The sequence below is a fragment of the Leopardus geoffroyi genome, chromosome D2 (assembly GCF_018350155.1).
Source record: "Leopardus geoffroyi isolate Oge1 chromosome D2, O.geoffroyi_Oge1_pat1.0, whole genome shotgun sequence".
NCBI lineage: Eukaryota > Metazoa > Chordata > Mammalia > Carnivora > Felidae > Leopardus > Leopardus geoffroyi.
Genome location: NC_059334.1, coordinates 79,134,254 through 79,245,068, shown reverse-complemented (window position 1 = coordinate 79,245,068; position 110,815 = coordinate 79,134,254). Strand labels below are relative to the sequence as shown.

Sequence of the window (110,815 nt, the reverse complement as noted above, 5' to 3'; positions counted from 1 at the left end):
GCAGTGCCCAGAACCCTGGAGGCCCTGTGCAAGCACGTTCTGTACAGGAATTCCTTGGGAATACATCTGAAGTTCAGGCATCTCAGGGTCCACGAAGGAGGCAGGATGGGGCAAGGGCTCGTGGGACACCCGTCTGGTAGGCAGTAGGGACAGAGCGTACCCTGTGGGCTTCAGAGCTAGATACACTTGGTTCAAATCCAACTCTGCCTTTCAATAGCCATGGGCCATTGGGGAAGTTTCTTAACCTCTCTGAGCCTCGGTTTCCGTGATGTAAATTGAGGGCTTGCAGAGGTGATAGTGAGGATTAAGCAAAATAAGGTATACCAACCCCACAGGCCCTGGAATCCTGGGATCTCATGGTGAATTGCCAGTGGCCTGAACTGCTTGTCTCCTGATTGCTGACCCAGGGCTCCTTCCCCTCTGTCAGCCCCCTCCCAGAAGAGTGACCATGGAGCTCTCACACCCAGTGGTGCTGGTTCAGGGAGCTAGGAGATCATGTCCATAGGAGACAGGGGGATGGTATTAGTAAGAAAGTAGGGGTAGGAGTGGGGATCTGTGTACAGCTGAGGGTAAGGGGTCCTTAGTGATCAGAAGGGTACCTACCCTATACTGATGCCCCCTGCTCTCACATCAGGATATCCAGTCCCTACCTGGTACGTGGCTGACCCCAGAATTCTCCGAGCTGACAGGAACTGAGTGGGGCTCTGCCAGGGACCTTGGTGAGTGTCCAAGCTCCTTACTGAGCACAACTTGGTAATGTCACAGGTGCTGGCCTTGCTGCTGTGGCACTGGTATGAAGCCAGATGCCTGGTCCAGGGGCCTAACTAGGAATGGAACCCCTGGGTCACAGTCTAGTACTGTGCCCTGCCCAGGAACCCCAGTGTCCTAGAGCCAAGCAAGGGTCTCTGGGCTGCAGGACAGTGAGAACAACATGGAAAGTTGAGGGCACCTGGCAAGGGTTTCAAGCTATAAGTTCAGTCTGTATCCACCATTACCTCCACAGAGCTGCTGGTCATCGTTTTCCTGCTCAAAAAAGTTTCATCTGAACTTAGAATAAAATCCAAATGCCTCATCTGACCTACACATCCTTCATTATTGGACCATTACCTGCCTCACCTTAACTTACATTCTACTCCCCTGCCCTTTACTCACCTCGGCCACACTGGCCTGCCTTCCCTTATTATGTAGACGTGCCCAACTGATTCCGGCCCCGGGGCCTTTGCACTTGCCCATTGTTTTGCCTAAAATGCATCCCTTAAGCACACATGACACATAAATGCCTCTGTCTTTCTGTGTTTGCTCACATTTCATCTTTCTCAATTGCACCCCAATATCGCATCCTCCCCACACTCTATCCCATCACCCTGTTTCATTACATTCATAGTACCTCTCACTATTTGTAATTTACTTTGTTGTCTGTCTCCTCCACTTAGAGAATAAGTTCCATGAGGGCAGGGACTGCGTTTCTCACGTTCAATTATGAATCCCCAGGCCCTAGAGCAGTAGCCAACAAATAATTGTTGAATAAATGAATGAATGAAAACAGGGAAGACCCATATACAAGCTCCTTGTGAGCACAACTTCCTGATGTCACAGGCACTGGCCTTGCCACTGCAGCACCCATCTCACCTTGGACAACAGGATTCCTTTCTGTCATTTGTAAAACAGTGCCAAGGGGACTTTAATTCACCTGCTTCAGCCTCTCTGGACATAACGGTTTGAGTTCCTGAAGCCAAACCTGCACCTGTACTTTGTTTTTGCTCCCCACCCTGTACCAGCTCTTCCTCTCCCTCTGTGTCAGCACCCCGGCAGGCGTCAGAGTGACCTAGCTGGACCCACACTTTGCCCAGGTGCCACCCACCTCCCCCAGCTGATCCTTTGACTTCAATTGGAGGAGAAGAGCGGTGAAGGCTTACGATATCAGCAGTGCTACCTGCTTCGTGATCTGAACAAATAACAGGGCGAAGGCTCAACTCTAACTCGGTGCCGTGATGAATTACTCAGTGCCTGCTGCGGGCCGGGGGCTCGAGATCCCCTGCGAGGAAGTTTTTAGCTGGGAACTTTCTGTAAGCTTTCCAGGAATGAGCCCGAGAGGGAACACTCAAGTTGGGGATTGCTGATAATTCACCAGTCACACAGCTGCTCCATTCCCACATAAATTTAGTCCTTGGCTGGTCACACTGACACATTTCCCTGAAGGTGGCCAGAGGGCTCATGAAGCCAGCCGGTTATGAAACACCGAGAAGTATAAAAGCCTGCTAGCCCTCTGGGCTGTTTTTCCCCCTGACAGAGATGGAGGCTGTGAGCAGGCTTGTCCCCTTGGCCCTTTTCATCGTGCCGTGTTTGGCAGAGTTCAACTGGACCCGGTCTGAAGGTAAGAAACTTGAACCAGTTCTTTTTTTCCCTAACAAAATAGGGAGACTTCCTTCCAAGAGGCCTCTGCCCAAAGTTTTGAAGTTTTAATTACCTACTAATGACCGTATTACAGAGAACACTTATTCATATGCTCTTGATGTGATTTCGAATTGGTACTGTTTTTTTTCAAGCCCACGTGACAATATACGTAAAAATATTTTTTAAAAAATCACAAAGAATTTTACCAGGTAATTTTACTACTGAGAAGTAAATACCTCGGAAATAATTATAAAAGTGCACACACACACACACAAAACACACGGTGCATTTACCCAATTGTAAAAAGCAATGTGAATGTCCCTCATTCATTCTGTAAGTTGTAGATCCACACAAAGTTACGTACTTCGGCAGTTTCTTACAAGTAAGACTGAGCTAGAAGAAAGGTGCCCAGGATCTACCTTAAGAGAGAGAGAGAGAGAGAGAGAGAGAGAGAGAGAGAGAGAGAGAGAAAGCTACCTGAAATTTGTGTAATATGATGTTCTGTTTAAAATACATACACTTGGGGAGCCTGGGTGGTCAGTCAGTTAAGCAGCCGACTTCTTCTCAGGTCATGATCTCACGGTCCGTGAGTTCAAGCCCCGCATCGGGCTCTGTGCTGACACCTCAGAGCCTGGAGCCTGTTTCGGATTCTGTGTCTCCCTCTCTCTGACCCTCCCCTGTTCATGCTCTGTCTCTCCCTGTCTCAAAAATAAAAAAAAAAAAAAAACGTTAAAAAAAAATTAAAAAAAAATACATACACTTGAGCATTTTTAAAGATCAGGAAGTAGGAAAGGAAAGGTTCTGAAGTATTTACAAGGAGTTTTTAATGGTCATTTTTTTCCTGGATGGGTGGGATTATACACTTTTTTTCTTGGCTTTCTGATGTTTTTTACTAATAAACATAATAGTAGTTATTGTTGGGGAAAAAGAAATAAGAGACTACTGTTACAAGGACATAGCTCATCAGTCATAGATAAAAAGAAAATGAGAAGCTTTTGGGAACCCTTAGTTGGGTTCCATTCTGAAGTATTTGATTTTTTTATTCACATTCTGTTAGAGTTGCTGCTGCAGCTCCTCCCCTCCTTCCTCCTCTTCCTTCTCTTTAGTAACAGCTTTATTAGGATATAAGCCACATACCATAAAATCCACTCTTCTAAAATGTAGAATTTACCGGTTTTCAGTATAGGCACAGAATTGTGCCACCATGACTACTTTCTAATTTGAGAACATTTTCATCACCTCAGAAAGAAACTCTGCACCCATTGGCTGTTTTTTCCAGTGCTCTCAGCCCAAGACAACCACCAGTCTACTTTCCGTCTCTATAATAGATTTCCCCAATCTGGACATTTCCTATCAATGAAACCCTACAATATATGTGGTCTTTCACTCAGCTTAATATATACGAGGTTCATCCACGCTGTACCATGGGCCAGCGCTTCATCCTTTTTATTGCTGAGTGATCCTGCGTAGTATGGATGGACCAGATTTTATTTGTTCATCATTTGATGGACATTTGAGTTGTTTCCCCTTGTCGGTTATTTTGGCTAGCGCGGCTGTAAGCATTAGTGTACGTATGTGTTTATTCCTTTTGGAGACATGCCTAGGAGTGGAATTGTTGTGTTATGGGAACTCCCTGTTTCATCTTTTGAGGACTTGTCGGACCGTTTTCCCAGCAGCCATCCCATTAGCTTTGCAGGAGGGTTCCAATTTTTCCATATCCTTGTCAAATTCTCGTTTTCTGTTTTCGACTCTAGTTTTGTTTCACATTCTAAACGGTGTGAAGTGGTATCTCACTGTGGTTTTCATTAGCATTTTCCCCGATGACTAATGATGTTGAGGATCTCTTCATGTGCTTATTGGCCTTTATGTCTTCTTTGGAGAAATATCTAATTTGGTCCTTTGTCTTTTATCGGGTTGTCTTTTAATGATTGAGTTGTAGGAGTTCTTTGTATATTGTAGATATAAAGTTTATTTTTAAAACCATCTTTCTGCAAGCCCTAATATATTCTTTATTTTTTATGCACCACTTATAGAGGAATCATAAATATTTTCTCCCCAAGGACTCTAAGAGGGGGAAATCAGTTGCTGGTGGCTTACTTTGGAATGAGTTAAATACCATTCACAATCACCGGCATGCTTGTATGGATAGTACATGTGGGAGGTAGATTCCCAACCCCTCGAGGAGAAGGGCAGGGGCTGCTGACTTTTCTCAGTGCCAACTGTGGTCTCTACCAGGCAAATCTAGCTGCCGGGCCACCGTGGGAGGCACCAGCCAATCGGATGCCCATAGAGCCCTAATCCTGCAACTCAATCCCAATGAGGACTGCACCTGGACACTAGAAAAACCAGAAAACAAAAGCATCAGAATCATTTTTTCCCACTTCCAGTAAGTAGAGGCTTTGCTTTCTAATGAGGGTGGTTGAACTCTGGCCATACCAAGGAGTCTGTGTCGAAAAAAAATCAGCTGCTCCTAGAGGTGGTGGTAACTCCCACGACCATGGTGATGGTCATAATGGCTGACAGTCACTGACTGATGACTGGGCCCCTGGCTGTGGTCACAGAGGTCCTGTGAGGTCAGTATGAGTATCCCAGGCACAGGGAGATTGAAAACTTGTCTCTGGTCACATAGTGAGTGGAATGACCATAGTTAGTATCCAGCTAGCCTAGTTCCAGGTTCCAGGTCCTGAAACACTAAACTCATGGTTTCAAAGTATGCATTATAATCAGCAGGGGAGCTTCCAGAAAGTCAGATTCCCAGGCTGCACCTCATACAAATCGGGGGGTGGGGGAGGGGCAGGCAACCAGGCAGCAGTGTTTTTTTTATTTTAAATTTTTTATTTTGAAATAAATGTACACCCACAAGCGTTTTCTAGAAGTGCCCAGGTTATGGCAGTGCGAGGCCAAGCTGAGGACGGGGCGCTGCCCTACCAGACTCTCTCAGGGCTTCGTGAGAACTTCCCCAGTTAATCAGTCCTCTCAACAGCCCTCTGGGGTGGATGCGATCTAATCCCCACTCGGCGGGTAAGAAATCCCAGAGAAGTCACTTCACGTGCCCAGAGTCACGGACCGATACAGGCAGCAGAGGGACCGGATCCCGGCACCCTTGCTCCAGCGCCCCTACGCTCCCCCTCTGCCCGTGGTTCTAAACTGGAGAGTCTCAGAAGCGCGGGAGGGTTTTGCAAAAGCGCGGCTGTGGGACCCTGGGCCCAGATTCTGACCCGGACGGGGGTGGCCGGGGCCCGAGAACGTGCACGGGTAACAACTTCCCAGGTGCTGCTGGTGCGGTCAAGGTACCACACTTTGAGACTCGTGGCCCTTCGCCAGGGAAGTTGGAATTCACTTCTGTCTGGCCCTGAAGGAAATAAAAAAGAAGGGGCGCTTCCGTATTTCCCAGAATTCAAGGGCTATTAATTAAGAATCACATACATTATCCCTGATGTGTCGAGAAAGAGAGGACGGCAGCAGGGCAAGAGCGAGGGAGGGGAGACGAACATTGCCCGTCTTAGACGCTTCTGTGTGCCGGGCCTGTGCCGGTGCTCCCTGTTCAGATGATTATAAACCTCCCACAGGATAAGACGAAGGCTGTGATATCCCCATTTGCAGAAGGGAGAGTGAGGTGAAATCCTGAATAGCTCAGCCCAAGTTACGCAGCAGGGAAGGGGCTACGGTGGAAGAATTCAGGTTTGTCTACCCTCGCGGTGTTCCCTCTAAGCCATCTTGCAACTGTGTCAGGATTCGGGGGCCATCCGGAGAGACCCTGTCAGCATGGGCAGAGGACAATGAATCATTCGGGTCTGCCCTGTCCATGCAGGGCACGGACCGTCCTTAGGGATGAAGACCGGGGGATGTGAGGGAAGGAAGGGGCGTCTGGGGAGATGCTACATGTCCCTTACCGTGAGCGAGGCGGCCGTGGAGGAAGAGTGACTTCCCGTTTCTACGGCCTTGGGTTCCAAATGTAAAGGGGATGAATTCTAAATAAGAAGATGCCACCCCACGGTTCGCACCGGGGCACGAGGAACAGGAGAGATGGAGACGGGAAGGAAAGGAGTCCTGGACCCGAGTCCCACCTCCCCCCTGACTACAGGATCGCTGGCAAAGCAGTTGTGCTTCCTGAGGCCTTTACAGACTGATGGTGTGCGGGTTGATGTTGGGGGGCGGGGGAGGGGGGCCGGTCCCGGTATGCAAACCGCCATGCCGAGGTGAATGACTGACTCCACCCCGAACCCCCTGGCCTGGTGGTTCGTCTCCAACCACACATGTGTTCTGTTCACAGGCTGGATCCCAGTGGAGGGTGTAAAAATGAAAACATTAAAGTTTTTGATGGAAACTCTACCAAGGGGTCTCTGCTCGGGAAAGTCTGCAGTAAACATGACTATGTTCCTGTTTTTGAGTCATCATCCGATACGTTAACGGTTCAAATAGTCACCGATTCTGTAAGAATGCAAAGAACTGTCTTCATCTTCTACTACTACTTCTCACCCGGCACCTGTAAGTAAGGACACGTGTACGTCCTCTGCACCTGCGAGCGCAGAAGGTCACACACTCTCCTGCGTGGGTTGTTGTAACCTTGAGTCTGAGTCTGTGCCCTGAGAGCTCGCTGTGTGCGAGAGCAGCGGTTCTCTAACCTGTGTGCGGAAGAATCACCTGGAGAGCTTGTGAAATCAGATTCTGATTCACTGGTTCTGGCATGGAGCCCATGACTTTGCCTTTCTAACCAGCTCCCACGTGAGGCAGATGGACGGGGCTGATCAGACGGCTACGTATTGAGGTGTACTGTGTGACAGACTGAAGCAGACTCTCCAAGTTCACCTGTTTAAAAAAAATTTTTTTTAATGTTTATTTATTTTTGAGAGAGAGAGACAGAGTGCGAGTGGGGGAGGGGCAGAGAGAAGGAGGCACAGAATCTGAAGCACGCTCCAGGCTCTGAGCTGTCAGCACAGAGCCCGACGCGGGGCTCGAACCCACAAATCGTGTGATCATGATCTGAGCCAAAGTCAGATGGTCAACTGACTGAGCCACCCAGGTGCTCCCAGCCTGTTTTATAATAACCTGAGATCCTTTGAAATGCCTGTTCAGGGACTGTTCCTCCCTCTGGTCTGAACACAACATCTTTGGAGCTATAGAATCTACATGTTTAACACGTCTTCCAGGTGATTCTTTTTGTAAATTTTTTAATAAAAAAAATATATTTATTTATTTATTTTTGAGAGAGTGCATGAGTGAGCAGGGGAGGAGCAGAGAGAAAGGGGGAGACAAAATCCCAAGCAGGCTCAATGTGGTCAGTGCAGAGCCCTATGTGGGGCCCGAGCTCACAAATCGTGAGATCATGACCTAAGCTGAAATCAAGAGTCCGATGCTTCACCAACTGAGCTACCTAGGTGCCCCTTCCAGGTAATTCTTGATAAAGAAGGTCATCCAGGGAGCACATGCTGAGAATCTCTTATCTCACATCTGAATCTAAGACTGTCAGGCAGTCTGAGGCTACAAATACATGGTTCTGCATTCACAGCACCCAGATTCCGCTGCAACCCAAAGCAGAATGCCAAGAAACTCTGCAAGTGGGTTCAGGAGCAAAGCTCCAGTCTGGTTTGCTTTCCGAGGCCCAGAGTTGAGTATGCCACCCTCCTCTTAAACTGCTGTATCCTTGGTGTGGGCGGATCTCCAGAGTGGAGCAGTTAGGGCTCTCTGAAGCCAGACCCGGGCCACCTTTTCGGGCCTTACCTCTACCCACTACCTGACCTGCATCCTAGGCTTCAGCCGGCCTACACCATTTTACACCTCCCTAAAAGGAGCCTTCATGTTGGCTGTCTGTGTTTCACTTGTCTGGCTGCTTGCTTACTTACTGGGGAGGGGAGGGGAGGGACCGAGGGTGTCTTCACGAAGGCTGCATCCGAGCTGAGCTGTGAACCACAGTGTAGGGTAGGGAGAGGTGGGAAGCAGGAGAGGAGGGCTCCCGTCTGCTGGCACCAACAGTCTGAGGAGCCACGGGAGGGAAGGACAGTGGGGAACAGTAGGTCAGGCAGAGGTGGCTGATGAGGCTGGAAAGCTAGGCTGGGGCCAAGTGAGGAAGAGCCTCAGATGTTAGTCCTAAGAGTGTGACATCATTTTCCGTGGCTAAGACCTTAGTGGAGGGTCTCTAAAGCTGGGACAGATCTTACAGTGTCACTCTGCCCTGCACCAGTGGCCAGAAAATCCAGTGATAAAGAAAGATGAGAATTTCAGTCTGCTGCCAATTCAAAAGAGGGCAATAGAATAAAATTCGGGGGGTCGGGGTGGGGATTGCTTATTGAGCTCAACGCACAGCACAGAAACTAAATGAAGTCTCTCAATGAAGTCTCTCTTGTGATTTATACTCTTGGTCACCCTCACATCCCTTTCAGCTATTCCAAACTGTGGCGGTTACTTGGATGCCTCCGAAGGATCCTTTACCAGCCCCAATTACCCAAATCCACATCCTGCACTGGCTTATTGCGTGTGGCACATACAAGTGGAGAAAGGTTACAAGATAAAATTACACTTCAAAGACATTTTGTAAGTACTGTGGTCCATTTCTCCTGTTGGAGAAAGGCAGCGAGCCCCCCCTGGCAAATGGGGAACCTGGGGAAGGGAAAAGACCATGTGGACCCCCTCCTAGATGAGCATTATTCAAAGAATGGGTGTATAAAGAAAATACCAGTAAGCGTCTGACTTCGGCCCAGGTCATGATCTCATGGTTTGTGGTTTCAAGCCCCACGTCGGGCTCTGTGCTGACAGCTCAGAGCCTGGAGCCTGCTTCAGATTCTGTGTCTCCCTCTCCCTCTGCCCCTCCCCACTCGTGCTCTGTCTCTTGGTCTCAAAAATAAATAAAACATTAAAGACAATTAAAAAAAGAAAGCACCAATATTATTGCATTGAAGTAAATGGACTCTTTTTCTGAAGATTCTGAGGTCACACCAGGGATGGGCAAAGCCCCAGGTTTGTCATCATAAGCCTGAGATCCCACCGTAAGGAAAACTCTTGAATCACTTAGGACTGAGACTGTTGAGAATTGAATTTTCACCAGAGGCCCTACTTCTCTAGCATAGAAGTGGACGAATACTGCAGATTTGACTTCATTGCCGTTTATGATGGCTCCTCCACCACCTCTGGCCTGCTTGGACAAGTGTGTGGCTACGTGAAGCCCACCTTTGAATCCTCGTCGGACTCGCTGACCGTTGTGCTATCTACAGATTACGCCAACTCCTACCGAGGCTTCACTGCTTCCTACACTTCAGTTTACGCGGGAAACGTCAACACTAGTAAGTCATACCCCTTAGCTGTTTTGAGCTCTCTGAGGACGGTGCCCGTAGAAACTGCCCTTTAATTCTTAGCCTACCCGTGGCTCCCCTGCTTGCAAGCCTGTCGTACATACTTTGGAACATCTTCGTGATCGGAAGCTGGAGGATCAGTTCTGTGCATTGCCTCGTACAAGAGGAAGGGAATGATTTTATTAACTTGAGAAAGATTTCTGTAGAAAATAGCGACTGTTTTCCTTATTGCCTTCTGTAAAGGCACAATTAAAAATAATAGAGTCACAGATTCAAGTTGCAAAAAAGGTCACGGTGAACGTCGTAAGAGGTGGGTCAACTACTCTGCTGTCTCAGCCTGCTGATTATGGTTTAGAGCAAAATGGCTTTGAGTTTTTATTTTTTAATTTAATTAATTAATTTATTTATTCATTCATTTATTCATTCATTCATTTTATTTATTTTATTATTCTATTTTTTATATGTAATTTATTGTCAAACTGGTTTCCATACAACACCCAGTGCTCATCCCAACAGGTGCCCTCCTCAATGCCCATCACCCACTTTCCCCTCTCCCCGGCTTTGAGTTTTTTTATATACTTCTGTGCGCATAGCTTTTCAAGATCCAAAGTTCAAGGTTGACCTAAACATAATCATCCCTGTTTTGTTTTTGTTTTTGTTTTTTCTGAACAGCATCCTTAACTTGCTCCTCAGACAAGATGAGAGTTATCATTAGTAAATCCTACCTGGGATTATTAAAATATAGCGAGAATAACTTACAACTAAATGACCCAACTTGCACACCAAAGATATCAAATGTGGTGGAATTTTCTATTCCTCTGGATGGATGCGGTACAGTCAAAAAGGTAAAGCGAGACACTGAGCTGGCTTTTGTCACACGCCAGAGATGTGTTAGATAACACCGCGGTACTTGCTGGTGACTTTAATGAACAACTCCCAAGCCTTAGCAGCTTCATGTGTGGTAAGCTTGTGGGGACATATAAGTGCACTCACTCATTTACACACCAATGCCAAATTGCCACATTCATTATCAGGGTAACTGGAGGGTGGTTATCTTTTCCAAAAGGTGAAGAACTCTGACGACTCACTGCAGAAAGTTCGAACATCTAGATACTGCAGGTGTAAGAGTCTACCAATAATACTTGTACAGAAAATGTCTACATCTCATATTCAGCAAACACCTAGCTGTATTTTTATGATCTTCTTCTTTCCTCTGTAAAGAGAGAAGATAAAAATATTATGCTTTGTTTTAAACATGAAGGACATAAGTTTCGTTCTACCTTTTCTAGAACTTGAAGATCTCAAACATTTGCAACCTGTAGGTCCCTTTAGGATGTATTCCCTAAACTTTTCACTCAGGTCATGAAACAACGATGTCATTGAAAAGAATGGGAGCTACTCCGGGGAATCAATAAGGATGGAAGTAAATCGTTATTTTTTGCTCCACATGAACAGCTGGACGATTATCTGCGTATCCCTAGGGAAAGCAGTCCGGGGAAACCCTACTGCAGGACTTCTGTCCGCATACACTTGGGAAACCGCCCAGGGAGCCGCACTAACTTAATGCTACTTACGAAAGGCAATACATTATAGGGTCTCGAGTCTTTCTAGGGCTGGAAATTTGTGTTCAAAATTGTTTTTAACGTAAAAAGTTCTGTCTAATTCCGTATTCCGTTCTTTCTAAGCCAAGCTCTGTCTCTTGTCTCACGTGTTTTCTTCCTACCCAGCATGTTTCTTAAAGAAAGCACATTTGAGCCTTATGGTATTCCAACATGCAAGCTGCTGACTTGCAATTTAAGATGATTGTGTGCCTACCCACACATGCCATGCATATCTATGTTCTAAAATATTATTGGACTTAAAATACAACATTTGAATTCCATCTTGGTCTGCAGGTAGAAGATCATTCAATTACTTACACCAACATAATCACTCTCATTCCGTCCTCTGCATCTGAAGTGATCACCCGCCAGAAACATCTCCAGATTGTTCTGAAGTGTGAAATGGAACGTAATTCTACTGTGGAGATGATGTACATAACAGAAGATGACATAATACAAAATCAAAATGTGCTGGGCAAATATAACACAAGCATGGCTCTTTTTGAATCCAATTCATTTGAAAAGCCTCTGCTGGAGTCACCATATTATGTGGATTTGAACCAAACTCTTTTTGTTCAAGTCAGTGTCCACACCTCGGATCCAGATTTGGTGGTTTTTCTTGATACCTGTATTGCCTCTCCCACGTCTGACTTTGCATCCCCAACCTATGACCTCATCAAGAGTGGGTATGTACTGATGGGTGATACGCTTTTCTGAGGATTAATAATGACTCGAATGAAGTAGTATTTTTTGTGTATGGTTGTACAATTCCTGTGTGCCTGCTGTATAATTGTTCTCTATACTGCTGCCATGGAGTTTAGTAAATTTAATTGTTTTACAAAATACAGATAGTGTATACTAGTGACAAATACTTTAAGTTAGAGCATTTCTACAGCCACAGCCCATATCCACTAGAATTTTAAGTATGTTTCCCAAATGTTTGCTGGTAGAAACAAATATATTTTTTGTCAAGAGGCTTTGTGGTTTTGTTTTTGCTTCCCCCCCAACACCCCATGTTGATTATTTTCAACAAAACGCCAAAGGATTATTTCATTTGTTCCAGATTTAGAACACAGACATAATGCAATTAGTAAAGTATATGCGGCATTCTCTTTAAAAAAAAAAAAAAGGAAAGTTTTCCTCTTTTTCTGTAAGCTGATGGACTTTATATCAACCCTATTGGCACGTTCAAAGCAAGTGTGTAGAGTAAGGCATTTGAGTTCTAATATATCTGAATTGGTGTTCTAATTAATTCACATAGACTAGGAATTTTATTGCTGGAGGGAACTTTATCTTACCCAGGAATCAGATCTATAGCCTTAGCTCACTATGGTCTGAGCTAAAGACATTGTCTTTCTAGAGCAATTTTTGGACCCACAAATTAGTTCAAACAAAACTCTGTATCATTTCTTTTCAATATCAAAAAGACTGAATTGTAAATTTTCTAAATGTGCCATAAATTCTGTTCCAGATGTAGTCGAGATGAGACTTGTGAGGTGTATCCATTTTCTGGACACTATGGAAGATTCCAATTTAATGCCTTTAAATTCTTGAGAAATCTGGGCTCCGTGTATCTACAGTGTAAGATTTTGATATGTGACAGTAGTGACCATCAGTCTCGCTGCAACCAAGGCTGTGTCTCTAGAAGGAAACGAGACATTTCTTCATACAAATGGAAGGCAGATTCTGTCATAGGACCTATTCGTCTGAAAAGGGATCAAAGTGCAAGTGGAAATTCAGGTAAAGAACAAGCTATTTCCTGATCTAAGAACACCTCATGGTTCATTAAATTCTGCTCAATTGTGTTCCTGCTTAAGCATGCACAGTGTAGAGATTTATGACATCAGCAGCTAAGTCCTAATAAGCACACAAGATTAATTTTTCTATTAGTTGAAAAAATGTAAACCAGGTACATTTTAAGCATATTATGCACTGATAATGTACCATGATCCCTGTGGCTTTTGAGTATAACTTCCCCACTTCTAAAACCAACACTTTCTCTTAGCTTCCTGACTCCTTGTTATAGACAGCATGGCAGATAACAGAATCCAAGCAATGTATTTTAACTCCTATATGAGAAAATCCGATGAACCTGCATCCCACACAACCACCTTTTTGGGAAAAAAAAGCAATTTTTTTCTAAGAGAAAATACTCTATTTTTAAGATGGACCTACTTCTTTTTTTTAAATGTTTATTTTATTTTTGAGAGAGAGAGAAAGAGAGAGAGAGCAGGTGCACATACGTGAGCACGGAGTTGGGGGTGGGCAGAGAGAGGGAGACAGAGGATCCGAAGCTCGATGCTTGAAGTCACGAACTGTGAGATCGTGACCTGAGCAGAAGTCTGATGCTTAAGTGCTTACCTGACTGAGCCACCCAGGTGCCCCCAGCCCTGCTTCTTTTTTTTTTTTTTTTTTCAACGTTTATTTATTTTTTTGGGACAGAGAGAGACAGAGCATGAACGGGGGAGGGGCAGAGAGAGAGGGAGACACAGAATCGGAAACAGGCTCCAGGCTCTGAGCCATCAGCCCAGAGCCCGACGCGGGGCTCGAACTCATAGACCGCGAGATCGTGACCTGGCTGAAGTCGGACGCTTAACCGACTGCGCCACCCAGGCGCCCCTGTTTGTTTTTGTTTTTTGTTTTGTTTTGTTTTGTTTTGTTTTGTTTTGTTTTGTTTTGTTTTGTTTTCAGCCCTGCTTCTTTTTAAAGGATTGAAACATGACCCCTGCCAGGTCACAGGAGAATGAGGTGGTGGTGGCCACTCATGGACAAGCCACGACTAAATGGCTTTGGATGGACCAGAGTTAAATAAAAACTGCTTATGAGTTTATCTCATGTGAAAATTATCCTGGCATAAAAGAATCTTGTGACCTCTATGTTAATTGTTATTTGAATGGACTATGAAGGAGTAGGATTCTAGTTTGTAGCAAAACATTTCTAAGATAAACGCAAAAGAACACAAAAATTAAATCCAGTAACTTTATAAACACATTCACTAAAGATGATGCATCTGTGGATATTAGTCTGAAATTAGTTGAAAATCTGTGAATGAAAGTTACAGAAATATCATCCATATTAGAAAGTACCCTTTTCTAGGGAGCCTGGGTGGCTCAGTCGGTAAAGTGTTCTACTCTCGGTTTCGGCTCAGGTCATGATCTCACGGTTTCATGAGTTTGAACCCCCAGTTGGGCTCTGTGCTGACAGTGTGGAGCCTGCTTGGGATTCTCTCTCTCCCTCCCTCTCTTTCTCTCTCTCCCTCTCTCTCTCTCTCTCTCTCTCCCCCTCCCTCTCCCTCTCTCTGTCCCTCCCCTGCTCAGGCTGTCTCTGTCTCTCTCAAAATAAATAAATAAAAACTTTTAAAAAAGTACCCTTTTCCTGTTTCAAGAGGAGAAACCAGTTGTTTCTCTATCAATCACATATATTTTGACAACTATGGGAAATAGTGAGAATCCATAAATGGACCCGCGCTTCTGTTTGACGGAGATGCTTGATTGTCACAAGTTTTTCACTTTATGTCAAGGAAACAAATTAACTATTTAAACAAACGAATGTAAGGGCATCTCGTCCTTTCTAAACAGAAACATAAACTGATTGAAATATTTGCTCACTGTCACTGTATGTTGTGTTGGCATTGTATACCATGCATTAATTGGTGCATAAGATTCATATTTGCGAGGAGGTACACAATTCATGAACATTTTGTAATGCCAAGTAATACCTTTCTTTAAATGATGTTTATCTTCTTTCCAATTACAGGATTTCAGTATCAAATACATGGAGAAGAAACTCAGAATCAACCTTTCAACAGTCTGCAACTATTTTTATTCATGGCCCTTGCTCTGAATGTAGTGATTGTGGCTACGATCACGGCAAGGCATTTTGTGAAGGAAAGAACAGACTACAAGTACCAGAAGCTGCAGAATATGAACTAACGGGTTCAGCCTTAAGTGAGACACGTTCCTCCTGAACACCAAAGGAAATGCTACCCATTATGAATAAATTAGGGAGAGCCTCATAAGAGTGATGCACAGGTCTTGCTGTCATTGTGGTCAGAGTGTGCTGCCTTGCAGGGTGGTTGAAATGAGCGAACATTATGTAAGTTAGGTCTCATGATAAAGACCTGAAGCCACCAAAATATTAAATGAATTAAAAGCATCCTTTTTCACAAAACATTTTCAGTAAATAATTAGGTGAAAGGAAAAAAAAAAGACGTAAGTCTTCAGCATTAGGTGTATTTATTTTCTAGATGCAAATGTGTTACCTTTTGAAACATATATGAACGTTACAATTTCTGAAACGAAGTGTGACAAAGAGAATGACCATCTTTTTTATTCATACACCTCACTATTTTAATGTGGAGTCTCAGCATCTTACAGCTTAAACACATCTCAGAAAAGGGCTTTGGAAAGAAGACCCTGATTATCATAGGCGAGACTTCTGTGTAGTTTCCAGGTTAACGAATTAAAACAACAGTTCTCCCATTTCCCATCAAACACCAAAGCCAAACATACCTGTAGCAAGGCGGAGTCAGTTCTGACTTAATACGTTCCTCTCTGCTGTGGCTGAACAAATATTAAAGACCTCAGTGTGAACTGACTTTACACATACCGAACATCATATTGAATTCTTTGTCTTAGATGCACATTACAGCTCTACCTCATCACTCAGTACCACCATGGTTTGGGTTCTGATCTACATCTAAAGAGGCAACCACATTTCTGAATGCCCAAAGACTTTCCTCCCGTACACATGTATCGGGTACACAGTAATGCCCGGGGAATATACCACGAGTAAGACGCCATCTCTATTCTCATCGAACAAGTTTTTAGGAGCCTGCTGGGTTTCCAGACCCAAATTGAAATGCATCTTCCCCATTTTCTCTTTAATATGTCCACGTGGATCTTCTAAGCACTTCTCCCAAATGGCCATGAGGTTGGGTGCCCTCCGCATTCCATCAGTATGACAACACAGAGCTACTGCAGAAGTTCTCTTCCAACCTAATGTGAAAACACTCAGAACGTAATCAGAACGGGCAAATCGAATTCAGAAAAACAGAACTTACAACCTGTCTGGGTGCTGGCCCGTCCACCATCTTTCTGTAAGGAACCGATTGATTTTATGCTGGTGGCCAGGCCTGGGGGCTGCTCAGGGGCACACGAGGCACATAGTGTAAGACTAAGACAATTGTCAAATGCCGTGACTCCGTAGACACTGTAAAATTGTATTACCATGCGTCAAAAAACCTTTTGCAGAGCTATTGAGCTATACCAAGGCATTATAGGTATAAAATACTATATATCAGCAAGTGTTTTTCTTCAGGGGAAACTGCAGTAAAGTAATTAAGGGTCCTCGATCTGGAGTTGGTGGCCTGGGTGTTAGCTCTTCCTCTTACCTGGTGGGTTACCTTCGCCGGGTTCACCTTCAGCCTTGATCTCCACAATTTAAAACAGAGAAGGTAAAACTGCCCCCTCCCCCACCCCCCACCCCGGAGTGTTGCAAGGATTAAACGAGAAAATGAGTTGCAGTCCGGGGCTGTCTGTGTTCCACGTGCCACCAGTGGTGATTACCCGTGGCCGGCCCCCCAAGTCCTGTCTTAGTACCTGCTTCCTCAGACCCCACCTGGTATTGACTGTCATGGCTCGGATCCCGGGAAACCACTTCTGATAGAGAGTATTGCGCACAGAAGGATTCCTGGGGAGTGTGCTTGCGATCAAGCCCTGAAAGGGGTGAGGGAAGGAGGACCCGGCAGGGGAGTTGCTGAGCGGAGGAGCAGTCGCAGCAGAAAGCCCCGTCAACCCCCCAGGAGTCCTGGGCTGGGCCGGCTCTTCAGAGATGCCCCATGCCGAGGCTTGGTGCTCCGGCCATTACATGCCTCTCTTGACCACTCGTGGTTGAAGCCAACGAATGGGGCTGAGGCAGCTGCCTTGAGCCGAGGGAATTCCTGCAGAGCAGTGGGGCCGAGAGCCATCAGCCACCAACACTCCCGGCAGCTTGAGGAGTGAGTGATCCCATCTGAGGGAGATGTGGGTGTCACACCAGAGCGGTCACTAGACTCACTTCCTAAAAGAGGATTTTCAGAATGTCTCACAGCGCTAAATTCTGACTCCATTACGCTGTATTCAAGACACGTGCCTAACAAGGTATGTCAGCAAGGCTAAGAGCAAATTGGGCAATGGAATATCAGCACGTGCAAACCAGATGGGGAGGGTCACCTCATTACCACTGAGCGGGGTGGAACCCAGGCTGTCCATGTGACCTTGCTGCTCCCCCCCCATCCCCCCGGAAGGTGGAGTTGCCTTGTTACCTCTGGATGAGGGTTGAGGTCCTGGCTCTACCCAGAGTGGTGTTAAAGGGTGGGGTTAGAAGTCTAGGCTCCCCATCTGGTCTCCGCCTGACCTGGGGGGTGTTGGGGAGGCTCTGGTTACTGCCCAGAGGTGACACCACCCTGCGCAGGGGAGGGGAGATGTAAGGATCCTGAGGGCAGGTGAAAGTCTAGGCTCCCCGCTTCACCTTCGTTGGCTGGGCTGAGGGTAGGGCCACAGTTTTACCCATGGTGTGTGGAGCCAGGTGGCTATCGTGTAAAAGTTCTCTGTCTTGCCTGGCTGCTCCTTTACCCGTCCTTTGGCTGGAGACAGCAGACTTCTCTTGGGGCCTTTTTGTCTGTACCCATTGGTGTTTCTGGGTTGCAGTTTTCTGTGAAGTGCATTTTGATCCAGAAAGCACAGGATGCTTAGCAGTGGCCGTGGCTTTTACACTTCAGCGTCCCTAAGAATCACCTGGAATAGTTGTGGAAAGGGCCGCTTCCTGGCTTCTGTTAGCTGAGCCACAGCCAGAGAGCCTGGCTGGGAAGTTCACTGGCCCCTTATTTATTTATTCTGAAAAGATCAGTCCTTTCAATGTCGATACTTTTCATGTTAGGCACCTGTTAGAAGTCCTAAGATGCTGAGTTTGGAAGCTGTTAGCCTCTCACTTCCTCAACACATTTGGATAGCTGCAGTTACTGGGCAGATAAGCTTTGGAAAGTAGAAACTCCAGCAGCTCACAGCTTACCTGGAAAACTCCTTAATTCATCTGAAGCCCTTGGGTGAAATCGATGCCCGATGCTAAAATCATGTGACTGAAGATGAAGCCACTGGGTGACAAATGATTAACTTCTGATTTAAAGATACGGTCTTCACCAGACTGGCCAGTAATTACGTTTCGTCAACTTCTACTAGGTATAAGCAGGGAACATCATCAAAGTAAACGTCAGTAACCTATTTTTAGCAAGATGGTTGTCGATGAAGGGCACGTTTGAAATGAAACTGAGATGTTCCCCTTTGGAGGCAATGTCCGCCCTTGGGTCACTCGTCAGATTTTCATCTCTTGGGACTTCAGGGTTAGCTCCCAGGCTCCCCCAAACCCTGCCCTCCTCCCTGGGGGACTTGGCCATATTCATCCCATCTCATACTGCTATTTAATGACAATGAAAGGAAAAATCTCTTGGCCTTAAGGACTCATATTTCAAACATTGCTGTTGAATATTTCTTGACAAGCAAAGAAAAAAACAATGGCCACGTCCAAAACTGTCTCTTTAAAGACTGAGCCTAGTGCAGACCTCTTTCTGTGATGATACAAAGAGAGCGTGGATAAAGTGGGTGCTGCCCTCCTTTCTCAGGAGGGTGTGGGATATACAAGCCTTTCTTTCTGTACTCTTCAGATTTCCTGTGTACTTTTTAGCTTTCCTATAAAGCTTTGAGGATCTGGGACATGGACTGAGTGCGTGGTAGCTCAGCAAGCAGTCACGGGTGGTTCGTGTGATTGTGTCTCAGACTCCCATTTGCTGTCAATGTCAAAGCTGTCGCCCAAACCCAACAAAGCTGAGGCACAATTTGTTCCCTTTGAAATGGGCAAAGTGAGCTTGTTTTGAGTAAGTGATAACAAGTAAATGAGCAAATGACCTGTTTGATTCAACTGACCAGTTATTAGGGTTAAAAAGAAAAAAAAAGCAGTGATTTCCTGACACTTAGTTTATTTTTCCTAAGACTCTTAGTGAGATCTGAAAAGAAATTCTCACATCATTCAAGGGACAGAAACAAAAAGATCCACCTACCAGCATCTGAATATTAAGGAGTCAATTAAAAAAAATACCTTAAATTGGCAATTTGATACAGAGAGAGAGAACTCTGTTCTTGATAACATTTTGTGCAGTTAAGACAATGATCACGTGCTTGGTAGTGAAGAATTAGAAAATGCAGCATCTCCGGCTGGCAAAGAGAGGGACTGCCTGGAAGTTTAGTAATCAGAGAAGGTTTATTTAGCAACAAACTTCAGAGAGAACTTCTTCGGCAGTTTCACCTGTCGCTGTGTGGACAACTTCTGATTTCTCAAACTTATTACATTGCGGAAGGGAAATAGACTTTGCTTTCTAATAACAGAATCATGTGAAAAGTGGGGAAATCAAACAAGGGTCTTGTTCCGACCCGTCCCTCTGTGGACTTCCAGTGGCCCCACCACTTGGAAATGCTCAGTCCGCTCTTCTGTGGTCTCTATGGGGCCCACATCCCTCTTACTCCGCTCTGCACAGCCCTGGGAGCAGCGGGAGGAATGGTCCCCCACTTTGCACACGGCGACCTCACACTGCAGATACACCACATCATAGCTGCTGAGAAAGTTGAAGGCGTTGAACTTGAACTGGGCCGTGTTCTTCTGGTGGGAGTGGAGGTTGACATAGCTTTTGTCTTTGATGCACCTGATAGAAGAAACCACCCCCAGCCACAAGGATTAACTTAAAGGATGGTGTGAATGCACCCCAACTCGAATAATCAGGCTTAGACTCAGACATATGAAGCCCAAACACACCTCTTCCCACTACCCACTCTTTCTTTTATGAAGAAACTTAAAATACTATTGTGAGTAGAAAAACCACTGTTCCTGACAGGTAACTGTGAAAGAAATACAATAAAAACCAAACAAGGTAATTAAATTCCAGCTAGAGCTGTTGCCTTCTGAAGCTCTGCTCTATTTTGCCCAAAGGGGAGGTTAAAGGTGGTGGTTGTCTTATTTGCAGGCGAATTTCGAGTATTTTAAAATGTGGGGTTTTTGTAGTTTCAAGTTTTTATTTAAATCCAAGTTAGTTACATACAGTGTAATATCAGTTTCAGTGCTCATCACAAGTGCCCTCCTTAATCACTACCACCCATCTAGCCCATCCCCCGCCCACCTCCCTCCATCAACTTTCAGTTTGTTCTCTATCCTTAAGAGTCTGTTTTATGGTTTACCTCTCTGTCCCCCGTCCATCCTATGTTCATTTGTTTCATTTCTTAGATTCCACATGTGAGTGAAATCATATGGCATTTGTCTTTGACTGACTTATTTCACTTAGCCTTATACCCTCTAGCTCTGTCCTTGTCATTGCAAATGGCAGGATTTCATTCCTTTTGATGAATCTTCTTTATCCATTTATCAGTCAATGGACATTTGGGCTCTTTCCAGAATTAGAATGTGTTTTGTAAACCCTAGTACAACCATGGAAAAAGTTAAGGAAAGAAGTATAAATGATACATCAAGAGAGGAGATAAAATGGAGTAATAGAAAATGCTCCACTGAAACCAGAGAAGACAGCAAAAGGAGAATAGGGGTAGAAACAGAGAATAAACGCACCAAATAGAAAATACTTACCAAGATGGTAGATTTTCATCCAGCTATATCAGTAATCACTTTAAATGTGAGTGTTCTAAGTATGACCATTTAAAGATGCAGACTGCCAGAGCAGATAAAACAAAAGCAACAATAACAAAAAACCCCAAGTTCCAACTAATAACTGTCTATGACACCCATCTTAAAGATAAAGCCATAGAAAAATTGAAAGCAAAGGAATGGAGAAAGATTTAGCATGCTAATACTAACCAAAAGAAAGCTGGAGTAGCTATATTAATTTGAAACAAAACAGAGTTCAGAGCCAGGACAATGATCAGAGATGAAGAGGAATACTGCATAATGATAAAGAGACCAGCCCTCCAAAAAGACACAACAACCCTTAATGAGTATACATGTAACAACGGAGCATCAAAATGCGTGAGACAAAAACTAATAGAACTGCAAAGAGAAATCTACAAATCCACAGTGATGGCTGGACACTCTAACAGCCCTCTGTCTGTAATTGACAGAACCAGCAGGCAGAAAATCAGAAAGGATTTAGATGACCTAAAAAGCACCATCAATCAGCTAGACTAACAGCCATCTCCAGACCACTCCATCCAACACCAGCAGAACACAACTCTTCTCAAGCCTGCATGGAGTATTCACCGAGATAGACCACATTCTGGACCATAACCCACACCTTAGCAAATTTAAAGAAAAGAAATCACACACAATGTATCTTCAGATCACAATGGAACAGAACTAGAAATCAAAAACAGGTTGCTGGAGAACTCCTATTTGGAAATCAAACAACACACTTCAAAGTAACCTGGAGGTAAAAGAAAAAGTCTCCAGAGAAATGTAAAGAATATTTCGAACTAAGTGAAAATGAATATACAATTCACCAAAATCAAATAAATCAAATGCACGTGTTGGAAATGAAGATGTAGAATTCACATTAGGAAATTAGAAACAGAAGAGCATCTTAAACCTAAACAAGCAGAATTGGAAGAATGTTGGCTGTTAAAATTCTGGCACCAAACTGTGTCTCTCTCCTTGACCTATTTGTAAGGAGAATGGAAAGGGAAGAGCTTTCTCACTCTGAGACCCAGTGCGGTTCAATGCCACACCTGTGCACCTCCCATGCTATAGGTCATGCCACCCATGCACAGCGCTACGTCTTGCCCCTCCCCCTGTCTTTTGGAAACAGGTACCACGATGATGCGTCCCATGTAGCTCTCACCACTTTGAAGCTGCCACCAGTAAGTGATAGGGTTTTGTTGTCTTGCACCGGTCACCAATGGCCCATCTCTAAGTGTTTGCTCCTGTTAGGGGGCAAGGGAGCTATGAAGGCAAACAACATACCCAAGTTCTAACTTGGCAATTTGTTGCTTAATCAAAACAGCCATAGTGAATCTCACCACTATAAGAGTTTAGGCTGAGAAGACGCGCCAGCCCATCAGGGTAGATCAGATGTCTGAGAGACTGAACCACAAATAGGGAGTGTAATAAAGTCATAAAACACAGAGGGAAGGGAGGCACAGGTATGAAAGGGTGAGATGGGACAGCAGAGTCCAGGACAGCACGGCCTTTGCCCAAGACTCTTTGGGGATTCAAGGGACGTTGTCCAGGCTTCCTATAACTATTTGTCTCCAGCTGAGATCAGAGGGACGGTAGGGGCCCGACTCTGCCTCTGGGGCATAACGAGCACTATTTTGCACCATGTTATGACTTAGATCTACCAGAGAAGCCACAGGAATGCCACCTGAATATAACAGTCAACCCTAGAAGGCCTTCTATGTTCCTTACCCGTGCCGGATCAAATCGTACTTGACAGTCGTAAAATCACGGGGATCTGGAGAAGCCACACAGGTATCCACAAAGAACCTCAGGCTGGGGTCGGGGCTCTGGAGTGTGACCTGGAGGAAGACCCCTTTCCTCTGGCTGGCATAGTGTGGCCCCAGGCTGATGGGCGATTCGAGGAAGGATATGGACACATCATAGCCGACGCTCTCCCTTGGGACATCAGCCCCGGGACTGATGTCAACTGCAGCTGGGCCATCCGCCCTGCAGGTGAACTTCAGCTGAGGCACCTTGTGCCGCACGATGACTCGGCCAGGGTGGCCCCGTGTTCGGCTTCTGATGGAGTTGGAGTAGCTGAGGGAGCCGAGACTTTCCTGGGAGGACGAGAGGGGAGGTTCTGGCCAGTGCTCCTGGCTCCCTGACAAGCACCTTCCTACACCGGCAGAGGCCTCTCCACACACCTGCTGGGTGCCAGTCAGCCGGCGAGCTGGAGGCAGGGGGCCTCGGGGCTGCCTCCCGTGGTACCTAGTGCCACGGCGGAGTGACGTAGCACTTCAGGGAGCACAAAAGGAGCCCCGGTGTGTGAGCCTGTCCTCCCTTCTTCCCTCCTGTGAGGGCCGAGCTGTGCTGGTATGAGGCGGGGCAGGGGGTCCACGCTGGCTGCCCGGCGCTCTCTCCACCCAATTCCTGCACACGTGCCCCGCCCTCAGCCTGGGTATTCTCAGCCAGGCACGGACCATGGCCCATTGTGCTTTTCTCCTCTCTTCCAGCCCCTCTCTTCTCTTGGCCGCAGAGGGGTTCTGGCTCCTTGTGAGCTGGGCGCCTGGCCCTGCTCGCCTTGAGTCTCAGCCTTGTCCTTCAAATCCAGCAGGACTCGAAGGGCTAAGGGGGTGCTGAAGACTACTGTGCGAGGTGCCGTCGCCTCCGGCAGCCTCCTCCCCACAGCCCTGTGTGCCGTCCAGAGACTCAGCCCGCCCAGCGACGTGGATTGCAGGAAGCCTCTGCGTGTGTGACTCAGATCCTTGACGTCCGCCTGGGAACCCTCCAAGGACCGCCCCATCAGCTCAGACCAGGTCTGCCTTTTTATTTATTTATTAAAAAAATTTTTTTTTAACGTTTATTTGTTTTTTAAGAGACAGAGCGTGAGTGAGGGAGGGGCAGAGACAGAGGGAGTCACACAATCCGAAGCAGGCTCCAGGCTCTGAGCTGTCAGCACAGCACCCGACGTGGGGCTCGAACTCACAAACCGTGAGATGGTGACCTGAGCCAAAGTCGGACGCTCAACCGACTGAGCCACCCAGGCGCCCTCTGCCTTTTTAGACCTTTCCTTTCCTACTCATCCCCCTGCCCCTTCTCAGCCTCCATTATGACATTTTAATACAACAAAGATACTCTTCACGTTCTGCACGCTTTATCCATAAAAACAGACATTTTTTTCTTTGTGCCCCAAAGAAAGAGCGTCTCCCTTGTCCCTTGACCTGATGCACATGCACAGCTTAGAGGAAAAGCTAAACTCCATTACTGCATGGTCCTGCCCCTTCCAACCTGACCTTGGGCTTCCCGGTGCTGACTCCTCGAGTCTCTTCCTCAAGCCCTCCAAGTTTGCTGCTGCCCGGGGGGCCTCATCACTAGCCCCCCTGCACAGAGCATGCCCCCTGTTCCTTTACCTGGCTCTGTCTCCTTATTCAGGTCTCAGCTCCTTGGCCACCCTATTCGAAGTGGCCTTCTTTCCACCCCACATCATCTCCTATTCTCTTCCTTGTTTTGCCATCTTAAGGTCTGTGAAATGATTCTCATATGTGCGTTTGTGCAGTGCCTCCTTCTCGAATGTGAGAGATGTGGAGCCCGGCCCCTGTCTCGTTGGCCGCTGTGTCCTCAGCACCTAGAAGGTTTGCTTATTCCCTGACTCTGCAGTCATACACAGGACCTTCCTGTGGCAGTGTTTTCGCCGTGGGTGGTCTGGGACTGGCCATCACCCCAAGTGGTTCCTGACCTGCAGTGTCCTCTGGCCCCAGTGCTGTAGGAGCTAGGCCAGCCGGGGCCACAGAGGACACTGCCAGGGTCCTCCCTGATGGCCTAGAAGCTTCCGGGGTGCCTGCCGCGCAGACACCGGGGGGCTTCTGGCACGGCCCCTGGGGCAGAAACCTCTGAGGTAAAAACTAGAAGGTTCAGAGCAAAAAGGATAAGGACGACCGTGGGTCTGCACAACCAAATAGACAAAATGTGAAGTATGGAGTGAAGCAGTGACTTGGCGTCATGCAGGCTATTGGATGAATCAAACCTCCAACAATGCCAAATGTTTGCTGTTCCGTGTTTCTAAATACTGATACAAAGGAAGAGAGGAATAGCATGGAGACCGTGCTGTGTAACGTGGTACATTGATGGTACATTGTTAGGTATGCTGAGAAAAGTGCGATTTTGTAGTTACGCACTCTTGGCTTGTTTCCTTAACTTCAGTGACATTGTCTCGTGAAATAAGCTGGTGGTTAAGGAAAATGAGACAGACATACACATTTCATTATACCCAAATGTCTATGCTTTCTAGATTAGGGAATACAGCTAGCTGTCTGGTTAGAACGCAGCAGTCAGATCGTGTGTCCTCTCCCATGCCCAGCGCCATAGCGTGCACATAGTAGGTGTGCACTAACGGTGAATAAAGAAGCAAGTTGTGGAAAATGCTCAGCTTTGGAGCTAAAAGAACAGCACCCATCATCCATCCATCCATCCATCCATCCATCCATTCATCCATCTGCCTATTTACCCACCCATCAGTCCATCAGCACTCGGCACTTAATACCGTGTATTCCAAATTCAGTACGTACTCTAAATTCCCAAAAGGAAGGAAAATTTCAGACAAATTAGTGAGTGCTCCAGGTCTCACTGAATTCAGAAACAAAATAATGGCCGTGCCTTTCTTCTGGCCCTGCCAGGTTTTTAACAGGTGGTTGAATTTTCCAAATCTCTCTCCTTGGCCTCCATCCACAGAAGGGTACCACCACCCCCTCAGTTTCTTACCTGTCTGACGGTGCCACAGTGACCATAGGGAATGTTGAAGATCAGATAGCGCCCCGTGACGTGGGGACGACACAGCTCATCATTTAAGTGGATGTCCCAGGAGGAGTAGCCCAGCCTCCGGAGATAACCTCGGTCAATGGTGACTTGGAAGAGGTGAGGCAAGCAGGAGAGCCAGGCTGCAGGAGGAGGAGCATGGGGAGAAGCTCACAAAGACGATTTGGTACACTGGATGCGTCGGTCCGGGACATGGGTGCGTGCTTACTTTATAAAGCATGGACAGTACCTTGCGCCCGGGGGCTGCTTCAGCTCCCATCACCCCCCACCCTTGACTTGACTTCTGCTGATTTTATTTATATCCTCTCTTTTCCAAAAAGTCACACCATATCATGGGAGTCTTATACACACAGCACATGTCCCACATGCCAAGAGTCAGAGCCTCGTCTATAGATTTAGAGAACGGCCCATTTCCCATGTTGAGGACACCCGAGGCTGAACGTACATCTATCTGAGGCAAGGGTGTGGGAGCAAAGAGGAGGGAGCATAGGTGTTAAGAGGCTTCTTCCCCAGCCTCCTGAAGCCCGGCGAGTAGATAGAGATGTGAGAGATCTCGGTGGAGACAGAAGCTGGTGCCCCCTCAAAACCCGTTCTCTCTCCCGGGGATAACTGCTGTCTTAGTTCCGCCTTCCCACAGCGTAGAGGGGAGGGCTTACCGTTGTCTTTGGGTACAGCAGAGGCAGCCAGGCCTGGTGAGAAGCAAACGTCAGCCGTGCAATATGGAGGAGGAGGGTGTAGGCAGCAGTAGAACATGCAGTGCCAGGAAATGGGCTCATTCTGTTGAGCTACGGAAGCTGGAGCACCATGGCTTGAGAGTACTCCAAGCAATGGGAAGGGAAAGAGGGCCCAGAACCTCCCGATGGAGCAGGAGGGAGGTATCCCGGTGTGCGTGAAGAAGCATTGAGAGTACGGGTGTCATCAACACCAAGAGAATAGTAAATACAGGGCTTTGCAGATTATAAACACCATCACATGAGTGAATTCGGGCTGGTGTCCCTTCCCATGCACAGGACATGCTCGGAATCTCAGGCCGGGAAGTAGGCAGTTCATAGCCATCGAAGGCCTCCCCAGCACAGAAGCAAGGCGGGACAGTCGCCTGTGGCTAGGGTCCTGGCCAGGAAGAATGGCTGGCCAGATTCACTCAACCCCTTCTGGTACTTTTGGCCCCAGACCTTTGATCCTTCGGTAGCTGTACCCAATCAACCCTGGTGTATAATCCAAGAATGGAAAGCAAATTACCCTTGCCAGTGGGTCCGCCGACAGCAGGAGGCATGGCTGGAACTGTGAGCAGACACAATGAAAGTGAGGGTCTGGAAGATACGATCCCAAGACCCCAGGGGACTCATACTCTATGGCTCTCTGTGGGACTGTTAGTCTCAGGGGGACTCTGATAGTTTTTCTATTTGTGATCCATTTCTGTGCAAAACAAGAGTAACTCCCACATAAAGATAAGAGCAATAGAGTGATTCTTTGGTTTGCCTGTTAAAAAACTAAGGATGGAACAGACAAAGGGGGCTTGGACTTGTTCACCAAATCTGAGAATTCTGTAACTCTCTGAGATTTCCCCAGGGAAATGTAGGACAAATACAAGAAACTACTACTCCACCCCAAACAGGGTCCAGCTATGGAGGCCAGAATGCCAAGAGCGGTATCCGGTGGTAATAAAAAGTACTACAGGAAAGGCAGAGGCCAAATCTTGGGTGAGAGGACATGCCAGCCGACATTCTGACTTCCGACGGCCAGGTCAGGGTGAAGAAGGGTGTCCACATAGGACTGTGCCCTCACATGCGCCCTTGCTATCCCAGCAGCCGGGCCTTGGCCTTAGGAACGCGGGCGGAGGAAGAGGGACAGAGCCCCGGGGACAGCCCCGATCGCCGACGCGCTGCGGCACCTGCGCAGACCACGCCCGCGTCCTCCCGGTGGCGACAGTTGTGGCGCGTCCAGCCCGAGTGGCCGCAGCGGCCCAGCGTGTCCTCGGTGCCCGCGCAGCGCACGTCGTCCAGCATGATGGGCCCTGAGCCCGGGCCGAAGCGGCCGCGCCCCGGGGCGGCGAGCGCGGGGCCGCAGCGCAGCAGGCGACACACGACGCGGGCGTCCCTGATGTCCCAGTGGTCGTCGCACACCGTGCCCCACACGCCCTGGTGGCGGACCTCGACCCGGCCCTCGCAGCGGCTGCGCCCGCCCACCAGGCGCAGGGGAGGGTCTGCGGGAGGAGAGAGAGAGCGAAACAGGGGGTCGCTGGGGTGACAGGTGCGACAGCTGCCCTCCGTTGCTCCGTGCATGTCATTTGCAGTGGAAGAGATGACACTGCGGGGAGCTTCACCACGCCAGGCGGTGCTGCCTTCTGTCTCTCGCTCCCTCCTTTCCCGTCCCCCCACCCCCTGCACTCTCTCATAGAAAAGTCAAACCTGAATTAACTGAAGGCCGCAGACAATGGTGGATATTGTCAGCCTAGTTGCCCAGACACGTGAGAATGTAATTGTCACACAAAAGTACCAAGACCCCAAAGAAAACAAAATGGCAAACCCCTCAAATCTTTGGAGCAAAATTATTGAGGCACTGCTGTGGCTTATCAAACAACATCTGTCCAGTGAAATTCCTTTTACTCTGGATGAATAAAAGCCAACCCTTGAACTGCACAAAGTGTATTGTGTGACCTGGCTGTTCCACTCGCAGGTGTTTGCTCAAGATAAAGGAAACAGATGTGCGTCGGAAGATTTGTGCGTAGCAGAATTCTCCACCATCCACACATGTCCACCAGCGGGAGAGGGGATGAATAAATTGCTGACTACCCACACAGTGGAATATTACTAAGCAATAAAAAGGAACGAAATGCCAATGTAAGGAACCATATAGACAAATCTCAAAAACAATTTGTTAAGCAAAAGAAAGCAGACGCAGAAGAGCCCGTATTATTTGATCCCATTGATATGCGATTCTAGAAAAACAAATCTGATCTACAGTGGCAGAAAGGAGACCAGTGGTTGGTCGCCTGGGGATTTGCTGCAAAGGGACATGAAGGAACTTTTGGGGGTAATGGGAATGTTCTAGATCTTGATTCCGGTGGTGGTGGTGGTTACATAGTTGTATACATTAGAAAAACCTATAGATGTTTGCAACTTACTGTGTATCATTATAGGTCAAAAAAAAGGTGACTTAAAGAAGTAAAAATAATTTTAAAAATCTAGAGTGTTAGTGGTTCCATACCCATAGATGTGTGTAAAATGATTTGTCTTCGTATAAGAGGGGTTGCTAGCAACTGTTTTCCAACTTCCTGCTCTGTTTGGCCCATAGAAGATGCTTAGTGAATGTTAATAAATACCACTGGCTATGGTTTCTCTGTGACTGCAGTGTCCTAGTTTAGGATAGTTGCTCTCTCCTTATGCAATTGGTTGCTGTGATACTGGAGCAAGATAACTATGCTTGGCTGAACTATGAATAAAGGCAAGTATCTTTTGGGTCAGGCCTCAGGAGGTGAATTTGGGGCTCCTGCCCCACAAAGGTATGTGTAGACATAGACATAGACATAGACATTTTCATATATACTTACATATGCATATATATTTACATACACATTTACATACACATATATGTCTATTACTCATAAAAGGTTTCTGTAAGGAGCAGGAACTTTGAAAAAAAAAAAAAAAAAAGAATGACGATCCTAACAGTACTGATAATGATTTGATAATTTAAGTGCTTAGGAACAAACAAAAATTACCAGGCAAAGGGATCATGTCTTCACCAGTTGAAATTGTAACTGTTAAAAAAGAAAACCTGAGCTTAAAAAACACATACCCTCAAAGTCACATATTTATATTCAAAGCTGAAAAAGACCCACACATTTTCTGGAGGTTCAGAGACTAATAGTTTTGTTTGAGTTTCTGCTTAGGTTTAGGTGCAGAAATACCATCCACCAAGTTTTATTTTTTTTTATCAAAATGTAACAAGTGGTGCTTATTCTCCAAAAGGAAAAGAATTTGCTGAATGGTCACAAAAGATGCCTTATAAATATACTAAATTTTTATAGGAAAAATATAAAAGTATTAGATTTTGTAGGAAAAATGTTTATGGGGGCTGAAAATGAAATGGAGAAAACCCATCAGATTTCTCAGAAATGTTTTTTGATAAGAGAAAGATCAGGGCTCCTGGGTGGCTCAGTCAGTTAAGTGGCTCAGGTCATGATCTCATGGTTCATGAGTTTGAACCCCACGGTTCATTCACATCGGGCTCTCCGATGTCAATGTGGGGCCCGCTTCAGATGCTCTGTCCCCCTCTCTCTCTGCCCCTGTTCCTCTCACTCTCTCTCTCTCTCACAAAAATAAATAAACTTAAAAAAATATTTAAAAAAACCAGAAAGATAATATTTGAGAGGTGTAATTCCATATAAAAATATACAGAGGGAAGCAAGGTAGGAAAAGTAACAATGGATTTTATGATAAAATATGGTTGTATAAATAACTATGAGATGAAGAGTTAATCTAGCAACAGGCGTATGATCTTTACCAGGTGATGATGTCGCTTTTGTTGAAATCAGATGTATGGCTGCCAAAACAAAAAAGAGAGATTTTTTTCCGGTGAAAAGAAAGCATTAAGATTGGATGTCGTTGAAACTTTATGCAGTGGACTGCAAGCTTATGAAAATAAGCCTGATCCATAAGCTGTATATAATACAATCCACCTGATTATTTATCTTGTGGACTCACACATCCAGGAGTGAAATGATATATGAGCGGTTGGCATTTTGTAGGACAGATGAATAAATCCCATTTAGAGCGTCCAGGATGTGTCGTATAATTCACACCTCAAATCCCTACAGCAGCTGCTCCAGGGAAGTATCATCAGTGTGTCAGAGATGAGGAAGTTGAGACCCAGAGGGCTTGTATGACATGCCCGGGGCATCCTCAGTTCTGACCTGGGAGGCCCCGAAGCATAACCCTTTCCGCAGCACTCTGCCTTCCGGGAGCATGAAATGTGGGAGTCGCATTCACTCTGCCTGCTCTGGGGTGAAGGGGGATGAGGGGGAAGGAAGGGAATGGTCTGATGGTTACCACATCTGCCCTCACACTCCCAGGGGCAGGAAGTGATTGTGCTGTCACGCTTTTGTAAAGATGTGTGATGCCAATTAATCTGCATGAAAAGCAGCCCAGTTCCCGTGAAACCGGGTCTGCAAAGAAAAACGCATCTCATGTGAGGTCAAGAGTCAGTGAGAAGTATGAGTGAAGGACTCTTCTGCCAAAAGTGAGGTCATGATGAGGGCAGGGAAAGGAGGAAATGAGGAAGGGAGGGGTGGAGGGAGGCAGGGAGAACTCTCCCTAAGTGGAAGCGAGAGGAAAGTCCTAAGCTTGGCTTCACTGCCTTTTGCACCATTATGCCTTCAAAGTAACCAGGACTTGAAAAGAAAGGAAACAGAACAAAAGAAAGCGATAGGCCTTGCTACTCAGGAGGTCAGCGTCAGACGGATCGAATGGAATCACACAGGCAGATTCATCGGCAAAGACTGGGAGCAGAAAGGACCTTGGCTGGGAGCTGGGATCCCCAGCTTGCTCAGTGACTGCGGTGGACTCAGTTATGTCCCCTCAAAATTCACATGTCAAAGCCCTAACCCCCAGTGTAGCTGTATTTGGAGATGGGGCCACTGAGGAAGTAGTCAAGGTTAAGTGAGGTCATAAGGGGAGGCCCTGATCTGACAGGATTAGCGTCCTTATAAGAAGACACATCAGAGCTCCCATTCTCTCCCTCTCTCTCTGTCTCTCTCCCCCTCAGGGAGCACACACTGGGGAAGGGAAGGCCCTGTGAGCGCACAGCGAGAAGGTGGCCATCTTCAACCCAAGGGAAGACCCTCACCAGACACCGACCCTGCCGGCACCTTGATCGCAGACTTCTAGAACTGTGGGAAGTAAGTCTTTGCTGTTTAAGCCTCACACTCTGTGGTATTCAGTTATGGCTGCCTGAGCTAGGACAGTGGCAAGTGTCCTCCTTCTCAGGGCCTCCTTTTCCTCCAAAGCGAGAGTAGTGGTTTAGCATTTTACTCCTCGAGGGCGGTCGCTGACCAACCGGCAGCATCGTCTGGGAGCCGGTGAGAAATGCAGAATCCAGACTCCGCCCTGGAGCCACTGAATCCAAATCTGCATTTTAACAAGTCCTTCAGGCCACTCACGTGCACGTCAACATTTGAGGTTTGCTGCCGCGGGTCATCTCTAAGGTATCCTCCAGGGTTGACCCTTGACGCCCTTTTATCCTAGTCATCTCGTCCTCACATCTGCCTTCACCGTGTTCGGAATCAGAGCCACTTTTGGGGTAGCGGGCTGGAGCTTCCCTACCACCCCCAGCCCCCCATCTCCCCTGACCTCTCCTGGGAAAAACAGGAAGTGTTTCCTCTGGGTGTGTAAGTCCTGCTGGGCTGGGGTTTCTCAGGAAGTCATTCACGAGGGCTGCCGCAAAGAGCAGAGAGCATACCTGGTGAAGAGGTCTCCTCTTCCCGAGTGGGACTTGTGTCTGCAACCAAAGAAGAGTGAAAAGAAAATAGAATGTTTTGGTTGGAACAACAGTGTGGTAGAAAGTGTAATTGCGTACGGGGAGAGCCAACACGATCACAGTCCAGTTGTCTCGCGTTTGCGTGTGCCGGGTGGGTCAAGGCCTCACCTGTAACACAACACACACCACCGAGCAAGTGGAGTGTGGAGCCCCCGCCCTCGCCTCCCATGGGCCAGGGCGACAATGAGAGGGTGTTCCCCAGTGTAGGGACCACTCTGTGTCTACGGATGTATGAACCGAACACGAAGCTGGGACTTGGGGGCTTATACCACGGGCAAAATATTCGGTACACAGGTTCATTTGTCCAACAGAAAGAAGGAGAGTTGGTCACATTTAACTTAAGAAATGTGACAGGCAGAAAACATTACCAGAGGGCGGGTCCACTTCTGTGGAGGCTGAAGATATATCTGTATATGGACAGAGAGAATAGGACACTTCAAACCGGGAGAAAAAGGACACTTCAGTGTGTCTTTTCATTCAGTTTACTTTTGGTCAAAGTGGTCATGACGTGAGCTTGTTTTCTAAACAGAACAAGGCAAGTCAGAAGCTGGTCTCGTTAATTTAAACAGCACAACGAGAGAGACTTTACCAGGTGGAGAGGTCACTTCCACTGAGGTTGAAGAGGTATCTGTAGAAAAAGAGAAGAAACCTGAAACCAGTGTCCTAAATTTCCATGGAACAACCTAGTCCGATGAATGGAACCCCAAGAAGAGGCACTTAGTGGGGCAGGAGACAGTGTTTTTACCTGGTGTGGAGGTCACGGTGGTTGCGACTGAAGCTGTAAGTCAACAAAAATAACAAACAATATGACAGCCGTATCAGGCATATGTGTTCCTAAGACACAGCACACATAAAGGAGGCTGTTGTAATCAGTATGACTGGCCTGAGTTGTCTTCCTGCTTTTTGGACAGAGGCAATGGCAGGGCATTTCTAGATCCGCCATTGCCTCTAGGCCCCCTTCTACTCATTGGCTCTCCATTCCTTTGGCCCACCCTTTACTCCTCCCCTTGGAGAAGGTGGACGTTACCTGCTCAGAGGACACCAACCATCGGTCCAAATTTCTCCCGATATGGGCTAATCTAACAAAGGTTCTTCAAATGGAGGGCTTTCTTTGCCCAGTCCTCCGTCCTCTCCTCAAATGGTTGGAAGGTAGTGACACAGGAAAGGGGGACCTCTGTAGACCGGAACTTTCTCCAGGGGGGCTGTCCCAAGACCTAGACTTCAGTCTAAGTCCATTTGCCTCTTGTATTAAGAGTTGCCCTCAGTAAAAAAGGCCATTTTTGGTGTTAACTCTGGTGTTTTATTTAATTGCTTTAGCACCTAGAGTAGGGGAGAGCACCCTCTTTATTGTGCCCCCACAAATAAACCTTTAACACTCTATATGTAAAATTGTTAAACCCAGAGTCACACCAGGAGCTCCTCAGATAATTGCAACCAGCATCACTCAAGATCTATTGTATAAGAGGGGTGTTACTTGTTACCTTGGTCAACTCTCTATCCCTTAGGACCTTGGCACAGAACCTGACACAAGTTTACCCTCCCTGAATGTTGGATAAATGTCTAAGGGGGATCCGTCAAAGCCATGGCTGAACTCCCCACCATTCTTGCAATACCCACTTTGCGGTTGGTCTCCAGGAGAAACTCTCGCCATGGACAGTTGACATTAGACCGCCAGTCAGTCCAGTGCATGACTTATTTTGGAGTTTGGCTGAATTGGCTGAACTAATCTATCCGTTGGTCCATGCAGTTAGCTGGGCTGCCCAGAATTCATTCACCATCAGGGAATATAGAGGTGGCCTATGTGAGTCAGGTCAATATAAACGTACTTAAAAACTAAAGAATGAGGGATGCCTGGGCGGCTCAGTCAGTTAAGCGTCTGACTTCAGCTTAGGTCATGATCTCGTGGTCTGTGAGTTCAAGCCCCGCATCAGGCTCTGTACTGACAGCTCAGAGCCTGGAGCCTGCTTCGGGTTCTGTGTCTCCCTCTCTCTTTGTTCCTCCCCATGCTCGTGCTCTGTTTCTCTCTCTCAAAAATAAATAAACATTAAAATTAAAAAAAAAACTCCAAAGAATAAGATAATTTGATCAGGACATACACAATTGTGTAATGAGCTCCCTGGAAAATCACGTAAGATTATTTATAGCTAGTAAGGTGGATAGGACCCAAAATAACATCAGCATTACCTGTTAAGGTGGTTACAGTAATACTAAAAGATCCTGGAAAGAAGAAAAGGCAGTTGGTCAAAACCTGCCAAATGGCAAAAATAATTGTTTTACAGTTAACCTGTTTCCTTCTCTCTGTCCCTGGAGCATAGCGATCATGGACTTCGTTTATTTAATCAACAAATTTTGATTCATCCACCTATGCTGTGGCAGGCACTGTGCTAGGTGCTGGAGAGAAACAATAAAGAAAACTAGATGGGACTCCTGCTCGGTAAAATTGCTGCTGTGACAAGCGCTATGAAGGAGAAATATGTGATGCTCTGAGAATCTGTGACAGGTGATCTCACCTGGCCAGAGAGGTCCCCTCTCTGTCTCCCCGAGAGGCACCACCACCTCATGCCTGGCACAGGGTCTGGCCCACACTGAGCACTCTGCTCAAAGACAGTGACCACCCTCACTCCCCCACCAGGGTGTCCTGGCATTGGCCCTGGTGACGTGGCCCAGGCAGTCTTGCTGCCCCATCTGCCTACGTTTGCAGGGGGCAGAGGGCATTACCAGGTGAAGACGTCGCTTCTGCTGAAGTAGGAATTGCGCCTAAATATGGAACACAAACAGGAAAGTCAACCAACGGAAAGATTTTATGCGTTTTCCGATTGTGCACAGTTCCGCCTTTCCTATGATCTCATTGCCCTGGTTTTGTTGTTGGTACAACTCAAGTGTGGGGACTAGTCATTTCCCAACCTCCTGAATAAAAGTTGATGCACCCAAAGTAAAACACGGGAGCTGTTATAAAGGAAAACTTTACTGAAATGAAGCACAGTTCCCTGTCCTGTCCTTCTAAACAGAAGACATTTGTCATATTCTAACCTGCACGATTCAGGCTCATGAGGAAGAAACCACTGTTGTTCAGGCTTGTCATACAGAGGTGTGTCAAAGGATGCTGAGGTTAGTGGGCATTTTCACTCCGTATTGGGACATTGAGCAAGTCTAGTGACATTTAATGGGTTTCTGAACACTTCTCTGGCCGTCAGACTGTCTGTTGGCATTTCCTGCAATTGCCGCTGTGGCTGTTCTATAATCATCTCTTCTCCCTCCCCATCCCCGGTCCCCTCCCCAGTTTGTTGTTTCTTATAATACACAGTCAGTGGGGAGACCAGATAGTCAGGTGTGTGTGTGTGTGTGTGTGTGTGTGTGTGTGTGTGTGTATGTAGTAAGAACAACAGGTTTAGTGGACACCCCCATGTGTACTCAAACACTTTACTTGAGCTTGAATGTTGGGACCTAAACTTGGCTGTGTGGAGGCCCTTTTTGTCTATTTCTGGATTCTAGTCGATTTTCCAAGGGGTTAATTTAGCCAAGTGACCCCTGCAAAACACTAAAAGTGTCCTATCTAAGTAGAATGTCGACACAGCGATATTCCCTAAAGGCAGTGAGAGGACAAATCAGCAGAAAACTTGTTACCAGTTACAAGGGCCGAATCGGTGGCTGAAACGGAGGTAGGAACTGTCAAAACAAGCACAATTTAAGGACGTTTTAATTAGATATCATCCTTGTCAATCAAGTTCATTGCTAAATAATTTTAAAAAGTCACCCTGTTTACAAATTATGCCCCAGCCGTGCTCATATTTGATTATGCTCTGTCCTATTTGATTTTCCTATTACTTGTGTACTAAGTTAAGGGAAATAAATAACGAGGAAGGTGGTACTTAGGTCTGGGACTCAAGACACCTGGCTTCTAGTTGCTGCTCTTTGTATAACGAAGCACGTGACTTTGAAGGGCTAATACACACACCAGTAGCATCTGCATCATCTTGTTTGAAACACAGACCCTCAGGACCCACCCCAGAACTGCCGAATCAGAGTCTGCATTTTAAAAGCTCTCTAGGTGATTTATACACATATTGAAGTTCTAGAGGCACCAAGCAACTAAACTGGAGATGACCTCTAGGCCCAGAAATAATTGGCACAGGCCAAGAAGAAACCAGACAGCACTGCCCCCGTAAAGGGGTCCCTTTCCTGCTCAACCCTGGACAATTGATGCCTTGCCAAAATTCATGCTAGCACTTCCTCTCCTCTGGGTTTTTCATAAAAGCTTGAACTTGGACTTTTATATGAAATTGCCCATTTTAAAAAGGTGGTATTAAAAGAAAACTAAACATTGCATAAGCAAAACTCTGTTGTCTGAATCAAAACCCCTCCCTGGGTCAGAACTGGCCCACAGCCTGCTCGTTTGTGATTTCAGCTCTGAACAGTCTCTAAGGTTTCTTCCAAACCTTGAAAAAAAAAAAAAATGCTATACTGAGATGGTGCCATATCGAACTTGACCCTTCCCAAGAGACCTCACAGCTGATTCTCACAGATCCAACAAAGAGAGAAGTTGATTCCATTGTCTGCTTTTCTTCGAGGTCAGTTTCTACCAAGCCTGGCAGAGGACTCTGAGATTTAGGAGATACAGACCATGAGCTACTTTCGTGACTGTTTATCATCAAAGAAAACTTGAGTGAAGTGGTTTGTTTTGAGACGGTATTTCTTGAGCTTCCTTAGCCTATCTTGACCAGCTCAAGCCGTAGAATGATCCCCAAAGTCCCCGACAGGGAAGTTTACAAAAAGACACACGTGACTCAGCAGATGGTAACACACCTTCCTCAGGAGCGTGACTACCAAGCCCCTGTCACTATGTGCCTCCACCAGTGTCTGCCACCCAATCCCCGGGACAAGCTTCCTCCTCCTGTTCTACAGAACAAGAAACGGAAGCCCTGGGAGATAAGGGGGCTGGCCCACTGTCACCCAATTGGTTAAGGCTAGAGCCAGAACACAAGGCCAGATTCCTGGGCTCCAAATTCTGTGATGCTGCATTTCTACTCATAAGGTTTCAGTGGTCAAAGAAAGTTGAGAAACACTGGGTCAAGCCAACCGTTAAAAAAGATCTTTAACTACAGGACTTGTCAGAGACTTTAGTGGGCTAACAGACTAGGAATCTTCAAGAGAAGGATATGGCATTTCCTCAACTTATTTAGCCATGCAAATTATTTTTTTAATTTGCATATGACTGGATTGGTGTACGACATTCTGAAACATATGAGAGTTGTGGCCCTCTGTTATTTTCTGAAAATGCAGATCGCAGGGATAGCTGTACCCACGATGCCTGAAGTCCCGTGCTGTTAAAAAATGTGGGGCGCCTAGGTGGCTCAGTCGGTTGAGCATCCGACTTCGGCTCAGGTCATGATCTCATGGTTCGTGGGTTCGAGCCCCGTGTCGGGCTCTGTGCTGACAGCTCGGAGCCTGGAGCCTGCTTCAGATTCTGTGTCCCCCTCTCTCTCCACCCCACCCCTGCTTGTGCTCTGTCTCTCGCTGTCTTTCAAAAATGAATAAACATAAAAAAATTAAAAAAAAATGAACTCACTGAATTCCCAGTGTGTGAATCTAAAGAGGCTCAATTCACTATAACTTGACCTCAGAGACCTGCCGTTACACCAAGAGCCAAGGGAACAAACCACGCATACGGCGTCCTACATACCTATGAAAGGTACGTAAGCACCGTCTGCCCAGTTTACTAAGCATTCAGTGAATATGTGAGCACCTTATGGCAGTGTGATATGAGCTTGATATTTCATTTCTGGTGATGCATAAACTTTAACCCTAACGGTATGTGAGGCCATCTAGCCATCTATGAGGTACGTACGGCAAGCAAGAAAAGAAAATTACCAGGTGAAGTGGTCATTACTGTGGCTGATGCTGAAACTGTAAAACAAAAACAAAACACAATAAGGTAAAATCCGAACAAAGATCCCACCCACAAACAGAACATTTAGAAGACATCTTTTTCCCAAAAACATTTATGCCTCGGATAGACTGAAATTAGATACAAAAACGGCTTCTGAAATGTGAAACTGAAGACGAGAAAAGCCTCTTGGTGAGACTGAAGTGGAGGTGGGCTGCAGGAAGGTCGAAGTGAGAACCATCCGTTGGCTGCGAGGACAGTAGAACCTCCCCGCGTGGGTCAGAAAGGCTGTTTCTCCGATGTCGTGAAGAGCGAATATTTCCTAGGGCTGCAAAGTAGTAAGAGCCTTCCTAATTCTGACCTCAGGTTCTTAACACGGATTTGCTCATTTTCACTAAACTCACTCGTTGAAAACACAGGGCCAAGATCTGAATATGAAAAGACAGTGGCCCCTTAACATAATGAAACATGTTAGGACCCCTGAGTCAATGTTCATTTACTGTCGTTAATGACCTATCGGGGTTGAAACATGGAAGTGATCCTGAACCCTTGCGCTGGAACAGACGCCCAACAAGGGCAGGTTGTTGTCTGCTGCCCTCACTACCACGTGTTCATGTAGAGTTTTGCCTGGCTCCGGCAACGTGCCCAACAAATATTTGTAAAACAAATAGATGCGTCCACTGAATCCTATTATTCTTGTCTTTGCTCTGAAGCAGTGGGTATTTTCATTTCATCCAATTGGCTTTTGGAATTCTACTTGCTCGGCAGCCTAAGGTAATATATGTGTGGGCTGAATTAAAAAAAAAAAAAATAGAAAAGGAGACCATCTCAAGCCCCTGAGACCAAAAGCAAATAGTGTTGATGCTTTCACAAGGGGTACAGGTGAGAGGGACTGGGTTTTGCTCACAGAACTCCCCAAAGCGGTACTACAAAGTCAGCTTTAAGGCTCAAAACATAAGACATAGACTAGAAAAAGCAATGACCCCAGAGGGTGAATAACAGCGAATCTGGCAAGTCCTGGAAGAGGGCAGAGACCAGGGGCTCTAAAGTGAACTGGTGAATGTAGCTTCAAGCACTGGGTAGGTCAGCAGGTTAAGAGAGGCCAAGAACGGCCCAGAGGCCTCCCCAAACCAATGTTGAGAACGGACCCTAAGCGTGTGTTTGGAGGACGCCGAGGGGACCCGAGCTTCTTCACATTCGCTTCCAGGTCCCTCTCTCCCACCCCAACAGCTGTGGCTCCAGCAGCGTCAGGAGAGAGTCGGGAGTGAGTACCTGAGCAGATGACCCCGGCGTCCTCATGGTGGCCACAGTTGTGGATGGACAAACCCAGGTGCCGGCACTGGCCTAGTGTGGTCTCATTGCCCCGGCACTGCACGTCGTCCAGGAGGATGCTCCCCACACCTTCTCCAAAGTGGCCGTTCCCCAGGGCTCCGACGCCCTCCCCGCAGTCCAGCTGCCGGCACACAACGCGGGCTGCGCCGATGCTCCAGAGGTCATCACACACGGTCCCCCACGTGCCGTTGTGGTACACCTCGATGCGACCTTCACAGCGGTTGCTCCCATCCGCCAGCCTGATGATGGGCAGGTCTGGGGAAGACTCGGGGTTGTTACTGGAACGGGATTAACTCTGCCGGCAAGTAATTTCTCATAGGACTTTCCTGTAGTTTTTACTGTAGCAAACCCCGAAGTCCTATACTCTGTAATCTCTTATTCCTGTCTCCAAGCCCCATAGGAAAAAGTCAAACTAGTACTTATCAATGCAGTGATTAGCGTTTCCAGGCGAGCTCTGATTTCAGATATTTTGTTCCCTCATTTCCATCTTTGCATTTGAAATATAATTGCAAAGATAAGGACAGATATCTATTTCAGAATGGAGTCATTAAATTGCTAAGCAACAGCATGGAAATAGGTCAGACTCAACTTCTCATTATTTTTGTCGAGCCAAACTTGCACACTGGCCCAGATTCGCAGATTTTATTTAAAAAAATTTTTTTTAAATGCTTATTTCTATTTGAGAGAGAGAGAGAGCACACGCAAGAGGTGGGGGGCACTGAGAGAGAGAGAGGGAGACACAGAATCCAAAGCAGGCTCTGGGCTCTGAGCTGTCAGCACGGAGCCCGACGTGGGGCTCGAACCAACGAACTGTGAGATCATGAACTGAGCCGAAGTTGGACGCTTAACCAGCTGAGCCACCCAGGCGCCCCAACAGCTAGACAGATTGTAGAAGCAGAGACTAGACAAGTGGCGGGCCCCGCATGCCACATCTCCCTCCATGGCAGGGCCGAATCCACCCTGGCCCTGACATTCCCAGCTGTAACCTCAGGGAGTCTGCTAGAAAGACTCAGTAGCTGGGAAGGGGTGAAGGAAGCAGTCAAAGCATTACCAACTGCAGGAGTTGTCTCCGCTGATTCTGGGGCAGCTTCGGCAGCTGAAAGAGAAAGTGCAAGGCATTCGTGTCAGCAGGTGCGCACTTGCAGAAATGCTCGTGGACACACCAGTCGATGGGCACGTGAACCCACATCTGTCCCCGTGTGCCGGTTCGGGAAATCCTGGCAAAGGCAACTGCGTTTCTGAGACCTCTTTTCCCTCAGCCGGTGAGACCGAGGCTTATGGAGGCTAATTGGAAGCGTCTATCTGAGCTTCTCCAGGGGGAGCCATCCAGAGCCACTCGGAGCTGAGACTACAAAATAGGACAGATGAGCCTCTCATGACATTTTAATTCAGAGTTCTCATCGAGGGATGCCAAGACTTCTTTGTAGCACCAAATGCTCACTCTACAGATGAAACGGAACAAAACAGAACAAAACTACCCAACAGGGGCGCCTGGGTGGCTCAGTCTGTTAAGCATCTGACTTCAGCTCAGGTCATGATTGCACAGTTGGTGAGTTGGAGCCCTGCATCAGGCTCTGCGCTGACAGCTGGATCTTCTGTCCCCCTCGCTCTCTGCCCCTCCCCCACTTGCAGTCTCTCACTCAAAAATTTAAAAAAAACATTGAAAAAATTTAAAAACAAAAAACCCCAAACTACCCAACAACAAGGTGGGGTAGAAATATTCCCACCTTGTCTGTATCTTCCCCCATTTGGGAACCTTGTTTCCCCTCTGTGAGACGGGAGTAGCTCTGGGCGGTGACGATGGTGGGGAGGGGGGAGCGTGGGGGGTGGAGGGGTTGGGGAGGTGGGTCACAGATGTTTGTTGCACGCATTATTTAGTAACAAAAGGTAACAAAGCAGGGTTTTTCAACATTCAATCAGCTTTTTTGAATGGTTGCATAAAATTGTCCCTAATAGCAAGAAAATCGCGAGCTGGGCAATCAGCAGCTCAGGAGAGCTTTCCCATCTAGCTCTTTCCGAGAAATACCTTCATGAGAAATTTATGATGTTGATGCACATAGAAAAATCATTCCTGACAATGAAAAACCATCCTGAGCAGGGGTATAACTTCCTGCTTTACAGGCATGTTTTTTGTTTGTTTGCTTGTTTGTTTTTTGCTCATAGGATCTCCCTTCTTCTTAGGGCCAGGGGAGTGGGCTGTGATATCAGGTACACTTCAGACAAGTGTGACCACCATCCTGGGTTAGCGGAATCTGAGGGGGTTCCTGAGACATGGGTCTCTCTGTGCTCCAAATGGGAAAATTCCAGGCAAACCGGGACAAGCCGTTTTCATGACCTGGAACCCCAAGCCTTTAGGGTCGGCCTGCCTGGCAGAGGAGGGAACCCAGTCTAGGGGGAGTTCAGGTACCTGAGCAGACGGCTCCGGCATCCTCGTGGTGACCACAGTTATGGACCGACAGGCCACGATGGATGCACTGCCCCAGGCTGGTCTCATCGCCCGTGCAGCGCACATCGTCCAGGAAGATGGGGCCCGAGCCATCGCCAAACAGACTGCTCCTCGGGGCCGCCAGTGCCATTCCGCAGCCCAGCTGCCGGCACACCACCCGTGCGGCCGGCAGGTCCCAGAGGTCGTCGCACACGGTCCCCCAGGTGCCGTTGTAGAGGATCTCCACGCGGCCCTCGCACCTGCTGCCCCCCGCCGCCAGCCTCACCACCGGCAGATCTGCAGGAACCAAAGGTCAGAGAGGCTTGAAAAGGTTCCCCGGACTCTCAAACGAGACAGCATTTCCAGTTGGAGAATTCTAGCCCCGTCTGCAGTCTGTGTCCCCCGGGAAAGCAAGTCATATATGCAGAGGAGACCATGTGATGGCTTCTTGTTTCTGAGATTCAGCGCAAACTCCACAGTGTTTTGCTGTCAGTGGGCCATTTCTTATGGAAATATGGGCCACATGGTGGCTTTGCAGACGACCACTTAAAAACAACTGTCTTGGGGCGCCTGGGTGGCTCAGTCAGTTAAACCTCTGACTTCAGCTCCAGTCATGATCTCGTGGTCCACGATTTCGAGCCCCGTGTCGGGCTCTGTGCTGACAACTCGGAGCCTGGAGCCTGCTTCGGATTCTGTCTCCCTGTCTCTCTGTCCCTCCCCTGCTCGTGCTCTGTCTCTTTCTCTCTCTCTCAAAAATAAATAAAAATATTTTTAAAAATTAAAAAAAAAACACCCCAACTGTCTGCTTTCATTCTCCTTTGGGTGTCATTTGTCATGTGGTTTCTCTAAAAATTCAAAACAGTTCGGCTGAATGCTTGGGGTTCAGACTTCACATTTTTTACCCAGGTCTCTTAAAGAATGTTTGGAATGTTCAGAACAAAATTAATTTCACTTTACTTGAATTTTAAAAAGGATGAAGTGTTTATCGGAGGATGATGGAGAAGGTTGGAGCTGGAAAATTGCACAGCAGAAGAGGGGCGTCGCTCCTACAAGAAGGTCAGATACTCACTGAGTGAAACTTACCCCCGAACCAAAAGCAGATGAGCCTGGTTCTCAGATTCTGAGCCCCAGAGATGGGGCTGGTTCATGGGGTCCCCCTAGAGAAGGGCCCACAAGAGCACTGCGTGGCTCAGGACCTTCCTATGGGCCTTTCAGTGATGCCACTGAGGGTGGGTGGGTGACTGGCTCGGCTTGAAAAGGTCCCCACGTGGGGAGAACCCACCATCCCACCAGCTTGTCTCTGATGAGCACAGTTTTATTCCGTATGGCACCGGGGCCATGAAAATTATGTTGGCTACATTTCTGTGGGCCACAAACACCAGCCTAAGAAAAGAAGTCGCAAAATGTAAGGACAGAAAAAATACCTATTGGTTGGAAAACATGTGGCTGTTCCCCAGGAGTTGCAGCAACTGTACATGTGAAAAAGAAAATAGTCATCGTAAGTATCTTCTAAGCCAACAATGCAATTTCATTATCTTCTCAGTACCGTCTGTATCACATGCGTGAGTTTGCCTTTAAACAACCCCATCCAATCTCTGATCAGATAGTTAGCATTTATTTTTTTAAAAAATGTTTATGTATTTTTGAGAGAGAGAGAGAGAGAGAGAGAGAGTACGCGCACATGCACTCGAGCGCAAGCGGGGGAGGGGCAGAGAGAGGGAGCCACAGAGTCTGAAGCAGGCTTCAGCAGAGCCCGACGTAGGGCTCGAACTCATGAATTGTGTGATCATGACCTGAGCCAAAGTTGGAGGCTTAACCAACTGAGCCAACCAGGTGCCCCTAGGTAGTTGGCATTTAAAATGTGATGGTAGCTCATACAGGTGATACAGGTGTATGTATTATTCTGGCTAAGGGTAAGAAAATAAGAGAAATAACGTGGATGTCGGGACTGTGAAGGCGTGGCCCCACAGGCCCAGCACCTTCTCAGAACCACAGAGCTTTGGGTCAAGAACCGGTGTCTCCGTCCTGCTGAAATGCAGACCTCATGTACAGGAAGGAGGACATCAAGCCTGTTAACACCCAGAATGGCTTCTCCTCTGGGTGCAGAGTAGGGCCCCAGGGGAATGGCAAACTGGGACTTTGCCTTCTGGGGAGGGTCTGGAGCTCAGAGCCACTGTCAAGGCAAGCTAAGGTTGGTGAGAGAGACCCAGCATGGGGACCCTGCACTAGATGACTTGTCACCAAATAGCAAATAAGATGGATGTGAACGCACAGATGCCTGTATGTCCAGCAGCTGTAGAATCTACAAAGACAAAGGAGACGCAGGGGTGGTTTCATAACAGAAACCAGGGCAGTGGAGTGGTTCGAAGGTCACTGTCTCAGTTTACACGTCACTCAACAAGCCTGTGTAAACAGTTGTTCTTATGCGTCTAGGGCTGTCCCCTCTGGGTTTTTACAGCCAGGTGTGGATTGTGTCACCAGGCCAAAAACTCTGGGGTAGTGATTCTGAAAGAATTTGCCTTCGTAACGAAAATGCCACCACCAGCAATAGAGTTAACATTCTGCGCATCTATAGAGTGCCATATGCCTGAGTAGGTGTTGAATGCCTCGTGTAATCCTCCCGACAATTTTCATGAGACAAGCGCCTTGCTTTCTGTGTTGTCCAATGGATTAACCTTGATGGTCACTCCAGTGGAAGGGGGCCCTCCTGTACATTAAAGAGCTCGCAACTTTTTCAGAGTTCGAACAGAAATCTGTCCCGGACGTGGGGAAGGTTTAAAGCGTGGGAACATTTCTAGACTCTATCTGCTAACTTAAGGCTTGGCCTGGCAGCTCCATGACTGGCCCAGAAGGGACCTGAACTCATCTGAGCAGAGGACACCAGTGTCCTGGTGGTGTCCACAGTTGTGTGTGAGCCAGCCACTGTGAGGGCACTGCCCCAGTGAGGACTCACTTCCTGTGCACTTGACGTCATCCAGGAGGATGCTGCCTGACCTGGGGCTGAAACTGGCCCCAGAGAGGGCGGACACAGCCTGGCCATAGCCAAGCTGTCTGCAGACCATGTGGGCATCCCCTATGGACCAGCTGTCATCACACACCGTGGCCCAGGTGTCCGCGTGGTGGACTTCCACTCGGCCTTCGCACCTGCTTGACCCATTCACCAGCCGCAGACCCAGACCTTGGGGGACAATTTCAAGCAATGACTTCCATCAAGGCTCATCCGAAAGGCCACAGAAGAGCCAGCAGCTCTTGGAAATTGTGCACGGGTGATGGATGGCAATAGATTTACTCCCCCTTTCACTCTGCTTCACTCATTTAATTTTTGCCTTGAGTATTACCTCCTGTGTTTCCTGAGGTGACGGTTGGGAAATGGTTTTGCTCCTTAGCCCGCTGGCCCAGAGACCTGCCTCATCATGGAGCCATTTCTTCTCTTCACTTCAGTGCCTAAAGTCTTGGCTTCTGGCACTCACAGGGTTTGCTGGGTTTTTTCATGAGATGCTAACATGCACACACCAATTGGTGTGTGTGCGTGTGCGCGTGTGTGTGCATGCACATGCACAATGTTCTCTGCCTGCCCTTGCACACACATCGATCAAGTGATGATCACAAGGCTCCATCTATGTTGGTTCGGGATCAGGTGCTGTCACATGTGCATAGATGCTCCTGGGAGCTCATAGGGCAGTTATTCCAGACTGCCCTTCGTGTTCAGAGGACAGCGTCGCAGAAGGGAGCAGAGATGGGATGTGCTCAGGACACAGCCAAGAATAGCTCATGGGGACACAGCCAAAGACAGCTCAAGGTGGGGTTGGGGGGAGATTTGAGGTCAGTGGGCCACTCTCAGCCCTCGGGCACCCACCTGAGGCTGAGGAGCAGTGTTTCCAGTGGGGACACTTTCTCCCACGGTAGTAACACTGGGGTAATTCTGAGCTAAAACTCGAATGAGGGAAGGCCATGGAGGACAGAGGAACAGCTTACCTGCTGACGTGGGCACTTCTGCCAGCTTTGGGAAAGATGCTAAGGACAGAGAGAAACACAACAGGATACAACATCTTAGGTGACAAGCACGTTTAACTCTCAGTTAACTGTCGGTGGGCCCTCAGCCTTGTGGACTATCTACAGTTTCTATTCTAGATGGATTCCCTTCTCAGGTCCTTGCTCTTTGGGGGAGTCTTCCATCACCCCGATGCCACGTGCACCAGGAAGACAAGCAGCTAAAGCACAGTCAAGAAAATCAGAGCGTGGCAGGTATGTTTTAAAGAAAGCATTCTTTGGGCATCACTGCTGTCCAGTATAACCTACCCTGGTGCTTTCTTTGAGGTTTGGGGTCACTTCTTTTTCCTAACCCCTCTGCATATTGCATTTTACTCTTAAAGATTGTGCCGCAGACAAACAGCTGACCTAATTTAAAATGTGAGCCGGTCAACTGTTGAGCCGGTCAGAGTCAGGGAAAGACCAAGTGATGCTTTCAGCCCCTTCATTCTTTTTATTTTTAAAAATTTTTAATGTTTTTATTCACTTTTGAGAGAGAGAGAAAGAGAGTGGAGGAGGGGAAGAGAGAGAGAGAGAGAGAGAGAGAGAGAGAGAGAGAGAGAAGGAGGCACAGAATCTGAAGCAGGCTCCAGGCTCTGAGCTATGAGTACAGAGCCTGATGCAGGGCTCGAACCCATGAACTGTGAGATCATGACTCGAGCTGAAGTTGGACGCTCAACAAATGAGCCGCCTGGGTGCCCCTTAGCTCCTTCATTCTTTACAACTCTGTCAGGGAGAAATGTGGAAAGCAGTACAGACAGAGCTAAACCCCTGCAGTGCTTGGAAGGAGCTGGCTGGCATCTGAATAGTGTGCCCCATGCGGCAAGCCCTGCTCCACCTGCTCTACACAGAGAGAGCACTGAGTTCCAGAATGGCTTTAGGAGGCAAATATTATTATCCTCCTCCTTATCCTTATCTAGAGGAAGACACTGAGGCATGGGGCGGGGTTGGGAGGTGGGTGCAGAGATTTGTTCAAGATCCCACAGCTCACGAATGATGAAGCCAGGGTGATGGATCCAGGACATTTGGATCTATCCACAGCCCTACTGCTCAGGGTGACTTTGCCAAGACAAGTTACAGTTAATCAATAATAATTGAAGGGGTGCCTAGGTGGCTCAGTCATGATCTCGGGGTTGTGGGATTGAGCCTCGCATCTGGCTCCAGGCTGAGTGTGGAGCCTGCTTGTGAATCTCTCTCTCTCTCTCTCTCTCTCTCTCTGTCCTCCCCCACTCTCTCTCTCTCTCTACCTCTGTCCCTCCCCTGTTCATGCTCTCTCTTTCTCTCAAATTAAAAAAAAAAAGAACAATTGAAATTACCTGAAGTTGGGTAACTCCCAGCAGCTGATGGTGTTGAGTAAGGCAGAGAGGCTGTGAGAGACATAAATCAAACTCATTCTTCTCAAACCCAAGAGGTTGATCTGCTTATTTGGAACAGAAAGGTCCATGTCTGGCTCTAGGGAGAAACGGCACCCAATCTGGGCATGTGAGCCCCGAGTTGCCATGGTAACAACCAGCAGATGTCTTGGGTCACTGGGCTCATTTCTGTCCAGCTGCGGGACATCACAATGTCTTTAATTTGTTTTCAAACTCTGCTCACAGTGATGGTTGCCTTATGTGGAATGCCTAGCTTGCCATTTCCTGTGGTTTTGTGATTCTTCCTGGGTGTGTGGGTCTTGCCTCCCAGAGCAAATGTCAGTTTGCAAAGCGTGGGACTACGTTTGTCTCAAGGATGTGCACTGGCCACTTGAGCACCTGGAGGGAGCCGAGGGCCAGGGTGGAGACCTATGAGCAGCCGCTTTGTGATGTTTCCCCTTCACCTCTGACCCACCTTGAGTAGCTCTTCCAGGGGTCCTTGTTCCACACCTCCCTGCTCTTGAAGCCCCCAGCCCTGTCCTCGGATGTCACAGTCAGCATGTGGCTTCCGGTCATGTTTTGCTTCAACACTGATTCTGCCCCTTGACCTCTCCCTTCACCTCTCAAAACCTTCTAGTATTGCCACCCTTGCTTTTTCCTTCATCCTCCCGTCATTTCGGCCAGGTCTAGCTGGTAAGCCACTTTGCCTCTTCCCAGCCAAATCCAGAAGGATGCAGAGATAGACTGGGGCTTCTGACTCCAAGTACTGAATTTATTTGCAGAAACTCAATTGGGATAAAACTGAGGAATAAGAGCCCTGGGCTGGGACCTGAGCTCCCAGCTTCCCAGCTCTGTGACTTTAGGAGTCATCTCTGTGTCACCTGGGCAACAAGGGAGATGAACCAAAGAGATGCTTCCCAGAGGTATGATTCATCACTGGTGGGATGCAAGATAATTTGAGGTGATGCATCTTCTATTTTAAGAGTCGCATATTTATATAACATTATAATCTAAAACTCTACATTGAATTCCATTCTGATTAAGGACATTTTCAGATATGCATGGGCATGAATTGATCAGAATAGATAGTTCATCGTGTATTTTATTTTTTCTAAGTTTCTTTGTTTATTTTTTTGAGGTGGGGGGAGGGGCAGAGAGAGAGAGAGAGAGAAAGAGAGAGAGAGGGCTCTGTCAGCGCAAAGCCCAACGCAGGGCTCAATCTCACGAACCTTGAGATCATGACCTGAGCTGAAACCAAGAGTCGGACGCTTAACCGACTGAGCCACCCAGGCGCCCTGATAGTTCATTGTTTATTTTAATTTGTAAACATTTTCGTATTGCTATGTTGCCGCTGTGTCTGTTTGTATGTATTGTCTATTTATGGCGGCTGATCCTGGCTGTCCGTGTATGGTGGGGATATAGGAATTCCTCGTAAAATGAATTCGTCTAAGTAAAAGAAGAGGAGTCCTCATGAAGGAAAAGTATTAAGGAAGGTGTGGTGCATGTGGGAGGTGGGCAGAAGCCACGCAGGGGCATCTGAGTGGCGGAAGCTCGGGAAACAGTGACATCAGGACCCCCTTCTGCTCTGAGTACAGTTGGGAATGTCATTTCGCCCACCCGCTTGTGTCAGCATCAAGCCCACCTGAGCAGATGACGCCGGCATCCTCGTGGTGGCCGCAGTTGTGGGAGAACCAGCCGCTGTGCAGGCACTGCCACAGCCTGGCTTCCGTCCCCACGCACTCCACGTCGTCCAGAGCAATGGGGCCCACACCTTGGTGGAAATGCGCCCTGCCGGGGGCCGACACCGCCCTGCCGCAGGCCAGCTGCCTGCACACCACCTGCGCGTCACGCGGGTCCCAGCTGTCGTCACACACGGTCCCCCAGGTGCCGTTGTAGTGCAGCTCCACGCGGCCCTCGCACCGGTGGCTGCCTCCGGCCAGCCTGAGGGCCACATCTGGGGACCGTGGACACGCCTGGGTCATGCTCTGGGTGCTCCCCCTTTGCCCCTGCCCTCAAGGAAGGTCCCGGGAATTTCCTGTGAGTCGACCCACTTTTGAGGGCTCTCCTCTCAGACGTGGGGAGGGAGCCACCAAGGGCTCAAGGGGGCCGTAAAGAGTACTCTCACGTCAATGTGAGTTTTTGAGGGGTGTGTTTCAAAGCTTTTTCCCCAGACAGGACTATTTGACAGAGGCCAAAGGAGGCCCCCAGAAGCCCCGTGTGAGGTGGGCAGCGCCAGGCATGCTGACACTAGCTGTGGCTGCTCTTGGGGAACAACATCTTGATGCAGCTTTAAGGGACTACACCTGTTTTGAACGAAACGGGCTTGGAGACAGCGTCAGACAAGACCCCTCCTCAGCACGTGCTATGTGCTCTAATATCGGAAGGTGTGTGTGTGGACGTGTGGTTCCATGCGGTGTTGGGTGTTCAACCACACCTCCCACCCCTGTCAGATCTTGGGGGTAAACAAAGGAGCATGGGGACCTTTTCCAGTCCCTGGTGCCCAGTCAGATTCGGTCACCCACCCTCGTCTTCATTACCAGGCAGCACAGGGGCCAAAATGACCAAAGGACCTACCGGTATTGTTCTCGTCTTGCACAAGAGACTCATAGGATGCAAAAAAGCCCATGTTGGTGACAATAGCGTCGCTGTGGAAAACCACCGTCAAGCGATTTGAGGAGGAGGTGAATACTGGGGTTGTACCCGAACAGAATCTTCCCAGAGAAAAAGATTCGCTCTGTGGGCCATCAAAGATTTCAATGAAGTCGTACGGACATCCAAAGAAGTTTTCCATCCTATGAAGATACGATATCACTCAGACTCCATCCGTTGAGGCTTTTCCTCCACCAAGCACTGCACAGATTGGTTCAGGAAGGGAAGGTTCTGGAAGAGGTATCTGAAACCTATGTCTTTTTGCACAGATTGGAGGGAAATAGGACCCTGTTGCTAGAGGCAGTATGTATCTTCCTGTTTATAAAATACTTTTTATTTGTAAAGTTTCCACTGAATTGCATTTCCTGAATATGGATTACAAGCACAAAGAATAGAACTTAACTGCTATTGACAGGTATGTGGTGAAAAGTACATTTTTCTCTAATCCCTGACTAGTCCCTCTGATGTCATTCTGCTTCTTAGAAGAAGCTACAATGAACAGTTTCTTTTTGTTTCCTTCCAGATAGAGTCTAAACACAGAAGGCAGCCACTGGAGTGTTGTTCGAGGTTTTCTTGTAGACCGTTCCCTAGCAATACCCCCTATGTGTGTGATGGACCCAAACCTGTTTAACTGATCCGCTACTGATGCCCAATTAGATGGTTTCCAATCTAGTGTTCCTATAAGAACACTGCCATGATTATCCTCCATGCACAAGACTTTATCAGTAGACTGATTTTCTGGAACTAGAATTGCTGCCTTAAAATATTTGTACCTTAAAAGGGGGTGCTTGGGTGGCTTTGTCGGTTCAGTGTCCAAATCTTGGTTTTGGCTCAAGTCACGATCTCACAGTTCATGAGATTCAGCCCTGCATCAGGCTCTGTGCTGACAGCGCAGAGCCTGCTTGGGATTCTCTCTCTCTCTCCTCTCTCTCTCTCTCTCTCTCTCTCTCTCTCTCTCTCTCCTCTCTCTCTCTCCCCTCCCCCACTCACTCTCTTTGTCTCTCTCTCTCACTCTCTCTCAAAATAAATAAATAAATTTATTTAAAAAATTAAAGTTTTGGGGTGCCTGGGTGGCTCAGTCGGTTAAGCATCCAACTTCGGCTCAGGTCATGATCTCACGGCCCATGAGTTTGGGCCCTGTATCAGGCTCTGCACTGACAGCTCAGAGCCTGAAGCCTGCTTCAGACTCTGTGTCTCCGTCTCTCTCTTCCCTTCCCCAATTCACACTCTGTCTCTCCATCAAAAATAAATAAGCTTAAAAAATTTAAAGTTTTGATCAAAGTTTTGATATTACAGAGCAGGCCTCCCAGGCCTTCCTCACTTTTTGAGAGTTAACTATGGAAGGTGGGTTTTATTTATGTTTGTTTGTTTGCTTATTGGTGGGGTTAGGGGTAGTGGGCAGCACAACAGTGTCTATGACAGGGCAAAGAGGAGAGTAAAAGTGGGAGATATTTACTCACTTCACCACATCAAACATGAGCTTGACATGAGCCCTGGCATCCACTTGTATGTCCCAGGCACACACCACATTTGTGGGGTATTTTTTAGGATACCAAGGGCTGGAGAAGGAGCCCGAATTATTTGTGAGCAAACCGCCACAGTGGAAGGTTTCATCTGCAAGATGCGGTAAAGACACCCCATCAGAAGGAGGCACTGAGCTGTGCTGGTGTTTTCAGAGGGGTCAGAGGGCACAGGCAGCAGGAGCGAGGGGCACCTGTTCCAGGGCTGCTTTGGCCAATAACTGCAAAAGCTGGCTTTGGGAACTCCTCTGAGTTTCCAATGCTGTTGTTTGTCAGATGAGACCATTATACATGTCCCGCAAGATTACAGGGCTTCGTGAGGACAAATGACAGTGACGTATGGTTGACAGGGCTTTCTGGACCCATATGCACAGATGGGTCTGAGCATGTGTTTCAATGAAAAGATGCAAGGACAATGTAAGCCCCAGTACGTATCACCATCCAGTCATAAAACTGCTCATATTAGAAGATCCCTCATGTGATACACAAATCCTAGATGGAATCAGCACCAACAACACACAGAACACCCACTTCATGGCTGAAATACTAGATTTGGTGTGGAATTTAAATTAAAGACCCCCTGTGCTGGGGCTTCTCATATGTAAAAGGAAGAGAGCATTTATCCACTGTTGGAAGTGCTAACATTGAAAATAAGGCACAAGGTGCCTGGGTGGCTCAGTTGGTTGAGCATTCGATTCTTGATTTCAGTTCATGTCATTATCTCACGTTTCATGCGTTCAAGCCCTGCATTGGACTCTGCACTGATGATAGCACAGAGCCTGCTTGGGATTCTCTCTTTCTCCATCTCTCTCTGCTCCTCCCCTGCTCATGTGCACTCTCTTTCTCAAAAAAACCAAAAACCAAAAACCAAAAACAAAACAAAGAAAATAAGGCAAACGGCATCTGGTGGCTCAGTCAGTTGAGTGTCCGACTCTTAATTTAATTTTGGTTCAGGTCATGATTCCAGGGTTGTGGGATCAAGCCACCCTTAGTGTGGAGCCTGCTTAGGATTCTCTCTCTCTGTCCTTCTGCCCCTCTCCACCACTCATGATCTCTCTGTCTCTCTGTCTAAAATAAAAAACAAAAAAGAAAAGAAGGCAAGTATAAAACCATGTGAAGGACAATAGCCAAATTATGGAAAAAGCCTAAATGTCCATCAACTGATGAATGGATAAATAAAATTGTGGTTTATACACACAATGGAGTACTACGTGGCAATGAGAAAGAATGAAATATGGCCCTTTGTAGCAACGTGGATGGAACTAGAGAGTGTGATGCTAAGTGAAATAAGCCATACATAGAAAGACAGATACCATATGGTTTCACTCTTATGTGGATCCTGAGAAACTTAACAGAAACCCATGGGGGAGGGGAAGGAAAAAAAAAAGAGGTTAGAGTGGAAGAGAGCCAAAACATAAGAGACTCTTAAAAACTGAGAACAAACTGAGGGTTGATGGGGGGTGGGAGGGAGGGGAGGGTGGGTGATGGGTATTGAGGAGGGCACCTTTTGGGATGAGCACTGGGTGTTGTATGGAAACCAATTTGACAATAAACTTCATATATTGAGAAAAAAAAGCCACGTGAAGGGTTTACGTAAAGCTGACATACCTGTAGCAGGACTGTCACCAGTCGAGTCTGTGAAGATATACAGAGAAAAAATGATGCTGTGAGCAAGGACTTTTATCCAAAATATGCCTCTAAAATAGTAAAAAATATTGACATTCCAAGCTGTGACTTCTCTGTGCCCCACTGGACAGAGATGACTGTTCAACCCAAGAGTTGGGACATCTGCACACTAAGTGTGTGGATAGGTGTCGTTTGATACAACTCGCTGGGTGCTCACCTGGGCTTCCCATTTCCTTGGTTCCCACAGCATCTATGGCATGATCATCCCTGCAAGCAGCTAGCTCTCTCTCACTGCAGGTGCCAACTCAGGGCATCCTTGGGGCCCAGATACTACACTTCTGGTGAACCTGAACTCTACCCCCAGCCCTCTCCCCACCCTCTGCAGGCCCCAGCCCTGCCATTTTGTCAACACTAACGGGATGCATCGCTCTTGTTCATTAGCAACAGAAGGCCTATGCTGTCGACTGTGCCCCGATTACAGGATTAAAGAGTGGCCAGGACCACATGTTTCAGGGGCCTGGTGAGCAGTTGAAATGTATGGAAGAACGATACCTGTTGGTCCCACTTTTGGACTGCCATCAACACCTACTCAAAGACCAAAGAGAGAATAAGTAGGATAGTCATGTAATTGATAAAAGAAAATCAGGTACTATTTTTGTTTGTTTGTTTGTTTAAGGATCAAACACATTCTTTCTGGGCAGTTGAGAGTGTGTATAAAAACCCATCGACGTTGTTTAAAGATTGGCAGCCTACGTCAGGGCCCACTGGATGAGGGAGAAGACTCTGCTTTTCAATTTCATGATGGTTCATCTAATTGCTGTAAGTATGAAAATTGAAAGCAATTAAAATAGATGGTATGTATTTCCTTTTGGTCAGTTATAGGGCTGGAGGAGCATTAGTAACAGAGTCAGCTCAGTCTTTCGTACAGTACCTTGGGGGAAATACTTAACAGAGTATGGGCCTGCATGTCATCGAGACAATGCCGTTGTTACCTTATCAATAAAATGAGAATGCAATCATCTCTCTTATTAGAGATTGTGAACATGAAGTGAGCATATGAATGAGCTGGATTCAGCACTGAGCCTGGCACATGTTCAGCACTCTGGACAGCAGCTGCTAGTCCTAGTCAGGGGGCAGTGGACTCACCAACACCGTGGCATGCTTAGCCAGGACTGGGATGTCTGATGACACAAATCCTCTATCTAATTATCACAACTTTTAAGGGGGAAACTTGAACAGTTTACAGACACAATAATTTAAGAGAAAGGACACTAAATCTTAAACAAATTGACTTTAAAAAGATGGCTTGAAGCCATGGCTTCCTTTCTGAGTAATTGCTGGCATTGATTTCTCCCTTCCCAGAAGCTGCAGGTGGGCAAGACTGTCTCTGAGGGTGGCTGTGTCCTGGGGGCTCACCTGAGCAGATGGCGCTGGCATCCTCATGGTGCCCGCAGTTGTGGGAGAACCATCCATTGTGTGTGCATTGCCACAGCCTGGCTTCATTCCCCATGCACTGCATATCATCCAGCATGATGTGGCCAGTGCCTCCATCAAAGTAGCTCTGAGCTGGGGCTGACAAGGCCTCACCACAGCCAAGCTGTTGGCACACCACCCTGGCGTCTGTTATGTCCCAGCTGTCATCACACACTGTGCCCCAGGTGCCATTGTAGAAGACCTCCACCCGGCCCTCACACCTGTGACTGCCATTCACCAGTCTCAGGGATGCACCTGGGGGACAGGAAGACAGAGGCTTCTGAGCTGTGGTGCTGTCTCCAAAACTCTAGGACCTTCTTCAGTTAGAGAAGGAATGCCCAGCACCTGGGCTCATTTTTCTGTATTAGGCTATGAGACTCTAGGTAGGGTGGCCTTATGTCCTGCTTTGCCTGGAATAGTCCTGGTTTATAACTGTCATAGAGCAAGTAATGCCTGTTAATTAGTTTAGAGTCCCTTTTAAACTCTCAAAAGTATCCTGACTGGAGGATAAGTTACGTGGTCACCCTGAGCATAATCCGCTGAGAGCTCGGGAATGTTCCCCACATCCTAAGAGGTCTGTATAAGTGCTCTGGGTGGTTTTGTATTGAATTCACCTGGAATCAGGTGGACTGGTAGTTGTAGTTTGAGGTAGCTTTGTTCCAGAAGGATCAGCCCTACTGCATCCTCCCCTCCTTTGGAAAAGAAAGATCTTCATTTGCGTCCTTCATCTACACACACAGTCAATGCAAGATATGAGATTCAGCCACCTGTTTCTGTAGCCAGGATGTTTTGGTGGTGGAAAAGGACAGTGAGTGGCAGAGCAGGGTGAGGGATTGGCTGGGGACTGTTAGAGTGGACGTCACTCAGGATGGCATTAATGATGGTGGACTCTGCAGGTCAGATTTAGAAAGCATCTCCTCTCTTAAAGGGAAAGGACACAAATTAGATCTAGCTTCCATCCAGGGTGAATATTAGGATACCTACCACTCTCCCTTTCATCTTGTTGAATGGCATTGTACAGAGCATAAAACCCTGTGTTGGTGATCATGGCATCACTTCTGAACACCACAGTCATGATGTTTGAAGAGGAGAGGAAGGTGAGCTCTGCCCCAGCACAAAATCTGCCCATGGAGAGTGAGGCAACTTGCCGTCCATCGAACACTTCAATAAAGTCATAAGGGCACCCGTAGATGTCTTCTAATCTGAGGAGGTAAAGGCACAGCAAATCTCCTCAAGGAAATCTGCAGAAAAGTCTTAAATGAAAGCGTCATTTGTACTGTATCCAGCCAGAAACTGCAATCATCACTGCTGCCTCCTTTCAACCACACATCCCGCTGGTGGACTTGACCCCTTCAATATGGCTTGAATTTGCCCTTCTGTCCTTCCCTGTGGGCACCAGCCCAGATCAGTCATCCTTGCGCTGTGTCTCACATGCTCTGTTTCAGCGGCCCCCATCTGGTATCTTGGCTTTTGATCTTTCCCATCAGCTTCCTCTCTACCTCCAGTGCCTCCTGAATGTCCCCTGACTCTATTCAAACTCTGACATTCCCTGGGGGTGTGGGCAAGTGTCCACTAGTGTCTCATTGAGTAGAACACTCAGTGGGATCTGGAGCAGGGACAGGTGTTGACCTGCTGTCAATAAGCCCCCAGGGCCTGCTGAGTAGGACTCTCTCCTTCCATGCCCCAAACTGCCTGGTTCCAACCTGGATGATCAGAGAAGTTGTCCCTGACCATCCCACCAAACCCCATCTGCCCAGCCACCCCTTCTCTATCCTATTACCATCTAGGTATATATATTTTTCTTCATAGCATTTATCAATTTATCACTGATGGGAATTGTCCTTGAGCTACTGGTTTATTTGAGTACTATTTGCCTCCCCATCTAGAATATGAACTTCATGAGGACAGAGATCTTGTCTCTCTTGTTTGCCACTAGAAGTCTGTGCCTAGACCAGAGCCTGCATGAAAGCAGGCTCAACAAATATTCCTTAAAGAATATCAACATTAATCTAACATGATAAACACGGGAGGTATGCACGTTGGCATTCCAACAGCTGTAAGTGGCCCCTAAGGCATGTGTTGTAAGTGCCTGTTGCACAATACACGCACAATGGATACCTCCCAGTGTACGCAGACTCCCAAATTTGAAAGCCTGTTTATTTCGAGCACACCTGTTCCAGAGGAGTAAGAGCCAAGTGCCTCTTATCTTTAAGATAAGAAAAAAATGATAACATTTGTGTGTAAGGTGACAATAGGGTGACAGTAACAGATGAAACCATAATCTGAGAAACCATTTCAGTGGAAAACAAGACACACTTCACTTAGCAAGAATGAAATGGCACATTTTAAATATGGATATAATTTTTGTAAATCGAGTGTGAAGCGGGTTTCCATAGGAGCTGAAATAGAAAAAAAAAAAAAAACTAAAGCAAGCTGCAATCAGGGGCTCTCAGTCTTAGTACCATCGACATTTGGGGCTGGAGAAGTTCTTGCTGTGGGGGGCTGTCTTGTGAATAGTAGGACACTCAGCCTCATCCCTGGCCTCCAAGCACTATGTGACAGTGGTACCCCACGCCCGCAACTGAGACAATAGAAGATACCTCCAGGCCGAGACGAATGTCCTGTGGGGTCTACCATTTCTAGTGGAGCCTCATTGGAGCAAACTAACTAACTTCATGTCCTTAGACACAAAAAACAGATATCGAGAAATCTAGTCTTAAAAACATCAAACCCTGAAAGTCAGTGCCTACGCTTTGGCTCTAGGTAACACTTTAAGCAACAACTTGATTTGTATCCTCTGAAGTTAGAGCAGGAAATTTATGTTGGGACAGCAGCTTTGAGACTGCAGGGTGAGTGGGCCACTGCAGCTGTTTGGAATAACCATTTTCCAGAAGTGGTAAAATGATACTCTGTGCCCCCAAAGAATAGAACTATGGATTCCATAGATTTGAATATAGCATACCAAATCTTCTCACACTGCTTTAAGTGAGTAAATGTGTGTGCAGTGAATGAATGAACGAATGAATGAATGATAAGTATATTTTGTTCACCATATACAATGCTCCCTGATATTGGTTTATGTTCTCCCCCATTTGAAAGGAATTTTGGCCATCAGGTAAAGCTAATCGAATGCATCCCTCACTCCACTGCTGACCCATTTCCCATTTGAAGGCAGCATTTAGCCATTCAGCTCCTTGACTGCTGAGGCCAACGAACACAGATGGAAAGCAGTGGCAGAGGTCTGGCAGAGACTGTGACAAAGTCAGGAAGAGAGAAGGACCCAGTTGGGACCCAGTGTAGAAAGCTGAAACCAGGTTAAACAATATCAGGAAAAGCAATATTTGCATTAAAAAGTCACTCATGTATATGTGAATATGTATGTATATATACATGCATATAAATATGCATTAAAATTAGAGAAATTCCTTTAAAAATGGATGATGGTCAGAGAAAGAAGCAGGAAGTACAATGGGCCTAAGAAGAATGCATGAATGGAGTCTATTTAATCTGCAAAAGAAAACTCTTAGCAGGGTCACGACAGACATTCCTGAAGAAGAGGAAGCAGACATGTTTTGTGTAGCCTTAGAGGCAAGAATGAAGTTCAGAAAATGGGAATGAAGAAGAACAAACTTGGGCTCAGCCCAAGGAAGAAGCAGTGTCCCCAGTGGAGCTGGCTCAGAGTGGAGGGTTCATGAGGTCTTCGTGTGTGGGCCACCCCAGATGACGCTGCCTTGGTGGTCTGGTGTCAGGAATGCTCGTGGGTGTTTGGGGCGTTCTCCAGTGCATAGGGAGCTGAGCTCAATGATTATAAGACTCCTAAGCTCAGATGACCAGACCTATTTTCACCTAAAATGTGAAAGGATGTGTCACACGGTGCTTCAGGCTGAATGTTTGTGTCCCCTCAAAATTCATATGTTGAAACCTAGCCCCCAGCAGGATGGTATTAGGAGGTGGGGCCTTTGGGAAGTGATTAGGTCATGAAGGCAGAGCCTTCGCAATGTAAGATCAGTGCCCTTACAAAGAGTCCTGAGAAAGCTCCCTTGTCTCTTTTACCAGGTGAAGCGACTGTGAAACTATAACCAGCTGTGAACCAGGAAGCGGGGCCCCGCCAGGCACTGAATGCTGATCTTGGACTTTCCAATCTCCAGACTGTAACAAACACATTTCTGTTGTTTATTATCTGATTTTTGACATTTTTGTTATATCAAAACTGAGCTGAGTTGACTAGATATGCATAAAGTCCACCTACTTAAGGAAAGCATGGATTCAAAGCTAATCTGGCCTTTGGTGTAGAAAAAGGCAAAGCTGCTTACTTCAGGCTTGGGATCACCAGTTCTATGTGGAACTTCTCAGCCACGTGTATCACCCAGATACACTCCACGTCGGTGGGGTAGTTTGTTGGATACCAAGGACTGGAGAAGGAGCCCGAGAGACCAGAAATGACTCCTCCACAAGAGTTACTTCCTCCTGTGGGCAGACAAGAGACAACTGGTTGGCTTCTTCCAGCATGCACCTGGCATTTCCCAGGAGTAGAATCCAGGATTCCATCAAACTCAACAGTGAGTCACAAAATGGGAAGGGATCATGGTGGTAGCATAGTTGTGGCTTGGCTGCAGTGTGTGCACCCCTGAGAGGGAATGAGGGGAAAGGAAAGACTTGTGACTAGAAAGACTAGTGACTTGTACCAGAGCAGGACCCTAAGACTGTAGGTGAGACTGGAAATGGCGTGGGACATGTATGTGGCAGGCGTGGGGTGTCCAGCCAATAATTTCATTAATGCTCTGCCCAGCTTCCTGCCATGCAAACCAGCTCAACTCAGATGTAGACAATCCATGCACTTGTGAGGGCTCCATCCCACCAATTCCTTCCCCTCAGGTAGCCAGAACAGACAGACATCCATTCTGCTTTTACAGGTTATCAACGTGATTCTATCCTTTACAGGTTATACTTTCAATGAAAAGAGAGTTACCTCGTGGTGTAGGCACTTGAGGGATGGGAGCTGCAAAAACCAAAACCAAAGAAAATCAGGAAAGAGGCATCACAAAAACATCATATATTTACGTACGAATGAGTGAACCTGTAACTCTGCTTGAGTCTTGAAGCATGGTGTGGGCACGCATGCTCATTTCTCTTTTCTCTCCTAACGCGGGATGTGGTCTCTCCCCTTCTTTCGGTGAATTGCCAGGAAATCACAGATAGCACACAGCTACATGACTTATTTTCTCTTCTGTGTTAGGGCCCACCAACCCCAGGGCTGTCCTGAGATTGATCAGTCATGCATCACCCACAGAAACATCACTGGGCTTCTGAGCATGTCACTGCACAGTGTGCAGAAAGGCACAGGGACAAAAACCAGATGGCTGAGAGCCCCGGGCAGGGGAGGGCAGGTCGGACAAGAATTACGTTGAAATAGATGACCCTCAATGGGAGAGCTTCCTCCTTTCCTGTGTCCTTTTGGCTTTGATTTCCAGGGGGCCTATATTTCTACATTCTGATGTGTCCTTTTAAAAAATGTTTATTTTTGAGAGAGAGAAAGCATGAATAGGGGAGGAGCAGAGAGAGAAAGAGAGAGAGAGAGAGAGAGAGAGAGAGAGAGAGAGAATCCCAAGCAGGCTTCGTGCTGTCAGCACAGAGCCCGGCACGGGGCTCAAACTCACAAAATGTGAGATCATGACCTCAGTCGAAATCAAGAGTCAGATGCTTAACCGACTGAGCCACCCAGGCGCCCCTCTAGATGCATCCTTAATCGCCAGTGCCTGGTGGGCCAAAGGCAGATTTTGAAAGCCTGTCCATTGGGAAGCTGGTACTTGCTGGAGTCCTACACTAGGGGTTGGCGGGCACAGAGTTTGAAGCAAATGGGTCAGATGCATTTAAGAATTCCTTTATGCCCATTGTCCTCCTTGGGCAGCTCTGCCTCCAGGTGTAGAGCAGTGAGGACAGCGGCACTACCCACTGCCTGCCTTCTCAGTCCTTCTCCAGGAAGGGTGCTGGACATCAGCAGAATGCATTTTTTTGATGACCTAAAGTTGTCTCAGAAGCAATTCCCTTTTGTTAAAATGTTTGACATGCAGCGTTTCCCTTAGAGAGTTAAACGGCAAAAGCCTTATTCTGTGTGTGTGTGTGTGTGTCCAGAAGAATATATAATGCTTTATCGAGAAGTGGTTAGCTTACAAGGTGTATACCATTTAGACATAAAGGATTTCATTTCCCCCTATAATTTCTTTTATTCCATGACCCATTCTCTTATTCAGTCAGCTATGCCTCTCTGACTCAGAAAAGGAATACTATAGCAGAGAGAAAAAAGAGAAAAGGCTTCTGAGGTTTGATACCCTAGACCGCAAGTGGACGTGGCGCAGAGCTGTCTGATGAACCAAAAACCGTGTTCTCCTCCCTGGCCTGGGGCTAGAGGAGATTCCTTGCTGGGATAGAAAAGGAAAAACCAGAGGGCGCCAAGCAGAGGTAGCTGCTTGTCAGTCCCTGAGGAATGGCTCTGTAGGCTCTGCCTCCCCTCCCGGGCTGCGGCACGATTAGTGGGTCCCAGTGCAAAATGAAAATGTGGGGCCTCAGCTGGAGGTGGGGAAGTCAATCGCCCCTTCCCACAGGTTCATTTCTACAGGGGATGGTGACGCCCACCTGGGATGCCCTGGGGGCCTGGACTGGAGTGGGTAAGAGGCCCCCACCAAGTGTCCCTCCAAATGTCCCATGGTGATGCCAGCCCAGAGTAGGGACAGGCTGCCAGCCACCTTGCCCACCCCCCGAACACTACAGGGTGCACCCTGACCTTGACCTGCCCCATATCCAAACCCGTAGTGGGGGCAGAGTGTGGAAGTTGTCACAGAGCAGGGCTGGGGAGGAGGCTGGGTGGGGACCACGGTGCCAGCAGGAAGGGAAGTGGGCAGCTAGAGCCTGTCCTGGAGAGGTAGGCCGCTGTAGGAGGCAGGACCACGTGTGCTTAGATCCCGCTGGAGTCTTGAGTTTGGACATCACTGCCACACATCGACTCTGGGTAGGTTACCAGAACAAGGTATACCCTTTCTCTGTTCCTGCCATGTCTGTGAAGCCAGAAGGCCCTCAGAATAGCCCCAAATGGCTTCACTTCTCACACTCAGCTTGTTCTTGACCCACTGGGAGAGCGAGCCATTGATGCATCGGTGTTTTCTTGCAGGCTTTCGTTTTTTAACACATGTCCCTGGGAGGCAAAACTTTCTACCTTCTTTCCTCTCCATCTTGACCCTCTTCCCAGCCATGGTGATAGAACCTCTCCCCTTCCCCCCACCCTTCCTTGCTCTGCTGTCCAGAGAGGAGTTGGGGATGCCATTTCATTTGGGGAATGAGGCTCTTAGCTTATTGTCTAAGCCGCTGGTTCTCAACTTGCTGCATGTTGGGATCACATGGGAAACTTTAAATATTACTGATGACTTGGTGTGACCCCAGAGATTCTGATATGACTGGTCTTGGTGCAGCCTGGGCATCAGGAATTTAAAAGCTCCCTCGGTAGTTAGTCAGTGTCTAGGTCACAGTCCAGCAGTGTCTAGGTTAGGACAGAGATTAGATTTCTTACTCACTTTGCAGAGATATTGGAAGTTCACGGTGTTGGACCTACCTGGGGATGCAGGGATCACATCTGGAGCCCAGTCCCCAGCATCTGCATGAATTAAAAAAAGTAGGTAGCTGTAGGAAATCTGAGTTACATTTTATGAAGGCAGGTGGTGGTTCAGATCTCAAGAAGGTAAGCTTCGTGTTACCCAAGCAACACGGGCATGTTGGATCCTGGAAAAGCAGTTCAGGCTTGGGAGAGGTTGCAGAGAACAGGACTTGACAGGTATGTGGGCCTGGCACACGTGTCTTTAGAATGGAGTCAGGCTGTCAGCAATCTTTGTCAACCTGGCTAAAGGGACACTCATCTGCGGGGCCACCGCCCTCCGCTTCCCTAGCCCTGCTTTGTGCACAACCGCCATCCATCACTAAGATGTTGCTGGCTGAAAGTTCAGAAAGAAACTGCCACGGGGGGACAGCCTACCTGAGCAGACGACACCGGCGTCTTCATGGTGGCCACAATTGTGGTCTGACCACCCGGAGCTGAGGCACTGGCCGAGGTGGTTCTCGCTTCCCGAACACTGAATGTTATCCAGGAGGATGTTTCCAGAGCCCGGGCCGAAGTGAGCCTTTCCAGGGGCTGCAATGGCCCGTCCACACCCCAGCTGTCGGCACACGACCTTGGCTTCATTGAGGTCCCAGAGGTCATCACATACGGTGCCCCAGGCCCCCTGGTGGAGGACCTCCAACCGTCCTGAGCACCGTCCTGAGCCGCCCACCAGCCGCAGCTCTGGTCCATCTTCTAAACAGAGCAGGGTTTTATTTTTGAGTTTGGGAAGTTTTAAGTAGGAAGGATTTCTAGCTCCCATGTTCATGGCTAAGGCACATGAATTCAAGAGCAAAGCGTAAGGCTGTCTTAATTCTGTAATAGGCGGGGCTTGCGGGCTTCAGGGTGAGACAGAGAAGGGTTTGAATCCAGCTCTACTGCTCTCTAGTTGTGTAACCTTTGACAAGTTCCTTCGTCTGCCTGGGCCTCAGTTTTCTCATCTGTGAAATGGGAGCTCCAGCAGCATGTATCTCAGAGGGCTCAGTGATGAGTGGGTGGGAATGGGAGTATAAAGCACAGTCAGTGCTCAACACCCAGCCCATGGCTTCTGCAGCTCTCACTGTGTGGTTCTCTGACACAGTACTGGGATCCTGGGGAAATGGGTCCCCCGTTGCATTTTTGGACATGACTTGGAGGAGGGTAGATTTATCCCCTGAAGGCACCTGGGCCACCAGGGTGTCTATGACTTCCTAAAGCCCAATAGGAACGGCTATTTCTGGGCCAACAGGCAGTGGCCAGCTCGAATTGCCTGCTGTCTCCTGGAGACATCCCAGGGAGAGCCTTCCCTTTCTGAGCGCACAAGCTGTGCCACACTGACCTTTTCCCCTGTCTCTCCAGCATGTCCCCAAGAGCCTCTATATTTGCTATTCTCTCTGCCTGGAATGCCCCCTTATTGTCATCCATCACATGTGACTTTCTCAGCAAGGCTGTCCATTCCCATTCTCTCCACAGGGGCAACCCCCTCACCCTAGCTGTCTCTTCTGCCCTCCCCACCCAGACTCTGTCTTCCCAGGCATTACCACCACCCCCAAATCATCTTGTCATTTCAACTGCACCTCACTGCCTTAGTTCAATTGTCCATGTGACCCTCTTAGTGGGAAAAATCTATCAGGCACACAGTAGGGCTTATGGGACCAATTGTGGGGTATTTTAAAAACTTAATTTCCAGCCCTTTTCTAATAGCAGGAGCCCTCAAAGTTAGAAAACTGTTCTGTCTTTTAAAGACCAAAAGCCTACTTGAAGCTTGCTACCTGACTCTCTTTCGCCTTGTGGAATCACGTTGAACATAGCATAAAAGCCAGTGTTGGTGATCATAGAATCACTTCGGAAGACCACTGTCATGATGTCTGAGGAGGAGAAAAATATCAGAGCTACTGAGGCACAGAACTTCCCCATGGACAGTGAGGCGATCCGGGGGCCATCGAAGACTTCAATGGAGTCGTAAGGGCATCCAAGGATATCCTCTAGGCTGGGGGGATCGAAGTGGAGGGTTAGTGGCAGATTAAAACTTCCTAGATCTAAAAGCTTAAAAAGTATGGCAATCATGGGATTAAATATTTGGATTTACTTTAACCTGCATATTGATATATAAAATATCAGTTAACTTCTACAGATGCCTTACTACAGAAGTCTTATTTTGTCTGAAGATTGTGGGAGGCTTATGGCTACAACTTAGTAATCACCAGTCACCGTCTACATGAAACATTAGAAAGACTAGTGTGCACTACAAATAAATTCTTACCAGGCCAATCACCCTGATGATCAGCATGTAAACATTACAGCCAGATTTTCCTACCTCCATATATCATGACATTTTTCATACCCCAAATCTTGGGGAGAAAAAAGTTAATTTTATTTAATTTTATTTTTTTAATGTTTATTTATTTTTGAGAGGTGGGGAGGGGAGAGAGAGAGGAAGATACAGAATCTGAAGCAGGCTCCAGGCTCCGAGCTGTCAGCACAGAGCTCGACCCAGGGCTTGAACTCACAAAAAGTGAGATCATGACCTGAGCCGAAGTCGGATGCTTAACCAACTCAGCTACCCAGGGGCTCCGAGAAAAGTTAATTTGAAAATAGGTCAGCATATAGAGAGTATCTGCACTTTGGCAATGTCTCACAAGGGATGTGTGTGAGGCTGGGGATTTTGAAGGAACTGTGTGATTTTGAAGGCACAGATGACCTATAACAGGATAGACTTTGGAGGTGTGGGTTCAAGGTTCTCACTTCGTTGACTGCTCTCTGTGTCCTTAGAGTTTCAGTCAACAAAGAAAACATGTTTCTAGAACATTCTTTGGCATAGGGCATGCCTGACTCCATGGGCTGAGCAGTGTGTGCTACAGGTGGATTTTCATAGCATCTCCTAGTGTTGCTGGGTTCTCAGCATGATGTCTGTCACATACTACAAGAAGGTCTTTGGGGCGCCTGGGTGGTTCAGTTGGTTAAACGTCCGACTTCAGCTCAGGTCACGATCTCGCGGTCCGTGAGTTCGAGCCCCGCGTCGGGCTCTGGGCTGATGGCTCAGAGCCTGGAGCCTGCTTCCGATTCTGTGTCTCCTTCTCTCTCTGCCCCTCCCCCGTTCATGCTCTGTCTCTCTCTGTCTCAAAAATAAATAAACGTTAAAAAAAAAAAAAAAGAAGGTCTTTGCACAGACTCTGCCCATAGAACCACGTGTCGGAGAAAAGCTGGAGCCTTGACATCAGACAGACCTTGCCAGTTAGCCTCAGGCAAGTTAGTTAACCTCTCTGAGCCTCAGGTTCCTCATCTCTAATGGAGAGGAGAAGGGTATATATCTTAGGGCTGCAGTGATGCTGGAATATGACAAAGCATACCAAGTACATTGTATAGAGCCTGGACACACAGCCAATGCTAAAAAAATGTCGGCTATTATTTCATGCCATGGAGATAAAAAATGGAGATAAAAAAGTGAATCAGAGAAATATATTCCCTACGTGTCAGAGATGAGGCCATGCCTTCACTGCCTCCTTTCACTTGGTGGCAACATTGAGAAGATGCCGGGTCTGGGGCTAGAGCAGGTGGGTCAAGTGTGTGTATGGAAAGCCTCTTACTGTTTGCTGAAAATTTAGATAAAGGAAAAAGGAAGTCTAAGAAGATAGGTATTGGTACCCATGGTAGAACAAAGGCAAAGCTGATAAGGAGGAATTGGGTGGCACCTTTAGAAAACAAAATCAAAAGAAGAACTATCATAATAAGGTTGAGTTAAATATGTAAATAAATCACTTATTGAATTTTTTAAACTAGAAGTGACTCTAGTTTTTATCACAAAATTAACTTGACCCTTAAATTGGGAAGAATTTTGCATTCTTCTGCCCCCCCCCCACCCCCACCAAACGTTTCAGCCTAAATGAAATATCTTTATTCTGATGTCACAAACCAATATTCGTATTTAGAGAGAATCTTCTCTTAAAAGTTTGCTTTCTTACTTCAGAGTTGGAATCATGAGTTCTATGCGGAATTTTTTATCCACGTGAATCTCCCAAACACACTGGATGTCTGTTGGGTAGCTTTCTGGATACAGCGGACTGGAAAATGAGCCAGAGACACTAGACATGACCCCTCCACAAGAGCTAGTTCCTCCTGAAGCAACAGGAAAGAGGATGTCAGCGTGTGCCCATTTGTGTGACCCCAGTAATGACCCACCCACACCCAGTGGTCTGGTTGAGTCAGGCAGCAGTCCACCTGGGTGGACACGCCCAGGCTGTCTGAACAGATCTTTAGCCTAAATGTCACCGGGGAAGGAGAGTCCATTCAATCTCATTCTAAAGGGGAAAAGTATTAATATATGGGAGTTCCCTGCCTTTTCCCCTCCCCTTACCATCTGATGAAGAAAATATTGTATTTTTCAGGTCTGTTCACTATCTCCTTCCTCTTCTATGGCAGAAGGATTCTTGCTTGCGGGGAGAGAGGCAGAGTGGATGTACATGGGGGGGTTGGGAATGAGGGACACAGGGACAGAGGCTGTCAGGTCTGGGTAAGGTGTTAGTTGGGGAAGGTTTGGGAAACTGGAGGCTCCAGAACAACTTTGGGGTCTGATGAGTTGGAGAAAAAGGGACATTGTGGACTGTTGAAGGACGCTATGATGGGCACCCCCTGCCAACCACTTCACTACTTTTTCTGGGTAGATTGTGTTTCCTTTAACTTAGTAGCTCCTGAGACTGAAACGTACAGGTTTTTAGATTTATAAGAGTTACACAAATGAACTCTAATTCTTCCATATTAGTTGTCATATTAATATAAATCAGTACACATGCATACATACACGTGCGCACGTGCACACTCATGCACACACACGCACACACACGCACACACACACTTAAAGCGGCTGGCCACACAAGAAAGCAGAAATCTTAGAGTCATCAAGTTATTTTAGAGGAAATTTGAAAATACAACATGCGTTGTTAACCTTGTCCTTAAATTACTACGTTGCTTAATTTTCTTCTTTCTGTTTGTGCCCAACTCCCTTGTAATGCTCCCAGAATCCCAAGACTCCTGGTCTTTCCTGCAACGGATGGCAGGAGGTGGGATGTGCCCAAGCATCTCATCACTCTGCTGTTGGTTGGTTGTAGTTAGAACAACCGGGCTGGGTCAGACAGACATGAAACCCCCTGGGACTGGATTTCCTGAAACCTCTACAGGTAAGTGGGTGCCTGTCATGGGTCCCCCCTGCAGGACTGTACCCAGAAAGCAGGCTGGGTACCCCTGGATGGGCGGACCACATTTCCTTCTAGTTTCTCATCACCCTCCCACCTACCTACTCTGACCTGGGCAGATCCACTCCCTTTACAGCCTGCCCCTTTGGTTAAAAAGTCAGTATTTCAGACCTTAGCAGTATTAATGAATGCCCTTTGGCAAGGCTGTGGTGAGGACTGAGAGGCTCCATTGACTGAGGTCCTGACTCCCCTGGTGTTCTCATGGCTGGGGCCATGACAAGACTGGCGTGGGTAGTGAACAAGCAGCCCCTCGCCCATGCTGTTCCAGCCTGTCTGTGCCACATCCTAGGCACACTGCCTAGCATCTGCTGTGATGGCTGTCTTGGCATGGGGTTACCATTTCAATTTAAAACAAGTGACTACCTGTTATATGATCCTGAGAAGCTGTGGAAAGACCTAGAAGGAAAAAAAAAAAGGGAGAGGATGATGACTTTCAGGGGAAAAATACTGAGTTTCATCTATAAGCTAGTGAAATGTAAAGGGTTTTCTCTGAAATGTCAATGTACTTAGTGCAGACTGAGAAAGGGCTGACGGTGCTGAGTGAATATTTCTACCATCTTGTGGCAGATTAAAGAAGGCCATGCATTCTTGGACGTGCCTCCTGTCACAAAGTGGGATCTACCTCACCTGACCCTAGTGGCCTCTGTTTTGCCCAACAGAATATGGCAGAGGTGACACTGTGCATTAAGAGACTGGAAGCTTCCATTTATCTCTGGGAACAGTGGCTTGCTCATGGCACCCTGAGCCACCTTATAAGAAGTCTGACTACGCTGCTGCAGAAACTGTGTGAAGAGGCCCCAAGACTGCCTGGGGAGGAAGGGGGCCCTGGCTGAGCCCACGCTTCCAGCTGTCTCCACCAAGCACCAAGCATGTGAGTGCAGCTGCTCTTGACTCTCCAGACCAGTCTCTAGGTGAACAGCACCAAATGACCCTGCTCAGTGCTATGTGGAGCAGAAGAGTCTCCCATCTGCCCAGTGCCTGAATTCCTGACCCACAACAACATGACGTGTCACTGAATAGTCATTGTGTTAAACCACTATGTCTGTGGAGTAGCAACAGATAGCCAGAATGGTTCCTGTCACTCAACATGGTCTTCCTCGTTTCCCCATCATCTATGTAATCTTCAGTTTACCTGAGTTACGGAAAAAGAGACAACTACAGGTAGGCCTTCATTTAAACATCCACTGCCCTTGACCCCATCCATAATGGCCTTTTAACTTTGGATGGCCCTTCCCCCTCACTTGTGACCCCAACACATAAAGCTGGTCTGCCCCCCACCCCGAGACACTCAGAACACATTAAGGTGTCCTCCAAGGAAGTGTCCAAGAAGGATGCTTCTGACCTCGTGACTTGTGTAAGGTCTCTGAGGCTGTGCGGGGGCAGGCAGTTTCATTCAAAGGGCAAGATATGGGGTCTGTAAAGTCCAGTTCAGCTACTTTCTTTCTTTCTTTTTATTTAAGTTTATTTATTTTGATAGAGAGAAAGAGAGAGAATCCCAAGCAAGCTCTGCACTGTCAGTGTGGAGCCTGATGTAGGGCTCAGTCCCATGAACTATGAGATCATGACCTGAGCTGAAACCAAGAGTCTGATGCTTAACGGACTGAGCCACCCAGATGCCCCTCTGCTTCTTTCAAATCAAGTTATCTTGGGCAGGCTTTGGTTCTCCTTAATCCTTAGCTGCAAGGATTAAATAAATTAATTCATACAGAAACCCTAGCATCATGCCCTGCTGCTGTGCAAGTGCTCAGAAATGTCTATTGCAATGAAACAAAATGCCTTTTCATTTATCTCCAGTGTCATTTCATAATTTACATTGCATGTGTTGGTCTGTTTTTGCTAATCTTTTTATTACAGATGAATATCACTCAATCATTACATTACAAAATCTTTGAAAACAGGCAAAAGTAGTAAGATTTCGAAGAGCGTGTACTTTGTGGTCAGACTGACCAGTGTCAGTACTCAGTTCCACCATTAACTTGCTGAATGATCTCAGGAACGTTACTCAACCTTTCTGTGCCTCAAATGTCTCTTCTATAAAATATAATATAAAATGCCTTTTTGCAGGATTAGCCATAATCTGAGCAAAATGTCTCCCCATCTTTGTGCTCATTTTAACCTGTCTTTGTGTAGCCAGGGCCAGTGAAATGATGTGGTAAACGAGACTGGTGGCCAAGAACACTGACGATGTGGGTAGCCTTGGGTACGTTGCTAACTTTCTATGTTTCAGTTTACCTACCTGGAAAAGTACTTGCCTCAAGGGGTTACCGGGAGGATGAAACAAGTTATACATATGACGGACTCAGAACAGTGCCTGGTTCTTAGCATTTATAAGTAAATTGGATATTATTAATATTATTAGAAAGTTGTATAGACTAGAAAAAGATACGGACATACCTGGAGGGGTGGGAGGAGGCAGTTCTTCCGCACCTGAATGTATAAAGAAAGGTAATAGGTTGCTTACTTCAGTGAATCCAAAGCATGGAGGAGGTGGGTGGGAGATAGAGGGGAGAGGGTACAGATGGGGACTGAAGGGGAGACACAGGACTATCTGGGCACAGGACTCAGCCCTCCTCTGGCAAGATCCCTGACCGAGGGAGGTGGGACACAGCAACTGAGTCACCTCTGCCCCATGGCAGGCAGGGCTGGATTACTCATGGCCCCTCTTATGCTGAATCACGTGGATGACTTGAGAAAATGCAGATTCCAGCCCCCTTTCCCAAACTAGTTCATTGTGATCTCTGGGGGCGGGGCCCTGGACTCTGCATTGTAATGCCCTGGGTGGTGCTGGGGTACATGAACATTCTAGACTTCCAGGTGCTGCTGAAGTGTGTGTGTGAGCCCAGGGCTTGGTGCAGAGCAGACGCTCAAGGATTATTTCATGCAAGAATGAGTGAATGGGTGGATGGATGAAAATTCCATCTGGGATGCGTAGTTTCAAAATGTCTTCGAGAACAACATTAGAAATTATTGCCCTAGACGGCAGAGGCTACCTGAGCAGATGACACCGGCATCCTCGTGGTGGCCACAGTTGTGCTCCGACCAGCCCAAGTGGGCGCACTGACCCAGGGAGCGCTCCATCCCAGAGCACTGTACATTGTCCAGGAAGATGTCTCCAGAGCCGGGGCCAAAGTGGGCCTTCCCAAGGGCGGACACAGCCCATCCACACCCCAGCTGTCGGCACACAACCTCAGCTTCGTTGAGATCCCAAAGGTCGTCACACACGGTGCCCCAGGCCTCCTGGTGGAGGACCTCCACGCGTCCTGAACACCGACCTGAGCCACCCACCAGCCTCAGGTCTGGCCAGTCCCCTGCAGAGAGAGATCTGGTGAGTGTGGTCTCCACATGACCCACCTGAGGTTCACCGGCACCGGGCCTCTGAGGCCAGCAGGACTATGGGGTTGCAGAGGGACATGCCCGGTCTTGAGCCCTGGGACCTGTCCTCACGTTTCTCATGTGTTCCTGAGCTGCAGGGGGTGTGGTCTTCAGCCAGTTTAATTTCATTTGAAAGGTATTTATTGATTGCCTTTCCTGTTAGGCACTGATGCTGCTGCTATAAAATCAAGAGATATGGTTCCTGCCCTCAGGGAGCCTAAAGTCCTTCAATCACATGCAGACACTAGGACCATGCCTTATTCCACCCTGCAATAAAAGCGGTGAAGGGAACAGGTGCTATGTTATGAACAGACCAAATGGGGCACCTGGAAGGAATCCTCTTAAAATGCTGAGAAGGATAAATACCTAGTAATGCAATTGCTGGGTTGTAGAGTAGTTCTATTTTTAATTTTTTGAGGAAACCCCGTACTGTTTTCCAGAGTGGCTGCACCAGTTTGCGTTTCCACCAACAGTGCCAAAGGGTTACCCTTTCTCCACATCCTCCCCAACACCTGTTGTTTCCTGAGTTGTTAATTTTAGCCTACCCTAATGCTGATTTGAAGGGGCACATGCACCCCGATGTTTATAGCAGCATTATCAATAGTAGCCAAATTATGGAGGGAGCTCAAATGTTCATTGACGAATGGACAAAGAAGATGTGGTGTATATATATACAATGGAACACTACTTGGCAACGAAAAAGAATGAAATTTGCCATTTGCAAGATGGGACTAGAGTATATTATGCTAAGTAAAATAAGTCAGAGAAAGACAGATATCATATGATTTCACTCAGATGTGGAATTTGAGAAACACAACAGATGAACATATGGGAAGGAAGGAAAAATAAGATAAAAACAGAGAGGAAGGTAAACCATAAGAGACTTTTGAATACAGAGAACAAACTGAGGGTTGCTGGTGGGGTGGTGGGTGCGGGAGGGGCTAGATGGGTGATGGGTATTAAGGAGGGCACCTGCTGGGATGAGCACTGGGTGTCACAGGTAAGTGATGAATCACTAGGTTCTACTTCTGAAACCAAGACTACACTGTATGTTAACTAAATTGAATTTAAATTAAAAAAATTAAAAAACAAAAAACAAAAACAGTGGGAAGGAGTGGGCCAGGGAAGAGGTGAGGAAAAGCCTTTGAGCCAGAGGGAAAAGCATATAGTTATGCCAACAGACCCTGAAATGCCATTTCCCTCAGGCATGTGTCTAAAAAGTATGGACTCACACACATACACACATGTGCGCACACACATATAGCCATTACCATGTGTAAAAAAGTCATAAATAATAATTCCAAAGGTGTGAAAACCTCTGCAGTTTAGACAGAGAATGAACTTAGAGCTGGGAGACAATAAATAGCCCAAGAAAAAAAATCAGGAACAGCAGATATTTGAGTCCTGTCAAGAAAAAGTGTCACCTACCTGGACTATTAATAAGTGATTCTTCAGCATCTGTTTATATAAAGAATACATATGTCAGTATTTTTCAAAAATCCTGCCTTCCACTATTGAAAACAAAGGTTTTAATTATATCCTTGCAAATGTTTATTGATCTGATAGGGGAAGGATTCATCCGAGGCCATAACAGAGAGCTTCTCTCTCTCTCTCTCTCTCTCTCTCGGCTTGCTCCTGCATGGCAAGGAAACCACCAGGGGGGTATCACTTGAACTGCCAATTTTGTGGCAGATGAATGTGACTTTGGGGAGTCACGGGGGGAAACTCAGATAGGCAATAATCTTCCAGAACATGGAAACAGGAAAAACATACGGCCCATGGGGTTGCAACTAGGTCAGGCATGCCAGGCATCACAGGATGCCAAGAAGCAAACAGATGGACAGATGAATGCACCAACAAACAGACAAAGCTTTTAAGTATCACCTCATATGAAAGTCACAGGGAGCAGGTACTGACATCCGACAGAGCCTCTCCTCACATGGGCAACTCCGAGTAACAAGTTCCTGATCTTTCAAATCATATCAGGTATTACAGCTCTTAGTTTCGCAAAAGACATCTCATTGTCAGAAAGGGTTATCAATAGACGTTCCAGAGGTGACGTCCTCACTCCCTACTAGTGTTTTGCACACGAGTAAAGCCAAAGTATTAAAAAAAAATTGTAATGTCATAAGGCGATTAAAATGAGCCACTTTAATTCACCGATTCCCTTGGTGTGTTGAGTGGGGAAGATGGTAGGACAAATGAGCCAACGCGCAGTCCCTTTGGCAGGTATCTGCACGTGCTTTACAAAGACGGCTCGAATCCTTTCAGCCGTCCTGCAAGACAGCAATCGGTCTCCAATTTTACAGAGGGAGAAACTGAGGCTCTGAGAGCTTAAGTGTTGCCCAAATGCCAGTCTGAATGTCAGCACCGGCTCTGGGATCCAGACTCAAATCTGTCCAGCTTGACATCTCCTCACTGCCTCTGAATGAAAGACCTTTAGATAAACTCCTTAAAAATTCCCACTCCTGTATTTAAAGGGGCACCTGGGTGGTTCAGTCGGTTAAGCATCCGACTCTTGATTTCTGCTTAGGTTGTGATCTCATAGTTCATGAGTTCGAGCCCTGCATCAGGTCTGTCTCTCTCTCTCCCTGTCTCTCTGACCCTCCCTTGCTCATTCTCTCTCTCTCTCAAAATAAATAAATAAACTTTAAAAAAAATCCCATAATTGAATATGTTCTTTGCACTTGTCAGTACTCAGCAAAGCACACCTACCTTTGGTGATTCTTACTACCAAATTAGAAAATCAGAAGGTTTTATTCTGGGAGGTCAGCAGTTAAAATCTTATATTTTTGACCGAGTTAGAAGAGATAAAACAAAAACCGAATGCCACCTGGTTGAGACCCCTGTCCCTGTCTCTGGCCTGCTCTGAATTCCAGCAGGGTGGTCTTAAAGCGTGGTGGGGCTGGCAATGGCATCTGAAAGAGGAGGGGCTACCTGAGCAGATGACACTGGCGTCTTCGTGGTGGCCACAGTTGTGCTCCGACCAGCCCGAGTGGGCGCACTGACCCAGGGAGCGCTCCACCCCGGAGCACTGAAGGTTGTCCAGGAAGATGTCTCCAGAGCCCGGACCAAAGTGGGCTTTCCCAAGGGCGGACACGGCCCGTCCACACCCCAGCTGTCGGCACACGACCTCGGCTTCGTTGAGGTCCCAGAGGTCATCACACACGGTGCCCCAGGCCTCCTGGTGGAGGACCTCCACGCGTCCTGAGCACCGACCTGAGCCACCCACCAGCCTCAGGTCTGGCCAGTCCCCTGCAGACAGAGATCTGGTGAGCATTGCCCTCTGGGACACAGCACATTGCCGATGAGCTGGCTGAGCTCTCCACCCTGACACCACTATTAGGGATGGACAAATTGATGAAACAGTCAGTCAACTAGTTAACCTCCTTGTTGGAGGTTAATACATAATCAAGATTGTCAAAGGTAACATTTAGCCTAAAACATTTATTAGTCGAGCATCTCTTGGGCCAGAGGTATGTGCCAATCTGTTTTAGCTAAATGCAGAAAAACAATGTAAATAATATTCAGTGATTTGTGGTTTTGTGAAGTGCGTTTGTATGCGTGTGTGTGTTTGTTCATCTTCGCCTGTACAATAACTCAGGAGGTAAGCAGAAGAGTCCCCGTATAGCAGTTTTATCCATAAGGAAACTGAAAGTTGGAGAAGTCAACTCTCCTGATGCCAAAGTTCACTCTTTTTCTCTGCTATTCCATCTCACTGCCTCTAGAATGGCTCTGATGCCCACTCATTTTGAAAAAGGTGATTAGTGATGCAGAGATAGGGCAACTATGAGCAGGACTGGCCAAATAAAGACAAGATAGGACCCCGCTAGAAGGCACTTGTAAGGTGCTCAGGCTTTGATGACTCAAAAAAAAGATGACACTTTGATGACACTGAAGAAAAAAAAAAGCACTTTCCTCACCCTGGGATGCTAAAGCCAAAGAATCCCAAGAGTTTTGGATGCCCCCCCCCCCCCGCAAATCTGCATAGGGTCAACTGGCCCCTTTGCAAATAGAGGAACTACTTGCAGTGGTTTTAGTTCCTGTCCATGAGGTAGGTACAAATGCAGGTGCCAAGAGCAAAGAATTCTTGGTAAACGAATGAATGCATTCCAGGGCTTACCTGGTCTTGCTGTCACTGTCTTGGGTGTTGTCATTGGGATTGCTGTGAATACAAGATGACACCCTTCAGGTAAAAAGGGAGGATGTGGGTAAGTCAAGATGGCCACCTCCCTTAAACACCAAGATTCTGGTTGACTCTTTCTCCCTGGCATCTTTATAATGAGTGACCTCCCCCACCCAATCAAACTCTGTTTACACGTGATCTTGCTATTCCTCAGATGTGTGGGATCCAGCTGAAATGATATCGTCCTTCTCTTCTCAGCTGCTGGAAATATAACAACACTTAAGTTGTGCCATTCTGTGCCAAAATGTGAACATGCAGGGTGTCCTTCCAGGGAAAAAAGCATTTCTTTCATGTGCTGCTGTTTTGTTAACTTTCCCTAAATGGGGAATGCTTGATTAGGTGCGTCTCAATGTCTTTGATAAAAGCAAGGAATTGAGAAATCAAATTGATGGTTACCAATTTACAGAGACCCAACTGTTGGTATGTGTCACTTGGTTCCACAGTGAATGAGCATCAAACTTGTGCAAGATGTGTGCAGACAGAATGTCTCGGCTAGCTGGACGGATACGGGAAATTCAGAAACGTAAGAGAGAGATCAAACTATGCAAATAAAAGCACCAGCAGTGGGGACAGAGGCAGACACACGAAGGAAGAATGAAGGTAAAGTGACAATAGTAAACGTGACTCACTGATTAGATGTGGGGTCCGGGAAACCGCCTCTGCAATGATAGAGAAACCTCATCAGTAACTGTTCAATCACAGTGACAGTGACTTTCTCTGATCCACTTTGTGACACAGAGCGTGTCCTCTGTGTTTCACGGCACATTTCCCAAGCTTGCTACTGAGCCTCCCCGGCGCCTGCTGACAAAGTGGGAGACTGGTTTGAACTGTGGTTCAGACTGACTGGTGGACCAGGGCGGATGCTAGAACTGCACATGAGGTCCGTGAGGGAGCCTTTTTTCTCTTAGTGGTAAATAGTGCAGGACCCATCTGTGGGTGACCTCAGGACAATTACTGAACCTCTTATGCCTCAGTTTCCTCATCCATAAAAGGGGAAGAACCATGGGTTCGTGTGAGGATAAGGAGGGAACGCATATAAAGTGCTTATAGTGTTGCCTGGCATGAAATAGGCGTTCGGTAAATGTTCGTTGCTATTTTGATCACCTTTGTTGTGCTTACCAAACCTTGAGAACCTGGGTTTCATCAGAAACCAACCTTGGCTTAGCTTCTGTCTGCCTTCTGGCTGCACGTCCTATACACCCCATCTCTGTGCTCATACGGCTCCTTCACCTGCTGTGCCCCCTCCCTATTTCTCGACTCACAGCTTGGCCAGGCTTAAAGACAAACGTAAGGCTGTTTCCTCCTGTGTTTCCCTCATGTGTACAGCCTGCGTCTCTCTCTCTCTCTCTCTTTTCTAATGTTTTTTTTTTTGCTGAGATGCGTGTGTGGGTGTCAGTTTAGTCTATTCTAGTCTATTCTATTTGTTTGCCTTCATTTAGTAAATTCTACTTGTCCTCTCATTGCATCATGTGCTCGTCTTGAACTTCTAGGTTGTACCCAAGCCCCTCCTAGGCTGAGACCACACCTTCTTTTAAAGCTGTAAGTTTGAAACCACCCACCTCGTACTAGATTCAGAGTAACTCCAGAAATGGCTTCCTAATGGGCTGACTGCAATGAGGCGTTTATGGGAAACCAGATCCATGGTGAAGTTGCCAAGTATTCAGCACTTATGATGCGCCATCACTGTGCTAAGGGCTTTTACTTGTGTCATTTCAGGTAAGCCCCACAACAAGCCTAGGAGGTAAGCTTCTCTTATTCCCATTATAGGGGGAATGGATTGAGGCACAGAGAGGTCAGGTCTCTTGTCCAGCATTAGAGAGTAAGCGGCTGGCTCTAACTAGCCCTGAGGCGGGCCGTCCAGCTCTCGCTCCAAAGTTCCTGCTCCTAACTACCATTCATACCTTTGGCTGCAGAGTAATAATAAGCGATGAAGTTTTTCCCTATGTTGTTGAAGCTTCGGAAGTACACGAGGGTCAATGAGCTGGAGGAGGACGCGTAGGTGAGGTAGGAACCAGAGCAGGTCTTCCCCAGGGACTTTGCCGAGGATGGAGGGCCGTCCAGGATTTCAAAATATTCATTGGTGCAGTCGAGGCTAGGGAAGCAAAGACAAATGGCTACCTCTTGGCCTCCCCATTAGCGGATCTTGGAGGTAGCCATGAGGCAGACCCTTTCTTTCAAGACAACGAAGCTGGGGCAGATTAAAAGCCTGTCAGTCATTTAAACATAGTTTGGATTCTTTTTATCCCACCTTTTCTTAAGGGGATGGGATTTTCCCTGGAAGAGGGAAGAGGAGGCTGAGACAACAGATGGACACCTGCTGATGCCTGGGACTGTGGGTGCCTGGAAGCCCAGGGCCAAGGCCGGGCCAAGCAACGGCCTGCCTGTGGGACATGGCTTCAGGTTGCAAATAACTTATTTACAAACTTTACGGGAGACCTGCCCAGAGGTCTGCCCAGCTTGCTTTGTGCAAGTCATACGATCTGTCAGCTCTTGTTCTATGTTGTGGGGTTTTGTCCAGATGCCCTGGTGTTAGAGTCAGAAGACCATTTCCATGCCTTGGCCTGATGAGTGGTGCCCTCTAAGTCATATTAAAAAAAAAAAAAAAAGGTTTTTTTTTAATGTTTTCCTTATTTTTGAGACAGGGAGAGACAGAGCGTGAGCAGGGGAGGGGCAGAGAGAGAGGGAGACACAGAATCTGAAGCAGGCTCCAAGCCCTGAGCTGTCAACACAGAGCCTGACGCAGGGCTCGAATGCACAAACCGCGAGATCATGACCTCAGCCGAAGTCAGACGCTTAACCGACTGAGCCACCCAGGCGCCCCAGTCATCTTTTTTTTTTTTAAGTTTACTTATTTATTGAGAGAGAGAGAGAGAGAGCACAAGCAGGGGAGAGGCAGAGAGAGAGAATCCCAAGTAGGCTCTGTGCTGTCAGTGCAGAGCCCGACGAGGGCTTAAACTCATGGACTATGACATCATGACCTGAGCTGAAATCAAAAGTCAGACACTTCACCGACTGAGTCACCCAGGTGCCCCTAAGTCATCTTTTGATTAAGCAAAATTCAAAAGTAATAAATAATTCAAGTTGTTCCTGGGAATTAATTTCCATAAGACACTCATTTGCGAATGACATCAAACTTGACTACTTACAATATTAAAACCTGAAATTTCTTAATTTATTAGGTCTGTTGTGGGGGGTGTTTCCCGGGAATCTGCATCTTTAACCAGACACTGAAACATACATTCCCTCTCTCTCTCTCCCTCTCACCCTCTCACTCTCTTTCTCCTTCTCTCACACACGTGTGCACGCGCACACACACACCCACCCACACGTAGATGTAGGAAATGCTGAGAGCAGAATAAGATATGTGGCCCAGCCAACAGTATTGTATTACTTCCCGATTTGACATTGTCCTACAGTTATATAAAAGCCACCATTGGGGGAAGCTGAGTGATGTGTATGCGGGACTCTATGTATTGTTTTTGTGACTTCCTATATGTCTACAATTATTTCAAAATTCAAAATTCAAAAGGGTGTGAAGGACTCTTTTGCTTATGAGAATCAAGCATGGGAAAATGCTTGGAACTTTAAACTGCACATGTACTTAAATAATGTACTTGTGACTTACTTAAGATATGGAAATGCCAGCAGTATATGATCAGATGCCTTTGCCTTGATTTCCCACACACAGGTTATGTTGTCATGCATTTCATTCCGTGGGGGATTCCTAATCGCTCCAGATGAATTAGTGATAATGCTGCCACACTGAGATTTTTCTAAAAGCAGAAAGGTATTTTAGAATTTCAGTCTTTTTCATTGTTCAGTTCACTCATTTTGTGATTTATGCTTTATTTTCCTTTCTTTTTTTTTTCCACAAAAAAGGTCTCATGGGTCATTACCTTGTGGGTATTGTCTTAGGACATATCAGACACATAAACCAGTCTAAAAACTCTTGGAAACTTAGGAAATTAAGGCATGAAAGTGTCAGAGTTTTGAAACATCTCTCTCTTTTTTTGAGAGTTCTACCACTGACATGGTCTTACGGGGCAGAGCAGTTACCCAATATCAGTCAGAATCTTTCCCTCTGGTTACTCCCTAGTGGTGGGTTCTGCGGCTTTGATTTTTGTCAGGCCACCAGTAGTAATGAGTAAGCAGCTTCATTTTCCCAATTAAAGCTGAGCCTACATGGAGCCTGTATGTGTATGAAGATGTCAGTGTTCCATCTGTCATCTGTTATAATTTATTAAAATTACGCTATTAGAAATCCACTCGGTAGTGAGAACTTTCCCTGAGTCATCCACCCCTCCAACATTGACATCATTCTGTGTCTGCCTGTTCACAACCTGTCCATTTGTTTTCCCATCTGCTTGTCTGTCTGTCTATCCATCTGTCCAATACTTGGCACAAAATTAAAGATAACACCTATGACAGTGGCATTCTCCATCAGATTATCTGGCTGTGTGAGAACTGGACCTACACTTGATTGGCTCTGGTCATCTACCCGTGTCTCTTCCATAGAAAGACCAGCCAGGCCCTCCAGGCATCAGTATTATTTTAGTCCTTTATCTCCGAGTGGTGCTAAGAAAAGTTTAGTGAAGCTTCTGGAATCCCAAGATACAGGCAACAAGAAAGGGGGGGGGGGGAATGGAAATGGAAGATGAAAGAGAAAGGACAAACAAGGAAGACAGAGATTGTCAGAGAAAGGAAAAGGTGGGAAAGAAGAACAAGGTCATTATGGAGGCAGCTCTCTGAAATGATGCTCTTGGGTAGCGCCCTGGCAACGTTGCTGTGTTAAGAGCTGCAATGTCCTTCACATGCAGTGCCCATGGTGGAGACCACACAGGCTGGCATTACTTGATTATTTGGACTGCCTTCTTTGACTACACAGAAATGGAACTGGAACTGTAAATTTATCAGCCTTCATTATTGGACACTTTATTCAGAACATGAGTTCCGAGGGATGAGCCAGATAGGGCAGTAGTATTTTTGCTCCATTTCCTTGGAGAACCACTTCAGGGCTTGAGCTGGAAGATGGTGGTCAGAGCAGCCAAGGACACCAAAGTCTCACCTGCCATCATTGTTCCTGCTGTGAGGGCCAATGGGTGATCTGTCAAACACACAAAGGACATGTGGCTCATCAGCTGGTGCTGAGGTCCCCATCCCACCTGCACATGATACTCTGAAGCAGCTCATAACAAATACAGCGTGGGGTCCCTCCTAGAACTTCTAAGTCATCTCTGGGGGCAAAGGCCAGAGCATGTTGGGGATGTTAATATGTAGGAGATGGAAGAAGCACTGATCTAGATCCTTCCCAGACTTTGATAAATTATCCTCTTGTCAGACAGACATATGAGGTATCTTAAAATTCAGGGATTAAGAAAACTAAGGACATGAAATTCTGGCACCCGTAGACAACTCCAGTGACCCAAGGACACTTCGAGGTAAGAATAGGAAGAGGCACTGATTCATCCCTTCTTTTGACCTGGTGAGTCAGCACCTAAGGATGCTGCAGATCCTCCTTCGTGTCCCCCGGAGACCCTTTCCTGGGACCAATGCATTCCCACCTGCTAGACAACCCAGGAGGCAATGTGCCTGAAGCTTTATCAGAGCTTTTCCACTCAGCCTTACTTATGACCCATTGTCCGACCCAACGCTGAGGGCAGGGCATCAGGGAATGTGGGAGATTGAGAAGGAGAGATGGCACTAGCATGGAAAACTCTGGGTGCTGGCGCTCAGAGCATGCAGGAAAACCAATGGCAAAGGCGGCTCTGGGGGCACCAGGAACAAGGCAGAGGCAGGGAGAGGGTGGGGATAGAATTGGGTCACCTTGACTGTGGCCAGGTCCAGCCCACCAGCCATCTGCCCCTGGGCAGGAAGTGTCCTTCCCCACCTCTTATGTTTTTACCACCCCCTACCCTAGCCACCCATATCTCATTGCCATTACCTTGCAACCCCCAGAGCTGACAACCTGAAAGTGCTATGCAGAGGTCTGGGAAATTTAAAATCTGCTGCCTCTGTGTAAAATGGGGAGGAAGTAGAAAGTGAGGCTGGATCAGATGATTTCTAAGGTACTATCCATTTCTCCCACCAGACAGTCAGGTGACTCCGTGTGTCCCAGTCACTCCACTGGCCTGGAGAATGACATATCCAACTTCCAGCAGAACCTCTTCCCCAAAGTTTGGGTAAACTGCACATGTAAATATCGCCTTCCTTACCTGGTGGTGTGGCCATAGAATATTCAGCATCTGTAAGTGTGAAGGGTTAAGATATCTGTTGTAAGCAAATAACGTATTGGTTCTTTCTCAATACCTACATTTACGTTGTCTTTTGAAAAGTACTGTCTTGGAAAGAGCCAAGGCTGGGCTCTGCCAGGGAGGGGAGCAGGGGTTTACCTGAACAGATCACACCGGCATCTTCTCCGTGCCCACAGTTGTGGGAAAGCCAGCCGATGTGGGAGCACTCCTCCAGGTGCTGTTCATCCCCCCTGCAGCGCACATTGTCAAGGAGGATTTTCCCAGATCCTTCCCCAAAGTGGGCCTCACCTGGGGCTGAAATGGCCCAGCCACACCCCAGCTGCCTGCAGATGATGTTTGCTTCTGACAGATCCCAGAGGTCATCACACACGGTCCCCCAGACTCCCCGGTAGAAGAGTTCCACGCGGCCTGTACACCTCCCGTGGCCACCTACCAGCCGCACGGGGGCCCAGCCTCCTGGGGAAGAACCAGGGGTCAAGGGGTGATGGCCACTCGCTCTGCCTTTTGATGACTAGACTATCTGATACCCAACCTAACTTTTCTTACTTTCTAGGACTTTGTTATTCACACTCTTCACGCTGTCGTGTGAGATCCCTTGCCATTCTCCACGTGTGTCTGCTTTGAGAAGCCTATAATGTCTCCCTAATCCACACTCTATTTAAGGCTGCTTGCCTGTGGTAGAGTATTTACCAAAATGACCACAGTTCTTCTCTTCCCGATCTCCCCACTCTTTACAATGTGACATTGCAGCTCTGCCCAAGAGGTTCTAAGCTGGTGGCCTGGGACTTGCGTTGGCCAGTAGAATATGGCAGAAGTAATGGTGCACTCATGTGAAACTGAGGCCTCAAGAGGCATGACAGGCTTCAGTGTACTCCCTGGGAACACTGAGGTAATCATGCGAATAAGCTTGAGCTAGGCTGTGGGTGACGAAAGACACATGACCTCATTGCCTCCGTTACCTCCGATAACAGCTATGGAACTATAAGACATGTGAGGGAGGCCATCCTAAGCCAGGAAGTCTTCACCTGACTTGCTGGATAGTCACAGATGCATGAGCAAGCCCAGCCGAGTCAGTCAAGACCAGCCAAGCCTATCTTAGATTGGCAGAGCTGCCCAGGTGACCCTTAGACTCATGAGCAATGATAAATGATCGTCATTTTAAACCATTGTGCTTTGGGATGGTTTTACATGGCAATAGATAATTTACACACTTGCTTATCTGTTAAGATAAGTTACTTTTTGTGGTGACCATTTTGCAACATATACAAATATGGAATCATTATGTTGTAGACCTGAAACTAATACAATGTGATATGTTAATTATACCTCAATAAAAAAAATGGATGTAAAGAAGAAAGCTTGGGCAGATATATAAAAAATGTAAATTTATAAAAAACACAAAAAAGAAAGATGTGGAGTGTGAATTCATGTGATTGAACTCACAGAGCCAACAATGGCGCCTTTGGTAATCACCACGCCCTCAAAGCCATGGCCAACAGCCAGGAACTATGGCACCTGCTGGGCACTATTCTACCAGGGATGCTCAAACCCTGAAGAGTGATAATGGCTCCTCTCTCTCCTTCCTGAATCTTTTTTCTTTTTCTTCTTTTTTTAAATGTTTATTTATTTTTGAGAGACAGAGACAGAGTACGAACAGGCAAGGAGCAGAGAGAGAAGAAGACACAGAATCTGAAGCAGTCTCCAGTCTCTGAGCTGTCAGCACAGCTTGAACTCATGAACCGCGAGATCATGACACGAGCAGAAGTCAGATGCTTAACCAACTGAGCCACCCAGGTGCCCCCCTTTTTTAATCTTTTGACTGTACAGCTAGATTAAGAGACTCAGGAGTCCAATGTTTTACTCCTACCTTATCTGACCTCAGACTAGACCTAATTTGTAAAAGAAGAAAAAAGCTAACTCAGGGCTGAATATCCTAAAATATCGCTCATCCCTGATCACAGCAGAAAACCATCTCAAAGAGCCAACTCACTGTTCACTAATTCTGTATGGTTATCGGCCAGCCCTAAGTTCTAATTTGGAACACATGTTAATGTCTCCAACCCTGCAGCTCATAGGGAGTCTATATGGTTTCTTCCCTGCTTGACATAATCCCATTGCCCCCTCATCCTTCAAGTCCTGCCAAGAACCCTTGGATCTGGATGGAGACCCTCTTCTGGGAGCCCATGGCATTCTGTGCTTCCCCATTAGAGTATTCACCACACTTTTTGGTAACAGTTTCTTCCCCCCTCCTCCCACGGACTTAACTTACTTGAGGATCAGCTCTGTTTATTGCTATCTATAACGCCAGTGACATTATGAATCCTTAGTGACATATATTCATTCACTCATTCATTGTTGAATGAACAAAGTTGTTCAGAAGACATATTATAAACAGAAACAGTCTTACCTGGAGGTGCAGAAGAAGGTGGGTGTTGAGTCACTGATGTGGGAAGTAGGTTCTCATAGGCTGTTGGTGGGTAAAAAAGAAGGATGGTCATCTGGGAGCAGTCAAAACATTGGGAGAAGATACAGTTGCTTCAAGGCATCATCTGTCTTCTCCCAGGATTCACCAGGAATAACCATGACACTGTATTCTAAGTCCAGTGACCTCACAGCCACAAGATCTTCATTTAGGACAGAGCATGGTATTATTGCCTGTTGACGAATGAACATGCACTACATGGCCATCAGAAAAGCAAAACTCGTGGACAATTTGCCCCGTGTGACCTGCCGTAGGAGAGACCATCAGTTGGCCATCATCTCTTTCTTTGCTGCCTTCTCTCCAGGTGTGTCATGACTTCACCTGAACAAAGCAAGGAGATTCACAAAGCAGTTCCTGGAAGTGGAGTGCAGGAGAGGGAGGAGGGCATCGACTCTGAAATGCACCAGAAATCTTTGAGGGCAAAGAAACTATTTTACATCTTGACTGTAGTGGTGATTATACAGCTGCACACAATCACCCAAATCCATCTAACTGGACCTGAAAATGGGTGAGTTTTATGGTACACAAATCAAATATTAATTAAAAATATGATGGGTTGATGGATGAATAAAGGGATGATAGACAGATTGATAAATTTATTGTGTGATCTAGGTAGGTAGGAGCTCATTTTCAAATCCTTCAAATTCTGCTGCATATTTGAAAATCATCACAATAAAATGTCAGATGGGAAAGGGTCCCCCAATTTCTAGTACAAGACCTACATCTCCGTCCTTTGATGACTACCTCTCACTTGCCACAGTGCCACACACTTCATTCAGCCAATCCACGTGGCTGCTGATCCTCTCCTTGTTAGTCACAGAATGTCAAAGGCATAGAATTTTATGGAGCCTGGACTCCAATGTGCCTGTTCTAATGACATGGAAAGTGAGGGCCAACGTCATTCACCTGGAGAGAGACCAGCCAGGATCAGATTCCTTCAGCTCAGGCCCTTTGGTCCCCACCCCCCACACACAGCCTCCCTTAGTTGGCATTTGACCAAAAGAAAAGATTGTGTGAGTGCCTGGCACCAGTGCTTGTCTGGTGCCAGGCGTTTTGGGCATTGTCACGTGCAATTCTCAATTATTCAATTCTCTATGTTATTCTGACTCCTACAAAGAGAAATGAAGATGAAACGGGATCAAGACATGACATCACTTGGCTGAGGTCGTATAACTGAGGGTGAGCATATGCCATGTCTGCCCTCCCATTAGGGTGCAGACCCCGTGAAGGAAGAGCACTGGGGGGAGGGGTTTGACCTCTGCTGTGGCTCCAGTGTTTACTGGCACACAGTTCAGCATGTGGTGGACACTCAGTCAATATCCATGAACGGACAGATGGGTGAATAATGAAGCTGGGAACCAAACCAGGATCTGACTCTAAACCTCACACCAGGTCTAGTAGATGAGGCCAAATGTAAGACAGGTCCTACCTGGGGGCAAAGCAGCTGCAGACTGAACACCTGTCAACATGGAAAGAGACTGAGCATGTTATCGTGTCTTATTTAGTGATTATTTACTGGTAACATTCTAGTTTTAGGGAGCTTGGAGGCAGACAGCAGAGACCATGCCCTTGAGGATCTTAGCATGTCCTGGGGATTTGAGCCATGAGACCAGTCAGCAAATGCTGAGCATCCCAGGGGGCTTCAGAAGGCAGTGCTCCCCCAGGGACCTTAGATGTTGAGGGGTACGGCTCAGGACAAGCCAGGTGCATCCTGGCAGAGCTTGTCATTCGTAGGAACGTTTTCCCAGCTGCCAGAGGGACAGAATCAGGAAAGATTCTGTGAGGCAGAGTGCCAACTGGAAAGACACATAGGTTTGGGAAGGTCACCAGACCTAGACGTGGAGGGCTTGGAAAACCAGCTGACAAATTTGGCCCATCACCAGAGGTCACAAACTCAAACTCGAAAGTTTCCAAGAGCCGTGGGAATAAAACAAGTAAGGGGTTTGAGTGATGGGGACTGTGTGAACTGGAAAGCTGTTTCGTGACCAAAGAGTCAGCTCTTTCTCAGACCCAGTTGGTGAACGTAATAAAAGAATTTATTGTTTTGAGCCTTAACTTCTGTTTATACTTTTTTTTTTCCACAAATGGAAGAATTTGGATTTTTATGCCAGATAATGTGTTTTGGCTGAGTTCGAGTTCAGCCTGAATTTTCAAACCAAACAGGTCACATCTGAGCCTGGATCCGTGATCATGAGCCGTACTCAGCAATCTGCAGCCAAGGGGATGGTCAGGTCAATGCATAACTTTGAAAGGGTATAGACAACACCAGTGGGCTGCCTTGATCCACTGACATTTCTGGACCGTGCTGGCTGTGTGTGTGGAAGAATGAGTAGTGAGGGGATAACAGTAGCCTTCCAAGTGAGGACTGACAGTCAGCCCCTCACCTGTGCAGACGACACCAGCATCCTCCAGGTGCCCACAGTTGTGCCCGGCCTCAACCCTGTGCGTGCACTGCCCCAGGTGACTCTCGCTGCCCGCACACTGCACGTCGTCCAGCAAAATCTTCCCAGAGCCTGCCCCGAAGTGGGCCCCCGTGGGTGCTGCCACAGCCTGGCCACACTGCAGCTGGCGGCACACGACTGTGGCCTCAGCCAGGTCCCAGAAGTCATCACACACGGTCCCCCATGTGCCCTGGACGAGAACCTCCACTCGGCCCGAGCACCTCCCTGTGCCATTCACCAGCCTCACGGTCATGGAAGCTCCTGGGGAGACAGAGCAGCGGGATATTGTGAGATTGACCTTTATTTATGTCAGCATGTTGCCTTGATCCTGTTACAGTGGGCCGATATACTGCTGTTGTCATAATTCCTCTGGGTTGGGCAGATAGAGAGATCAATGGTCTTGGAACATCAGAGCTGGACTTTCTCCTTCCCAGAAGTGCCAGAAGACCCCAGTGAACAGCAACATCTGGCTTCTGGAGAGGGAAAGGCAGAGGTCCTTGGGTCTCAGCCTTGCACACGTATCCCTGTCCCACTGACGGCAGAAGAACTTCAGGGAACCCTTGACTTGAGGGCCATCTGGATGTGATGGCCATGGCTTTGTGGACAGCTGACCAGAGTATTTCCATGGGAGTTGCCCAGTACGGTGTAATCTGGAGATTACAGAGTGCTCTTTCTTGCACTAAAGACATTTCTTTGCCGCCAGTACAGTGGTATTTTTAACCATAGAACATTCCCTTAATGCCTAATAGGGGAAAAAGTTGATAGAGTTCATCCCTCAGGATTTACAATCAGTGACAGGATGGAGAAACCACACACTTTGCACTATCAGGGCAAGTAAGAGGGATACCTCTAGGAGTCTAACAACACTATTGGTGACAGACATTTCATCTGCTTTGAGAGATCAATTTATGTAGGACTGGCTTTGAAACAGGAAGATGATTTCTGCAGGTCGATCATAAAGGAAGGAGTTTCGCCCCAGACAGAGTGAAAGGAGGGGCAAGTTCACATGGAAGGGAAACCTGTGGGGCTTCAAGTGCAACATGATTTGATTAAATGAACTCATTTCCTCTCCTTCCACAAGCATGTGAAAGGCCTTAAAATGTAATCTGCAAGGACAGAGAAAACGGGAAGAATAGGAAGAGCTGATGGGAAAATCCCAGCACGTTCTTTTTAGAAACTAGAGACCAGAGAAACCTCGTAGATGATGTGTTTGGAGGAAGAGGATGCCAATCAATGTAGGATTGAGGTGCTGGCAAAGAAGGGCATAGTGGTCAATTGTATTTTCTAAAGGTGTCTACAAAATCTCTCCCGTTCCTCGAGCCCTCTGGAACCTTGACTGTCCCATGTCGGAAGGAGGAGTCTCTGTATCATCCCTTCAAAACCAGGTGGGCCTTTGTGACTTTCTTGACCAATGGAGTGTGGCACGAGCCAGGGTGAGGGAAGTGCCATGCACTTGGGCTCTATTTCCTCAGGGGACTGTCTCCCGGAACCTAGCCACGACCCTGGGAGAAAGGCCAGGCCTAATGCAGATGCTGATGTTTGAAAGTCAAACATTTAAACACACTTCTCAGTGTGTTTAAGTTTCTCTAGGTCAGTTCTCTCACCTCAGCAAAAGGCAAATATTTGATGACAACAATGATGGCGATAGTTATTATAGAACTAACGTTTATATAGACTTCCTGGTGTCCAGCACTAAGTAAATGATGCTTTCAGCATCTTTAACCTCCACGGTGGTCCTCCAGCCACATCTGTGTATCTATGTGTGTATGTGTAGATGTGTATATATAAATAATAGTGTGTATACATGTATATAGACACTCATGGATGTATTACAGGCAAATATATTCTATTATAGTACCCATATTGTAGGTGAGGAAATTAAGGCACATAGCAGTTGAGTAATGTGCCCAAGATCACACAATTCTGGGGAACCAGTGTTTGAAATTAGGAAATCTGGTTCCCTAGCCCATGCAAGAAATCTTAGTGAGATTTATTTAGTAGGAAACAAAACAAAAACTAGAGAGAACTCCCAGAAGAATCAGATTACTAGTTTGTGGGTATAGAACCAAGGTAGTGGGTGAAGTTGGAGAAGGAAGGCTGCATGACAGTAAGTCTGTTAGCACCGTGTAGTTGTTAATGCACATGCATAGAGCACCTTGGTGGAAGGAAGGAAGGAAGAAAGGAAGGAAGGGAGAAAGGAAGGAAGGAAGGAAGGGGAAGGAAAGAAGGAAGGAGGGAAGGAAGGAAGGAGTCTGCTTCAGATCCTGTGTCTCCCTCTCTCTCTGCCCCTCCCCTGTACTCTCTCTCTCTCTCTCTCAAAAATAAACATAAAAAATTTTTAAAAATAAGATGCATTTTATTTTGAAACATTTAAGCATGAAAATGTATGCAGGATATACTAAAAGTACCAATTTATATTAAAAAAATTATATTACTATACGTGAGTATAGGCTAATCTAGAGCTAATAATTCAATAGTTAAAGTAAAAACAGAAATACCAAAACACCAAACAAAAAGCAACCGAGTAAAAAGAAAAGAAAATAATGTCTTATACTTAGAAGAAAGATATTCTATTTTCTTCTGCTGATTTAATGTAGGAATTTATTAAGGAGTAATGGATTTCCACCCTAAAGGATTTTTATGATAAATTCCAATTTACTAGAGATGAAGATCTGTTTATTTTTTTGAAGATCTGTTTCTATAGATGCAAAATATATATGCTCGCATTCCTTTTATCAAAATTCTTTCTTTGTTTTGTGATCCTTATTATAAGTGTGGAGTTACTCAGACTTGCTTTTTTCCCTCAATGCTAACCACAGAGATTCTAACAGCTCCTCACTGCTGCCGAGGAGAAAGATCTCAGCAAGGTAAAACAGTAAGAAAAAGTCCTTCTTTTCAGTTAGATAGAGAAAAACAGATACTATTTTGCTGCATAAAGTTGTCTTTGCAGATAAAATTTTTAAAATTTAATAATCACAGATTATTTCTGTCTAGTGAAAGGGTCTGCAATCTAATGGTTGTTTTATTTGTTGCCCTGGCCATGATATTTATATTGACATTCTGCATTCTAGAAGGTTCTAAAAAAACCTGGCGTGCTTCTCTGTTAAGCCAACAGTGATCTTTGGCACCTCCCAGTTCCCTACACGAAAGAGATAAAAAGCAGAATCCCCAGTCCCACTAGATTTCTTATTTAAACGAGGAGTTTATAAGGGTCTATGTCTCATTGTATGCATAGCTCTCTAGCTTACAAAATAGGAGTAGGAATACAACACACTACAATACAGTACAATAATATAAGTAGTAATATTTCTCTAACATACCAGTTCTTTTGAGATCAGTTAGAATATACACGTGAGTAAAACTGCAATGCAAATGTGCACTGTCAGCCTAATCACAAGGAGATTATGCTCAGAAGAGAAGGTGAGGAAGCCTGCCGAAAGGTTAGAGGTCAAGCTCCCCTTTACAAGTCCCAATTCTCCTGGGCCCTCAGAATTTGCTCTGTGGACACCCTCCTCCCCACATCGCTCTGGAAAAGCATGGAAACACCGCAGTGAGACTATCGCCTACTGTTTTCAACTCAGTCCTACCAGGAAATGTGTGCACTGTTCCCCGAAAGTTAAACCTCTTTTCAACAAGGCTCCTGTGAGCACCCTTGGGCCAAAACAGGCCGGCTTGCTGTGAGCCATTGCTGCTAACAGGCGGCCTGGCTTACTGAGCCCAGCTCCAAGGATGTTGGCTTGGGGTGGCCCTCCCCACGGCCAATCGATTCTGTCCCCCAGGAAGCTGTAAAGTAAGTCAGAATCCACCCCTGCTTCCTATTTGAAACAACTTTGTGGTAGGCAAAAGTGTCATGTCCTTCCTCCTTCCCAAATGGGCTTGGGGTGGTGGTGGTGAGTTCAGACCTGCTAGTTATTCAGAACAACCCTGAGGAGCAGACAGATTCATCGATCAGATGTGGTGGGCACACTGCCTGGGGCCCTGGTGACTGCTAAAGACCCCTAAAAATGTCTTAATTTCTTTAAAATTAGAAGAAAAAGATGACCTCAGTCTAATCTACATTCCATTTGTCTTTATACCAACGCGATCAATAAAATATAATTAAGTATAAGGGTCTCTGAAAGCAAAAGTGCTCAGGGACCCAGGGATGTCAAGAAGTGGCTCAAGCTGGGGCTCGAAACAGAGGAGGTGATGTGTGACTGCTTTGTGATATGCTTTTAGGAAGCAACAGAATATCTACACACAGCCATAAATTCCCACCGTAGCATTTATTTGGAAATATAAACACTTGAGGGGAGCCTGAGTGGCTCAGTTGGTTAAGCATCTGACTTGATTTCAGGGCAGGTCATGATCTCACGATTTGTGAGTTTGAGCCCTACATCGGGTTCCATGCTAACAGTGCAGAGCCTGCTTGAGATTCTCTTTCTGCTCCTCTCTCTGCACACGCCCCCTGCCCCAACGCCTCTCTCAAAATAAATAAACTTGAAAAATAAACATTTGATGACACCTGACCTGGAAAAATTCAGTTATCATGTGAGTTATTGTGGAACCAACCTTCAGATACCCAAATGGCACAATGAGTTTTTCCTCTTTGTAAAGCAGATGTGCAGGCAGGTACCCCAGGGTGAAGAAGGAAGAGACGGGCTGGGGCTCATTCCTAATACAGAGTTCTAGGCATATTAAAAGGGTACATTTTGCCTGTCTGTCACCCTGGAAGCTATAAATTTATAAGTTTTTCCCATTAGGAATTTTATACTAAAACCTACAGAGTAAGTGATTACCACAGCTGACACCCTCGTTTCCTGGCTGTGGTCCTAATGCACCTGCACTGTACAATTAGGCTTGCAAGAATGTTCTCTTCCCAGTAGTCCAGAGGTAGCTTTGGACATACTGTCTCCACCCCCCTGCCCCCCAAAAGTCACATGGGTTTGGAGTCAGATTGCTACATGCCCAGATTTTGGCTTCACCATGTTCTAGGTGGGTAATGCTAGAAAATGATGCTTTCTGTGTCTCATTTTATGAGCCAATGGTGAGGGTTGTGGGGACAATAATGCTGGGAGGTTCTTGTGAGCACTCAATGAACTGTCAGTTATATGAAAGCATCTGATTCTCTGCTTTATTACATTTTGGTTGCTCCACAAACATTAGCTCCCCCGCCCCCCGCATTTTCCCAAGGACTTACTTGCCATTGGCGTGGGTGTGGATGGCAGGGCCACAGGCTTCGTTGTGTCTGTGGTTGCAAATAATCCGTCACCTGTCAGCAGGGATGAACAGAAGCATTCCCAGTAATTGGGACATCCCCTAATTTCAACTTCAGAAAGACTAAGTTTCAGGGGTGCCTAGGTGGCTCAGTCAGTTGAGCACCCGACTCCTGATTTCGGCTCAGGTCACCATCTCACGGTTTCATGCGTTCGAGCCCCACATCGGGCTCTGTGCACTGACCCTGTACAGCCTGCTTGGGATTCTCCTTCTTTCCCTCTCTCTCTCTGCCCCTCCCCCAGTTGCACTCTCTATGTATCCCTCTCAAAATAAATAAATACGCTTTAAAAAAAAATGAGAAAGAAAGAAAGACAAAGATTTGAACACCAAGCCAGCTTGAAGGTCACGGTCAGGTAGAAATGTCGGCTCCTGACTCTGCTCTTACGCAGGCCAGGCGTCCTCTCCTGGCTGTGGTCAGCGGGCCCGGGAAGGGGCCAGTCCAGTGCCCCGCACACAGTGCCCTCCCCCCTATTCCCCGCAGAACAAATTAACAACCCACCTGCTAGAATGGCCATCATGGGAAGTGTCGCAGGCTGTGTGGTGGGCACGGCTGTTGTCAGCACTTCACCTGTATCTGTAAAGCAAAGAGAGGCCTTGTGCACCGCTAGATGCAGCCTCCCCACACGGGGAGGGGGAACTTCAGACAGGCCCCAACAGAAGCCTAGGCGCAAGTCTGTCCTGCTATGGTCTGGGTCTGCTCTCTGACTGCCTTTCCTGGCACACCCACCCAATGTGGGTATCAGACCCCACTGTGGGGTAAAAGGCTCACATGTGGATGGTATGCCCTCGCCTGGCACACTCCGGTTCTCTAAGTGCCCACAGAACCAATGATAGATCTTCTCCCTCATTTCCTTTGAGGAGCAGCCCAGATGTGTCCTGTCACAGAGACATGCACTCAATTACACAGCTGAGTGTTTTCCATTTCGATGTTTGGTGGCTTTATCTTGGCTCTGAGTAGCCAAAGCCGTGTGAGGCTTCCATAGGGCATGAAGACAGCCCTGTTTTCATCTTATTAACTCGTAAAATGGCAATAAAGTATTGTTTTGCTTCCTTTTTAAAAAATTATTTATTTATTTAAAAAAAGTGGGCTCTACCCCCAGCACAGGGCCTGAACTCACAACCTTGAGGGCAAGAGTCTCATGCTGTACTGACTGAGCCAGCCAGGTGCCCCTGTTCTGCCTCCTTTTTAAAATAGCTTTATCAAGGCATCATTGCTGCTCAGAGAGCTGCATGTATTTAATGTGTACAGCTTATTGGGTTCAAACATACACAAACACTTGCAATATTATCACCACAGTCACGGTAATAGACATATCCAACAACTCCCAGAATTTCTTTGTATTTTCCCCTCCTTTTTTTTGTTGTTGTTGTTGTGAACACTTAGCATGGTATGCATCCTCTTAACAAATTTAAAAACATTTTTTAATGTTTATTTTTGAGAGACAGAGCAAGAGAGACAGAGCATGAGTGGGGGAGGGGCAGAGAGAGAGAGGGAGACAGACTCTGAAACAGACTCCAGGCTCTGAGCTGTCAGCACAAAGCCCCACGTGGGACTCGCACTCGGGAACGGTGAGATCATGACCTGAGCAGAAGTCGGACGCTTAACCCACTGAGCCACCCAGGCACCGCTCAAATTTAACTACTTGCACTATATTGTATGGTAGATCTCCAGCATTTATTCATCAAGCATAACTGAAACTTCCTATCATTGAACTCCCTCCCCTGAACCCCTGACAACCACCACTCTATTCTCTGCTTCTGTGAGCTTGACTATTTGAAATGCCTCATATAAGTGAAATCATGTAATGTTTATCCTTCTGTGATTGGCTTATTTTGCTCAGCATTATGTCCTCCAGATTCAGCTATATTGCTGCCAATGGCAGAATTTCCTTCTTTTTTTTTTAAGGCTGAATGATATTCACTTTATATAGGTACCGCATGGTCTTTATCCGTTCACCTGTTGATGGACGTGTGGGTTTTTTCCATATCTTAGCTATTGGGAATGTTGCTGCAATGAACATGGCAATGCAGATGTCTCTGAGAGCCTGGTTTCAATTCATTCGGGTATATTACCCAGGAGTAGGATGGCTGGATCATATGCCAGTTTTAGTTTTAATTTTTAAGAATCTTTGAAATGTTTTCTATAGCAGCTGAACCATTTTACATGTCTACGGGCAGTGTGCAAGGTGCCAATTTCTCTACAACCTCGCCATGCTTATTATTTCTCTTTTTAAAAATAGTGACCAACCTAACAGGCACGAGGATATCTCATTGTAGTTTTGATTTGCATTTCCCCTAATAATTAATGATGTTGAGCATCTTTTCATATACCTGTTGGACATTTTTATCTTCTTTTTGGAGAAATGTCAGTTCAAGTCTTTTGCCCATTTTTTAATGTGGTTATTTGATTTTTTTTGCTATTAAATTTTGGGAGTTCTACATAGATTTTGGAAATTAACCCCTTAGCAGATATATGATTTGCAAATACTTTCTCCCATTTCATAGGTTGCCTTTTAATTCTGTTGACTGTTATTTCTGCTGTGCAGAAGCTTTTCAGATCAATACAGTCCCCTTTACCTATTTTTAGTTTTGTTGCCTGTCTCGGGTGTCATATCCAAGAATTTATTGCCAACCGGTGTGAAGAAGACTTTCCCTTATGTTTTCTCCTAGGAATTTTATAATTTCAGGTGTTATGTTTAAGTCTTTAATCTACGATGAGTTAATTTTTGTGTATGGTATAACACAGGGGTCCAATTTCATTTTTTTTTTTTGCACATGGATATTCATTTTTCCCAATATTATTTGTTGAAGAGACCATCATTTCTCCATTGTGTATTCTTGGTACCCTTGTCAAAGATCAGTTCACTATATATATGTGGGTTTATTTCTGGGTTCTCTATTCCGTTCCATTGGTCTATATGCCTATCTTTATGCCAGTACCATAATGTAGGTTTTTAATACATTTTGGAATCAGGGAGTGCAATGCCTCTAGCTTTGTTCTTTCTCAAGATCGCTTTGGCTATTCTGGGTCTTTTGTAGTTTCATATGAATTTTAGGATTGTTTTCTCTACTTCTGTAAAAATTACCCTTAGGATTTTGATGGAAAGAGCTTTGAATCTGTAGATCTCTTTGGATAGGATGGCCATTGTAACAATATCTTGTCTTCCAATCCATGGACATGGGATGTCTTTACATTTTTTGTATTTCCTTTAATTTACATCATCAATTATAGTTTTCAGTTACAGATCTTTTACCTCTTTGGTTAAGTTTATGCCCAAACAATTTTATTTTTATTGATGATACTGTAAATGGGATATCTTAATTCTCTTTTTAGATGGTTCATTGTTAAAGAAACACAATTGATTTCTGTATGTTGATTCTGTATCTTGTAACTTTACTAAATTCATTTTTTAGTTTTAACATTTTTTTTTCTCTCTGGAGTGCTTAGGGTTTTCTATATGTAAGATCAGGTCATCTGGAAACAGATAATTTAACTTTTTCCTTTCCAACTTGAATTTCTATTATTTCTTTTCCTTACCTAGTTGCTCTGACTAGGAATTCCAGTACTATATTGAATAGAAGTGGCAAGAGAACATCCATGTCTTTTATTCTGATCTTTAAGGAAAAGCTTTCAAATTTTCACCATTGTGTTAGCTGAGGTCTTGTTATATATGGCCTTTACTATGTTGAGGTACGTTCCTTGTACATCTAGGTTGTTAAGTATTTTCATCATGAAATGGTGTTAAATTTTGTCATATGCACTTTCTGCATCTATTGAGATGATTATGTGAATTATTTTTAAAAATTATTTAATTATTTTTAAAAATTGTAATTCTTGTATAATTAACATACAGTGATACATTAGTTTCAAGTGTACAACATAGTAATTCAACAATTCCATACATTACTCAGTGCTCGTCATGATAAGTGAACTCTTAATCCCCTTCACCAATTTCACCCATTTTAAAAACTCTTTAATTGTATTAATGTGATATATCACATTCATTGATTTGTATATGTTGAACTACCCTTACAGCCCAGGGAAAAATCCCACTTGATCGCAATGTATGATCCTTTTAATGTGTTGTTGTATTGTTTTCTTTTAAAAAAAGATCTCAAACATCTTTTTTTTTTTTTTTTTTTTCAAAGTTTTTATTTATTTTTGGGACAGAGAGAGACTGAGCATGAACGGGGGAGGGGCAGAGAGAGAGGGAGACACAGAATCGGAAACAGGCTCCAGGCTCTGAGCCATCAGCCCAGAGCCCGACGCGGGGCTCGAACTCACGGACCGCGAGATCGTGACCTGGCTGAAGTCGGACGCTTAACCGACTGCGCCACCCAGGCGCCCCTCAAACATCTTTTTAAAAAGATGCTCAAACAGAGCAAAATATTAGGATTTGATAACACTTAGTATTGGATATTCAGGGGTTCGTGATACTATTTTTACATTTGTCAGTGAGTTTGAGACTTCTCATAATGTTATTTTATATATGTAAATGATTGGCTAGCCACTTAATTATTTTGATCAGTTTAAATAATTTGGGACTAGACTATCTAGAAATCAGTTAAACCATCACAGTGGTTATTTAAAGCGAGTTGTAATAGAAAAAGAAAAAAAATCACATAATTGATTTAATTTTTTAGTTGGCCACGTGGTTCATTGTACAAGGTACAATGTACAATCAGTCTTAGTATGTCAAATACACACCAGAAGTTTTACTCCTAATGGCAAAGCAACTGAGACTCAGTTCCAATCAAGGTGAAGAAGGGGATCTTGTGATGTGTGGCCAATGCCAGTGGGAATTTCACTAGCAACTATTTTATTGTGACACCCATGTTATCATGTATTTAAGGAAACAGGCTTTGTTGTTCTCCTATCAAATACCTACAGAGGGAGAAATGATTCATTTTTATACGCTGTGTCCTCTTCTAACCACTTACTTGTTTTTGTATTTTTCAGATTCCTGAAATTAAAAGGATGCTACATACTGATCATACAAATATCTGCTAATATGTGAATCTATCAGCAGTTTTTAAAATACATCTTGATCACCATAAATATTATTTGGTAGAAATTAACTCAATCTCAACTTACTGTATTTTAATTGACTGAGCCTCTGAACCCTTTAGAGACAACTAAATATTCTCAACATCCAGGTTTTGTTTAGGCAAGTTCAAGAATTATTTAAGAGGTCTAAGTGGTGAAACGAGAAACCTGATTCCCCTTCTGCTCTGTGCCCCTCTGTATGATGTGATATGATGTAGAATGGCTGTTGCTGGTGTCACTCTACCCTGGAGTGACTCAACCATGCAGGACCACTGGGCTGCACAAGCCCAGAAATCGCCATCCATGTACCACATGTGGTGACCTGGAATTGCCATCCACATACCACATGTGGTGACCTGCATGGTGATAGAATCCACGTTGCATTCTAGGAGGGTGGTGCTCCCTGGAGTTGTTCCATGCAAAGACCCTACTAACTTGGTTTAGGAAAGGGGCATTCTTTTTTTTTTTTTTTTTTAATGTTTTTAATTTATTTTCCAAGAGAGAGATTGACAGAGTGTGAGAAGGGGAGGAGCAGAGAGAGAGAGGAAGACACAGAATCTGAAGCAGGCTCCAGGCTCTGAGCTGTCAGCACAGAGCCCGACGTGGGGCTCGATCCCACGTACCATGAGATCATGACCTGAGCCGAAGTCGGACGTTCAACCGACTGAGCCACCCAAGCGCCCCAGGAAAGGGACATTCTAAGGAGGAAAATCTTCAAAGCAAAAGAACCATGCAAAGAATGGACCAACCTGACAGTGTGTATGCTCGGGTGGCAGTTTCAGGCTCTGTAGTTGGAGTGGGGCCTGGTGAACCATCAGCACCTGATGGCCAGAAGAAATCCACATGCTAAGGTCTATGGTGCCATTTATAATATGAGTCATTAAAATAATCATTGAGAAATGTCTGAAAGGAGACAAAGAAGTGATGAGGGGTTAAAAAAAAATGATACAGCCCCTTACCTCTGCAGACGACACCAGCATCCTCCAGATGCCCGCAGTTGTGTCTGGCCTCACCCCTGTGCGCGCACTGCCCCAGATGGCTCTCGCTGCCCACACACTGCACATCATCAAGCACGATCTTCCCGGAGCCTGCCCCGAAGTGGGCCCCTGTGGGTGCCGCCATGGCCTGGCCACACTGCAGCTGGCGGCACACGACTGTGGCCTCAGCCAGGTCCCAGAGGTCATCACAAACGGTCCCCCACGTGCCCTGGATGAGAACCTCCACTCGGCCCGAGCACCTCCCTGTGCCATTTACCAGCCTCACGGCCACGATGGCTCCTGGGGAGATACGAGGAAGACAGAGACTAGAGATCTAACTCTCTAAGGTTGGGGAGATTTATTATATTGGGGTATACTGTTAGGTAATAATAGTTCAAGTTTTCAGAAATGCTGTCTCTTGACATAATCTTCATCATCTACAGTAAAAAAACAGCCTTTATAGATTACTTTATTTTAATTGTTTTTTCTATTTATTCTTACTGAGAGGACTTGTCTTCTGCAATGTGGCCCAATAGATCTGGAAGTAAATATCCCCAGGGGATATGTAAAGGAATTGTTTGTTTATTACCCGGTGATGTTCATATAGGAGATATGGCTTGTGGAGATGATAGTTCTTTTTTAAAATTTTTTTAAAGTTTATTTATTTATTTTGAGAGAGAAAGAGAGAGAACAAGTGAGCATTGGGAGGGTAAGAGAGAGAGGGAAAGAGAGAATTCCAAGCAGGCTCTGCGCTGTCAGCACAGAGCCTGATGTGGGACTCTATCTCATGAACCATGAGATCATGACCTGAGCCATAATCAAGAGTTGGACACTTAACCAGCTGAGCCACCCAGGCGCCCCTGGAAATGTTAGGTCTGTAATTAAAGGCAAAGAGGCATCAGCATATATGCTAACGAGAAGGCCTCGACATAGCTGAGGAGATAAATTTTGCTCAAATGGAGCAGTGCAGGGAAAATGGAAATCAATAGGTGACATTTTGTCTTTCATATATTTTATTGTAGCAATTCTCTGTTGTAGAGAGCCTAATAGTATTCTTGACATTTAACCGTTCCATATCATTTTCTCAAATCATCTTGGGATGAGCAGTTAATTCTTGTTCACACCTTCCTTCTCTAGCACTCCCGAGGTAACTTTGATCATGTCATCAAGAAAAACACAGCGAAAACAACCACAGTGATCCTTGTAGTTGGGCAGGTCTGGGTGAGCCAACCTTTACCACATATGGTTGTGTGACTCTAGTGTTGTCACACAGTGCCTTCTGTTGATCTGTCTTTTCTGAGCTCTGTTTATGCATTTATGAAATGTTGGAAATCGCGCCTTCCTTTATGGTTATTGTGGAGCAACAATATTGTGAAAGCCCTTAATTCTGTGCATGGCACAGAACAGATGCTCAGGAAACATGAAGCAAGTCACAGAGAGGCATTACCTGCTGGTATGAGTGTAGAGTGAAGGATAGAAGGGCCTGTTGTGGGGATGGTAGCTGACAGTCCATCACCTATAAATGATACAAACAGGGACATCATTTGTGACTAAGAACCTCCTAAATGTAGGAAAGGAAGATGTTAACAATGAGAACATCCTGAAAAGTCAGACTCAAATATGACGTTGAGTCTTCTATTGGTTTCCTCCACAAAGTTTTAGGCAGGGAAACCCTCACTTCACCCTGTCTTTAAACTTAGTTATCCAGTTTTTAAGATGAGGTTTTGGAATATTCCCCATGGTCTGTACACTCTAGTTCTCTGAATGCCCATGAGTCCATTTCTGGGTCTCTCTGTTTCCATCTGTCTTCTTTCTCTTTTAGAAAACAATCAACTGTGTGCAATCATGGCAACATGGCATTTGTGTCGATGATTGGACTTTTTAGGCTTGCCCTAGGTGTTTGGCCAATTTATCTAGACTATGTGTTACCTAAGCAATGTGAGATTTTCAGCAACTCTTGTTCCTCATTTTGCCTTATAAAACATCAATTCAAATGATCTCACGGCCATATATCATTATGGGGTCAGTTGGGGAAAATCAGTGTTTAGAATGTCAAATAGCAATTAATGCAGCAAACTGGATATTTAGTGTAGAGAATGGGTTTGTGGTTTCATTTTTTAGTTGGAAACATGGTGCTGGTGGAGCTGGCCTTAACCCCAGTAATAGCCCACAGGTGCCGTGGCTGCTGCCAGAGGAGATAGAGACCCAGCACAGGTCGGATGCAAGACAGTGCTCACACTGGGTGCCTCAGCACTGGGAGTTCTGCAGCTTTCTCCATCCTTGTAGGCTCTATAGGCACCAATTTGAGTAAGCTTGGCCCACTGCCAGCATCTGATAGATGGTCAGATGCTCTGGGCATCATCTGCTTTTTATAATACTTTTAACCTGCTGGGTTCTTTTAAACTTGATTAGAGTCTGGAACCAGTGGAATACAATTTGGATTTCCCAGGAATAACAACTGACAGACAGAAAAGGAACACTTTGAGAGTGCCAGGTGATGGATAAGCGTCTCGTTTTGTAAAATGTCATGCCCTCTTTTATTCTTATCTACAACCCTTGTACAATAGGGGTGGCTCTGCCATCTCTAAGTGCCTCTACCGGAGTATAGATTGAGGAAGCATCTTCTAGAGGGTAAATAGAACCAAAAGCAAAAGCAGCAAGCACAGATGACCCACCTGTGAGTGTGTACATTGAGGAAGCAGCTTCAGAACCTGAGGTGGGGTTGGGGGCTGGTGGGCCATTAGCACCTGAAGATGGAAAGGCATTGGCATGGCTTATTATAATAATGCTTGCAATATGGAGTTTATTCAATACATTGCTTAATGACTTGATTTCGACCCAGGTTGAAAATGCCTGAGGGTGCATAAAAGCAGTGACATCCTGGGAGGTGACAGCTCCTCCCCTGAGCACACGACGCTGGCTGGCATCCTCCATGGGCCCGCAGTCATGCCTGGCCTCACGCTTATGCGCGCACTGCCCCAGGTGGCTCTCGCTGCCCACACACTGCACATCGTCCAGCACGATCTTCCCGGAGCCTTCCCCAAAGTGCTCCCCGCCCCTCCGTGGGTGCCGCCACGGCCTGGCCACACTGCAGCTGGCGGCACACGACTGTGGCCTCGGCCAGGTCCCAGAGGTCATCACACACGGTCCCCCACGTGCCTTGGATGAGAACCTCTGCTCGGCCCGAGCACCTCCCTGTGCCATTCACCAGCCTCACGGCCATCCAGGCTCCTGGGGATGCACAAGCAGCAGAAACACTGGGGGACCGGCCCCCCATATCTGGAGGGTTTCCTTCATCCTTTTGAAACCCTAGGTCATCATGTCCCCAGTTTACAAACATGCAAAATCACACAGTCCTCATGTACCCGCACAGTTAAGAATAGTCAGAATAATCTTCAGATTCAAATCCCTTCAACAAGTCTTTACTAAATCTCCCCTTGCAAAGGATGAAACTCTTTTTCAAGAAACTTTCAGAATTCCCAGGTTCTTTTAGTCACTTTATCCATGTTATTCCTCTGCCATGGATAGCCTAGAAATGGGAAATGTCAATATATCTAATGAAATAGGAAAGATCCATACGCAGATCGTATCTAAATGGACTTCTGTTGTCCAGACTACATTAGTCTCGCAGCAACTTGGTCCCTTTGTCCCCCATAATCTTTCTTTATGGCTTTACTATGTAAAGGAAACTGAGTCAGGAACTGACATATGTTGTTTGTGAGTGAAATGCCAGAGCCTCTGAGAGCCACTAACTTAAATGTTTCTCTCTTAATCTTTGCAACCCCATGTGGCGTGGCATGGGTTTCCATTTTACAGATGAAGAAATTGAGGTGAACCAAAAGGTGAAAAAAGGTGAAGAAAATTGCTCTAAATGCCGTAATATGTAAGTGCGCTGGCTCCCGCGTTCACTCCAGCTTGGAGAAATGCCTCTCTCCCTGCTTTCCATCAGCCCTTAATTTCCCAGGAACTGTTTCCCATACCTGCAGGTAGAGGAGTCAAGGCTGCGGAGGCTGTGGTCAGTGAGGGCTCTGAGAAGCCATCAGCTAGGAGGAACACAAAGCTAGGTCACCGTCAGTCAGTGGAGCAGAAAGGAGAAAGCGGACACACTGCCCGAAGGATTCATTCTGAGACCCTTCCGGAGCTTTGTGTTTTCTTTTGATTCATCTAAATAAGTCACCATCAAATAAGAAGGTTTAGTTTTTTAGTCGTCTGTTAGATATTCGTGGTAAACTTATCCTTGAATCCTTGGCTCGGTAGAAATAAGTCTTTAAGAAACAGAACATAAACTTAAGAACATCATATTTAAGGAGACCTAAAGGCAATAAAATAAGCCTCTGCAAATTAATGATGCTGTGTGCCACCATGAATAACAAATACTTATTCAATGCAAAGAAACTGAGTCAGAGTGCTTGCACTTAAAAGCCTTAAAACCCAGGGTGCCTGGGTGGTTCAGTCGGTTAAGCGTCCGACTCTTGATTGAGGTTCGGGTCATGATCTCACAGTTCGTGAGTTCGAGCCTCACACTGGGCTCTGCGCTGACAGCACAGGGCCTGCTTGGGATGCTCTTTCTCCCTCTCTCTCTCTGCCCCTCCTCTACTCTCTCTCTCTCTCTCTCTCTCAAAATAAATAAATAAACTTTAAAAATTTTTTAAAATAAATAAAAGTCTTAAACTCAGTCAGAAGCTAGAATCTGTGTACAAGTAACTATAATATGAGGTGCATTATAAGGGATGTCAAAAGAAAAAAATACAAATATGCAGGATATGACTTCTTGTGGAGACCAGGGGACCCTACCTTGAGAAATGGGCAGAAGAGATGTGGGGAGAGCTCGTTTTAGGCAGCATGGGTATTGGAGGACAGCGACCTTCAATTCAGACATTCAGAGACATGAGGAACTAGGCATTTTAATTTTTAAAAAATATTTTATTTTTAAGTAATCTCTGCACACAACGTGGGGCTTGAACCCACAACCCTGAGATCAAGAGTTGCATGTCCACCAACTGAGCCAGCCAGGCACCCTGCATTTTATTTTGATTAGAATACTGTGGTAGCATATGTATTACTCCCAGATACTTGGATTTTACATTTTCCTTACTGATATTATGCAGAGAACCTCCTAAGAGATGATACATAAGGGAAAGGGGATTTGGGTGGAGTATATTTTATGAGCATTGCCTGCTGTGACTTCTAGTGGGGATTTAAAAAACCTTTTTTTAATGTTTATTTTTGAGAGACACAGAGAGTGCGCATGAGTGGAGGAGGGGCAGAAAGGGGGAGAGATGCGGGGGGAGGGGCAGAGAGAGAGAAAGAGAGAGAGAGAAGCGGGGCTGGAACTCACCCACTTAGATCATGACCTGAGCCAAACTCAGACACTTAACCTACTGAGCCACCCAGGCGCCCTCTAGTGGGGATTTTATAGAGTTAATTGTATATTAAAGACTTGTAGACGTCCTGAAGCAAGGGCACCTGTTTAATTTGTTTAATGCAATGTTTCCTAAATTCATTGGGCCATAGAACCTGTGTGTGTGTGTGTGTGTGTGTGTGTGTGTGTGTACGCGCTCGGGCGCTCGCGCGCGCGTCACGTGTGTTAGCGCTCGCAATTCATCTTTTTTTTTTTTTTTTTTTTTTCAACGTTTATTTATTTTTGGGACAGAGAGAGACAGAGCATGAACGGGGGAGGGGCAGAGAGAGAGGGAGACACAGAATCGGAAACAGGCTCCAGGCTCTGAGCCATCAGCCCAGAGCCCGACGCGGGGCTCGAACTCACGGACCGTGAGATCGTGACCTGGCTGAAGTCGGACGCTTAACCGACTGCGCCACCCAGGCGCCCCTCGCAATTCATCTTAATATGCTGTTGATCTGTAGTTCTGGGAGCATATTCTCAGAAACATCTTTACTTAGCTACCTCAAGGATGCTGCTAGGGACTGGAGACTCCTAGCAATGTTTGTTACTAAATTTACATTTTTTTCCAATTTCTAGAAATAACTTGTAAACTTGAATAAATTAGAAGATATAAAGCTTCAGTATAAACTCAAAAAAAAAGCTGCTTTCTTAAGTACCTGTTGCTGTTTGCTCTTCCTCAGAGGTAATGGGTTCCGTTGTTATTTCAGCAGCTACAAAGAAAAGAAAACATTGGTTAGTGATAGCTGGCACCTCGAAGACACACAACTAAAGCTGAGAAAAGGGAAAGTTCTCTGGCACTCCAAACAAATTTCTGGTATCTCTTGGTGAAATATAAAAGCCAGTTCTAAAGACCTTAGTGAATTTCCAGCCTAAAGACAGGATTCTTCTAATCTGGGATCTGATTCTCACTTCACCACGTATTAGACATGAATATCTGTTTCTTGATCTGTAAAACTGGGAATCAAGTCTGATAATGGATAAGAAAGAGGTTAATAAATTAAGGAATGAATAAATTAAACAATTGTCATAATGTCTCCAAGTCAATAAATACTTCATTGTTTTGGGAAACAACTCACTAGCCACAAAGACAAATGCCAAAATAGAAAATTTTAAAAATACCTTTTTATAGAAATATCAAAAACCATGAAATTGTTATAAATAAGTCTGATAATGATGGGCAAAATTTGAACATAGAAACATAAAAAAATGTTGAGTTAATGAAAGACCTAAATGAATGAAGAGATGTCCTGTGTTGATGGATCAGAAAACTCAATATTATTAAGATGTCAATTTCCCCCAAATTTATATATAGACTCAAATATATATATAGACTCTACATAATCTAAACTAAAAATCCCAGCAGATATTTTTTGTAGAGATTAACAAGTTGATTCAAAAATTTTATATGAAAGGCCAAAAGCCTAGGTTAGCTAAAACAATTTTGAAAAAGAAGAAAAAAGAACAAAGTGATTTCATGACTTAGTCTGAAGCTACAGGAATCCAGACAATGTGACACAGGCATGAGAATAGTAACATAAACCAGTGGAACAAGAGAGGGAGTTTAGAAATAGATTCACGTATTAATGATTATTTTATTTTTGATAAAAGTGCCAGGTATTTCAGTGGAGTTAGGAGAGTCTTTTAGACAAATGGCATTGGTATGATTAGAGATCTATACGGGGAAAAAATACTTTGAACCATATTAAAAAATCGACAAAAATGGATCATAGAACTAAATGACAAACCTACAACTATGAAACTTATAGAAGAAAACAGGAGAAAATATTTGAGAACTTTGGGCAAGTGAAGATTTCTTAGAATATAAAAGCACATTTGACTGAAGAAAAAAATCTTGGTAAATTGGACTTCATTAAAACTTAAAAATTCTGCTCCTTAAAAAAGACTTAAGAAAATGAAGAGACAAGTTGTAGATTGAGAGAAAACATTTGCAAAATACACATCTGAGAAAATACTTGTACCCAGTATTTTATAATATATAATATTTCTATATTTCTTTAATATATAAAGACCTGTCTTACAACATAAGACAAAAAAGATAAAAGATTTGAACAGATGTTTAACCAAAGAAGAGATGTAAATAAACACATTAAAATGTACTTAGTGTCACTGGTCATTAAAGGAAAGCAAATTAAAACCACAAAGAGAGATCATTCTCATTATAGGAGAGGAGACTATAATGATCAAACAAAAAATAGAATCCAAGATTGACAAGTATGGTGAGCAACTGTAAGTCTCATATGTTGCTAGTGGGAATGCAAAATGGTACAGCCACCTTGGAAAATAGTTTGCAATCTATATATGAATGTTTTAAGCAGCTTAATTAATAATAGTCAAAAATTAAGAATAAATTCAATATCCATCAAGTGGCAAATGGATAAACACATTTGTCACATCCATACAGTGGAATACTACTCAGCAATGTAAAAGAATGAATGTCTGATTCTTGGAGATACATGGGTGAATCTCAAAAGTGTTATGCTATGTAAGCAAGCCCAACACAAAATGCTACATATTGTCTGATTAAAATATACAATATTCTGGAAAAGTCAAACTTTTTTAGGGTCAGAAATCATATGGGTAGTTGCCAGGACCTGGGGTTAAGAGAAGGGATTGAATAGAAAGAGGCATGAGGAAACTCTTTAAGGTAGTAGAAATGTTTTATATTTTGATGGTAGTGATGTTTACACAACTGCAAACATTCATGAAAGTTCTTTGAACTACATGGTGATCTTTACTGTAGGTAGGTTAAATTTCCATAAGTCTGACTTTTGTTTTTGAAAAGTAACTGACTGCATGTAAACAATGGACTATAATGTTGGGAGCCTGTAGGCAGGGAAGCCAGTTAGGAGAAGTCTGTGTTCATCCAGGAAGGAAGAGGTGATGAGGATTTGGATTAGGGTAGTGGCTATCAGATAAAGAGGAGGCCACGAGTGCAGCCACCTCAGGCTCCTGGCTATAAATGGAAAATGCTTCATCCACAGAGACCTGATTACTTACGTAATAATGAATATCCATATGTTTGCAATAGTTTACCTATCTTCTTGCTTGGATGTTTAACTTTGCATATACATAACCATTAAAATCACATCAACTAAAAACAACCAGAGAAGTGATTCATTAATACAAAGTTTGGCTTACTAGATCGAGTAGCTTTTGCTGCTAATGGTGATGGCATTGGTGTTGGTAACAAGGATGTGGATAATGATGGCATTGATGATAGTGATGATGGTGATGTTGGTGATGGTGATGACGGCAACGATGACGGCAATGACGAAGGTGATGATAGTGACAGTGGTGATGATGGTGACGAAGGTGATGATGGTGACAGTGGTGATGATGATGGCGCTGGTGACGATGACGATGGTGATGGCAGTAGCAATGGTGATGATGGTGATGACAATGATGATGACAATGACAATGGTGATAACGGTGGTGATAACGATGGCAGTGACGATGGTGATGATGATGATGACGACGATGGTGAGAATGATAATTGTGACGGAGATGATGATGATAATTCTGCTTTTATTTATTAGAATAAAAAGGATTCCTTCTTTCTTTTTAAGACAGTGGTTCTCAAAGTGAGGTCCCCAGACCAGCAGAATATGCATCCTGGACTTTCTGGAAGTGCAAATTCTCACACCCCACCCTAGGCCTGCTGAATCAGAAACTCTGGGGGCGGCCCGCAATCCGTGTTCTAATAACCCCTGCAGGTAATTCCGACACCCAATAAAGTTTAAAAACCACTGCTGTAGGATAAAAAAGAAATGCTTGCAATGGCCCCAGGGTTTTTCCTAATGGCAGAGGTACTCCAAAAGCACATAAGCATAAATTTTCAACTGATGTGGTGTCTTCACCTGTTAGAAAGGATCAGGCCCCACAGACTCCAGAGGGATGATTTTCTGATCTAATTATTCTGGAAAGTGAATGGCAATTTTTCTCTCAAATAAGTGGTTTGTGATGACTGATGGGCATAGTCATAGACAACTATCCCCAAATCAGTGACCTTTCCAGTTATCCAATGGCCCCATAAGTATCCTGTCTTGCCCGTGGCTGCCTGGTAATTTCATTCTGATTTAGGAAGATTCCAGCACCTGGCTGATTGGGTATTTAGCTAATTTCTGAATTCCCTCTTTGCTAATATTGCTCTTCACTGTTCAGCTCTCCGCCAAGCTAAATGGTGCCTGGGATCTACCCTCAAGCAGCTTCCCAGAAGAGGGGTCATTCTGGCCAGGATTAGTGGGTTTCCTAGAGAAGAACCTGATTGCACAAGAGCAAGGTCAGCCCCACATGCCTATATTCTGGGTTCCCTGTGTTATGGTGGAGTTGAACTATAGACTGGGAAAACCTTTGAGGCTTTAAGTGATAGGGACCAATCAAACCAACTTCTGGAAACTGCTTACAGCTTGATTTAACAGGGTCATTTCCATTCCACTTCTAACACCCAGGTAAATATTAGCCAGCCAGAACTAGAACTAAGAATAAGATATAGAAATGGCCAAGTCGGTCTTACCTGGAGGGGAGGGGCTTGTCGTCAGAGAACCTGTTAGTGTAAAGAGAGGAAATCCTCACCCTCACTGGAGGGGCCAATGGCTCATTGCTCAGTTTCTGTAATAACCCATTCTGTTCATGACTCATTTAGAATGCAAAAAGACCCCTCACCTGAGCAGATGGCTCCAGCATCCTCCTCATGCCCACAGTTGTGAGTGAACCAGGTATCGTGGGCACACAGGGCCAGGTGGCTCTCTTCACCACTGCAGTGCACGTTATCCAGGAGAATCTTTCCAGAGCCTGGGCCAAAGTGGGCACCCAGGGGGGCAGACACTGCCTGGCCACACCCAAGCTGCCTGCACACAACATGAGCCTCCTTTAGACCCCAGCCGTCATCACACACCGACCCCCAGGTGCCGTGGTAGAAGACTTCCACCCTTCCAGAGCATCTTCTGGTGCCATTTACCAGCCTCACCACGGCCCAGTCTTCTGTGGAAACCAAAGCTATGGTAAGTTTTTGAAACTTCCCTATTCAACTCGCCCTATTTGCCGTGCTTACAAATTACGAGGAATCTTGTGGTTACTCCACATGTATAAGAGCATTCTAGGAAAAAAATTACTTAATCATTAGACCACTGTGTGACGTGCTTTTTATTAGTCACTTAACAAAGCAGATTAGACTGTGGAATATCATGCACTGGTGCTTTAGGACTTGACATCAAGAGGGCAGAAATGAAAAATTAAAAGAATGCATCTCTGTCAGTGGGGAAATGCATAATTTAAATGGCTTATTCAAAAAAACCCCTATAACAAAACAGCAGTTAAAAGCAGTGAAGTGTCTATATATGTGTATCAACATGGGTGAATCTCAAAAATATAACTGAGTAAAGAATAAGAGGTACTGGGGTGCCGGGGTGGCTCAGTCGGTTGGGCGTCCAACTTCGGCTCAGGTCACGATCTCGCGGTCCGTGAGTCCGAGCCCCGCGTCGGGCTCTGTGCTGACAGCTCAGAGCCTGGAGCCTGTTTCAGATTCTGTGTCTCCCTCTCTCTCTGACCCTCCCCTGTTCATGCTCTGTCTCTCTCTGTCCCAAAAATAAATAAACGTTGAAAAAAAAAAAAAAAAAAAAAAGAACAAGAGGTCCTGAATGATATATGGGGAATAATGTAATTTGTGTGAAAGAAAAACATGAAATAACATATATAGAGATCACAGAATTCCTGTTTGCAAAAATATGAAAAATGAAGATGTATACAAAATTCAAGACAGTGTTTATCTCTGAGGAAGGAGAGAACAGAGACTGGGATTTGGGAATTTGAGGAACTTCAAATTTATTTATGATGCTTTATTTCTTGGTAAGCCTGAAAAACCAATATACCAAAATGTAAGCATCAGTCATGCGTAGGTAAAGGGGACATGGCTATGTGCTTTCTTAATCTTTGTACTTTCTGAACTTTAGAATGTTTTGCTGAATCATCAGGAGAGTGAGGCTGAACAGGTGCCAAAGCAGTGGGGGGCCCAGACAAATCCTGGAGGCAGTGATCTCTCTTCCTGTAACTGTGGTCTTTCCCCAGGCACCTCTGAGGCCTCTACCGTAGCTCCCAGGCTCCCTCCCTGGTTGTGGTGACCCCCTGGGGTCTTCGAGAGCAATGGCGCATCCTGTGGGGAAGGCTGCTGACCTGATAGGCTGGGCCAAGGAGCACTGGCTCTGCGGCTGGAAGACAAGGAGTCGACCACAGGTAGAACTGGAACAACATGGAAACAGTGATTAGAACTTAAACTTCTCTTCCTGAGATGGACACAGGCCAACATGTCAGAAAACAACTCAGCTGACAGCTTGTGAAGAGCCACTAGCTATGCCACACCTTTCCAAAACATCTGGACTGGCCACAGGCTCATGAAGAATGACTTTCTGATGAGGTTGAAGTCGAGTTCAGGCTGCTGATAGAAAGCTCCTCAATGTGATCCTGATCCCCCAAATATCTTACTTTCTTTAGTTTTACATCAACTCCTGGTTCTGCATAAGGTGCTCCCCAGTGGTAAAGTAAGTCAGTGATGAATTGGACAAAAGTTCTAAAAAGGTTTGTATTTATAAGGATGCTGATTATCTTGGATGAGCTCACGGAGGACATCATATAACCTAGCGATATGGCCCATCTGTTTGTACCTTCCAACTGGATAGTAAGGACTGGTGATGGAATTGTTGCCTTATCTGATACGAGAGTTGGTAACTTCTCATTATCTGCTGAGGCTGAAAAAAATACTTGTTAGAAGGATTTGTCTTCATTACCTTGCTCACCTATGAAATACTAATACTTCTTTCTGAGGAGGAATATTAGTACAAGGAGGGACTGCTGGCACTTTCCAGAGTGATGTTTGTGTCCTTGAGCAGAGGGATTTGCCCCCAGTCAGCACCCTGCACTGTCGAGCAGGATTGTTCTTGGCCAAGACTGAAGTTACCTCAAGAGGGATTAAATGGCCTATTCACACATGCAACACTTTTATATTCATTCATTTATTTATTTATTTTTAACGTTTATTTATTTTTGAGAAAGAGAGAGACAGAGCATGAATGGGGGAGGGTCAGAGAGAGAGGGAGACACAGAATCTGAAACAGGCTCCAGGCTCTGAGCAGTCAGCACAGAGCCGGACGCGGGGCTTGAACTCACATACCGCGAGATCGTGACCTGAGCCGAAGTCAGACGCTTAACCGACTGAGCCACCCAGGCGCCCCTCATTTATTGACTCGATAAACTTTATTGAGTGATTACCGTATGCCAAGCACCGCGATAGCTTCTAGAGGTACAGTGATAAGCAAGACAGACAAAAAACAAACAAACAAAAAACCCCTATCCTCATGGAGCATAAGATCAGGTGTTGAAGCTGACATTGGCATCACATTGTCCCTAGATCCCTTGGTAGTGAATCTTCCCTGGCCCTGAGCTTCAGCTCATCATCCTTCCTGTGGGCTCGAATGCGGAAGCAGCAAATACAAAGTATCACACCCATTTTTGGTGGTTGTAACCATAGCTGGCTGGCTTACCTGATGATGTGGTTGGGTGATTAATGTCTTCTGGGACAGTGGAAGTTGAGTGTGCTGTCGGGAAACAACAATACAAGGAAAATGACTCCTGATGTTGGATACGAAAGAGAAGGACTTTTTTTATCTGCTTCATATTTCCAGGAGGAGAATTCAACTAGCTCTATATAACTCGTTCAACACAGGGAATTTTAAAGGGAAGAGCAACTTTGAAAATATTATGCCAGACACAATAGACCACTTATGGTATGACTCCATTTGTGTGAAATATCCAGAACAGATAAATCTGTAGAGATAGAAAGCAAGTTGGGGGTTGCCAGATGCTGGGGGAGGAATTTTGAAAAATGGCCAGGACTATCAGCAAAGAGCAGAAAAACT

At 46.1% G+C, this 110,815-nt stretch overlaps 4 protein-coding genes and 2 long non-coding RNA genes across 7 annotated transcripts in view; 2 read left to right on the top strand and 4 right to left on the bottom strand.

Annotated features, from left to right (window-relative positions):
- The first annotated feature begins 2,270 nt into the window (after positions 1 to 2,270).
- CUZD1 (CUB and zona pellucida like domains 1) lies at positions 2,271 to 15,893 on the top strand. Its single transcript, XM_045439757.1, has 9 exons — positions 2,271 to 2,374; positions 4,630 to 4,780; positions 6,668 to 6,882; positions 8,775 to 8,925; positions 9,454 to 9,671; positions 10,353 to 10,525; positions 11,576 to 11,967; positions 12,753 to 13,021; positions 15,038 to 15,893. The coding sequence occupies exons 1-9, from the start codon at positions 2,293 to 2,295 to the stop codon at positions 15,211 to 15,213; spliced, it is 1,827 nt and encodes a 608-aa protein (XP_045295713.1). The 5' UTR covers positions 2,271 to 2,292; the 3' UTR covers positions 15,214 to 15,893.
- Positions 15,894 to 19,550: 3,657 nt separating this feature from the next.
- Positions 19,551 to 40,726, bottom strand: LOC123577445 (deleted in malignant brain tumors 1 protein-like). 2 transcript variants are annotated; one of them, XM_045439758.1, is made up of 17 exons: positions 40,579 to 40,726; positions 38,180 to 38,215; positions 35,936 to 35,977; positions 35,030 to 35,068; positions 34,496 to 34,528; positions 33,057 to 33,089; positions 32,901 to 32,939; positions 32,680 to 32,718; positions 32,234 to 32,272; positions 30,281 to 30,319; positions 29,496 to 29,534; positions 27,666 to 27,977; positions 27,014 to 27,055; positions 26,431 to 26,463; positions 25,721 to 25,896; positions 22,712 to 23,079; positions 19,551 to 20,012 (listed from the first exon to the last, which is right to left on the bottom strand). In XM_045439758.1, the coding sequence occupies exons 2-17, from the start codon at positions 38,193 to 38,195 to the stop codon at positions 19,721 to 19,723; spliced, it is 1,581 nt and encodes a 526-aa protein (XP_045295714.1). In that variant the 5' UTR covers positions 38,196 to 38,215; positions 40,579 to 40,726; the 3' UTR covers positions 19,551 to 19,720. The 2 variants fall into 2 exon arrangements, with proteins under 2 accessions (XP_045295714.1, XP_045295715.1); XM_045439759.1 differs by lacking the exons at positions 26,431 to 26,463; positions 40,579 to 40,726 and adding an exon at positions 39,468 to 39,575.
- On the bottom strand, positions 39,079 to 47,909 carry LOC123577318 (deleted in malignant brain tumors 1 protein-like). Its single transcript, XM_045439400.1, has 4 exons — positions 47,809 to 47,909; positions 44,906 to 45,096; positions 41,935 to 42,249; positions 39,079 to 39,782 (listed from the first exon to the last, which is right to left on the bottom strand). Exons 1-4 carry the CDS (start codon positions 47,907 to 47,909, stop codon positions 39,280 to 39,282), a joined length of 1,110 nt encoding a protein of 369 aa, XP_045295356.1. The 3' UTR covers positions 39,079 to 39,279.
- Positions 47,910 to 48,937: 1,028 nt separating this feature from the next.
- LOC123577315 (putative DMBT1-like protein) lies at positions 48,938 to 57,278 on the bottom strand. The gene is made up of 5 exons (XM_045439399.1): positions 57,274 to 57,278; positions 55,586 to 55,803; positions 54,545 to 54,856; positions 49,908 to 50,021; positions 48,938 to 49,287 (listed from the first exon to the last, which is right to left on the bottom strand). Exons 1-5 carry the CDS (start codon positions 57,276 to 57,278, stop codon positions 48,938 to 48,940), a joined length of 999 nt encoding a protein of 332 aa, XP_045295355.1.
- A 1,121-nt stretch (positions 57,279 to 58,399) lies between these two features.
- LOC123577451 lies at positions 58,400 to 68,968 on the top strand. Its single transcript, XR_006701847.1, has 3 exons — positions 58,400 to 59,160; positions 67,238 to 67,396; positions 68,131 to 68,968. It is a non-coding gene; the product is annotated as an uncharacterized LOC123577451 (long non-coding RNA).
- Positions 68,969 to 110,137: 41,169 nt separating this feature from the next.
- LOC123577450 overlaps positions 110,138 to 110,815 on the bottom strand; it is a 7,468-nt gene continuing 6,790 nt past the window's right edge. The window contains exon 4 of the long non-coding RNA XR_006701846.1: positions 110,138 to 110,494. This is a non-coding gene — a long non-coding RNA (uncharacterized LOC123577450). The remainder of the gene's footprint in view (positions 110,495 to 110,815) is intronic.

Coding starts and splice junctions, on each gene's coding strand:
- LOC123577315 (XM_045439399.1), bottom strand. Junction 50,022..54,544: donor TGCCAGCGCCATCTGCTCAG/GTGAGCCCCCAG, acceptor GTACAACCCCAG/TATTCACCTCCTCCTCAAAT. Junction 49,288..49,907: donor GCAAGACGAGAACAATACCG/GTAGGTCCTTTG, acceptor CACGGTCCCCAG/ATGTGGCCCTCAGGCTGGCC.
- LOC123577445 (XM_045439758.1), bottom strand. Junction 32,273..32,679: donor AGAAGTGGACCCGCCCTCTG/GTAATGTTTTCT, acceptor CTTTGGTTGCAG/ACACAAGTCCCACTCGGGAA. Junction 30,320..32,233: donor AGAGGAGACCTCTTCACCAG/GTATGCTCTCTG, acceptor TTGTTTTGGCAG/CCATACATCTGATTTCAACA.
- LOC123577318 (XM_045439400.1), bottom strand. CDS start 47,909: ATGACCGGAAGCCACATGCTGACTGTGACATCCGAGGACAGGGCTGGG. Junction 45,097..47,808: donor CCCTGGAAGAGCTACTCAAG/GTGGGTCAGAGG, acceptor TGGGTCAAGCAG/GTGCGAAGGCCGAGTGGAAG. Junction 42,250..44,905: donor TGACGTCAAGTGCACAGGAA/GTGAGTCCTCAC, acceptor TGGTTCCTGCAG/ATCTGCCGGTGGTGAGGCTG.
- CUZD1 (XM_045439757.1), top strand. CDS start 2,293: ATGGAGGCTGTGAGCAGGCTTGTCCCCTTGGCCCTTTTCATCGTGCCG. Junction 4,781..6,667: donor ATCATTTTTTCCCACTTCCA/GTAAGTAGAGGC, acceptor TTCTGTTCACAG/GCTGGATCCCAGTGGAGGGT. Junction 9,672..10,352: donor CGCGGGAAACGTCAACACTA/GTAAGTCATACC, acceptor TTTTCTGAACAG/CATCCTTAACTTGCTCCTCA.